The sequence below is a fragment of the Tachypleus tridentatus genome, chromosome 8 (genome assembly GCF_004210375.1).
Source record: "Tachypleus tridentatus isolate NWPU-2018 chromosome 8, ASM421037v1, whole genome shotgun sequence".
In the NCBI taxonomy this organism is placed as follows: Eukaryota; Metazoa; Arthropoda; class Merostomata; order Xiphosura; family Limulidae; genus Tachypleus; species Tachypleus tridentatus.
In genome coordinates this window covers 87,283,498-87,427,676 of record NC_134832.1, presented here as the reverse complement: position 1 = coordinate 87,427,676, position 144,179 = coordinate 87,283,498, and the positions used below count along the sequence as shown (strand labels likewise).

The 144,179-nt window shown below is 33.5% G+C and overlaps 4 protein-coding genes across 7 annotated transcripts; 1 reads left to right on the top strand and 3 right to left on the bottom strand.

Annotated features, from left to right (window-relative positions):
• Positions 1–36: 36 nt before the first annotated feature.
• Positions 37–6,871, bottom strand: LOC143222866 (uncharacterized). 4 transcript variants are annotated; one of them, XM_076449974.1, is made up of 5 exons: positions 6,753–6,871; positions 4,147–4,226; positions 3,293–3,366; positions 2,852–2,932; positions 37–2,268 (listed from the first exon to the last, which is right to left on the bottom strand). In XM_076449974.1, exon 5 carries the CDS (start codon positions 1,373–1,375, stop codon positions 968–970), a length of 408 nt encoding a protein of 135 aa, XP_076306089.1. In that variant the 5' UTR covers positions 1,376–2,268; positions 2,852–2,932; positions 3,293–3,366; positions 4,147–4,226; positions 6,753–6,871; the 3' UTR covers positions 37–967. The 4 variants fall into 4 exon arrangements, with proteins under 4 accessions (XP_076306089.1, XP_076306086.1, XP_076306088.1 ...); XM_076449971.1 differs by having other exon boundaries at positions 3,303–3,366; XM_076449973.1 differs by having other exon boundaries at positions 4,179–4,226.
• Positions 6,872–27,913: 21,042 nt separating this feature from the next.
• LOC143222865 (uncharacterized) lies at positions 27,914–33,842 on the top strand. Its single transcript, XM_076449969.1, has 3 exons — positions 27,914–28,251; positions 31,109–31,640; positions 33,396–33,842. The coding sequence occupies exons 1-3, from the start codon at positions 28,044–28,046 to the stop codon at positions 33,523–33,525; spliced, it is 870 nt and encodes a 289-aa protein (XP_076306084.1). The 5' UTR covers positions 27,914–28,043; the 3' UTR covers positions 33,526–33,842.
• A 228-nt stretch (positions 33,843–34,070) lies between these two features.
• LOC143222863 (DNA repair protein XRCC3-like) lies at positions 34,071–46,007 on the bottom strand. Its single transcript, XM_076449968.1, has 7 exons — positions 45,837–46,007; positions 45,263–45,383; positions 42,806–42,943; positions 39,700–39,912; positions 36,349–36,491; positions 35,888–36,100; positions 34,071–34,409 (listed from the first exon to the last, which is right to left on the bottom strand). The coding sequence occupies exons 2-7, from the start codon at positions 45,327–45,329 to the stop codon at positions 34,137–34,139; spliced, it is 1,047 nt and encodes a 348-aa protein (XP_076306083.1). The 5' UTR covers positions 45,330–45,383; positions 45,837–46,007; the 3' UTR covers positions 34,071–34,136.
• A 14,010-nt stretch (positions 46,008–60,017) lies between these two features.
• Positions 60,018–127,540, bottom strand: LOC143223953 (uncharacterized). Its single transcript, XM_076452425.1, has 10 exons — positions 127,223–127,540; positions 125,156–125,317; positions 116,392–116,507; positions 109,268–109,457; positions 105,089–106,045; positions 101,016–101,204; positions 78,415–78,471; positions 77,815–77,909; positions 69,409–69,598; positions 60,018–62,246 (listed from the first exon to the last, which is right to left on the bottom strand). The coding sequence occupies exons 2-10, from the start codon at positions 125,250–125,252 to the stop codon at positions 61,192–61,194; spliced, it is 2,946 nt and encodes a 981-aa protein (XP_076308540.1). The 5' UTR covers positions 125,253–125,317; positions 127,223–127,540; the 3' UTR covers positions 60,018–61,191.
• Positions 127,541–144,179: the final 16,639 nt, after the last annotated feature.

Below are 144,179 nucleotides of genomic sequence, written 5' to 3'. Positions count from 1 at the left end.
AAATGTCAATAGTAAATAAACAGCAATACAATCCACTTGTTTTAAACTAATATATTAGAACAAATCAAATTATATACAAATGTCATTACATTGTTGGTTATTACAATAGTATTCAGTGCCTTGAAAAATTGTCTCTTTTGTCAAAGTCCATACAGGCTGATCCAATTACTTTAGAGCTAAATTTTATAAGCCAACATTTGCTGTGGTTGTTCCCACTTCATCTTGTTAGGTTGGCCCTTCTTAGGCAAGTCTATCATTGATGCAGTGACTTCAGCAAAGTTTGGGGTGACCTTCCAATGGTATTCCATAAAACCTGGGAAGGATCTGACTTGTTTGTAAGAACTGGTTCTTCTTGTATGCAGATTAGCTTCTCTTCTTCTACATCTATCTGTTGGTCACCCATCTTGTGTCCAACAATGGTCAGTACAGAGTAACAGATGTAGCACTTATATGGTTGATAGTCAGACCTGCTGTTCTCACTCACCCCAAACAGCTTATTGAGTTTCTTCAGATAATCTTCCCATTTAACTATGTGCATAAGAATATTACCCACATACTGCTTGATGTTGGTGGGCTTGTGCAACATCTTCCTCTCATGCAGTTGAATATCACTGCTGAGCTGACTAACTCAAATTGCATTCTCTTGAACTGCTAGTATCTGTCTTGTGTGACAAAGGCTATCTTCTTTTTAGGTTCTGTTTCTATCAGTATCTGCCAATAGCCCATACCAAGGTAAAGCTTGGTAAAGAACTTGGCCCTGTTTAATTTTAACACAACAAACTCTGGGTTGTCCATAGGTTCAGAGTTGAACTTGGTCATGAGGTTCAGCTTCTAGAAATATATGCAGAAGCAGTTTGAGCTATTCCTCTTTATGATTACTACTGGTCAACAGTAGGCTGAATTCAAAGGCTCAATAATTCCAGCTTTTAACATTACCTCGACTTCTTGCTTGATCAAGTCTCATCGATTATGGCATCTGGTAGGGCAACACCTTGACTGGATCCCTGGTTGTGGTCTCTATTATGTGTTGCACAAGATTTGTCTTGCTTGGTCTATTTCTGAAGACATATACATACTGACACAGTAGATCTTGTAGTTCTTTACACTTGGCAGACAATTCTTCACTGATGTTGACATCTTTGTACATCTCATCTTCACCCAAAGGTCTTAGATCTAACAGGTTTTCACCTCTTATAACAAACTCAAGGTCTTCTGGTTCTGTGTCTATGACAACCACACCTGTAATGTCCATCTGTGTCTCACTAGCTGCACCCATTAGGTTTTCTTCCCTCTCAAAGTACTTCTTCACCAAATTGGCATGGTAGATATTGATTATCCAGTCCATTTTCACCTTAACATCCATTCTGTTGACCATTTCCTTCACTTCAAAAGATCTTTCCACTGCAGAATGTTTACTGTTGTTTGAGGGTAGTTAAACCAAAACCTTCTGTCAGATCTTGAACTGACTTTGGCTTTCTTGTCATAGAGGTGTTTCTGACTGCCTTGAGAGGCATGCAGACTTTCTCAAACAAGTTGATAGTTCTCATTCATTCAGTTTGTTTACTGGCATGTGTTCCTCACTTCTGAATTTTTCTGTCCACAGTTCTTTCTGTATATACACTGGACCTGATACTTTTCTTCTACACAATAACTGTATTTCCTTGTGGGACCTCTTAGTAAGCAAATAATGCTGCCTGCAAATACTTAATCACATGGTCTCTTCTGGCATATCTTCAGCATGCTTTTTAAGACTCCTCTGACTCTCTCACAAAGTCCATTACATGTGAGGTTTTATTGGGTCATAAAGAGTTGCCTTGAGATAACAAATCTGATACCTCTTGCATCAATTTTGACATAAAATGAATCATTCTGTCACTCAAGACTTTTTTTGGAAAACCTATTCTGCAGAACACTTCAAGGAGGACTTCTGCTACTCTTTGCAACTCTGTGTCTTTGACAATACTCTGGCTTCTGGATAATGTGTCACATAGTCAACTAATGTCAGCACTTATCTGTTGCCTTTCTCAGGTACAGATGCTAGTAGTTCAATCAAATCCACAATCACTCTGCTAAATGGCTCTTCTACAAGAGTCATCTCAAACAGTAGTACCTTGGCTACTTTCCATCTAAGTACAGTCTTCTAGCACATAAGAGAAACTTAGATGAATTTTAAATTCTTATTGTAACACATATATGGAAGCAATGATATTCTTGTAATGAACTCAAGAAAACTTCTTCCATCTTGTGAAATTTTACAGCTGGTATACACTGTTAGATAAACAAAAAAAAGTCATGAAAACACTCCATTATAATTGAAAGACATCTATCCTTATAAAGTTGTACATTCTTCTATCAGTTTAAATATACTCTTATTGAAATACTCAATAACCAAATGTAGGAAAGTGATTAATGCTGCCACAACTCATTCTGTATTAATCCATTGTAAATTTAAAGATATGAAGAAAACTCAATAGGGGTAAATATGGAAAAGTCCTGCAAACATTTTCAATATCCCACTTGTCTCAATCTGTCTGCCTTTACTCATTGATGTTCTAATAAAATTTAAGAGTCCTAGAGAAATAATGCTTTATTTCTTGTAAAACTGCATATAAATATTGTTTGACAATTTTAAGAAAACACATGTACCAACATATAACTATATTAAGCCTTATGTAAGTAATTATAAAATGAATTATTCATCAGTTACAAGAAATATAAATACTACATCATACCCTTTGTTAATGTTATTTTGTTTTTCTATGCTTTAATCAGAAATACACATAGAAAGATCTATCTTCCAAATATATTAAAAAATGTAACTATTTCAATTCTTATCAACCAAAATATTTACTTTTTCCTGACATCTTGCATCATAAAACTTGAGTCCTGGTCTCTTGAGAAGTGTTTTCATAGCTGTATCCTAGCCTAGAGTCTAAAATACATATTCAAATAAATGTGTCAACCTTAGCAGAGCATGTGGCAAGGACATCTCATATAACAGATTGGAATAATGTTAAATTGATAAATCAGGTTAAATAGAAGTATGAATTAAATATCAGAGAAGTAATAGAAATTGAAAAAAAATGCAACAAAGATATTGTGCTACATAAAGAGGTTAGTTTAAGTTTAAAAAAACAGAATATTGAAAACATGTCTTATAAACTCTGGGTGTTTAAGCCTAGAACAGAGATTCTTGAATTATTGTACACAGAGCTAATGTCAGTGGTAGCTGACTAAATAAGCATAAATATCATAAAATTTGTAATAAGCCCTATCTGAGCTTTCTACATACATATACATACCAGTCTCCTCACTCAGAGACTCCAGTCTCTACTTCCTTACTATACTCTCCTGTATTTTCTTCCCCTAAAATTGACAAAAAAGAAAAGAGACTGGAACAGAAAGGCAAATTTTTTGTGGCAAACTTCTTATGGCTCCATTTTAAATTTTTTTTAAATAACATAACCATCAATTTTTTTCATAATTTTTTTTGCTCATCTTAAAGTTAAATTTTAAACTTGTTAAAGCACTATCTTTAATTGAAAACTTAATTATTTGCATTTCATTTCTGTTATGACTTTCCTTTTGTTCACAGATTATTACATGCTTCTGTTCACATCACATGGTACAAAACCATAAAATGTATTTAAAAACAGCTTTGAAACCAGTTAGAGGCAAAATTTATACACCATTTTACATAGCAGATTACTAGGTATAAAGTATTTATACCAACATAATAGTTTATGTAAGAATTAATTTATGATTACACTGGAAACTGATTAGATGTAGCTCTTAAAGGAAATAAGAACAAAGTTTAATCAGAAGTTTAGATTTTGGAAGAAAACATATATATAGATTTAGGACTTTTTTCTGGTTTCTTCAGACAATCATTTTCTTCCTGAAAATGTTTTTGGGTTAAATTATACTTGTTTAAAAGTTATGAAAGTTTTCTTCTTTGTCAAGCCTTCAAGTAAATTATTAAATTTTGAGAAAAATGAATATTTATTGAATATTAATGTTAACTGTATTCAAATAATGAACATAAGTAAAAAAATGTATAATTAAGGAAAAAAAAGTAAACTTATTAGAAATAAATTGATTTTGATCAACAATATTATTAGCAAAAATACTGTCACCTAGCCTGACCTGACATTATTTTGAAGGGTCACTTAGGTTACCATTGTTCATCTTTTTTTTTCACATTCTGTAGCTGGAAGTGGTGACTTCTGCAAATGGAAGAAAAAAGCACAATAACATAATTGATGAAGATCAATCAGGACAAAATTGATTGGATATATGAAAATAAACTTTTAGATAAAAAAATTTTAAAAAATTCTAAGACAAGTGGAAATATTTAAAGCTTTTATCAGAAAAAACTCTTGGAAACTTCTCAAAATCAAAATATAGAAATTTTTAAAGCTGAAATTCAATATTATGAATAAATATGTTCTAAGTTTCATACAAGTTAGTGAGTTATTTCGCTGAGAGAAGAAAACATTTATGAGATCACACCCTCACAATCTGGAAAGGGAAAAACAGCATTAACTATTATTGACTACAAACGTGTACCATGAGAGAAAACTCCTACTACTAATACTTCTCTTATCTTAAATTGTATGCAAAGAGAATAAGTGCTAGAATACAAAAACCCAAATGTTCTATGTGAAAACATTTTAAAAAGGTTCAGTTACTAAAATATGTGCATATATCATGAATGAAAGTTCACGAGTGATTACCTAAAATTATTGAGTATTTGACAGATTTTACAAAATGTTTATAATGACTAACCATACATTAATACTTTGACAACCTTGAGGCATCTTTGAAAGTTTTAAAATTGTTTTTATTTAATTTATACAAGCAGTCTTAATGCATTCTCACATTAAGGTAATCTTTGTAACAATTCCTTTTAAAAATGTATATTTTATTCAATGATCCACTTCATACACCTGCTTAAAAATACAAAACAAAGAAAGTCTGTAACTAGATGGATTCTTTCTCCTTTACAAATATTGTTTTTTTTTACATCACAATAGTTGCTCTCTACTATTATCATATATTCCTTAATTGTAAATAAACAATTATGAAGGTTAAATTTTTATTCAAAACATTAACAGTATTGTAATAAAGAATACTAAACAATGCTTTAAGTTGAACAACAATTAGGTAGACATTTAGTAGTAATCAATTAAAAACAAACTTATTTTTGCAAATACACTATTAAGTAACAACTATTACAATATCTTTTGTACATAAACGGAACTAAAGTTATGAATATGACAAAAATCTTGAAGTACCTAAAATGCATTCTGATGATCAATCTTTTAAATGAGAGTAGACTTTATTATTATTAAAGAAAAACTATATTCACAATGACAGTTATCATTTCTTCCTTAAAACTAAGAAAATAAGTTTCATGTAAACACTAATGACTATACCTCAAAAACAATGTAACATAAATGTAAGAAAAAAATGCAAACATTAGATCTAAAGAGGCATGCACACAAATATACAAATATATGCAGAAATTGATAGAGAGTGTTTAAACCCAAGTTCAAACAATGTAAGTTTAACAACAATCATATGTTTCAAAGCAAGGGCTTAAACTTTATCACAGTATTTTAAAATAATAATGCTTTTTCATAAACAATATTCACAGTTTGCTGTCCATCTATCAACAAATAAGGATTTTGAGGTGATTTCACCCTTGAACACCCTACAACTCATTGACCACATGAAAACATGCTTGAGAAACAATCCAGCAATTTCATACTTTGACCTTGAATTTATTTAGAATATTCAACATTGTCCAAAAGTGTCAGTCTGTCAAGATTAAGACTGAAATAATATGCCGAGAGTAATTAACCAACAGGCTTTACATAAATCAAGATCGGATTAAGTTCAAGTTTGACTCCCTTAGGACATTACCCATAATTCATAGTGTTTACACACAAATATTGGTTGAGATTGGCTCAATAGCCTCGGAAAAGTTTAGGTGTATACAAACACACATTTCATCTTTATCTTTGGTTGTTTTTATATTTTATCATAACTTATGGTTGGGAAGTTACTATAGTAGCACTTCACTTTCTTTTATCATAAAAGTACCAAGTATCTAAAAATGGTTTGAAAGGGAAAATTAGTTTTATAAATCACTAAATTTCTTAGACTGTGTAACAGAAATTGTTTGAGTACTCGAGGTTATAGATCACGTTTAGTTGATAGAATATGTTTTATAGCTATTTTTGTTAAGACTGGATACACCAACATTGGAATCAACAGTTAATACTGAAGAATATAAATGAAAGCCATGTTTTGAAAGATTACTTGATGGAAGATCTGTATATTGAAACAATGTTATTGTTAGAGAGAGACATAGATGACGAGTAAAAACAAAAAGTTTCATGTCGAAGTAAGCTAGAAACAATCTTGTCCTGAAATAGCTTGTTAAATAGACTAGGGAAACCTGTATCCCTAAACAACATTAAAGCTGAGTGATTAGTAGAATTTACTTCTCAATTAAACATCACAGTCACAAGTTGATTATATTCAATTAATTGTTTGTTCTTACGAGAATACCAAGTTGAAATACCGAGGTATAATAATAACACTAACAAATTAAGCTGAACAGCTTTGAATTATTCAAAAATCATATGAAATCACAGTAGTTATAGTGTCTTTACTTCAATAGTTGGGCTAATCAAAAATTATAATTTTCCGATACAGAAAACATATTTTTGATAGGTACTTACCTCCACTCACTAAATAGCTATTCTAGTTCGGTGCTGCCCTCTATACGCAAAAGAATGTTTGCGAACTTCACAAGTCTTTTTTTCTAATTGACTAATCCAGCGTATCTGTCATGGTTTGGTTTGTTTTGAATATCGCGCAAAGCTATACGAGGGCTATCTGCGCTACAAACCTCCACCATAAGAGTGCACCATACTCTTATTAGGCATGTGGCTCTCTCTATTCAATTTTACCTGTTATTTCGAGTTTTTGCAAAAAATTGAAGCACCCATTTCAGCAGGAAGGAAGTGTGAAAGGAGAAAAATACCTTACGTAAATACATTTTCAGTATTGGAAAATTATAGCTTCCAATACTGTACATCACATTAATACCTGGAATTTCACACTAAATAGGTGGAGAGACGAGGGCAGGGAAAAAAAGGAAGCATCCTCCGAAAACGACTGAAGGATACTCCTTAAAATGTGACAGATTTTAAGATCTGATGAGGGAAAATGCACCAGATCTGAATCAGGTTAATATATATATATAAACATAAAATATGTGGCACAGAGATGTGTCTGCGGGCTCACATCACTAGAAACTGAGTATCGATACCCTTGGTGGTCAAAGCGCAGATAGCCCATTGTGCAGCTTTGTGCTTAATTCCAAATCAATCGTAGAAAGATGTTACATATATAGGCAGTAAACTGGGAGAGAACTATGGCCAGAAAGTGATCCGAACCATGTAATATTTATGAAACTCAATCCTAGAATTTGTAAAAGAGAATTAAACGAAAAAGATGTGCACCTAAGTGTATAGTGACTAAGTTATGACGGACCTCACATTGCAAGTCAACTACATCCAAAACTCATGGCACTAGAAACCGACAGTCACGCAGGAGTGGGATAAAGATAATACTCTTTATAAGTTAACTACAATCCAAAACTCGACCACCGGGTACCAACACCCATGCGAGGGTAGGAAAGGGGATCATCATGTCTTTACCTCAAGTACCTCAAGTTCTTGAGACTTAGAGGAAATCCTAGTACCGTCCAACTCATGAACAGAGCACAAGTGAATATGATAAATTGATAGATTGATTAGGGAACCCGACTTTTGGTATTGAAAAGATGTCCACATGATGTAACTCGTCTTCCTCAAAAGTGAAAACGACCAGAACTACTTCAAGCACATTAACATCGTCGGAATAAGAAACATCAAGAGTTAGCAAAAGAGGAAAAACCGTATAAAACTACAAATCTTCAGCGTGACCCACAACATTGATGAAGTACAAACTAGGTAGGAATATAGATAGATGTAATACATGTGTGACGATTGATGTTGATTGGTTCTACTCTAAATCCAAAATTTAACTACTAGGAATCGACATCTATGTGTGTGTAGGGGGGAATGAGCAATCTCAGTAAAAATAGTTAATTAAAACTTTGAACTCTCTCTCTCATTTGTTTTTATTATTCCTATTGGAGAATATCATATCCTATACACCAGCAAAACTTCACTGCTCTACTCTCCACTGAATTATTTTATAATCATTTCTATATTTTTTTGTATTTCATTAACCCATTTAAGTCCACCACCCCAGTGGCTTGGAACTGGAAAGAGGTAAGAACTCTGAAACTCCACTAGAAGAAGGGAGTATGTTAAGGCAGTGGAGAGTCTGAAGGAATGATAAATCCTGAGACATTGCAATGGATGACCGCAATACCCTACTTCTTAAAAGAAAACCATACCGATTTATTCAATACAAAATACAGCAGGGATGGCTTTACTCAGGTAGGCCATAGACGGATATGGTCCGAAACAAGCAAACGTATAAAGCAATTCTATCACAAGGATAAACCTCCGAGCAATCTTGTGGAACACTCCGTCTCTTTAATATGTGTTGCTTGACCATATAATTATAACATGCGAGTCAACAAGACTTGAGAATACGGATTTGAACAATTAAAGACTATTTGGTCAGTCACCACTCACCACGGAGCAGAACCCAAATAACGAATAATAATAAGAAGGAAAATGAGGGTTCTGAAAACAAAATAAATAATAATAAAATATAAAGTATCCAGTCAAAGTCTCACTGAAGTCTGAAAAATGGCTACAGGTGGAAGGCGATAGCCTGAAGAGAAATTTATAACAATCCTATGCAAATAGTGAGAGACGAACGTATTGGAAGTAGTCCGCATGCCCGAATTGAATAATTTCCTTCAATGGTCGAAGAAGAAAGACGCCAGAGAAAAGATAAAGGGTCAGATGTGATGCAAAGATATCTAGAACGATAAACAGGAATAAGCAAATCAATTTAAAAGCCAAACCCAGCTGGCGCAGGTGGAAGGAAGAAGGTCAGAAACAGAGGATGACTGCCAAGGAGTAAAGAGGTGAGAGCAGGCACCACAGAAAGAAGCCATATGGGCAATATGCTAGTGAAGAGCATTTACAGAACACAGAAATATATCAAAATCAGACCTAGGACAAAAATGGGATTGCTTGTTTTGGAATTAATCACAAAGCTACACAATGAGCTATTTGTACTCTGCCCACCACGGGTATCGAAATCCAGTTTCTAGCGCTGTGCCATTGTGGGCGAAAGGCGGGAAATGGAAAGAAAGGAAAATTACGAAAAAGAGTATTTACCCTCCCTAGCTGGCAAAGGTCTGGGGAAGAAAGAATGATCCAAATACAAAAGAATATATGTAGGATGATGCAAAGTACATGAAACATCGATAACAACTAAAACCTCAGACTTCCACAACCTAAGAAAAGGAAATGTCTTAAGGAAAATGTGAAACAAGGAGTACGTGGAAAGTGGTTCCAATGGATGTACAGTGAGACAGTTAAAGGCCTACATTAACATCCCAGTTTGGAAGGTTATCTCATTATAGTGTATGATGAATCTGGAAGGAATGCGTCAACAGAAAAAGCATAGGAGAGGTAAACACCTTACGGTATCTGTAGAATGAAAAGATGTGAAACAAAATAACCTGTTAACAAGAGATCAAGGAGACAGGCACCTGATTGGGAAGACAAGTAAGAAAATCTGCAATGTGAGAAACAATTGAATCAATCATTGTAAAATCCTCAACAGAGATCAATGGCAGAAAATGTCCCATTTACAGTGATAAACTTTCATAGAGAAAAGTGAATGGAACAAGCCAGAAATGAATCTAATCATTGAGACAACCCAGACTTTATCTAGGACTGGAGAAAATGAATGGCTGGATGAAGCACTGGCGATTAAAGTTGATAAAGAAAGAAGATAGACAGAGAAAGAAGTATTGGAGGATTATGCTGGAGCTGGACAAAGTGCAGAAACCACAACTGTGTCATCCAGTAAGCAGCACCCAGAAGGACTTAACACACAGTGGTATGGATAACTGAAATTACCTGGCGAAGAAATCGAACAGTAGAATAAAGATATAGGTATTTGATGGTCTAATTCTGACTGAAAGCATCAACAGCAAGAGCAAGAGAATGAGGGATCGTAGACCAAAACAGAGGTAATTTATGGTTGAGGGATGTGGCAAAAGCATCTATGTGTGGAGTATCTCACTGAAAGCAAGGCCACTGGAAAAGAAGAGAATCAAGAAATCATTCTAATAGATTTTTGTCTAGATAAAAAAGCTAATATACAATAAGATTTAAAGCACCCAGGATTTATTACAAAATGACATGAATGTTTTGCATTTGGGCCCAAAAAATATCTAGTGTATGAATAAAGAGAGATCGAAATGAATGCCACTCTGGTGATCAAGATAAGCAGCCATTGTAGAATTGTTAGAATGAATCATTACTAGCTGATTTCTAGACAGATGGAAAAAATGAGCCAAAGCTCAATGTATAACTAGAAGCTCCAGGATGTTGATATGACAATATAATACCTTGAAGCTTCCTGTTGATCAATTTATGTACCCTGTCCTTGAAGAGGTGTATCCATGAAAATATGTAACTCTAGACATGGAGTAGGAAGCGGGACACCAAATAACGTGTAAATCTTTTCCAACCACAGTTGCAAGTCAACAACTAGGATAGTAAAAATGATAGTAAGAGCCTGCAAAGAATCCTGTGCAAGATTTTACTAATCGTAAAGAGTTCACTGAAAAGCCAATACATGACCTAAGTGGATAAAGTCAAGGATGACTACATCACCAAAAGTGATAAAGCCTTATAAACTGTTGTAGAGGGAGCAGTAAAAGCATGAAGACCTAGGATATCCATATACAGACGTTGAAGGTAATATATTTGGGCTTGAGTGAGACAGTGGTTGAAAAAAAACACATAAATGGGCTTGATATTGGGTTATTGCAGAAATGAGTTCTCCAATATGCTTAGTAACATCACTCTAACTGTCTCCAGTAGCAGCTGCTGAGTATGATGGGCGTACTCCTGTTCAGAACACACTAACAGTAGCCAGTCATCCATATCTTGAAGAAAACACAACCCAAGATAACTTAGGTGATGAGCATACTCTCTGAACACCTGATAAAAACACATGAGGCCAAAGCAAAACCAAAGGGTAGTGTGCAAAAATGATAAACCACCTCGTAATGAATAATCCAAAGATATGGTCATGACCGACAAGATTATCAGTATGTGCAAGCATCCATGACCTCCATCTTGGTCATCCACAAATTTGGAGAAAAAGCCCACCTCAGGATGAGAAATAATTCCATAGTAAAATAGAGTAGACAGAGAGACTTCTTTCACACAAAACTATATCGACGTTGATTTACCCTCTAAGCATTACTAAAATTTTTCAACAGCACATCTGTTTTTTAAACTCCTTCATTTTTGCACCATTACAGCAACAGGAGCTGATCATATGACTAATTTTCACTAATCACACTGCACCACCTTCCTAGTGCAAGTAGCTCGCTTTATTATTGCAACACAATCCTCATTTTCGAGAAGTGGCAGATACAAACCAAAAACCTCGGTATATCAGTGGGGATGAAGGGCAGGAAATGGATGAGAGCAGGTAAGTAGCTATTAGAAATGCATTTTCAGTGTTAGAAAATGTTAATTTCCGAAACAGTACTACCTACAATCACCCAAAGTTAGAATCCAACATTGCAAACGTGGAGTGGCTAGCGTAGGAGCAAAAGTAATCAAACAAGTGGATAGCAACCGTTGTGAAAGAATACGTGTGCCACAATTATAAAAGGAGGCACATGTGTTGGGTATTAAACTACTTCTGGAACAGGTCAGGTCTTAGGACGTACACACATGTAACAAGTCTGAATATGACACAATCAGTCAGATTTGAAGAAGGTCCCCGAAATCAGATATAACAATACGTGGCTAATGCTAAAGGACTGTAAATGTATGCGAACAGACTAAGTGCAATCTGTCAGGAAAAGAGCTTTGGTGTACGTCGGATTAAGCCAATTGCAGTCCATCTTGTCAAAAACACTGGAAACACCTTGCATGAGGTCGTAGATTCAACAAATGTGATCTGCCCAGGTGAACACCTTGAGTTTACGTTAAGAGAGCAAAGTGTGGTTAACCCGAGCAAAACAGCCACGGGAAGCATATTTAGAAAATATCCATTGGAAGCACCTTGTATGAGGTTGTAGGTTAAACAAGTGTGATCTGCCCAGGCAAACACCTTGAGTTTACATCAAGAGAGCAAAGTGTGATTAGCCCGAGCAAAACAGCCACGGGAAGCACATATAGAAAACATCTATTGGAAGCACCTTGCATAATATTTTTTTTTATTTCATATATTGTACATAACAAAGTGTGTGAATCAACAAATGTGGTCAGTCCATGCAAAAATATCTGAAGGAAATGTCTTGCGAAATTATAGACTATGTCATCTGGGTCATTCAGGTAAAAAAAACATCCCGTGGAAGTGTCTTGCATAAGATTAATCAATTTATAATTTGAATATAATATTTTGATAAATCAAGACGTGCGATCCACCCAGGCAAAAAAACATCCAGGGAAGCACCTTGTGATAGGATGTAGGTATAATAATTTCATTCCATCTAAACAGAAAACATACAGTGGAAACGCCTTGCATAAAACTGTTTCATATAATGTACATGAAGTACATAGAGATCAACATGTGCAGCCTCCCCAGCTGAACACGTCCAAGGATAACATTTTGTAATATTTAATATGTCATGTGCTGTCCACCTGGGCAGAAAACATTCAGTTGAAATGCCTTGCATAAAAAAAAAAGCCTGTGAACAACAAGTGCAGTCAGTCTGGTCAAAAACATATGGGAAAAACTGCGTGTATTTTACTTAATATAACATGTGTGGTCCATCCAGGCAGAAAACACCCAGTGGAAGTGCATTGCATAAACTTTGTATTTCGTGACCAATAAGCGAGGTCTATCCAGACAAAAAACATCCGGGAGAAGTGCCTTAAATTGAGCACTTTTATATAATAATGATAGCCTTCTTCTCATACAGTGGGTATATATGATTGTTTTATCATACAAATCTCACTCCAGAGAAAATCTCAATGGTCCATCACTTCAGGAATTGGGAACTGAAAGTGACAAGAGCTACTTTGCTTCACTAGAAAAAAGGGGAAGGCAGAAATATGCACAGTGGAATCTGGATAAATGACATACTGGAGACAATGCAATGAGAGTCTGTGATTCTCTGTTTTAAAATGCAGAAAGACTCTAATTGTAAGAATCATAGGTCAGTAGGAATGATCAAAAATCCCCATCTACTTTAATCATGATGTCTGAGTGACGGTCTTTTATAAACTATACAGTTATAAAAATATATATAGAAAGATACACACCACCAGATAAGTGACTGGTGGTCTTACAGAAACACCCCATATCCACAGTAAGCATTATTGAAGAACACAGATTTAGTGCCAAGCTATAATATTCAGCATATCAGACCAGGCAACACCCGCGACCAGTTGGGACCGTGAAATGTGATAACGTATATTAATAAATTAATGTAAAAAAAGAGTAATATATCGACTTACCCCAGATGAAGGCGAACAAACGGACGTAGAATCACAGGAAGAAGCCAATACTTGCTCAAGGAACACACTGCTATGTCGTGTAGATAAAAAGTGGCAAATAAATTTGGAGTTGTCCACCAACCAGCCTGAATGATCTCCAAAAGAAGGAGGTTGCAAACAGCTAAAACTATAGTTAGGTAATCCATTTGGTGTGAAGAAACATGATGTGAACAACGAATATCAGAATATATCAGTCATTTTGAGTTTAGGAACTCAACCAGTGAATATAATAAGTGAAAAGATCATAGGAAATAGAGGACTTCTATAAAATAAAGAGACAGGAACGAGAGCCACGTAAGAAGCTGTACATATAACATAGCAGGTAGTGAACTGGACAAAATAGACAATCTGGATCCAAACAGAAGAACTGGTGTGAAAATAAAAGAAAAACTGGAGAAGCCAAGGAAACTTCCAAGGCAGCTAGCTGATGGTCTAACAAAGAAGATCTGATCCAGATAACATACGAGTGTTAGATATGTGAGACTGTTTAGTGCAAGTGCTTTTATGTACTTTATTTTGTAACTTAATATCTAGTGATCATTTGGTTTTCATGGCAGCAGTGTAAAATATCCATTATTTTAAAAGTATTAGTTGTGACTAATTTCTCTTACATAACTTTGTATGAATTGTATGTTTTGTTTGCAATTACATTGTTGTCTAGGCTTTACTAATATTGTTAACTTCACGTTACTCGAATCTTCTGTGTTTTTCTCGTTATCTTAACAGAGTATTGTTCCATTATAGCATCGCAAAGTTTCTCGAAAATTCGACACCTCAATAAACATCCAAGCAAGTGCAAGTAAGTAAAAGTTAAAGTAGAGAAAAAATGAAATGAAAGTAAAAGTCAGTCACGAAGATGTCAGAATACGTGAAGTTACCTGACATGAGAGTGATTAGCTGTAATGAGTGGTATTTTGAAGTGAGCTTCACAGTTTAGTAGAGATAAGGAGAATAATATGTCTTGTCAGAGAATTTCTTAAGTAACTGAACTTGTCTGTGGAGACTTGATGAAAAAGAAGAAATAATTTAAAGTTCCTAATACAACTGTGGTAATTCATGGAGTAATGTAAGTGAAGTTATCAAGAATTGTACAGTGGAAAACAAAGTAGAGAAAAATGTCATAGTTTGTCTTATCATTTGGATTGTAACGTAGCTGAATCAGCCTGAGTAGACTTTTGACAAGAAAAGATAATTATTTAGAGATTTAGGTACAACTGTGATATTTATAATGTAAAGAATTTTTGTACATAGGTTTGAAATGTTTTGAATATATTATTTTAAAACCAGATGTTTATGTGCTTTCTATTTATTGTTCGATTTTATAGCCAACAAGTCACAGATGCCTCTGTAGAAAAATCACAGTCCTCGCATATGCATAAAACTGAGGCCCGGCATGTCCAGGTAATTAGAGCGTGCGACTCGTAATACGAGGGTCCCGAGTTCAAATACCCGTTATATCAAACAAACACGCCCTTTCAGCCGTGGTGGCGTTATAATATTACGGTCAATCCCACCATTCGTTGGTAAAAGAGTAGCCCAAGAGTTGGCGGTGGGTGGTGATGACTAGCTGCCTTCCCTCTAGTCTTTCACTGATAAATTAGGGACGATTAACGCAGATAACCCTCGTGTTGCTTTGCACGAAATTCGAAAATAAATACATAAAACTTAGATATTTAGCGAAGTCAACCAGGATTATACAGTAAATGGTGGTAGAAATAATGCAGAGTTTACAATCACGCTATATAACCATGGCAACATATTTTGACAAATGGATAGAAAGAGGTTAGAGTTTTGTGTTAAAACACCGTAAAGTACGAGAGTTTGTTAGACAAGAAGAGCTAGAAAAAAGAGAGCAGAGAAAACAGAAAAACTAAAAGAAGAAAATAAAAAATTGAGATAAAGAAAATTAGAATATAGATTGAGAAAGAAGAAAGAAAGAGAGACTACAAATAGAATGAATAAAGGCACAAATAGAAATTACCAACCTCAACTGATTGAAAAGGAAAAAGAAAATTGCCTTCTGCACTTTATAATAGTAATGGTCAAATCTCGCTATTTCGGCAGACAAAAGTAACTCGAGAGTTGATGATGGATGTTGTTTACTAGTTGCCTTTCCTCTAGCATAACAGCTCAAAATTAGGGATAGCTAGCAGAGACAATCTTTAAGTAGCTATTCATAAGAGCATGCAGGTGAAAGCAATGAAAAATGCAATAATATATTAACTACACTATAACTGCTATTGTCAGTGCCGACGAGGTCTTTCGTTAGTATCCGAATATGATCATATATATATAACTAGCTTTACACTGTGTTGTTACACGATTTTACCATTCTCTCTGAAGGACTTTTGTCCTGCTTCTGCAAGGTTTTACAGATTTCTGTACACAGCATCAATCAAAGGGTGTTCTAACATTGAAGTGTTCTAATTCCTCATACTGTGAACAACGTCGTTCAAATTTGAACATCAGATTGACGTTATTGTACCTAGTAAAATTTCTTACTACTCCCTTTCTAAAACCTTCTTAACACCAAGAGCTTCAGCTGTCAAACAGTTCTAGAGATAGCACAGTGAACCCTTGTTACTTATGGCCTCATACCTCTTTCCATTTCTCGTAAGAAATGTTATCGCAGAGTTTAAAAATTTCACAGTAAATAATACGTTAGCCTGCGTACTGCATGGCGCTGTTGTATACTTTGGTGTTTTTTTTTTGTTTTTTGTTTTGCTAACGAATTAAACCATTTCACGTTAATTCCACTACTTCTATTATAATTCAGTCTGACTATGCTGAAGATTCTCCTTTATCATATAAATTCATTATTCAAAATTCATAATACCACTTTGAATAAAACTCTGTAAGAAGTCGTGGCATGTGTGCTTTGATCTACGTCGATACATATAGGATTAACATACCCCCTACTTTTTTTTTAAAAGCAGTAAATGTCAGTCAGTGCATGTGTGATTTTTCAAACTTCTTGTATAGAGAATGGGCCATACCAGAAAATTATTTTAAAAAATTACAGTAGTACAAACAACAACCTAAAATTAGCTTGACTTCCTAAATACCTCTCAGTGTTAACTGTTTCTGTACTACTTCAATCTTTGACGAATCTGTAAACATTCATTCTCTATTGATGCATTTCCACAAAAGTATACTTTGTATCCAAGCAATTTGTAGTTCTTTAGGTTAAGCTTTAGCCTTTACAGCAGACATCATTAAGTCTTTTCAAGGGTTATAATATAACCAAGGCAGAAACGGAAAATGTTCCATGGTAATTCAGGTAGAATAAGCTCCAAGCAGCAGTAGGACTGCATAGTATAATGCTAGAATTCATTACCTGACAGAAAAGCTGTTTTCTCTTAGCTTTATTTTTTTGTTTATTAATTAAAATCCTTTTGTTTTTTTAATTAAGACGGAAAACAATAAAAGGTGGATTAAAATATAAGTATAGAACAGATCAGTATCTTCATTGGTTAATGACGTTCTAGTAGTCCGAGCAGAAGTGAATCAGTTCGTTTTATATTTTATTGGCACAATGGATTATTCTCATGGACTAAATATTTTTTGAATAATCTTTAATTAACATTTTAATTTTTTTGTGCACTTTTAAACAATGCTTAATTTGTTTATCGTGAGACAGGGGTTTTATTAGAGAACAAATTTTAACGTCAGTTTGCCCTGAAAAAAAAAAAAAAGGTATGAAGACTTATAGAACTACGTGTTTTTCTGAAAAACACAATAACATATTCATATTTCTATGCACTTTTGGGGCTGGAAGTTAGATTTTCTTATTATGTTTTCTTTTTCTTCTGTATTCGAAGGTTGTTTCAACACTAAATGTAAAGTTAGACCAAATCCATATTGGACACGAAATTTAGGATCGAAAGTACTCTCATGTAGTTTATTTCAAAACTGAATCACCCTCATCCCAACCCGGTAATATACTACTTCTGTAAACGGTGAATCGAGTTCCATTCTCTTGCTGGCCTCATTCTAGTGGAAACGAGTCTTAGAATTCACACTGAAGTTCAAGGTTAGTAGAAAGACAGACAACTTACGAAGCATACCACTTCCTCTTAGCCCACAGTAAATTAACAATATGCGTGGCTCAGGGACTCGGATAAATAAAACAGCCTAGCAACATACTGAAGAAAGGAACTAGGCCAACCGTTGGTATACCTTCCGAAACACAAACATACAGATGGTAGATCATGAAATTGCGAGGTTTTTACGCCAACATATAGGTAACATGAAGCTTCCTCTTTCAATAATACAGTTTCTTTTGGTAACGTCTAGAATTTCACAAATTCATTAAAGGAAATTTTCTCATATAAGTGTACGTAACATTACAACATAAGGTTATGTGTGCATTTAAAAACTGAGTTTCAATAGGCTAACTTGGACTGCGTTAATTACAAAAGGCGAGATAACTCCCTTAAACTCATTTTAAGTTATTTGCGTTTTAGAAATTGTTCAATACTTATCACTGTGTGATTGTTATCGGAGGAAGAAGATTAAGTATAAAAACTTTTCCAACACACAAGATAAGCAATGTACTTTAACAAATAACATTAAACGAAACAGAGAACGCGGGTCTTATATTTTTAACTTTTTTAAGTATTAAACGTTTGAATGTATTATCTCAAATATCATATTTCATAGACTGATAAAAACGTTATCTTTTAGCCTCATAATCAAAGCCATCTAGAGGGAAGAAAGGGGCTATTTGAGAAATTTCGCTCCTGTTCCCAAAATTGAATTATTGTTTAAAGAATATTTAAAAAGAAAGTGGAATAGAAAAATAAAATCAATGAAAAACAAAGAGTATGAATCAGCAGCCAGTTGTAGGAAGGCAATTAACATTAAAAGTTGTTAAAGGTCTTATAAGTAAAATTAAAACCACACTAAAATTTCTACTACACGAAACTCCTAATTTTCACCCATACAAAAGAAAATAAAACTAAATTATCTTAAAAATAACTACAAAACCTTATATTAATAATTCTTACGTAGCTCATATATACCTATATTGGGACTCCTTATTTCATTATATATATACACACATATACACATATTAACTTTCTTGTCTTTGGTAGTCGATGACATATCCGTTTGGAGGTAATTTTCGCTTCTACCTTAGGCCTGACATATCCTAGTGGTTAAAGTATTATACTTGCAGTCTGAAGGTCACGGGCTCGAGTCCCTTTCACCGAACATGCCCGCTTTTTCAGCTGTGAGGATGTTAGAATGCGACAGTCAATCACGCTATTCGTTGGTAAACGATTAGCCCAAAATTTGGCGGTGGAGATTACGTTGACTAGCTAGCTGCTTTCTACAACACTGCTAAATTAGGGATCTGCTGAAAATAGCCTTCGTATAGCTTTGTGAGAAATTCAAATCCTTGTACTTTATAAACGTAGCTTTTGTGTAAAAGCACAGTGATAATCTGACTAGCATTATTGAACATGTTAATTAATTACCTAATTTCCAAAACAATCTTATACAATACACATAAAGTTCCATATATGTGTGTGTGTGTGTGAATATGTGGTCCTTCAAGAGGACCCCATATTTCAAGTTTCTTCTGAGCCTTCTCTAACTTTTGAGCAACCCTACTCATAATAGGTCTATTGATCACAAAAGCATGAACCATAACGCCTTTTTTTTTTTTATTAGGACTACATGTTACATTACAGGAGAGCGATATAAGAATTTTTTTCTGTTTTACGTTGATGCACATCACGTACCAAAGAACTTTTGTTGTGAATGTTGCTTAAGGAAACTTTCAAACGACGTTATGTTTAATTATCCTTTCTGGTGCTTATCTTCAGATTTTGAAAATATTATCGTAATGATTTTCAATAAACACTAACACACTTATTTATCAATTTTATAATTCTGCAATTGCCATTTCTAACTTGGTCTTTATAGCATCCAGTACAACACTCAATCTTTAACCACACGTTAGCTTTGCTTAAGGGGCTGAGTTGTCTTATTTTGGTAGAATAGGGATGAAATGAATCAGTGTAGATGACCTTCTTTTGTAGAATACAAAAGTTATATATTTTTTTCTTTACTTTACAAAAGCTGCCTTGCGATTATCGAGTACAAAGCTATAATATATAAGTCATCGATGTTCAGTTTATAGACCAAAAATCACTAATTTTTCGGACTCTTAGAAGAATAAAAGTGTTACATTTATTTTGTATTCATTACGGAGTTAAGTTCTTTATTTAGAGTTGATTACCCTGATTAAGTTTTATTTACTTCAATATATACCCTGGATATTCCCAATACTTTAGCCTAAACATACATTCACTAGGAGAAAAAAGAAGTAATATGAGTGAAAGGAGTTAGAATTTTGGCAAGATATAATGATAAGAATGGTCTAACCATAAAGTTGGCTTCTATTTTTTAAACTAGGGATTCTTAAATTTTGCTATTTTCCCTTTGAAAATATTTTACGCTGTGACAACAGTCACCCCTATCTACCCACACACAAAGTGATAGTAAGCTACTGTACATAATCAATATATTTTACGATATTCCCCTAAAATAGCTTTTCGACCCCCCTTTTTCGTACAGATACCCTAGTTTGAAAATTTCCGAATTAAGCTGTTAAAATCCCCAAATTAATGAAGTGGGATCGTCGATGAAATTGTTACTGAATCTCTTTAGGAATGTTAATTACTATTTTTGTCAAGTTTATTTGATTTCAAAGTTATATACCAAATTTTAAAATGAACGTTGATCAAGAATTGAAAGGATTCTTTATCAGTATAATTATTTATGCAAGTATATTTAAGTAGGAGGTACTCTGTTTAGTTATAAATACTCTAATTCTTAGTTTAATCGATAAATCAACAAACCCTTTCCTTTACTTCCATTAACTTAGTCAATAAAACTCAAGTTTCCCAATCGAAAAATTCAAATATTTTGTAGTATATCATTTTTCTGTTTGTAACATTTTCTCTAACTGAATTCACTGAAAATTTCAGGGTTTAGCGTCTTACTATAATGGACGTAGCGTGTATATATGTATCTACCTATGTATTTGAACAAAATAACAAATACAGTGTAACGTCATCTATTGAATGACACCACAAACAAAAGTGCATTAAAATTGCCACACTTGGGGTTTTCAAGACCCAGACGATTATAAAATAATAACTGTGATAAATGCAACAACCATTTCTTTTTAATATATCACAAGTTAACTTAAAGTATATCTTCACGACAAGAACACGACTTTCATTATAACTGTACGCGAGGGTTTGATTATACTTTTAGTGATGTAGTTTTTAACTGTAGTAGAGAGAAACTGGAGCCCTGAAAAAGAACTATTATTTTTTCAATAAACGATACTACTATTAATATATTAACATATTACAGTTTATATCAGTAAAGGTTATGAAAATTTTTAGATCTGTACATTGAATCATTTTGATGTAATGAGTTACGCATGACTAAAGAGTACAATCTGAACACTTTTCCGGTGCAGTACTTACCAGAAAAAACAAACAAACTATTTTTAGAAAATATTCACTTTTCTTCTTTTTTCAGTGAGTATGAGTATGAATACTACAACTAATAATTACTTGCACAAACAGCCGTCTAGTCAGGGTTTCTGCTAGTTACATGCGAATAAATAAATACACATACAGGGTGGGTGGGGAAAACGTGACCATACAGTTGTTTCATTTTGAACACACTTTAATTTTTGATGTGTTACGTTAAAATAATCAACACTTAAGTTGGTTTCATTGCCTTCGTAAAATTGGCTTTAATACTCACAGTAAATGCCAACTTGCAGCAACTGTTCCACCCATTTCATACCAATGTTTCATTGCCTTCGTAAAATTGGCTTTAATACTCACAGTAAATGCCAACTTGCACCAACTGTTCCACCCATTTCATACCAATGTTTCATTGCCTTCGTAAAATTGGCTTTAATACTCACAGTAAATGCCAACTTGCACCAACTGTTCCACCCATTTCATACCAATGTATAATAACTTCTGTTTGAACATGTAAGTGAATTATACACATATAAACATATGTAGGTGTTAAACATACTTTAGTTTTAGTAATGCTAAATAAAGTGATCTGAACGATACAAATACATCATCCACACCACCAGACCGTAACAGAACTACAATGAAATATTTAAAGAAAGTAAAAGGAACATTCTGACAAATAAAATAAGGATGTACTTTGACGGATAACACAATGACATATTAACGGATAACATATGGGTGTATTCTATTGAATAAAATAAGGGCACATTCTTGCAGATAAAACAGAGCACATTAGTGGGTAACGAAAAGGCGTACTCTGATGGATTACACAAGGGTGCCCTCCATTGGATAATATAAGCAGGAACTCTAATGAAAAACTATTCAGAAAAGTTTACAGAAAAAAAATCATTTTTTGGAAAATGTTCACCTTTCCTAAATATTTTCAATGAAGTATGAATATTACAATTAGTAATTATTAACACAAAGAGCCGCCCATAGGATAGCATTTCTGCTAGTAACTCTAATATGTAAATTTTGACATCCAGCAGAAATAATACATATTTAATAAATAGCGCTTGATATTTTTGCGTTTGTGCTTGTTGGATCGTGGAATAAAACTTAAATAAATTTTTAATATTTCTGTTTGAAAGCTGAAGACAATTCATATTTAAAGAGAAGTGCAACTTGAAGAAAAGAAAACAAAAGAGTGGCAAACTGGGAGACATACCCTCTTTAAATATAATTTTATATAAGTTGTTTTTACACCTTTTAATTATTTAATATTATTTCAGATCAAAAGGAAAAGCAACACATTTCTTTTCACCAGACTCGATAAAAATGCGGCCTAAATTATTGTTTTAGTTCATGCAAGTCTTCAAACTATTGTTCTTTGAGACTGACATAATTCAAGTGAATAATAAAAAGAATGATGTTCTAAGCTACTCGGTATTGGTCGCTGAAATATTTTGAAAATGTTTCAGTTCCTAAAATTTGGAGCATCGAGAATTTTTGCATGATGTACAAATTCCTTCTAGTCCAGGAAATATAGAAGGCTGTAAAAATATGACAATTTATTTGTTTGTTTTTAATCTCTAAACTGTCTGTTAAAGAAGTCCCGTTATGTCATTTATATCTTCCTGAAATGAATGTAAATTAATCAAAAATACTCAACAAACAATAAGACTTCACTGATTCGGACACGTGTGAAACCTGTAATTTATGCAAACACGAGAGTTCTTGTTGGGGACAGGCCCAGCATGGCCCGACGGTTAAGGCACTCGACTCGTAATACGAGGGTTGCGGGTTCGAATTTCCGTTCCACCAAACATGCTCGCACTTTCAGCCATGGGGGCGTTATAAATGTAAGGGTTAATCCCACTATTCGTTGGTAAAAGAGTAGAGCAAGAGTTGGCGGTGGGTGGTGATGACTAGCTGCCTTACCTTTAGTCTTACGCTGCTACATTAGGGACGGCTAGTGCACTTAACTCTCGTGTAGCTTTGTGCGAAATTCAAAACAAACCAAACCATGCTGGAGCTATACACTAAGTCTGAAGCACACTGCAGCATAAGATTCTGAAATACACTGCTGGCCAAAATCTTAAGGCCAATGAACATAAAGAAAAAATATGCATTTTGCGTTGTTAGACTCAACCACTTATTTGAGAAGAGCTTTGAAAGATGAAAATAAAAACTTTTGTAGCATTTAATAAGGAAAATGTGAACACTATGAATTTAGCCTAAATACCAGCTGGTCAAATGTTTAAGACCATACCAAAGAGAAGTCCTAAACAGGGTAGGAAATGTCCAACAAGAGGTCTCAGTAGTGAGTTGCACGGCCGTCATTGCGAATACCTTCAAACATTTGTTTTGGTATGGTCGATATAAGCGTTTGCAGAAGGCTGGCTGAAATGTTATTCCAAGTGGTGAAGATGGTTTCACGAAGATCACGCACTGTTTTAAGTTGACGTCCATTTCTATAGACATCCCTTGCTATCCACCCCCAAACATTTTTAATGGGGTTCAGTTCGGGCAAACACGCTGGATGGTCCAAAAGAATCACATTATTCGCCATGAAAAAGTTCTTTGTCTTGCAGGCATTGTGGATTGCAGCGTTGTCCTGCTGAAAGATCCAGTCATTTCCACACAAGTGAGGGCCTTCAGTCAGTAAGGATGCTCTCTTCAACATGCCAATGTAGCCAGCTGCTGTTTGACGCCCCTGTATAACCTAAAGCTCCATTGTTCTATGGAATGAGAAAGTACCCCAGATCATGATGGAACTTTCTCCACTGTGTCGTGTAGAAAATATCTTCGGTGGGATATTCTTATCGTGCCAGTAATGTTGGAAGCCATCTGGACCATCCAGGTTAATTTTTTTCTCATCAGAGAACAAAGCCTTCTACTTTTCTACGTCCCATGTGTGGTGCTTCTCAGCAAAGTTTAACCGAGCTATTTCATGGTGTGGAAGGAGGCGTAGCCTTCGAAAACGTTTACGATTTTTAAATCCTTTCTCTCGTAGATGCCGTCTTATTGTTCTTGAGCTGCATTCTGCGTCCGTAAGGGCCTTAATCTGGTTCGACAATCGGCTGATGTCTTCTCGGACAACCCGTCGAATTCTCCTGCTCAACGCCGGCGAAAATTTCTTGGGTCGACCACTTAAAATTCTCGTTCTGTATTCCTCAGGGTCTTTTAAGAAATTTGCAACAACAGTTTTACTCTGCCCAATCTCACCAGCAATGGCACGTTGAGAGAGACCTTGTTTTTGCAGCTCAACAATTCTTCCTCGTTCAAACTCCGTCAACCATTTTATCCTTCCCATGTTTTTACCCAATGTAACATAGAAGATGTCAGTGAGACATGTTTACAACGCTAATGCTTGAACACAAATGGCTAAATTTCGTTACGTATTTACCGATTAACGATTCGTTTCAGTATGGTCTTAAACTTTTGACCAGCTATTATTTAGGCTAATTTCATTGTGTTCACATTTTTACTATTAAATGCTAAAAGAGTTTTTTTTTCCTTTTCTTATTTTCGTCTTTCGAAGCTCTACTCAAATAAGTGGTTGAGTCTAACAACGCAAAATGCATATTTTTTCTTTATGTTCATTTGCCTTAAGACTTTGGCCAGCAGTGCATCTCTATTTAGAATTACAACAATTGAGAGAAAAGATGATGTGTGTTTATCTTAAATTAAATATTCTATGACCAGGAGTACAAATCAAAACGCGAAATTATTGTTGTTTTGAATTAAGCACAAAGTTGCATAAAGGGCTATCTGTGCTCTGCCCATCACGGGTATCGAAACCCGCTTTTTAGCGTTGGAAGTCCGCAGACATACCGCTGAACCACTGGAGCACAAACACGAAATTAGGAAAGTGAATTAGTTCTTGTGTTTCCTTGAAGGGTTTTTTTCTTTTGAAATGTATGTAACTTACTTTACTAATAAAATGAGCGTTTGTCATGTATTTTCAAGTATGAAAGTAATGAGAACAAAATATCGAGTATTAAAAAAATAAAGCCTAAAATAGTTAAATTATCAATAAGTATGACAACCTGACCGCTGGTTTCTATTGAACAAGTGTATCCAAACAAATCCGAAAATTATTTTCAATGATTTGTTTGTTTGTGGATTAAGCACAAGGCTGAACATTGGGTTATCTGTGCTTTATCCACCACGGGTATCGAAATCTAGTTTTGAGTGGTATGAGCCCCCAGACATACCATTGTACCACTGGGGAACATTTTGGATGAAAATACCGCAAAACATATATATATATATATAATTTATGTAAAACGAGGAACCTCTTAGTCCATCTAATCCGTAACCATACAGTAGAATAAATTTAAAATACTCAAAGCGAACAATTTTCATCCAAATATTTAACAAAACAGTATGAGAAATCTAAATAATATCTACATATGCTACAGCTGGATTTCTGAAAAAACTCCCAATCTATTTCTTTCATCAGACACACACATAAGGATATCATGATTTCATGATCACTGGAATATTTTATTTATTGCTGGAAAAACTACAAGGCTATTTAATAACGACTAATGGCCTAGCGCGTTAAGGCGTGTGCTTCGTAATCTGAGGATCGCGGGTTCGCGCCCGAGTCGCGCCAAACATGCTCGCCCTCCCAGCCGTGGGGGCGTTATAATGTTACGGTCAATCCCACTATTCGTTGGTAAAGAGTAGCCCAAGAGATGGCGGTGGGTGGTGGTGACTAGCTGCCTTCCCTCTAGTCTTACACTGCTAAATTAATGACAGCTAGCGCAGATAACACTCGAGTAGCCTTGCGCGAAATTCAAAATAAACCAAACCAAACTTTAAAATAGTCGTTATTGTTTGTTTTGGAATTTCGCACAAAGCTACTCGAGGGCTATCTGTTAGCCGTCCCTACCAATCACCACCCACTAACTCTTGGGCTACTTTTTACCAACGAATAGTGTGATTGACCGTCACATTATAACGCCTCCACGGCTGAAAGGACGAGCATGTTTGGTGTGACGGGGATTCGAACCCGCAACCCCAGGATAATGAGTGGAGTGCCTTAACCACACTATTATAAGGAAACATAGGCTTGAATTATAACGTAAGTTTATATTAAATCTTAAAAGGTATGAGGCCGGGCATGATCAGGTGGGTTAAGGCGTTCGACTCGTAATCCGAGGGTCGCGGGTTTGAATCCCTGTCGCCCCAAACATGCTTGCCCTTTCAGCCGTGTGGGCGTTATAATGTGACGGTCAATCCCACTATTCGTTGGTAAAAGAGTAGCCCAAGAGTTGGCTGTGGGTGGTGATGACTAGCTACCTTCCCTCTAGTCTTACACTGCTAAATTGGGGACGGCTATCGCAGATAGATCTTGACTAGCTTTGCTCCAAATTAAAAAAAATAGAATTAAAAAGTATGGTAATGTTGATAAATCTAGTATCGTTGTTTGCTTCAAATACAGTAATTTATGTTTTTTAAAACGATTTCTTGTGTAAAGACTTCTCACTTTCATGAATAAGCTGGGCGAGTTCATTGTATAATGACCTAGGCCAGTTATTGATAAACATGCTCGCCCTCCCAGCCGTGGGGCCGTATAAATCGGTCAATCCCACTATTCGTTGGTAAAAGAGTAGCCCAAGAGTTCACTGTATAATGACATGTTGCCCCATAAATGAGCTCCGACCTTTGGGTCTGTGAATGCGTTATAATAGTAAAGATAAAATCTTTCTACTCTGACAGATAAGAGTAATCCGAAGGCTGGTGGTGGGTGTTGTTGACTAAATGTCTTCCCTCTAGAAAATCAATCCAAAATTAGAGTTCCCGACATGGCCAGGTGGTTGAGGCATATGATTCGTAATCTGAGGGTCGCGGGTTCGAATCCACATCACGCCAAACATGCTCGTCCTTTCAGCCTTGGTGACGTTATATGTCACGATCAATCCCACTATTCGTTGGCAAAAGAGTAGCCCAAGGGTTGGCGGTGGGTGGTGATGACTAGTTGCTTCTACTGCTGAAATAGGGACTGCTAGCACTGGTAGCTCTCGTGTAGCTTTGCGCGAAATTCAAACCAAACAAGCAAAGCAAAATTAGAGACGACTTTGTGCAGTTTTGCGAGGAAATTAAAACCGTTTTTTACAGGTTTATAAAATGCTTATACAATTAATGTTATCCTTATATATTATTTTTAGATGGTTATGTGAGGAGGTCAGAGAACATGTGTCAAATGTAAAATTGATACTGTATATCACTTTCGGAATGTCCGAGAAAATATGAACTGTAAAATTCATGTTGCACATGACTTAGGGAGTGTCACAAAAATGTTCAAAGTGCAAAATTCATGCTTACTTAAGACCCTCCAAGATAAATAAGAGTTTAGGCTCGCTCTAATTATCTTCTTGAGGCGGGGACACTTGAATAATTTTTAAAGGAATAAATTCTTAATACGAGTTAAATGTATATATATGTACAAATTACTTTTCGCAGTTGACATATATTTGTAAATTTGGATTTTAGATATTCAACGACCATTTAATGTCACTTTACAAAATGACATTTTTATTGTTTCTTTGTATTTTTTCTTAGTATAAGTTTAAAGTACAACCTTAAGATGATCCCACAAACGGCCTCTTATTTACTTTGTGGCCCAGTTTGAAGCAGCGCTACCTGCGTGCTTGTCCGCTTGACCTATCCTCCTAGTTAAGTTACGCCCATTTCTCTTGTTGCTGACGTCACAGAAGATGCATGTGGTTCCGGGTTTGGGTTCCGATGCCTTCGCCTTGTGGCAGTAATGTTCTTGTTCTCATCAATAGTAGGCCACGGACAAGCGGTAATAGGTTGCCACTCCACACGCGCGCCTGCACGGGCCACTGAAGGTCTCACGACCTCCCTCCAGCCTTTGTATAAAAGGAGTGAGGATGTTATTCCTAAATACAATCTTGAATGCTGCATTCCGGTTTGTGGTGGGGATTGTGGGCTGAAGTACGATCAAAACAAAGGTAAGATCATCGACTTATTATCTGTAGGGTCAACGAAAATACCGATCAAAGAGATGCTACAAACTATGAGACTTTAGAAGTTTTACTTAATCAGTTTAAAAATCGATTGTTTGGTTAAACACATTTGAAGTTCGGTAATTAAATTCTGAACGTGTTTGATACACGCAATAATTCAAAATTCACAAGTTTTTAAGTATAACGTATTTTAAGAAACAGCAGTTCAGACGAAAATTTTATTTAAAATATAGGACAAAAATTAATACATTTTACCAACCAACATCTTTTTTTTTAATGCAGTTTAAGGAATTTTTTCCGTTAGTTTTCTCTTTGTTAATTTAAAACTAAAGGAAGAACATGTAGTTAACAAAACCATTTGTTTTTCAGAAACAAGTTTTCAAAGGTAGTATACACGCGATATCCTTATATATTTAAAGTCAGTGTGTTTATTCATTAAGTAATGTACGTTCATTCACCAGAATAATTCTTTATTTAATGTTATGAACAAAGCTACACTGCGGGCTATCCCTATTTGACCAACGCATATTTTTTTAAATTCTAATATCTTTGACTTACATCTGAGCCACACAGGTGGCCAACAGTTGTTGTTGTTTTAAATTAAGCACAAAGCTACACAATGGACTATCTGTGCTCTGCCCACCACGGGTATCGAAACCCGGATATTAGCGTTGTAAGGCCGCAGACATACCGCTGAGTCACTGGGGGGCTGGTGGCCAACAGAAAGAATCCTAAAAACGTAAAAAAACTAATTATACTCATCATAAGACACCAGTATTAAGTTGATTGTTTGTTCTTGTTTTAAAGATTACAGAGAACTGTTTTCACATGTGCATGTATTTATAGATGATTGTAATGTTATATCATAATATACATGAAATTCTTAAACATGATAGTGGCTCTGAGTATAGAAAGACTATTTTCATTCAATGTTAGTACTCAAAATAGGTTATCATAGAGAAGTTTTAATTTATAGATATGTATATAATCATTATTTTAACTATTGAAACATCTTACAATAAAAGACACGTTAAAAATTATTTTTACTGTGTCTGCGATAATTCATCGACCTTTAATATTTTATGTAATTTTAAAACTCCTATGCTCACTTGCACCCAATACAAACCAACTCTTGTCAAAACTTATTAGTTAAGTAACTGAGCCTAGTCCTCTAGTTCACATATACACGTTGCCTTTAAAAAATAAATAAAAGATTAGGTGAGCAAATTACACATCCAGTTTAAAATAGTCTTTCAACATATAAAACCGCTAGATATTAGTAATCCTACTTTACCATATCTACTACTGACACATGAAACTTTCCCGTGAAAAGTTGTCATATTTATTAAATCAACTTAAGCGTCACGTTGTTAATGAAAGAAAAATCTAATTTTGATCTATTTTCTCGGTAGGTGCGATGTGAAAATATGACTACGTCATGCAAACATTAACTATTATTATTACATGAAGTGTTTAGGAATTTTATAACACATTCATTTAGATTTTCAGTTGTTGTTGTTTTTCTAAAACCATCATTAAGGGCATTCCCATAAATTACTGGTCATGTGATTTCTTGATTAATAACAAGTTAAAATTTCTTCATAAAATCTGGTATTCAAGGAAGTTAAGTTACCACATGTAGATCGAGGATATGACATAAACTAGGTTATGCCATTGTTCTGCAGATCTAGGTGACCTTTGAGAATAAACAAACAGAGCGCGCACTTCTTGCCTCCTGCGTCATGAACTCCGCGATGTTTTCTTCTTGAGGACATTGAACCCCTAGAAGTAGGTCAATGTTAAGAATGAGCGAAACCGTATCAGGTTGTAAGAACGACAAGCAACACGATGCTGCTACTGGTTTTCTGTTTACATATTCCAAGTTTTATTATCTGGTGACGGTGGATTTTTAATGTTCATTCTACCAAAAAATACTTTTAAGTAGGAGATTTCAACTGAAATCTTTCATGCAAAATGCACTACGCAGGGTAAAAAAAAACAAATTTAATATATTTATGCTAAGCTCCCAGAAACATTATATCACGTTTGATAAGCGCGAAATTTCAAAATGCTGAACTCCAACATCTGTTTATGGTGGTTATACAAAGTATGCAGGTATAAGAAATTGAAATATAACGCAAACCATACGTCGTTTATATAAGGCTCACAGTTTAGGCTTATCATATTAAGTACTCTTTTTCTTTATTTTTAAGGTAACACTTCAATATTTCTTTTTGATAATCTTTATGCTAGTATTTCAGAAAAGACGTGCGATAAAATCTAATATCAAAGTAGCATCTTTTAAAGTTGCAGGTTTGGTTTGTTTTGAATTTTGCGTAAAGCTACACGAGGACTATCTGCGCTAGCCGTCCCTAATTTAGCAGTCTAAGACTAAAGGGAAGGCATCTAGTCATCACCACCCTCTTTTACCAACAAATAGTGGAACTGACCGTCACGTTATAACGTCTCCACGGTTGAAATGGCAAGCAGGTTTGATGTGACGGGGATTCGAACACGTGTCACTCGGATTATGAGTGGAGTGCCTTAACCACCTTGTCTTTAAAGTTGTAGGCACGTGTGTTATGTGCTTTATATCACAGCTTTATGGTACATGCAAGTTTGTTCTTTAAATTAAAAGAAAGCTTCAGTAAACCCATGGTTGCTCACGTATTAGTAAAACCTAATTGATGTCGGTAAAAAAGGCTGTTTCATGATTATAATATGCTAATTATATATATATATATTCGTACTGTTGCTTTTAATCACATTGCACACACGTTTTATAGTCATGTACATAAAAGTGTTTATAATTTTTGACACATTTTTTGTGGTTCCTTTTCAGGTGCAAACATGAAGATAACTCTCATCTTCCTAATTCTCGTCCTAGCCTCAGCCAATACCTTGCCCAATCCAGAGAACGATCAACAAGACATCGAAAAAACAAAAAGCGAAACGGAAACCATTGCGGAAACGGCTCGAAACGCCCGTTACAGTAAAGAAAAGTTTTCTTCCAAGCACGACAAGCAAAAGAACGATGTTATTCAGTTTCTTTCCACCAAAAATATCATTCACACAATTGTCAAATTGTTCTTTGGAAGTAATGATGAAAGTTCTGCCACCTCGCGACAGATATTAAATATTCTAGTGAGTTTACTAGATATGTTACAATCGACCTTCAGCCAGCGTGCCCGTGCACGAGGGTTGCAAGGGTCCATGGGAGATGCAGGGCTGGCTGGAGCAATTATGCTGCAGGGTTACGTGAAGTCCATCCTCACTAAAGATGAGCAGTGTATGCAGAGGTACTTATGTGAAGCAAGCAAGAAGGCCGTCAGTGAAAGCAAAGAGATTGGCTACTTAATGGCTCAGATCGGAGGGTAAGTTACACAGCCACGCTGCATGTTAATAACCCGAATCCCACCATAGAAACATATTTAACATACTTTAACAGACGGTATTTTAACGAGGCTGACGCTGTCGATTAAAGTTTAGACTTCACCTAATAGTAATTTAACCTGTAAAGAAAAAATAAAGATTCACAGTTCTTCTTTCAACAACAATTACATTTAAAACAGCTAACACAGGATAGCTTTTTTATAAAGTGGGGTAGAAAAATTGAACACTTTTATGTAAATGGGTATCACAATTTAAGACGTAGTTTTAAAAGTCTGAGAATTAATCCCGACTTCTTGGATAAAGGCGGTAAAAGATCTCTCCAGTTTAAAACTGACCAATAATGTTAGTTGAAGGTGATCGTATAAACTACTATCACAACGAAGAAACTTCTGTATTTGTTATATATTGGGCGTACGATTGGCAGACTTGGCAACCGTTTCTGTGGCCATGGTACAAAAGCTTTTAATCTCACTTTGTTTTTACAGGAATTATAGGAACAAAAAAAAAAAAAAAAAAAGAGACGAAATGGTTCAAAAACAAGAATTCTATAAACTATTGCAATATTAATACTGAAACTTTTACGCGGCCCTTGTCCATTATTTGATGTGAAAGAAATCAAAATACGTAAATATATTCATAATTTTCCTTCGTTATTCATTTCGGTAATAAATGGCAACAATTTCTTATGATTAGTCTCTTCCATGGTACAGTGGTATGTCTGCGGACCTATATTACTAGAAACCGGGTTTAGATACCCGTGGTGGGCAGAGCACAGATAGCCCTTTCTGAAGCTTTGTGCATTACAAAACAAATTCTTATGACTGATGTCCGACAAAACTGTTATAAATACCACTATTATAAACCTAACATCTACAACTTTAAAAGTCTACGATGGTGGTGGTTTTCTACATTGTAAATGAATTGGGTTAACTACAACAAGCCCATGGGCAGTGCAGGTTCAGGAGTATGAACACCCTCTTCCTCCACTCCTGCCAGGGTTCAGTACGACTATTAACATTCATTTTTTTTATGATGACTTTCCATTACGTAATTGCTTTTATAACACTGCATAAACGCGGAAATAGCATTTTCACACTCAGCAAAGGAAATTCACTACAAATATATATTTGCAGTGGTAATAAAAGAACCATCAGATATTTTAGGAATTTTTTCTGTCCATGCTTACTAAAGTTACGCATCAAACGTCCATTCTACAAAATTTCATCATGAATACTCTGCCTAAACAATCTATCAAAGAAACGAATCCTTTTTTGACCAAAATGAAACGCCAACTTTCAGGCCAGGCTACACTGTTTATTTTCTGGTTCATAAATTATTATATTTTTATACAATTTATAGCTGCGTGCAAATAAAATGACATTCATAAATAAATGGACGTTTACACAAATAACACTTTTAATATTATACGATTTTTTTTGTTTTTGCATATTAGAAACTTTACTGCATGGATAACGTGTTTGGAAGTTTTGTAATAACATTTCTATTATTCTTTAAAAGCAAAGGAAAACCTTTATATATTTCTTGAACCTTCAGTTTCTTGTTATTTATACACTATTTAGCCACTTTCTTTATTATTTACCTGAATCACAAATTGCTAGTTCTAGAAGATAAAACAGACTTCTTGCCAGAGATAGAGCTATTATACCATACAAGTTCTACGTTTATATAAATACACAAAATATTAATGTTTGTTTGTTATTTCATTTCCACACAAGTTATGCTGCAAGTTATGCCTTGGAAAACCAGAAGACAACACCTTTTGAGGTGAGTTATAATGCCTCCAGAAAAGGACGAAGTGGGGAAGACTGTTATACTACGTATCAAGATTGCACTGAAGAACCATGATATTCACCATTCCTGATTTTCTATTATTCGCCTGCACGTGATTTCAACACTGTCCTACTTAGAATGACAAGTCTACCCTGCAAGTGGACCCTGAGATAGTTATTCTAATAGGATAACTTGTCATTACCTCCCATTATCTGCCGGTAATGGATGTGCCCTCTGCTGGTCAGATGTTGAATTTTTTCTTTGTAGAGACAATTCCATTGGGTATACATAGTAGAAGGAAATGTAAATTAGTTTGTATATGTATATGACAGTCTGTCATTATTTATTTTTGTGCACCAGTTTCATTTCAATAAAAGTACTCTTGACGTGTTTTCTGTACATACTTTCTTAACTAGAAGAGCCATTATCTTAACATAGTTCAATTACCAGCCTGACAATTTCACAAGGATCAATGTATACTACAGCTATAACAGCATGAACTTCATTCACACATTGCTATATACTTATATAGAGACTGCCCACTTTTGTTAAGTGTGATAATTAATGTTCTTTAGTGTGCTAGCATAATAAACTATTATTTAAAAAAACTTGAAATGCACTTCAATAACAAATATTTAATAAAAGTACCATATTTGAAAATGGGGAAACAGTAAAAAAGGAAGATCTCAAGAACAGTTTTTATCCCATGATATTCCTTTTACACAATCAGAAGTAACTACAAAATATATATGATTTGGCAGAAGATTAGGAGCATATAAAACTTGTAGTTTTCGAATAGGAAGATGCACTTTCAACTGCATGCTGGTTTCATTATAAACATATGATGTACGAGACAGCATCACTCTTGTTGTAACCAAGTTTGACCAAGCCAGTCCTAGTGATGGCACTATTTTCTCCTGTATACTGGAGCTGCCTCCTTGGTCTACCACTGCTGATACCTGCAGTATGACAAATATCATGTTATAATGTTTTAAAACATTTAAAATTTCAGTGTTGAAAATTTACATAAATGCTTGATTACTTTTATTGTACCTAAAGCCACTATTTATTATCTCAGTTAACAATTAACAGAATGTTTTCTCTGTTTCTTTTCAGAGATTTATCAACTATTTAACACCTGACATAAAGTAACTACACTAATATACATATATATTATAATAGTGCAAGATCTGAAACAAAAACATCAGTGGGAAAAAGGTCAAAGTTTACTAAAAGTATGGAAATTATGATGTAACAGTATTAATCTTTATAATGAACAGGAAAAAATTTGTAAAATATTAGAAAATAATATTACATTCAAATATTTTTCAATAAATAAACAAAACAGCTTTAAAAAATATTACTTAGCTACACATTCAACTGGCTAACAGCTGCCTGTTATAATACTGTGGAGAAAAAAAAACTTCCTCTGTGACAAATTTTTATACTTAAGGTCCAACTCATGTTAGCTAGTTTATTAATATAAGGAAATGGAACTGTTGACATAAAAACAACTAAAAAATCATTCAAAGGCAAATGCATCTTATCTTCATATATATGCAAATTACAGTATTCCTCATGAGAGATACTGGAACGTTTTCCATGAAATATTTTGTAATAGAGATAAGTCAAATGTTTGGATAAATACTCTTCTATAGATACATACAAATATACTTTAGAAAACCAACCAAGTACAAATTATACATGAAATAGTATGGTTTGAATAAGTCAACCACACAAAGTACTTTCAGATATTGGCCTAAATAACAAATATTGATTGTTATTAAATCAAATGGACTATCCATTATTAGTTTCCAGTTCCTAAACTAATATGAAAACAATCTTTTACTTACCTCTCTTCACAAAACTTACCTCAGAAATAAATTATAGTAAAAAAATTGTGCTGCCACACAAAATTAGTAGTAATTGAGTTAGGTTCAGTAATCAAATTTTCATGTTTTAAATTTTTGGTTGTATGTAATTATAGTTTGTTAAATATTATAACTTCTATGCAATTTTCATGAACTATGACATTATGCTACAGAATGTTTGCCATATCAATTCTGTTAGAACAATTTTCTTTTTGTTTTAATGCTAAAAGGAATGCAAAATAAAAGATTGTGAGTAAACATATTATATATATACTGAACTCGACTAGATCTCCCTGGAATGCAATTAATCAGTTACAATTTGATTACAAGATATTGATTAACTGATTAAAGGTTTCTGTAACTGTGAGAATCCTAGTAAACAAATACATAATTAACAAAGAAAATATAAAACTTAAAACTCAGCCAGTATATAAAATATACTTGTTTTATCAAAATTAGTTTTGCTGAAATACATTATATTTCAAAGAACTTTGTTGGACTTTTCTAACTGTAAGCACTCGATATTTATCTAGTCAAAATGATCTCTACACAGTTCTACTATATACCTGATTTACACAGATCACAAGTGCTCCAAAGTCTAGTGCTATCTTGTGAAGAAGATAACCGAGTGTTTGGAGGTCATATGCACGCTGAACAGTCTGATTCAGATCATATTCACAACGAAAGAGAGCTGCCACTGAGTCAATAATAACAAGCTTTACTTTCTTTAACTTGAGAAGGTTTGGTAGTGTGACTTTCACACATTTCCACATACTTTCCTAAAAAAATCAAAAGGAACTAAAAATAATATAAACTGAATTTGGTTAACATTAAAACTATTTGTCAAAGATAAAAACAATATAACAAAATAACTAATAATAACTGAATGCAGAAATTTGTTTTAGCTATCTGTCAAAAACTTAATCAAATATTAGATTCTAGATATAACCAAACGTTTTGTAGAGGTATCTACTTTATTAGAAATGTTATAACTGTTTCAAAAAAATGTTGTAATAAATCATCTTACCACATCACCAATTTGACTAATGTAAATTTGATCACTAAAGTTGATCTTTGATGCTTCTTGTGGCTTGTTTTTTTTCATTCCTTGAATCAACTGTTGAAGCCTTTTACTTGGAAAACTATCTTCTGTACAGATGTAAGCAACAGCTGTAAGTCATTCAGTAAAAGCAAAGAAAAAAGTGTTAGTAAATAACTGGTGAAAACTTTCCATCACATACAACAGTTTGTTTGGCAAGCCTTACAAGAACTGGAAAGTTCAGAAGCTTTCATGTGTACATACACAAAACTGATTCAACTAAATTAAGTGGGCTAATTCTCATTAAAACAAGTTTATGTACAAAAAAAACAGAGACAATTCAAATGAAATGGACTAACTTTTACAAGGTTAATAAAACACAAAAAAGTAAAATCATTATAAAATATAAAAATGGACCAAGATAAAAACCAAATAAAGTTCACAAGCTGGTGCAATGCAGAGCCTTGAATACAGGACCATAATTCATGTATGTTACAGGCATGGCAGTGACAGCACCAGATCAGACAGACTGCTGTATCAGCTAGCTCATTCCTACAAATACAGACAGAGAAACTTGACAGGAATGAAAAATAAAGAAAAATAGACCAGTCAGATTTGAGTATTAACAAGAATAGAGTGAGACTGGTTTGAAATATGTTTAGCAAAAAGAATATGGTACTTCCAATCAGGAGTACCCTCTTTTCTTAGATGACTCAAAGAAAGTTGGTGATGGTAAAACACCATCTTTGGATAAGCTGACTAGAGAAGACAGCAACATCATCCAAGGACAGACTCAAATCAATCAGTTGAACCTGGTTATGAAAGCCAAAAGAAAGAATGCCAGACCATCTATTCCAAAAAAGCATAGCCACTGCAGAAGTAAAAACAGTAGCCCTGACAGGATGTTGTGGTAAATATCAAAGTTTCAAAGTGTACTGTAAAGAAAGTTGTAAACATCAGTCCATGAAACTCAGTGTACAAACTCTGAACTGGAGAAGTACAGAAAGTCCCTGCACAGAACCAAACCACTAGATGTTACATGATGTTCAACATCTTCAAGGCCAAGGCCCTGGCAGAACTATAGACCACAGATGTAAGGAATGAAAGTAGCTTACGGTAAAAAATAAGCCCCAAGCACTATGCCACAGGAATCATGGGAAGAACAACATCACCAAGAAGGAGCTCTGGATCACAAATGTATGCAAACAGTTTTGGAGAAAGAAAAGGTAAAACTGTTTGCTGTAGTTCACTTCAAGAAGTGATTGAGGGGAGTCTCAATAAATCTCATGCTTGACAACCAACACGAGATGTAGAAGTTGTTGATATAGAGCCTGTTTGCAACAGTAGAAGTAAGTTGTGCAGTGATAGCATTAATCTTCACAATGAATAGTGTGACACTTAAGACACAGCTTTGAGAAAGTCCAAGTTATTGTGAAAGAGAAATGGAAAGTGTCAAGCCCACATGGACTTGGAATCGCAGGTTTATTAAACGGTTCTGGATAAAAGAGGACAAATGGCTACACAACCCATATGAGTGGAAGTTCAGCAAAATTCCATGCCTCCACATGGTGTCACAAGCCTTCTTGAGGTCAAATAATATGGAAATAAGATATTGATGCTTGAAGAAAGACTTCCCTGATCAATTTTTTTAAGTTGAATCAGGTAGCCTAAGGTGTAGCACTGTCACTAGAATCCACACTAGATGGGCAAGGGAAGGTTGTTTGATTCAAGGAACCAGAAAAGATGAGCATTAACCATCCTCTATAAAGCCTTATGGATACGACTAGTCAAAGCAATTGGATGATAGTTAGAAGGAATTTTGGGATCCTTCCCAGGCTTAGAGAAAGGAAGGACAATAGCACAGCACCAAGCACCAGGAAAAACATTCTCCTGCCAAATCAAGTTAAAAACAACTAGAAGAATAGCAAGAAAGGCAGGAGAAAGATGGCACAGCATCTTGTAGCAAGTATTATCAGGTTCAACTAACATACTGCCAGACCAACAAAGAGCAAGTTTCAGTTCTACCAGTGCAAATGGACAGTTATAGTTGTAGAAACAATCGACCAAAAAGGAAAGAGACAATTGTTCTGCCCAAGATTTAACAACCAAGAAGGCAGGGGAATAAACAGAAGTACTAGATGTGTGAGAAAAGCTCTCACCAAGAGTATTTGTAATTCTTCAGGCAATAGCAACTTTCCAGCTATGGAAGAGCAAGATCAAAAGTAGATAAGAAGTGCACCACAGTCCACTGTCCTTCTGAATCTACTCCCACACGAGTTTGGAACTGTCAGTAGAAAAGATGCTAGTTGTGAACTTAATCCTTCTGGCTTTGATGTCTTGATTGTCTTGCATGGGCCCACTGGAAAGCAATGTGGTTTGAAAGTGAGGGATACCTATGAAAGGTATTCCAGGTTCATTTTTGAACCTTCCATGTCTTTTAGCAGGCATGATTCCACCATAGACAAAAATACCGTGGAAAATGAGATAAGATTGTAAGAAGAAACTGAGTAGCTGCCTGTACAATACAGAGAAAACAAACAGTAATTGTATGATCCAAGGAAACACAGATGGCTACAGCCTCGAAAGATGTATCAAGCTGCAAAGATGGTGAGCATGTACTGGTCAACCAGCAATGCCACCCCTCCATGCACTCATCCATCACACAATCAATCATGCTGGTATAAAGAATACTGCTGATAGGTGACTGTATCAACAGGTTTCAGGAATGTTTCCTGTAAAGAAAGACACACAGGATGTAAAGATCAATCAAAGCCTTAATGCCATCTATGTTATAACAAAAACTTTGACAGTTCCACTGCATCAGAGGGCCATTTTTACTTAGGTGGAGGAGAACTGGGCAGAGAACCCTTCTGTTTTTGACTACATCATTTTTCTTTAGTAGAAAAAGTCTATCAACCTCACGGCTCTAGGCCAAGTAGGAAATATCTGTCGGTAGATGTAGTACAGGGCCACCTCTGCAAAGTCCCCTCACCATGTACAGTATTCCACCTCAAGAAGATATCTTAGTATAATCATTTCATTGCATAACTAAGATGTTTTAATCTACTTTATATCACTTTCCAGGTTTGTTCCACTGCATTGCCTTACTTTTACTAGTAATAGATTTATAGTTATTGAACAGCCATTTCTTTACTTTTACTTATGTACCTTCTAATAATACTTACTTAAAAAGAAAACAATTTAACCAATCTTTCTACTTTGTATGGGGGCAGTCTTGACTTGCTTTAGTACAACATTCTTCTTAATTCACTGAAGCTAAGATTGACAAATACTCACTATAGAATCAACCTATTCATAACTATTTTGATATCAACTTACTTGCATTAAGGCCACCAATGCTCTCTGGAAGTTGAGCTTGAAGAGAAAGTTGAAGGCAAAACTGGGTTTTCCCACTGGCACTTTCACCAGCTATTTCTGTCACACCCCTCATCAACATTCCACCTCGAAAAAGTTGATCAAGCATTGGACAACCAGTGGAAAGCTTTCTAATGACTAAATCAGGTGGACATTCTGGTAACTGAAGTTGATATGCTGAGGGTTGATTGATGAGAAATAAGTTATTGTTAGATAACATTTCAAAATTTGGAAACTGTAACAAATTATTAGTTTTCACAACACAAATTCAATTATTTCTTTTTTTATTTTTAAATTTTACTTGAAACATACCTAAAATTAAAAAGGCAACTCTTATCCATGTCAAAGAGATTACAAACACAATCAATGGTATAATTGCAAACTTTCATATCTGAGATTAAGATGGAAAGGTTGTAATAATCCAAGGCATATTATCAAACATGGCATACTGTATAAAGTTTACATTTTTGTTACAGATATGAACATTATTTCAATAATAAAAATAAGAAAATATGAACTGGTTATAAAAACACAAAAGTTTAAGCATATGTAATGAACAAAAAAATGGTTCATTTTTTATGTATTTGTCTCAAATTTTTCAGTATAAAAACTGTTTAATAACCTTATCTAATTTACTTACTTTTATGTGCAATCTAAATTCTGTAAAAATTATCATTCAAACACATTACTTACCCCTCTGCACTACAAACAGTTATTATTTTGCATGCAACTGCTAAGGAATTTCCAGCATGTATTACAGGTCTAAGTGAATTATACCAATGTATGATGTAATCATAATAATGCTATAGATAGCCCTCAATGAGCAAAATGGGTAAACATCCTCTATCCACAGTGAACCATGTGAACACTAGTACATGATCATGGGATAATTCTTTCTTCAGCACTGCTTAGTTAAGATGTTATTTTTCTTATATCTTTTGAGTTTCTAGTTACTTTTACTAACTGTCTCTCTTTCTTTAGTGTTACTTTACCTTTGTTCTCACTGCAATTTTGATTTCTGTACTTAATTGTAATTTAAATTTTGAAATAGCTACCATTTTTCTTCTTTCAACACTGATTTATCGTGAATTCTCAAATCTCTGTTCCTTCTATATTTTGAAGCACAGATTATCCTCTTCAAGACTTTTTTACACCTGTACCAATGCCAACTGCAGACATATTATCTGTTCAAGATGTCAACTTTATAGTGTATCAGATACTGATTCCCTTTTGTCTACTTCTTCAGTTCAGATCCCTTTTCATTCTGTTTCATTGCCTTCTGTAGAGAGTGCCTCACCCATATGGGTGATTTTGATAAGTTTTTTCCACCTCCAGCCTTCATTAATGGTTCTTCTCTCCACAATTAACACATACCTCCTCCTGTTACAGTTGGTATGCTCATAACCCAACTATGCCACATTCTCTCTCTGCCACCAATGAATGATGATCACTCTCAGGTTTCTTTACTTCACAAGTCTCCATCTTCTTTCTCCCCCCCTTTCACAGATATTCATGTTCATGCTGATATCTTTCCCATTTTTTGTTGATCAATATTTCTCTTGTCTTCATAACTCATTTTCTACGGCCTGTGGTTGTGACACGTCTATAGTCTTTAAACCTTAGTCTCTTGAAACCCTCTGTTAGCTTAGGGTGCTTCTCTTTTATTTTTGACTACATCATTTTTCTCTAGTAGAAGGAAATTTGTAAACATCCATGGATCCTGCTCTGGATCATATAAGCAGGTATCTATTGAAGGACATAGATTACAGTGACTGAAAGCATGAATATTTAACTGTTCTACATCTTGGAAGCCAAGAAGAGGGCCTGAGCAAACACCAGAAGCTAGGACCAATGAAAGGGGATCTGCAGAACCACTGGAAAGAATGGAGGGAACAGAGATAATGGTAAACATTGACTCATAAACTCTTTTATCCATGGAGGGCAAATAGACTCGTGACTTGGTTTGAGAATGACTCTATTCGAGGCACAGAAAGATCTGTCTACACCCCCACTGTAGCAGTAGAACATAGTGTAACAGCATATGTTTGTGATGGGCAGGAAATATTGTTCACAGCTTTTATCACTGGTTCTCTCTTTCCTTCACTCACTTAGGGCAAGAATGAAAATAAGAGGGGTGGGAACCACAAAAGTTAAAACACTGTGGTTCCAGTTCACACTCTTTGGCATTGTGGTCTTTGCCACCATAATGAGCATGCATGAGAAAACCATTACAAGAAGTTTTTGAATGACGGAATCACTGACACTGGAAACATCAAAGAGGGGTTGAAATATATGGTCATACTTTATGGTTCAAGTAACCTGCCTTGATAGTGGCAGGTAAACATAGCGATGTAAACATAAGAATAAGAACAATTTAAATGTTATATTAACTTATTAGTAAGTTACTGACATTTCTTTAATTTTCCAATGCTCTATTACTGCTACACATTTAAGATGAGTATCACACTTCAAAGTGTAAAACAATAAAAACCCTATAATCTGTGCACTTTCAAAAGGTTGTCCTTTCTTCATCAGCAGAAAATTTGGAATGGTGCTGCAAATGAACCAGTGATATATAAAAAAAGTTGAGACATCAGAAAGGTCACCTAGACCTCTAGGAATTTCTTTTTTTATATTTTTCAGCATATTGTTGTAAGTATCTCATTTTGGTGCAACATAGCTGAAAACAAAAATGTTACGTAAAAAGGTGTTAGAGATGTTTTACTTCAGAAATGGTCAAGAAAAATTACACTTAAGTGTCATTAAAGTGGCACATCAAGAATGACTAGAAAAATGTTTTAACCAGACAAGCATCGAAAAGTATTGTAAATAAACAATAAGTATTAAAAATATCAGAGGTAAACATTGGAAGCTCACACTTCATAGAGAAAACAAAACCTAAATAGATAAAAATTATTCTTCATAGTTTACGTCCAAATGATCATTTTCATTTTAGTTCAATATTGAACAGAGGTAATTTTCACTAAACAATGTGACTCGTACATATACCTGCAATGATAAAATACCTGGTTTAAAACTACTACAAAAAAAAAATCATATCAAAACATACCTGTTATGAAAGAACTATGAAGAACTTCTTGAGAAACTGCCTGTTTAACAGCAGAAACATCATGTTGTGATAGTTTTGTCTGTTTTGATAGTTCTATGTCAGACAGGTTTAACACACTTTTACAGGTGTTAAGTTTTGCTGTCAAAAGTAAAGTTTTGTTTTTATTTTTGTATACATTTTCACATCTACAAATTCACCTAATTCATACCTCAGTAAGAAAAGTAACAAGTAATGATGTTTTAAAAAGCATATATCAATTATAATACACTCATTGCTGATTATATCATAGAAACTTCCACATGTTGTGTTAAAATTGTATACCATATTCTAACCATGAAACTAAAAATATTATCCCACATATCCAGAATATTAATTAAGAGATGTTTAACTCAGTACTTTATGTACTTATTAAACAAAAATTCATTAGTTCTGTCACAAGCAAATCACTATTATTTAAAAAAGGTGTTTCACATTAGGTTACCAGTAATGAATCATTTTATATAATAGAACAAGCTTTTATCCACCTATGGTAGATTCAACATAATATTTCCAAATTTCTACTGTAGAACTTCATCACATTAGTGGAGAAATTACACACTAGAATATGGACAAGGCTATAAAAAATAGCTAAAATGTACAAGATTTTGGACTGTGTAGAATTATAACATAAGCAACTTTTGGGCTACTTAGTATTAGCTATCATGTAAACAGTCAGAATAAATGTAGATACAGTAACATAATTTACTGCAGCAACTATAATCATTGCTGTTCTTGCACCAAACAAAATTTTTGAAGTGATGCTTTATTATCTATAGTAAAATAAGTTTATTTATAATTTATCTTGATTTTGTTTTAATTCCATGCCACAAGGAAAGCTGTATTGTAAAAACTTCAGAAACCTCTTTAAAACTAAGAGGATCCATACAGCTTAGATATTAAATTACACAATGTTTCCATGATCAGTTTGGGATTTTTGATAAATATGTGTTCAGATGAATTACAATGTCAGTGAATACTTAACAAGGAAAAAAATACTGAAATTATCTTGAATAAAACATTCAAAATATGAAATATTGCCAAAATTTATTTATAAAAAAAAATGAATTCAACAGAACAGCTTAAAACCACTGTTTTTTTCTGATAAACAATATATATATATTTTCCTTTTATTTTTAGGACCTGGAAAAAGAAAAACTAAATTCCAAGCCTCATCATGTAATTAAAAGATGTGGATGAAGCTGTCAGTACTAATAAAGAAATTGGTGGGAACTTTGTTATACTGTAAAAGCTTATGAACTTTGGAAGAATTCCTGATGACTGGAAGATGGATAATGTGAACCCAATTTTTCTATAAAATGGTTTTCAGGCAAAGCTTGAGATATTAAAGGCACGACTTCTATTGTCAGATGCTAGAAAGTATTAGAATGTAATGTAAGAGATCATTTTAAAACAGCCTTGAAAACTGATATTCAATAACTGATAGTATTAGAAAGGGGTATTCTTACCTTAGCAACTTTGTAAAGAGTTTTCTTACAAGACTTCAATGTCTCTTGAGACAGCTGGTAGGGATAGTAATACTTTTACTAATATAACAGACAACAATGTTTCAACAATCTTAGGTTATCTTCAATTTGCTAACCTGAAGATGGCCTAAGAAAGTCGAAATGTTGTTCTCTGCTTTATTAATAAAAGTGTTAATACCCATACCAGCCATCCTGAGATACATTTTTACTTCAAGTGGGTTTCTCATCATCATGAATTACAAGACTTCAGTTTTATTTTTATTTAATTTTATTAAAGGGACTTAACTTCCAGAAAGTCTTTGATATAATAATGCTAGATTCTTATGAAACTGGTGAAAGTTTAAAATTGGTGATAATAAATTAACATTTTTCTGGTTTAAAGGATATAACTAAGATTTGTTCTGGTTATTGCAACATTAGTGATTACTTAGCAAGAAAAAATACTAAAATTGTCTTCAATAAAACATTCAAAATATAGAAAATGCTCACAAGTTAATTGAAATAAAAAGTGTATTCAACACCAAAAACATCTTTTGTAAAGATGTGATTATTAAGTTCATTTTTAAGGCCTGAAGTTTTAAATGTGCCCAGTTATGTTTTTTTTTTTAATTTTCTTAAAATCTATATGATATATTTTATGTAACTGTTACATTAATGTTAAAGGCCTAGTAAAATTTTATTTATGCCTGACTTTTTGAAACCCATTTTAATTTATTATTCAGCTCAAAGTTGTGCAATCACCAAAATAAGTCCCAAATACCCACAACCTCTATCTCTTCAGCTACTGTAAATGTTATTATTCTTCTTTTAGTGCTTTTGTAAAAGTTTTTATAACAAATACGATGTGGACTCGTATGAAACTGTTCTTTACGAATCAGGTAACCACGTATAACATACACAAATAATATCGAAATGGAATTAAAATTACACTAACCTTTTTTAAGAGCTTCTACAACTCTTGGTGGAAGCAACAAGTTACTAACCTCTTTACTGTGTAGCATACTAATCTATTACAATCTCATTTATTTTGCTGTGCTTAATCGTAGGTAAACTTTCTGAAACAATAACAAACATAACTTTTGTTATTTCACTGTTACGTTCAGTTTTTTTGTTCACGTAATTTATTTCTGGTTAAAATGTTAAGAAACCGGTGGAGCAAAATAACTTTAACAACACGCAAAATTAATTTATTACTTTTAAAAATGAAAATGGCGTTTTAAACTACTCCGTTAAATCTGAAACTTCGAATACCTTTTTTATGACTTACAAACTACTTATAACTACGTATGTACAATACACTTATACAGAAAAAAATTTACTGTTAAAATAATGTAGTAATTAAAAAACTATAAACCGTTTGTAGTCTTAAACTAGCTATATTTATGTATTATACATTTTCAAACTCAATTTACTTTCATGTGATTGGAATATTATTTTCTTAAACTTGTGTCCGTTATTTATATTTGTATTGATTAATTATATTATTATAATTTGAATATGGCACAAACCTTTATTATCCTGTTGATCTCATGGATAATCTTGTAAACAGACTTATTTAACATCACCAAGTGATATAGTGAATGCTACTTTTACTTTGGCATTGTTTTGTTTACTTCAACTACGAACGTTTAGCATCGACAATATCTTTTTACATTCAGCGAGTGCATGTTAATTTTGAGTTTGTATCATGAAACATACACAAGCTCCCCCTGAGGCGATGTATCTAAATTAATGTTAAGAAAGATTATTTACATTTATGGTAATAACTAATCACATGAGATGTAATTACGTGGTCCAAACACTAATAAAATCCCTATAAACTATAAAAGTTCCCTTCATTGAACTTAAACAAGTTATTTCACATGATACAGTTATAATTATTGCTTGTTATTGTTCATGATTTGAAAAGTGGTTTGATTTGGGAACAACTTGTTTATTTTCGGAATAGTTATTTTTCTCTCTCTGGTCCTGTTTGTTATTATTCTTGATTTATATCGAAATTATTAACATAGAAATTTATACTGTATTATTTATAATCTTTCTACCTACTTCTGATCGGTTATGGGTTTAGTAACAATTTTTTATAAGTGATAAATTGTGTAGTTGCTTGAAATTTTTATTTTGAATTTCTGTTATACTTAATAAAATTGTTTCTATTTGACCCCTGTTGTATCAGCATTTTGTTTTAGTTTGTTACAGCCTCCTATCTTTCTCTTCTTAAGAGAAAAGTTAAGAGATCCATCATATAAATTAACCCTTCATCAATGCGTCCCGATTTTAAACTGTTACCTGTTTTTAGCATGTTGACATTCCGTTGTGCCACTAGGGGTTATTAAATGTAATAAATAAGCCATTTTAACGTTTATTTTAAAGATTTTTACAAATAGAAGTAAACTATTTCAAAGAAATGAATCCAATATGCCTAATTATCTGATGTTTGTACTTTGAGGGTGGAAGTTAGTAACTTACTTAATTGAACATTTTACAATAGCACAGTAATGGTTGACTGAATAAAATTAAATAGTCATGAGACTTTGCAGTAGAGAACAGTGACGTGTTATGAAACAAACATGTTTTAAAGTAAATATTGAAATTAGAGTATGTTGTGGTGACAGAAAAGTTTGATAGGACAAAATTAGACAGTAACATTGTTATCGTTATTTCAATATTGCAATAATTGAAAGAGTCATAAATTTCATCTTCCATGACAAGTATAGAGCATATTTTTATTCAGCTATGCAAATAACACTTTTCTCAATTTTCATGAAGTTTCCAAATATAGTTAATCCTGTCGTGTTGAACGAATATATTGAGGTCACAAATATGTGTTCTTTCTAAAGTCTTAAACTAGTGTATTTGTGTTTCTGTATAGACTTCTTGGAATGTAGCCTATTCAAACAGGCAGTATAGAAATTTGTAAGATTGACTTAGCTTAAAATTGCATGTATGCCATTGGTTAAAAATGTAATCTGTCGGCTGATTATATACCTGAATTATTTATTTTGCTGGAGTATTTAAGCAGGGTATTTCCATAATACTCTCTGTAATTTGTTCGTTCATTCCTAGATTAGTTGTAGAGCCATGAAGGCGTCTTTTTAATGATTCTTGACCAAGTCCATAGCCTTCCCGCGAAAAGCCAACTATTTAAATCTACGAGGATGGTATCTCCGTCAGCTAGATAAATACTTTCATGAGAAAGTACAAAATCAATGCCACCATTAATTTTACGAAGGCTAAACTCTTGGAAAGGGTGGAAATATTTATTCAACTACTCTCACATGAAAACCTGACCTATTTATGTGCACCATGGAACTCGCATCCTCCTGTTACCTCTAATCCTCCAAGAGCTATCACATGACTTTTCTCTTATTTCCTTAGGGGCTTTGGCCACTCCTTTTCATTTGAAAAGATACACACCAAACTTCAGAATACCCCAAAGCACTCGATCCACGTCGTACATCGCATCGACTCCTGAGTCACAAGCTTACCAATTCACTACATCAAGATGGTCATTACTTCCAAAACACCTGTTGAAGACTCACTAACTAATGGTTTCTTCTATTTCTATTTTCACTTCAGATTTCAAAGACAGAAACGATGTCCTACAGCTACAGCTGAAATCTCTAATAAATTACTCAGCAGGCCTCTCATCATTCTCATATCAACTAGAAAACCATCGAAGCCAATTTCTGAACTAACCTTGTCCACTTTCAAGACACATCATTCACAAAGCAGTCACAAAAACATAGTTCCTAAAGACAAGTTTGCTTGTATAACACCAGTTAAAAAGCAACCATACAATCCATCTGTTTTACTGACTTTTACTCCACCAGTTTAGAAGATTCAATAAAGAGTCATTCAGCACAAACTCCAGTAGCACAGTTCACCAACTTCAACACCTTAACACTCATAAGTAGCTATCAAACATCCAACAAAGAGCCCCAGAGTCGAAATGCCAAGAAGAACAGACGTGTTCAAACAGTAGAGCAACTCAGTTATGACTTCTGAAGATTTATATAGTCATTCAAGCAATCCAAGTTGCCTTATGCCTGCCTGGCTGCATCCAGATTCAACCACATGTTTGATCCAATTTCTTCCACTTCCTTAAAAGACCCAGAAACTGAAGAGGATTATGACCGAGAATTCCCAAGCCTTTCATCAACCTCCCACAATTCTAGCCGTTTTTAAAAATTGTTTTAATATACCTATGCTGCTGATCATCATGTTCTCTTCTTTTTATTCTTCCAGACATATTGCAGGTATTCTTTTTCGACGCACAGGCGTGAAAGTAATTTTTCTTGAAGTAATCCCGTCCCCACCTCCAACTATATTATTATTTGAATGTTGAGTCTTTCAGTACCTTCCCTGGAAAGGTCTGTCAACAGAAATTGATAAACATCATATATTACTTAAATATCACATTATGAATCAAGTTGGTCGGCGCAACGTAATTAGGTTACCTGTGCCAAAAATCTCGAACAAAATCGTAAAAGTAAGGTTATTATTAAAATAAATAAAGATAAAACGAAACAGTAACCAAAATTCGGATGAAAGAGTTATGTCGAATTAAAAGGGACAGTGGCTCGTAAAAAGTTAAAATTGCAAGGAAGTGTCACCATTGCGAATGACACTGTCCAATGTCTGAGGTAAACTCTGTCTAAAATGGTGACGTTTCTCACAGTCTTAACGATGAAGGGCAGAAAAACGTAAACGATTGTGATTTGAATGTTACAAAGGTCACACATTGGTAGATCAGTTCCAGATTTTTTAAAAATGAGTTAAAAGTTGTAACCAGTGTGCAGCCTAGTTAAAACAATTTCCTCCCTCTGATCTTTATCGAAAACAGAACAGCCACAAAACAACAAAAGCTTTGATCTGGGAAGCTTGTTACAATGTTGCTCACTCGAAGTCGACTCCCAACTGGCTGTAGTTCATATACGGAATGGCACAGCTTTGATGGCACCAGAGAACACGGAATTAGCCGCAGTATCAGAGATATCGTTCCCCACGAATACTGGCGTGGCCAGGTATCTAGAAAAACTGGATACGGATAGAATATAAAGAAAAATGGGTTGATCGTTTTGACTATCGACGAGAATAAGATAAGAACTAACACCAAGCGATTCTAGGGCCATTTGTGATGACGAGAAACCCACTTGAAGTAAAAATGTATCTCAGGATGGCTTGTATGAGCATTAATGCTTTATTAATATAAATGTTAATACCAATACCAGCCTTTCTCAGATAGGATTCTAGGGCCAGTAGAGAGCCAAGATAGTAGGTGTAAATAGTACAATCTGTGTACTGCACAGCTTTTACGTGATCTAAGGCAAGCATAATTGCATACAACTCGGCAGTGAACACAGAAACTAAAGAGAGGATCCTGCGAGCAACTACCAAGTCACAACAAATCATGACAGATCTTAAAGAGTCACCTGATTTTAAACCATTTCTACAAACTGGAATGGAAGAATTGCATGAGAGATGTAGAGCAAAGAGAGCATGGTACTTCCAGTCGGTGTATTCATTTCTTCAGGTGACTCATAAAACATTACAGGATTGGCTAATCAATAAAGACAGCAACGTTATCCAGTGAGACAGCCAGCTGCTTCTGCATATGAAGGCCAAAAGAAAGATTGTCGACTACCTATTCTGAAAGAATATAGCCCACTGCAAAAGGAATACACAACCCTAGTTGGGATACTGTAGTATTTATTGATTGAAGTTTAATGGTATACTGCAAGGAAAGTTGCAAAATAGCAGAGATGAAGAGGGGGTTTATAGGACTTAATGTAGAAACTTTGGATTAGAGAGGCCACCATGCAGAACTGAAGCCCCAAAAGGGGCCCAGCAACTTTAAGGTCGATGTTTTAGTAGAATCAAAACCAGAAACCTATATTCGAGTTTGAAGACACGATAGATCATGAGCATAGAACACTGATTCTCTACCCAAGTAGTGGAAGATATTTTTCACAGAGGATGTTCAGTGACCTTGTACACTTGACACTTAGCTGAAGTTACAGCTCAATAAACTTCATGTTTGATAACTAATGTGATATTTGTGTCGACATAAAGGCCGTTTGCAGCAATAGGAGGAAGTTGTATAGTGATAGCATTAATTTGATACTGGTGAGTGTGACGTTCATGACATAACCCTAAGGGACTCCAAGTTCCTATGGAAAAGACCGGAAAAGTGTCAAATCCATACAGACTTGGAATCGCTTGTCTAGCAAAGATTTCCAGATATAAATGGATAAATGGCTATGTAAACCATAGAAATGGAGGTCCCGCAAAATGCCGTACTTCCACAGTGTTATAAACCTTTTCAAAATCAATAAACATAGAAACATGATGTACCTTCTTTAGGAAGGCTTTCATGAACGACCTGTTGTTTGATTCAAGTAACCAAACAGGACGATCGTCAACCATACTATCTAAGACGTCACAGAGACAACTTATCAAAGCAACTGGATAATAGTTAGAAGAAATCATGGGTCATTACCAGGTTTAGAGAAAGGGAGGACAATAGCCTGGAGCCAAGTATCAAGAAAAAATATTCTCATGCCAGATCCAGTTAAATACAACCAGAAGAATAGCTTCAAAAGCAGAATAGAGATAACACAGAATCTCATATTGAACATCATCAGGTCATACTGATATACTGCCAAACCAATTAAGAGCAAGCTTGAGCACCACCAGTGTAAAAACGCGGTTATAGTCATAGATATGATCGGCCCGAAAAGAAAGAGGCAATTTCTTCACCCGAGAGTTGATGACCAAGAAAGGCGGAAGAAACAGCACCATACCCAAACACCAGCAATAGACAATGTCCATAATACCTCTTGAGAACGCCCAACAGGACCAGCCAATTGACCCTGGGGTACCACCCACCTACAGGAATTGAAAGCCAAAGTGGTGTTTTGGTGTTGGGCCCCTAACCACCAGTATCCTCTTTTCCCCTTCACGGGTCGTCACGCATAGCACATACGTGGGTGGATGTTCAAATCCCAGAGGAGAGAAACTGAAAAGACAGAACCTTCTCTGAGAGGTCCCCTCGCCACATACAGACATTTACACGCAGGGAGGAAAAAAGGAACAGACAATCCAAGATGCAGTTAAACCAACAACTGCTGCTGAAAGTTGTGGAGCCACCAATAAACATGATTGGGTATCTAAATAAGAATCACACACAAAATTATATGGAAAAGTAATTAAGCTAGAGCACAGGTTTGATCCTGCTCAGATGCATTTAATTTGACAGCATGGAATGATGGTGCAAATACATTAGCATTCGGTAATGACATATTATAATGACTTCACTGTGAGGCCTCGTCATATATGCCCTATGTAATCCATGAGAGCATAAATTCATTAAGGGACTGGAAATCAAAGCATTGTATCAACACTTAGGATAAAAAAAACCATATTACGCTAAGTTAGTGTCGTCTGCTCATCATTTAGAAGGGGCAAGTTGATGTAACCGAAAAGAAAAAAACAAATATTAGCTACTGATACCAACACAGAAAGTATTATACTCAGCATTGGCAAAATAAGAGTGAAATCCATCTCTTCCACTGAAGCACGTTAATAGCATCTTACCACGATTAATTCAATAGTAGCATAAAGAAGTCAGTAAGTAGTCTCAGGTTCAGGAATAAGAAGTGCATTAGTAACTAGTGATCACTGGGTGTAACTGACTTGATATCATATTAATATATCAAAAAATTACCTGCAAAGAGATTCAATTCTCTAGTGTCAATATCATGAAAAGATTGGGTGACCTGAACATATTGTAAAGCTATTTAGACCAGCTGTTGAAAGCCAGTTAAATTTGAACTAAATCTCCAGAATTACAGTACCCATGAACGGAGAAGAAATCATTGGACAAGTAGCCCAAGGTTTTAGGAGCTGTGATAGCAGCTGATGATATTATAGTACACTTAGTAAACATATATGAAACTAAGCAGTTTCCTATTATACACAGAATCTGTATTATAATCCAAAAGTCGTAAAAATATAATTTAATTATATTAAAAAGAAAACAAGAAACGCGTTCTTCTAATTGTAGTATGGTTATGAAAATTATAAGTTATGTGTTTAGTTGGTTATAAAAATGTCTTCATTCAGAAAAATGTATTTGTTATAACATATTCACATTAAAGATCTTTGGTCACCATTCAGCATAAGACAAAGATAATATTTCAAAGTAGATGAGCTCTTCATTTTAAGAAGGCGTGTTAAGGCGTGTGACTCGTAATCTGAGGGTCGCAGGTTCGCATCCCCGTCGCGCCAAACATGCTTGCCCTTTCAGCCGTGGGGGCGTTATAATGTGACGGTCAATCCCACTATTCGTTGGTAAAAGAGTAGCCCAAAAGTTGGCGGTGGGTGGTGATGACTAGCTGCCTTCCCTCTACACTGTCTTACACTGCTAAATTAGGGACGGCTAGCACAGATAGCCCTCGAGTAGCTTTGTGCGAAGTTGAAAAACAAACCAAATCATTTTACATACATTTTATCGAAACACTTAATATATTAAAAACCTAAATAAAATGTTAAAGAATAGATATAGATCCATAATAATTATTACTTGAAAACTGCTAAATCGAGATTTGAAAAAAAATATATATATATATCTTATTCCGACCGCTAAAATTCTATTAATTTGTTTCCCCTTCTTTCGATATGATGTAAAAATATTATTTCACATACTATGTCTTCAGTTTGATTCGAAGTTCGCGCAAAGCTACACGAGGAATATCTGCGATAGCCATTCCTAATTTAGAAGTGAAAGACTGGAGGGAAGACAGATAGTCATCACCACTCACTGACAACTTTTGAGCTACTCTTTTACCAACGAATAATGGGATTGGTCGTACTTATAAATCTCATACGGCTAAAAGGGCTAGCATCTTTGGTGGGACAGAAATTAGTCCCGATAATTCTCAGATTGTGAGTCAAGCGCCCTAACTACCTGGCTATGTGTTTTAGGAATAAATATATTTTGCTAATTTACCGGCACTTTTATTAAAATACAACAACAAGCAAACAAAACCTTTCTAATATGCCGTATTCTGGTGTGTCAAAACATTTTTATGAATTTATATGAGTTATGTATTTTGGTTCATACAACTAAAATCAGCAAAACTTGCCAAATAATTTCAACGAGAAAAATAAAATTATTGAGTTGGCTTTTTCTGAGACAAATAATTGTGAACAGTTTTGTCATTTGTATAAAAGTTTATTAACAACAGGTGAAGGGTTCCAAACACTTAAATATGAGGCTCCTCCACACCAAGATACACGCACAATTCTAGAGTGGTGACGTAAAAGTTAAGATGTTTGTGTGCTGATTTTGCGATAAACTACTCATGATTTATAGAATAGTGGAAAGGTAGAAATCAGCACCACACACACGCACTAGGTTTGTTATCAATAAATAACGGAATGAAAAAAGAAAACATATTTAATGACAATCCGTAACCCGCGAGTTGATCGCCCTAACTGTCAGACTGCGGAAATATATAATACGGTCATGTCTTTGTCATTGGTTTATGTCATGGCCCTTGTGGCGGTTGTCATTAGTTCATATAATAACCTTGTGGCGGCAACAGAATTTTAATTGCATATATTCCAACCGAAAAAACCCTCCAATTGCTTGGACATTTCCTGATCATTTCATTAGACTGACTAAGTACATATAGAAACTTAAGTGTTTACTGAACTTATCAGCGTAAAACAAAATGATATATGCGTTGTTGGTGATAAAATTTTGATAAACTTTGATTATGATACTAATAGTATTCGTCTGATGAATAAATTTATACCCCCCAAAAAAAAGTACAATAAATGAAAGATTAAGTTGAAACACATGTTTGTTGCCTTAATATGTATTCGAAACCCGTAGGACTATTTTTTAAAAAACTGTTTAAATCACTGTAAATGAAAAAAAATCCATAAAGAAACGAAAATATATATATGAGCATTTCTAAAGTTTTGATGGATTTTCTAACCACTGTTTATTTTAATGTTTATTTACTTCCCAGCATTTGCTTGTAAAATGTAAATAGCAGTTAGCTGAAAGTAAAGGTAAAAACGTTTCTCAGTAATAACATTTACTTTGCTCAAAATATTTTACTGAAACACGCAATTAATTAGAACAAAAGTTATTATTAGGTTCCTTTCAGATTAACTGTGTATAGTGATGTAGGAAGCAAAGTGATCCCCCTCCCCACTTTCCATACACACATTGCTCAATCGATATTAGTAAAAATGCATCAAAATTTTAAAAATAACTCTTAGGAAAAGCGGTATAATGCGTTAAATTTAATCTTCAATCCAAAAGCTTCCAGGGATCTAAGGTGAACCCTGGACCCTCGGACAAGTAAATCTTGCGCCACCCTAATTTTAACTTGCCTCTCCCACTTCGGGATTATTTTATTTTAGTGGATAATTTTCTTATTATAATGAAACATTAGGTAAGTTGTATGAAGTCTTTAAAATGTTTATCTCTGGGTGACAATAAAAACTACCTTAAACTGATGATATAGAAATATTAACGACTTTAAAAGTATGTTTATAGATGAAGCTACATGTGTATTGTACTTTATAAAATACTGCTCATACTTTAGTTACATACCTTATTAAAAAATGTAAAGTTGTTCAAGATCATTATATCCAACGGTTAAATATTCTTCTTGACAACGTTCGGCGGTCATATTGATCCAGTTCATTGTTTGTTTGTTTTGGAATTTCGCACAAAGCTACTCGAGGGCTATCTGTGGTAGCCGTCCCTAATTTTGCAGTGTAAGACTAGAGGGAAGGCAGCTAGTCATCCCCACCCACCGCCAACTCTTGGGCTACTCTTTTACCAACGAAAAGTGGGATTGACCGTCATACTATAACGCTCCTACGGCTGGGAGGGCGAGCATGTTTAGCGCGACGCGGGCGCGAACCCGCGACCCTCGGATTACGAGGCGCACGCCTTACGCGCTTGGCCAGATCCAGTTCATTTCGACCAGTAAACAAACCAGCATATGACTTTTGCTAAGATATGGTAAACGTACTTAAGTATCCATCTGTATGCTTTAAATCAGTTAGGGATGTTCAATTATTCGAAAAAGTTGTAACTTTAGGTGATGATTATTGTTTTTCCTATTAATCCTTGTTTTCAAATTTTTATTTTCCCTCTTAGAAAGTCAGTTTTCCTAAGTTTCTTAATCGAGGAAAAAGTAACAAAACAAATTTAAATGCTATATAGGTAAATTTTTTATTGAGACTATCACTTTCTGTGCTAGTACAACTGAAACCGTCTCAAGGAAATCATCACTGACACTACTGCTCAATGTAACCGTTTTCTGGTATCAGACATCTCTTTCAGTCTCTTCTACAGTTTCTTAATATATGTCATAGGATGGGAGTGAACATCTGAGGGTCTTCCATTCACAAAATAGAGAGAACAGATCCTGTCGTCACTTTTTGGTTTTAGTTAACTGGGGTTCTTTGATGTCACCTGGTAATGTGCTTCTATCCATAATTTCCTATCCTCAAGATTCTTCTTTACCTTAAAAAAAAAAAGTGAACAACCTCTAAACTATGACACAACAAGTATTGAAACCACCACAACTTTCAGAAACTGTCTTTTTATATACAAGTTTCTTTTCACATTCTTCCTGTACTTGAAGCATATATTAACAAAACTAGGTATCAGTATGAGACAACTAGTATTTAAACTATTTCATTTTTCAGTAAAATTATAATAAAATATTTAAATGTAAGTTGTTTAAATATTCTCTCTATGCTGTAACAATAAATGAAAAATATTAGTAAACTAGAAGGGTACTCAATAGAACTCATGCTTCTGCCACGCAGCGTTGGTCATATTCGACCATATAAATATAAAAATATACCCGTATGTAAGCCTTTATCAACAAATACGGACCACTTTCGGTGGAGCAATGATTTACAACAAGCTTATTCAAAACCCAATCATTTTGACTAAGTTATAGAACAAAACTAGTGTAAAAAATCCGTCTCTTTGTTAACAGATAGAAATATTTTTTTCATGACGTTTACTTTTCAAAAACTAATCGCTTCTAAGTTGAGTCATAGTTCAAATGTATACGATATTTCAACTAAATCCATTCAGCCATTTTCGAAAAGTCTTGCTGACAAATACACACAAAGAAACACACATACATACAAATGTGAAAGCATAACATTCGCCCACCGAAGGTGGCAGAGATAAATATATAAGTACACACAAGAATGGGGATGGACAATTTCAAAGTGAACTCGTGTTCTACTTCATGGATCTCACACATGCTCTATTTCCACTTAAATAGTTTGTAGTCTCAATTGTATAATAATACCAAGTGTAGCATCTTAAAGCTATTATGCTGCAAACCGTTAAAAAAATATACATTTCATCAGTTACAAAAACGTGATAATAAACAATGGGTCAATATAGGAGTCCTAGCTTGGTTGATTTTATTTTCCTCGTATATTTGTATTTTATCCTGTTTTAAGTCCTAGGTATTGTAAATTTAATAATAATACAATATAGTTTGAAACACAAACATTATGATATGATGAAAAGGAGCAGCTCGATGTTATATTTAAGATGTAAAGTATAGAACTGGTTATTAGCTATAATATAAGACTAAAGAAAATTATGTATGTGAAAACGGCTGGTATGAGTAGAGAAAGCATTATAGGTTTTCTCGTCATCACAGATTAAAAGACTGAAGAGCTTCTATTGTCGCCATAGAACTCTAATTATTATCTCACCTGTGTTCCTCTTAAAAGACAAGTGCACTATTAAACTTTACCGATAAAAGAAGTGAGATTTTATAAATTATATTTGTGTGGATAATCAATATTTAACAGGTTTATAGCTTATATAATAGCTATGGTTAAGGGTGGAATGAATGAAAATGTTCATCCTCGTGCTCGCGACGGCCTTGACAATCGACATTTGAGGAAAACCATGTCTGGAAGTAATCATGTGGCAGTCATCTTGGGTTAATAGTTCTCATAAAAGTAATAATTCTTGTAAATTGAAAACATCAAGTGTAGGTGTGCGATTGCCCACATACGGTGTGAAGTTTCAGAACAGAGGTGACCTAATATGGCTTATTTATTTGTATTACTTCCCATATACGCAGTAAAGTTTCAGGATATGGCAGACGTAACCTGACTTTAAGTTATATTCAACGCCAGATGTTGTTGTTCAAAGATGTCCCAGTGCCCACCCATTTCAACAAGAGTTACTTCTTTCTGTATATGGTTAGGTGTTTACTTTATGCTGCACTTATCTACATGCTGTGGGCACTCATTCTATCCAGCTATTTTGCATTAATGATTTTCATGGTGGTAACGCTATGTATGAAAACTGAATATTCTATGTTGTAGAAAAGTAGTGAACCAAACTTCAGTGGGCACTCTGACGTTATGATCTTGAAGAATGTAACATTACCCTGGAAACTATAACTGTTCTAAAACATCAACCTGATGTTCTGACCTGCCTAATGTATGCACAGTTTTTGTGCCAGTCATTATCACTGTTTTCAAAGCAGGTGTACCAATAGTTTACAAATGGATGCACAATGTGAAGGTATGTGACGACATGGATGGTGATGTTATAGGACAGGATTAACCTAACCCTGCTTTCAGGATCTTAGCCACGTGATGGAATGTTTGGTGGTATATCAGTTATGAAAGCCTTTACTTCAATCTTCAAATATTGTCAAGAGACTGAAATTTGTTACAAAGTACATAATTTGGGCTGTTGATGAGTGGAAAAGGGCATTATGGGGTCATCCAACCTATGCAGAAACTACTTAGCTAAGAAAGAATCTGCTGGAATAATTAAAGTTATACCATGCTTCCCCCACACACAGAGTCTATATCTCAATCCAATTGGGCAGATCTAAGGCCTGATAGATCAAAAGTAACTTCCAAGGGAATTTTATGGGAGTGTATTAGACATTTGAAGCAAAATCTTGAAGGATGTTGATTAAATATGTTTCAACAATATTTGAAAAAGTGTCTGTAATTATTATTGCAAAAGGGGGACACAGACAATATTAACTGTTTTCTGAATTCAAGCAATTCCACTAAGTTTCTGTTGTACTGAATACTTCACCTGTGATTTACCTTCCATTGTTCTTTGAAAGTATCCAGAAATATAATTTATTACTTTGTTCTTAAAGTTTTGTATGGTATTGTAGGTTCATGACCTCCTAAAATTTTATCGAATATTTTCAAGATCATGGTATCAGTATTCATGCTCTGTCAGTTATATCCTCAAACTGTGCCCCTGGATAGTATAAGATGATTCTTTTCTTCCTATTTACCCCACAGACTATTCTATCCACACAACTTGTCAAGGAAGCACCCGTAACTTCCACATCCTTCTCTGATCCCTTTATTTTCCTTTTCTCCAATAGCTCCTCATCTGTCAAGGGCTGAAAATTATTGTTCAACATAATTCGCTCATTTCACCTAAATTCATTACTCTTTACTCTAATGCTAATAATAATCTTTCTCGCTAAAAGTAATTGTTATTTGATGTATCCCTTCCATTTAAAAGCTTAAGCCACTCCTGAATCCTGCTGCCATTTCCTACTGTCTACACTTCTCTTTATATATTGCTTCTGTTTTACTTATGACAGCCTACAACTTTTCCTATATACAAATTCCACATAAAAAAACTGCACATTTTCATTACTAAATTTCTTAAAAGTACATACCACTCCCACGTTTCTAAATAAGTGATCAAACCATTATCATGTAAAGATCCAAATAAAGCCACCTTTTCATGCAGGATCTGCCTGAAAAACCATAGAATTGTATAATAAATAATTGGAGTTTATTGGCATTTTTGAAATCCTCAAATATCATCTTCTGGTATATTAGTATGTGTTCCCACAGTAACAAAGAAAATAGTTTTTCTGAAAGATCAATTTAAACTGAGAATACCTACAAAACTATGATAATATCTTAACTTTTAAAACTAAGAATGAATATCTTTTTACAAAACATATCTTGGTTTAAAGTGTATTGTTTTATTCTTCAACAACTTTAAAGCCTGGCTCATATCATAACATCTAAAGAATTTTCCTCTACCCATTTTACACCCCACTTAACAAATTACTCTGTTCTTGAATCTTGTATTGTGCAAATTCATAAGTGACAGGTACACACAAGCAACATAAAAGAAGTCTATACCTGGTTAGAAAGAATCCCACTAAAATTTCACAAAATATTATGCCATTCAACACTATGTCACTGGGTAGTCTAAACACAGTCATGAGTGTTTGTGTAGAATCCTACTAAAAGTTCACAAAATATGACATTCAACACTATGTCACTGGGTAGTCTAAACACAGTCATGAGTGTTTGTGTAGAATCCTACCAAAAGTTCACAAAATATGACATTCAACACTATGTCACTGGCTAGTCTAAACACAGTCATGAGTGTTTGTGTGTTTTCTTATAGCAAAGCCACATCAGGCTATCTGCTGAGCCCACCAAGGGGAATCAAGCCCCTGATTTTAGCATTGTCAATCAGTAGACTAACTGCTGTACCAGTGGGGAACAAACACAGTTATGAACTAAATAACATGTGAACTACAAAGAATATTCACACCACCATGATACTGTTCAACATCAACCCATTGAGTACAAACTCTAGTTAAAGCAAATTTTATTAGAAATTTAGTACAATTTTACATATCTCAAAACTAGTTAAGCAAAAATAGTGGAATAAAGTTAATTCAAAATTACCACATATAATGTCCACACAACCACCACCAAAAAATAAACTTAATATACCAAAAATATACATAGATGGTTCAAGAGTACATCACTTAGCACCTAAAACGTGTTTTTACTACTAGTATGTCCTAAAGTACACATAGTGGTTATATGTGTATATTTGCATATTTTTCACAACACACTGAACAGTTGCATGAATTACCGCCAGTGCGTGGATTTACAGATGTTTTTTAAATGAGTGTAATCAACATTTTTTTGACCTGAGTTATATATATGTTGCAGTGTGAATAACATCTGATAAATGTTATATTTTTCTACATCCTATATAACTAAATGCATTTTTATTCAACATTTTTTGCAACAAACAATAAAACCATTTTGCTTCTCCAAAAATATATACCATACTTTTAAATATTGAGTACAAATTTCATGAGTACACTATACAAATGAACAGGCATATTTCTATGTATATTGTATTGAAAATACTTCTCCACAATATTCATCATGCCTTCTAAATATTAAGCAAAAATTGCATGGCCACTATACAAATGAATAGCCAAATGTAGTTTTTAAAAAGAATACTTTTAATCATAACTGTACTACCTCTCCTTGTATTCTCCAAGGGGTTTTTGTCAAGTTTTGTGACTGTCACACAAGTATAGGATTTATTTCCCATGTGTATTGTCTAATGTTCTTTTTAATCTTCTTGCTACAGGTAGGTCAAAGTGCGCATGTCATGCGAGGTGCATTCGAACTTTAATTAAAGTAATTTATTATAAAAACAAATTGAAATTTATTTAATAAATCAAGTTATAAAACAATAAAAGTTTTAATTTCTTAATTTCAAAAGCAAAAATTTAAATAAATCTTCAACCTCCCTAGTACAAGAATCTTGAAATTTGTTCTCCAAATCTTAACCCTTCTGTAATTCTTGTTACTTGCCACACAAGTTACACCATCAATACTATTATACATATTTAGCTAAACAATACTTTTAAGCTCTTAAACACGCACTACACAACTGTATGGTTTTCCCCACTATGTATCCTTTCATGTCTTTTCAGATGAGTAACAGTTAAAAATTCTTTACAAACACACTATGCAGCTGTGTGGTTTTACTCCACTGTGTATTTTCTCATGCGATTTTAGATATGTACCATTTACAAATTCTTTACCACACACTACACAATTGTACAACTTCTCTCCACTGTGTATCCTCTCATGTGTTTTTAGATGAGTACCAGTTACAAATTCCTTACCACACACTCCACAGATGTATGGTTTCTCTCCAGTGTGTATCCTCAAATGAATTTGTAAGTAATTATTTGTTCTGTATTCTTTGCCACATACTACACACGTGTATGGTTTCTCCCCAGTGTGTATCCTCTTATGTATTTTTAAGGAACCGTTATCTACAAATATTTTACCACACACTAAACAGCCATACGGTTTCTCTCCAGTATGTATCATCTGGTGTCTTGCAAGATGAGCATTAGTCCCAAATTGTTTGCCACACACTATACAACTATGTGGTTTTTGTCCTGTATGTATTCTCTCATGTTTTTTTAAATTACTGTTACTTCCAAATGTTTTGCCACACACTAAACAACTATATGGTTTTTCCCCAGTGTGTATTCTATTATGAGTTTTTAGGCTAGTATTATTCACAAATTTTTTGCCACACACTACACAATTATATGGCTTCTCTCCAGTGTGTCTCCTCCGATGTATTTTAAGATGACTACTACTTCTAAATTTCTTGCCACACACAACACAACTGAATGGTCTCTCTCCAGTGTGTGTTCTCTTATGCTTTTTCAAGTCACTATTTCGTTCAAATTTATTGCCACATACTAAACAACTGTGTTTCATTTTTCCAATGTGTATTTTCTGATGTATTTTAAGCTGACTTTTATTTTCAAATTCTTTACCACATACAACACAACCATAAAATGTATTTCCAACATCGAGAATTTTCCTCCTTTCTTGTTTACTTTTCCTTGAAAGTGTTTTTTCATATACATTACCACTGCTTGTCTTCAGGGATACGCAGTCTGTGTTCGTAAAAACAACACTTTTTGTTAAAATATGGCTCCTGGGAAATGACTTTTCACACCAACTGTTCAAACAGGTCTTTGGATCTACAAGTCAAAAATGGATTCAAACAAATACTTAATAAACAAATGACACACTTTATTAATAGTTTTTCAAAATTATTCTTGTAATACACTAATATAATAAATTAAAAAAATTAAAAATGAACTACAAACATCACATGCAACCTCAAACTAAAACATACACTATAAAGTCTATCTATCTCCAAATATTATCAAACAAACAGTTGCTTTATGACTAAATCAACTTTTCTTTCATGTTTTTTTTATAGTTCTAATTGTACAAATAGTTACCTTTAAATGTGTAAAGAACACAATTTTTTCAGGAGGGTTTCTAAGATGAATGACCTGAGATTACCATTTCTTCCACATTTTTTGTTATATATATTGTTGACACAGAACTGTAACAGTTCTTCTCTGTAGAAAATTCTTTGCCAGTGTATTCAATTTTGTAAGTTGTGAAAATGTGTTTTACATATATCATACTAAGGTCTCTTTAATGGTTTAAGCTATTTTTATTAATATTCATCTTTCTCTGATATGACATAACTATTCATTTTTACCTGTAGTGTGTATCTTCTTGATGTTTTTTAAGGTGTCACTTCCAATGTTACATGTAATAAATTATAAAAATATTTCTGTTCAATTTTTAGATAATTTGTTACAAATTTTTACCACATACACGTGTATTACAACTTCATTGATCTTCCTCTGGTGTGTAAAATCTTGCATCTTCTTAGAAAATACATTCCATGTCACAGATAACACAACTGTACTATTTATCATCATTATATTTTCTCTTGATTCTTTAGATCACTTCTTATCACTGAATCTTCTGCACATACACACATTAAACAAATATGTAATTCTTATTTGGTAAATATTTTATTTTTTAAAAAACAGTTTTTGTAAAAAAAATTTCTTTGCCATCTAGTGTATTATGTATCTCCATTAATGATATTTTGTTGTATTTTTTAAATACACTGACTAAAAGGGAAATAATAATCTTGAATTTCTCCACACAAGTAAACAAGCATAGCTAGACTTATTAGATACGAATCATCTGATTTATAGATGTAAAAATACAACCTGTTAGTGAAGTTTTAGTTACATTTGTTTTGTACAAACTCATCAATTATTTTACTGAATAATTATTAAAACACATGGAATGGAAGAAATAAAAAAAAATCACTTCTCAAGGTTAGTAAAAGTAAACAAAATAAAACATTAAAGTTCTGATAATAGGTAAAAATTGTAAAGTAATTCATTGGTGTAATATAAATTAAGAACACTAAAATATGAACTTAATACTCCACATTTAAAAAAAGAGAAAGAAAGAAATTTCCTAGATTTTTAGTGTCATTAAAGATATTATCCTCTGAGAAAAAAATTAAAGACTAAATAAAACTTTCTCAGAAATCAACAAGGTTTCTTTGTATTTAAAGGATGATTAAAATTAGGTGTAAAGTGGTTATTAAGTAAATGTTGCATTATAGCATTGATTTTACCATCATATTAGTGCATAGCTCTTAGGTGTTCCTCGATTTTATTATGAATAGCTATGCCCACTTCACTAGTTAGCATGCAAAGCTAAATATGGCATTTTTCTTAACAGTCTTTTTGTACTTTTAATCCAACTCTACAGTTTGAATATTTGCCAAGGGTATTACTGCACACTCTTTTATTTAAATATTTTCTTTAATAGAAAGATTTTATGACAACCTATCATATATGTACAAAGGTTTTTGTATGATGTAACAAGATGTGTACTGAAAATCTTCACAGGAAATGGTCATTCGGTTAAATTACAGCACAGTCAGTAACCTAAGTTTAAAATTTCTTATCAATTAAATTTTGAAGACAACTGTTATGTTTCAGCTTTTGTTAAAATTCTATCTATGCTTTTCTTTTAAAGTTTTCCATATACACTTATATACCCTATAAAATTGATTTTGTAATCTTAACCCCACACAATCCTAAATGCTAATTCATAATCTGCCTCTAGGCTAACCTATACAGTATTAGATATTTATATTTCTGGTTATAACTAGAACAACTTCAGTTTTACAATATATGTTCTGTTTATCATTTATCATGTTATTAAGTAATTTTAATTAATATTTAAAACTTTTCTCACTCAATTGTACAAAACATTTAATTGAACTACTTACATTCACACAAAATAAAATTCACAAAATCATCAGTGTGCCAAGTAATGAACAAAACAAATTATTCTCTGCCCTAAAGTGGGAGTTGGAATAAATCTGCTTTATAATTTGGTTGTAAGTTGACACACAACTTTAGTTTTAAATGTTTCATGGCTGACAAGAAGTTTAAGAATGTGACACAACAAATAAAAAATGTATCTCCACCATAAACCCTTTTGCAATAAGCTCGGTATAATATACATGAATTTGTATACACACTTGCACAGGTTAAGTATTTATACTATTGATGTGGTATGTGTATCTTCACAAAATTTGGTATGCTTTTAATAAAGATTACAAATTTTTGTACACAAAAGATCAGATTTTTTAAAGAAATATTCTTAGTAAAGAGTTGCTTGCAAGAATATCAAGTCTGTTTCATTGCTAGTCTGAATGCAAAGTGATTTCATGTAATGATTAAAAACTATTCTTCACCCCAAAAATTTCAGATATTATTTGTGCAATCTCTTAAACCTCCTAAATACATTTCTAATGTTTTATTTCAGTAAAACTTTTTATTTTATCTGTTATTTTGTTTACCCTAATTATGTGGGATTTGTTAATTTGACCAATCTCATAACCTTCATAAAAAATAAATATAAATTAAGCTTTTCTTGTACCAAACTGACTACAAATTACAACAAAAAAAACAAATGTTTAGTCTATGTAGCTTAAATCTCATAACATTATACATTTATTATTTTTTTTATTTCTTTGTCCTTCCAGTCATGCCTGGCTAACATTATATAACTTGCATTGATGTGGTGCATGTGCACTTATATTAACATAGCCAGTAACATAAAACTGACTTACAGTCTTCACAAAGTGACCCTGTCTTGATTAAGATAAATATATATATTTATTTATTTATTTTACTGAAATTAAATAATTACATTTAAATGAAGTTAAACAAGTAAACAAAATCCTGAGGAAGGACTGTATCAAAAACAGCAAATCCTAACCTCTGATAAATTATATGATAACCATAAATATTTAAGCCACAAACAAAACACCTTCAAATTAAACAAAATATGCTGCATATTATTTTCTTATTCTTATTTTAACTTGAGAGAGCAGTCACCTTCCCACAACTATCTGCAGGCAGTGAATGATGATACAGATGTGGGGCATTGTGGGCTTGAGCACCCACATCTCTCTCCTAATTTCTAATTTTCTTACATGAGACTATCAAATTGGAGATTAAGATTGATAAGCAGTGTATCCCCACCACAACGTGGATCCTACTCCTACAGTCACCTTCAAAACCTAGAATACACTTTATAATACCGCATTGTAGCTTGTACCCTAGGATATTTATTAAAATATGCAGTGTATTTTGTTTAATTTTAATGTGTTTTGTTTATGGCTTAAAAATTATGGTTATAATATATATATTGTTATTTAGAAATAAATTATTAAACTTATTTTTCTTAAAATATAGAACAATAAATAAAGTAGTAATAAAACAAACAATTATTTCTTCTAGATATGATATCTGAACTTGGCTGCTGCTGGACATATGTTACTAAGCCTTTTAATATTTCGCACGTGCAGGATATGAAACCAAACATTTCTTGTAGGTTTTAAGTACACAACTGAATAACCAAAAAAATCATAAATTATTATATTAATACTACAGAATTTCACTATAACTTATTAAGCTTACTACCCGAGTTGAATTAAGGTCTAAAAAATATAAAACTTGGAGCAGACTAAAGACACAACCTACCACCTTGAAATCATGGTTCAAAAGAACATGACACCCTTTTAATAAATTAAATTGGCTTAAAAGACTACAAGGGAAAACTCTGAAGCTGTAGAGTGTTATTCTCATGTCATATATTGAAGTAAATGTATGTATTGGAGAATGTTTCCAAAAATGGAAAGAGGTGAACATAGCCACCATGGTTGATTCAGTACACAAGCCATATCTCAGCAAAATAAAGGGCTATGAAGTTTTTATTTCATATTCTACCTTATCAATATTGATAATTTGAGTTCAAATTCAAATGAAACTGCAAACTTAGTATGTTGATATCACAAAAATCTAATTTGTACCAGTGCTGCATTCAACATATTATGTGACTCACAAAAATTGATATTTAGGTATATTAATTTGTATTTACTTTTACATTATTAAGTTAACTCATACATAATATTAAGGTTTGAATTATAATCTACAATTTTTTACTAAACTTACTGACATATATTCATAAAATAGTACTTCAATACAATTTTGAATGCAAGTCAACAATCATAATGATATGGCCTTTGACCCCTGACCCTTCACAAAAGAGTTAAACATAACATATTTTAATCATTTCTTAAAGTGTAAGACAAGTTGACAAAGCACCATGTGCTGACTTGCAGTCTTGTGTGCTATAACTAATATATCACTGATAACAGTTGACTTTTTTCTTTTTGCAACACCATGTATAGCATGAAAGGTGTTGTGTTTGCTCTTTTTAAAGAAACCCAGTTTAGAGCATATTACAAAACAAACAATTACTATAAGTATTATCACAAACTATACTCACACTGAACTGTACAATTTTCACTGCTTTACACATTTCAATCTCATAAACAATCTTTAACTGTATAATTTCGCTAATAGAGATTACCCATTCATTCTTGCATATCTTTGAAACACTATTTTACTAATATAGATCATCTGTAAGTTATAGATGATCTATATTACATACTTACTGAACAGCTGTTACTACTAGGGTCTAGGTCATTTAAGACAACAGCTACTAAATTTGGATTTGGGTCAAACTCACTCCAACCAAAAGTCAAAACTATAGACAGCAGTTTTAAATGTTGCTTCTCTAACCTCATATGTTGTACTTCATGATTTTCTTTCATTTATTTCTTACATTATAAAATATTCCACTGCTTTCACAAATTTATTTGCAAGAAATCCTGAGAAGCATGTCATTGGGATGGAGTGTCAACTTCCTACTATATCATTTGAACAAGTAAAGGAAATGTTTCTTTTATAATAACTTCATGTGTGTATATATATCACAAGAATTATCTGTTTATTTGTTACTCATCTAATTACTCCTAGATCACTGAGTCAATCTCAACTAAACTAGAACAGAACAAGAGGAATGTTAATAGGGAGTTTCCTACCAACACACCCACCTATTAGTGATCTTCGACATAAGTTTACATTAACCACATGCACATATAGTGCCACATTCTTAGGCCAAATAGAAAATATATTACGTTTTCTATCCCCTGGTGGAACAGTAGTAAGTCTTTGATTTTACAACACTAAAATCATGGGTCCAATTCCTCCAGTAGACACACCAAATAGTTAAATGTGGCTTTGCTGTAAGAAAACACACACTTTCTGTAGCACAACATATGTAGTGTGAGGGGAGGGCACACAAATGTCTTGTATATCTCAGTGTGTGTGCTAGCACTCTATATGGAAGGATAGAATGAAAAAATATTTGCCACTATTGCAATAATACATAAATTCAGATGAAGTTGATACAGCCACAACCACCATAGGAAGAGTCGTTTCTTGTGTTATACTCACTTCCTACTTTGACCCATGACCTTATAACTTCACCTCATAAGACACTTCTGTGACTAATGATTGTAAACTGATTAATAATGTGAAACAGTATGAAAGACATTAATGAGTGGGTATTGAAAGTTAGTAACAGAAAACATATCTACTACCACTACATTGGCTACTACCTATTTGTACAAATTGACCCTGATCATCACATGGTATACACTGTTTTAAGTATATACACTGAACTGTGGCCCACACATTCTGTTAAGTTCATAACCTGGGATAAAGGGCAAGCACCTCAACTTGTTGTAAAATAAAGAGACAAAAATGAGAAACATTTCTAAACAATTTGTATATATTAAAAAAAAAAGCTTCAGAAATGTCTGAAAGCCAACCAGGAACCAGTGCCAAAAGCAACAATAAAAAGACAAAAAAATACAGATCTGAAAAGTGTAAAAAAGCAAGAGCAACTCAAAAGTTATTCTTTTTATGTAGAGGCACTTCTGACATTGAAGGAAAAAGTTTACACACACACAAACACACATTGATGGTTCTGATATGTCAGTTATGATAAAAGTTCTTTTTTTAAAAAAAAGATGCATTTTTAATTCTTTTAGCATTACGTGTTGTATTAAGTTCCTGGAACAATAAAAATCACCTCATTCTGTGTATTTTTATGGATTAATAATTATTTTCAAAAAGTACTGAACATAACACTACCAATGATCAGCTATTGATTGTAAAACCAATAAACAAAGCAATGGCCTAATTTATGCCTGTGGATTTATTTTTTGTTAATGTTACTCTCAATGTGATATTCCATTGATTTTTGTACATCTTTAATACACTGTAAATATTTCACTAACCATGATTAAAACAAATATAATTAAGTGTGACTACAAGGCATAAATTAATTAATTATTTTAAAAAAAATATTGTAAATAAACACCTACCAGTTATAAGATATCCATTACAAACATAATAAATAAAAAGGTGGTTAATTTTGGCCAGTATACTGATTTTTTTTTTCTTTGTATGAGATGAAACCACTAGGTGAGAAAGCAACATGAAAAATATCAATCAGCTATGACAAATACAGGAATGTAAGCCAGTGTGATCATAAGATAAAAAGGAAATGCAAGGTTTCACATGCATACTCAGAACGTAATGCTACTAAACAACTGTACTAATGTATTTTCAGATTTCCTTGTTTTTCAACAACCAAAGCAACAACACACCACTAGACTTCACTGACACATTAGAACAGTACCCCATTCCTCCCATTGGAACTTGTATAATATCAAAAATATTACAATAAAATCTAACATGAATATAGCCACACCCTAAAATCAATTTTATATTATCAAGTTTATCTTATAAAAATTATACGATTAACAATGCCTAACACCTTACAGTTAAAGAATACAGTTCTTGAGATGTTCACACTCACATGATAAAACTTCTAACCCAACATCAAGTTGTTGTAACTCTTCTTTTGGTTCTTTATCTTCTTTTTTCACACTCATAACATCATGTTTTGAACAATGTAGAACTTCATTATCACTCTCACTGAACTTGGAAATAACACAATCCACTGTTAAGTCACAATAGGGCTCACTTTTTACTTCCATAAATTCATTCTGAAATATATTTTAAAAAATAACAACAAATGTATGACATCATTAAAGATTTAGAGCTATTAATATAGTATATGAATAATTGAACCTTCTCAGTAAACTATGAAATATCATATGTTGCAACTGACACTTCTACAGTGAATTAAAACTTTTAAATTTTCCTACCATCAAAACAATATCTTCACTACAAAATTACTTTGAATGAAAAACATTTGTTATATCACCAGCTGGTGCAATATAAATTGTGTGTCTTAATGTAATCTGTGGGAATAATAATTTTTTATTAGTAATTACACCTGGGCAATTAACATGATCAAATGATATAAGTAGTTTGTACCACATAAAATAATCAAAATTGTGATTATGTCAAAAACATAATCATCTTACTAAATGTGTGTGTTTATTTCAACCCTCAAAATGACTAAAGTAATGCTATCATAATTTCTCATCATTATTTTTGGTTAATTTAAGTTTCTTCAACTTACCCTATTTTTGTCATGACTCATGAAAATACTCAAGTAAGGTTTCCATGGATTACTCCAACAATCCAACTAACTATTATTTGTCATCATTACTCACCTTTGGGGAAGCATGATCCAATGATTAGGGGGAAAAGGTTCCTTTGTAATTTGAGAGCCTTAGGTTTGGTTTGGTTGTAGTTAAGCACAAAAATACATGATGGGCTAGTTATGCCCTGCCCACCATGAGTATCAAACTTTGGAGCTTAGTATCATAAGCCTGCAGACTTATCACTATGATGAGAGACAAAAGTCCTGATTTCAATTCCCATTGCCAAACATACTTGCACTTGCAGCCACAGGAAAACTATATTTGTTTCTTTGTTTTTCAGTTATGGCAAAGTTATTATCTGCCAGTGTCACTAATTTTGATTAGCTGACCAGATAGATAGCCTTTTAACTATGTGATAAATTATAAATGTAAATGCACTAACCAAATTATGTCTAAGATAAAAAAATACAAAGCTCTAAATGTATCATTTCACATCTGTTTCTTATACAGTTCCACATGTCTTGATCCATAACCACCAAACCTGCATAGCAATTTTAGATGACATGACAAAGGCCACAAGGTGTGGGGTATTAGACCCCATTTTCTCTACAAATATACATCAATGTGTGTGTATCTATTCCTTGCACATTTCCACATTTCTTGACCAATCAGCATCAAACTTGACACAATGATACAGGATGACATAAGTAGGTTGGGTGTTGAACCACCCATGTAATTTCAGAAAAACAAACTATCAAATCAGCATGATTTGACACAGTGATACACGATACAAGGAAGACAATGAGGGGGTTAGCAGTTGAAACCCCCCACTTAATTTCATATTGATAAAATTCTTGAAAACAGTACATCTTCATTTTCAGTATTGATACCTTAATGTATTTTTTATTGCACTTTTAATGTTTATTATGGTAAGGAGAAAGAAACAGAAGCACAATTTACTAGCCTGTGTTACAAAAGTTTTTATTTTACCTATTCACATATATGTACTCCAGCTAGTTTTCAATAAATAATAATCCTCAAATGAATGCAGCATTAATATTTGCAAGTATCAATCATTTTATTAGGGGAACAAAACAACAGCATGACATACACATTGTCTTCTACATTGTACTTTATATCATAGGGAATAATATTAAAATGCACTCTGTCATTGATTATATATAAATAGGCTATGAATCAATATAACCTTCATAAACCCTACAAAAAATGTTTCTAGTACCTCAACTGATCATGGAAAAATATAAATGTCCCAACCCTAAAAGTTTCACAATTTTTATTCCAAAAAACATTGAGAGCATAAACAGCATTCACTGATTAGCAATATTTTCCCCTTTATTCACATAAGTTATGTAATGAAGTCATCTGCAAATTGTATCCCTGATCAGAACTAATTTGAAATTATATTAGGTAAAAGGTTGACAACTGCAGTAAATGTATAAGATAAATAAAATATAATTGTGTTTTTATTCTATTACTTTATTAGATAATTTATTTTATGTTGCTTCCCACTATTCATACAAAATTTTTTCATTTTATCCAAAGACAGAATTTGAAACATTTTTGTAGTGATGATTTTTTACAGTTTATTGATGGAACTATAACAGTATCCTTTTTTGAGTGGCATTTTCTCAAAGTATCAATCTCTAACATTACCATCCAACTGCTTAATACAAACTGAAAAATACAGATGTAATACTTAGCTCATTCTGCTTGGCAATATGTTTCTTACTTGATGTTACTGTTAAATGTTTGTTTGTTTTTGAATTTCATGCAGAGCTACACAAACGCTACCTGCACTAGCCGTCTCTAATTTAGCATAGTAAGACTAGAGAGAAGGCTGCTAGTCAACACTCCCCACTGCCAATTCTTGTGCTACTCTTTTACTAGGAAATAGTGGAATTGACCATCACATTATAATGCCCCATGGCTGATGTGAGGGGGATTCGAACCCAAAACACTCAGGTTGCAAGTCTAGCACTTTCACCATCTGGCCCGCTGGGACACTTTATAGTTAAATATTGTCAAATAATGAGCTTCCTTGTTCAGAAAAAATAGATTAACATGCAAACATTAACAGATCTATTTGGAGAATTAGGGTTTATTTGTTCTTGCAGACAATAGTAACATATTAAAATTATATATAATTACACAACTGACTGAAGTAGTTTCTTCCATTAAAACTTGAGAACTTAGATATTTAATGACTACATATTACTATGAAACAGAAAAATGAAGATTCTAAAATTAAAATCTCACTAATTTCGTTTAACTGATTTGAGTATTACCATTTTAAAGATTTTAAATTTTTTGTCAGTGTATTAAAAATACACAACTGACATTTATAATGTATAATGTTAATAAACAATAATTATAGAAAGAAAAGATTACATGTTATTATCAAGTGTATTTAACATGATGAGCATGAATCAGCTACAATTAATATTTCCCTAGTGTAATTTAATTGCAAGTCTATTGAGCCAAATACAAATTGGAAACAAGAACTTCCACCTAAAAAAAATAGATGTGAAATTTTTTTTAAAATTGAAACTAGCTTAATTTTTATTTGCTGGAATGCATGGAAAACATTACCTACATAATGGTATGAGAGTCTTATTGTAATAACATTTTTGCCTGATGTGCAATGAGGAACATGTGATAAGAATGAATATCTGCAGAAATGGTGTTTTACTGATTCAAAATAATTAACTGTTGGTCCATTTTGCACTAAAATATTGTGTACAAAATAATGAATAATTTTATAATCATTATAATCTTATTCTCCTAATAAGTGACAAGTTCTGTTAGCTTTACTGTTCCTTTGTACAAAAATAATGCACCTAAACATGCTTTATTGCCAAGCTTTATTTATGTATGCTCTGTTCAACATCATGTGATTAGTCACCTTAATACAGTTGTATTTATGCGAGATGTACTTGTAAGCTTTAATTTCAAATATTTTTGTCCTATTGTAAAATTTAGCTATAATTCCTACATTGTAGTGAACTGTACTTTGAAAACCTAACCTAGAATATAGGTATCCACTGAAAATGCATCTAAAAAGTTTTAACCTCAAATACAATGTATGGATCTAACTTGAACGAAGGCAGTTCAGTATGGACAGTTTATTGCAATTTCCATCATAACTAAATGATCTGATTAGAAAAAAATAGATAGATATTCAACATGTACGAACTAAGCTCTTCAATTCACATTTAAAAGTGTAGATGTTAATTGTGAGCTCTAAAATCCCTAATATGTCTGTGAATTAGGTACATCACTTGTAAATACATTCATAAGAGCTTCTGATGTATCATCAACAAAGTTAACAAACCATGATATTGAAATAAACATAAAAAACAAATTAAGCCACCATATAAAAAAAAAAGATAACATTAATGTATATGTCAGATGTGGCAAGACACCTATACAGAATTACTGGAGATAAATACACTGAAAATCTCAGCAACACTCTTTATAAACAAACATGTTACAAAGAAGAGAAGCAAGATATACTCAACAAGGCAACAGGAATACTCAGTACAACTTTTACTTTGTTAGAGCACACATACAAACACTACTAAAACAGTATTCAAGTCAAAGCATTAGAAAGAAAGCTTGAAGGACCATAGTAAAAGAAAAGGAAAAAAAAAAAAAAGAGAAAGACAAAGAGAATAAAAAACACTAACTGAATGTCATGACATTATGTGAGGAGCAATAAGAACCATAACGGCAATACTTGGAAAGAAAATGAACAGCATCTTGAGTCAAATACCAAGTAAGTAATGTCACGACATTATGTGAGGAGCAATGAGAACCATAAAGACAATACTTAGAAAGAAAATGAACAGCATCTTGAGTCAAATACAAAGTAAGTAATGTCACGACATTATGTGAGGAGCAATGAGAACCATAAAGACAATACTTAGAAAGAAAATGAGCAACATCTTGAGTCAAATACAAAGTAAGTAATGTCATGACATTATGTGAGGAGCAATGAGAACCATAAAGACAATACTTAGAAAGAAAATGAACAACATCTTGAGACAAATACCATGCAAGTAAAGATGTGAACTGGAACAATAAAATTATAAAAATATTAAAATGTTTATCATCATATCATCAACACCTATAAAAGCATTAAACCACATCAAAATGGATTAAAATGTGGAATATAATATTACCAACCCAAATAAAGATCACCCTATTACAATAAAAGGACAATTATCATGTTAGTAAAGGAGTTTCAATCAATAAACTCACTAAAAGTAAGTCACAAAATAAACTTTCCTAATATGGTCTAGAGGATAAACAAATCAAGAAAGAAAAACTTCCATTCAGTAACTACAATAAAAAAGCAATCAGATAAAAGTCACTAAACTGATATGAAACACAGAAGAAGCAATAGGCCACAAATTACTCATATTTGCTGATGATATATTAAGGTGTTGCTCACTGTCAATATGATGTTGCTCTAACATAGCAGGTATCTTATAATTATAATAAATGCAGTATAATGTTTGTGGATTATCGTAACCTGAATTGCAATTTTGATAAGAATGAATTTAGTTTTTCAGAGGAAGAGAATCTTTGTATTCAGGTCGATCAGTTTCTTAAGCCAATAAATTTGCTGTTGCTAGTGGCAGGATTTAGGGTATATACATAAAAACATTGAGTACAAATCTATAGAGGTTATATTTTTTTTTTCTTTTGTCACTGTTTAGGTAATAAATCTAGGTGAATCCCACAGTTTAGTCTAGTTGTACATTGTCACTACCATTCTTCTGGTAACATGTAAGATCTAGGTGACTCTTGCTGTTTAGTCTAGTTGTACATTGTTACTATCATTCCTAGAGTAACATGTCAGATCTAGGTGACTCCTCCTGTTTAGTCTAGTTTGTAGGTAATATTTAGATGCCCAATATTTGGCTTCTTAGCTTATGAAAGACACTGAATTGTTGAAAAAAGGTTTAGAGAAGGATATTTAGAATGATACCTGGGATTAAAAGAGTGTCATATGAGGACAGGTTAAGATCTCTAAAATCTCTTGAAAAAGTGTTCATGCATCACCAATTTTTATACATAAAGGAGAATATTAATACCAGACGACAACATATATTTTATCCAAGTAGGAGTCATCTTTAGCTAAAAGAGATTTATTTTTTAATAGAGTAGTTGGACTTTGGGATGGGTTTCCTTAAGATTTGGTGGATACAGTAAAACTTAAGCAAGTTTAACCATTTAAATATGAGAGCAACCCTTGTCATGTCAACAACCTTATAGTATTACATTCAAAATTTAATTAAATGTTTAGTTTCAGTTAGTGTTAATAAACTTGATATCAAAACTCAAGTTTATAATTTAAATTTTAATATTATCTGAGTTTCACTTTCTTAGATTTCAAAAGGAAATACTTCAAATATCTTCAATCTTCACTGTTCTCCACTGTTTATTAACAAATCAGTTGAACTACCATAAATGTAGAACAACTATCAATCAACATACTGCACAGTTTTCCATCAATAAAACCATGGGCTCATGAATAGTTTTCCTCATATAGCAAACTTCTTATCATTTTGAGCAGATGGAGTGTTCTAGCTGAACTTTGCCCTCACAATTCAATTCCTAATATCTTATGTCTGGTAGATCTCAAAAGATTCATCTTCAGGTATTGTCTCCTTAGTGTATTAATAGCTACTGATTCCTTACAGTCTTGGTTATAAATGGCTATATTTATCAGTTATAACAATTCTCATTTTATAGTATCCTCCTTGGAGTTCTTATTATATGCAAGTTATACTCTGTATTTCCTTACAATATGTCCTTTGGAGCTACACTTGAAACACTTATCTTATTGTGGCATATTTTCTACATTCTGTGTAACTAGCTGTCTGATTAAATCTTTCACTTCATCTAGACTATCATTAATGATTCAGGACTATAGGATATGAAAACCCCCATAATTTTAAGATGTTGTTTCTAGTAGTTTAATAGACTCAAATTTCATTGCCAACTGAAAAGATTCTTTAAAGATGTACATTTGCTTTGCTTTAGCCTAATTCTTATATCCTTCTCTGTTATAGCATCTATAAACTGATCATGTGCCAACAAAACTATCATTTCACATAAAGCAGTTGAATAAGATAATTGAGAAAGCTATTACAATCTTTCATAAGCTCATCTGAACAATTCCTCATGATGTGTCACTCTAAACCCAATAGATATTTGTCATGACCTTGAAATAGAAGGTTACTTAGTCTTGTCACATCTGATGTTTTTAAAGGAGCAGACTATGAAAGGTTACTGTACAATATTCCACTCATTCACTCTGGAAATGATGTAGAATCCAGCCTGGTATGCCTCTCATAGTATCTTTCTATTACTGTTTTGTGAATTGGCTAACAGTTGAAATGAACAGCTAAATTCTGAAACTTCATTTGGTAATATCACACTTGAAATACTCCAGGAATGTTTTTCAGTCACAGGCAATAAAGCAGTAGTGGTAATAAGTGTATACCAGATAGGCTCTTCCATTCTATAATTTGTAGTAGAGAGTATTGTAGGTTGGCACTCTTGAGCCAATGAAAAATAAAAAAAGAGGTATGGTTTGAAAAATGAATTGGTGAATGCAAGTACTTTTCTACTTGACTGGTCTTGCTGTTATAATCTTTTCATACTTTTCAGGTGCATTTCTGTACCTTGCTTTTGACTTCATTGATGTCCTTTTGTATTTCTTCAATCTTGCTATTGTAAACTGTCTGTACATCTCCAATAGTTTCAATGATCTTGTCTTCAATTAGATTTAATTCTTCTTTAAATAACATCCCATTCTTCAATTCTTCTATTAAACACTCCTTCTCTTTCATCTTGGTTTTCATTTAATTTTCTCTCTCATTCCCCTTATTTTGTCTCTTTCTTTTTTGTTCACCTCTCTTTTTGAGTTTAAACTGCTTCATAAACTCCAATTAATGTCCTGAACACCCTTGGAAAATCACCTGGAAAGCTGAAGTTTACTTAATGTTTCATGGATTTTGATTTGTTCTCTTAAACTAACCCATCTTCACATAAGTTGTTGTAACACATTCTTTTGTTGAGCAAGTTCTTTTAGATTACTTGGAGAAAATAAAACAAAGTCCACTTCACATATTCATAAAAAAATAGTTCATTTCTATCCTTAGCATTGCTACAGAATACTTTCATTTGTAAAAAGCTGTAAACTTAAATTCACAAACAACATTTTCACTTTCAACAGAATTTCTCTGCTAACCAACAAAGTATATTAACATACAACTATGATCACTTACTATCTTCTCATACAAATGAGTATTTCACTGACTGACTGACATTCCATAAAATGCTTAGTTGTATTTATAACTAATATACCTCAGTCAAATTTACTACATCTTAATCTCATGTGCTCTCTAACTAATATGTTAATTAAAACATGGAGCATTAAAAATATAGCTTACAACATTACATTATTTCTGCATATTTAACTGCTACAGACAAAATTCTACAACTTAAAATTACATCCTTCATACTGTGGTTATAAAAACTTTCATTAGTGATTACACATGAGGTAAATAAAGTTGAAGAAGACTATCATTACAAATATAATATGGTCTAAATGTTCTCTCTCACCATTCTGCCTCAAAAGAAAGCTGTAATAAAAGACCTAAATCTACAATTACCTCACTTTTCTTTGGTACATCATCACAATTCTCTTCTTGACAGTTTTTTACTACCTTAAGTTCACTGATGTATTGTAAAGGTGCTTCTTCTGGTGCTAGATATATAAATTTAGAAGTATTCTGTCTGAAAATCAAATATGATTATCACTTACAACTATATACATAATAAAAATTCTCACTATGATATGACACATTTTCTTTGCATCAGCCTATACAATTCTCTCCTTAAACATAGCACTATGCCTGCATTTAATTATAATATGGAGATTGAAAACTGATTACAAATAACCTAAATATATTTCTCTTTCAGTATACTTTCTGGTAAATAAATATCCATAATTACTTTAGTATTACTAGTTTCAGTGTCTTTTACGTTAAAAGAATTTTTAATCTATAAAACAGAAACTAATATATTGAAATTAATTCCTCTTACAGTACACCTGCAGAGCATTTCAGATTACTCTAGTGGAACCTTTGAGACTCACTAGTGACTGATTCTAAAGAATTAAATGGTTAATATGATGTCTCAGTATGTACAAAAAGACAAAATATTCACTAGTGAGAAAACAGTAGTTAACTTCTACAAATACATAAACTTACTGCAGTTTGACATTTTTTCATTTTTTTCAGTTTTCAGCAATACGACTTCCAATGAATTATTTCAGTCTTCACCAGAGAAATATCCAGCTTTTGTCTTCAATATTTCAATAATTAAATCAACATTCCACCCTACTAGAAATACAGTTGCTCATCTGTAGCTGTAGATATTTTAATATAAAGAAACAATTTAGTTTTCTCCATGTATAAACCTTTAATTTCAATAACATAGCATTTTTCACAAAAATATGCAAATTTTAATTCTTCTCATATTGTTATATATTCACAGTAAAGTAAAGTTTTCAAATGGTAATAAGTAAAGACAACTTCAAATAACTTTATATACATACATACAACACACGTAACGGAAATAAACATAAAACGTATTGGACAAAAAACAGTGAAACATAATAGAAAATATTGTGATGAATTCATAAAATAGCTTAATTTTCATTGTAATGATTCATTTTGACAGTTTCTGCAAACAAAACTACAATGTAGTTGTGGCTGAGAATTTTTGACTTTATTGCACATGTACTTGTGGTAATTAATAGTACCAACATACATTTATTATTTAACCTTCTAATACTACTAACTTAAGTTACATTTATTAATAATTTCAGTTTTTATATATGAATTAAAAACTATTATGCAATAATAGATTATAAAATCTGTTTACCATTAATGTGGTTTAAAAGAAAATTTTCAAATTATTTTTTTCTGACATTCAACAAAACTCCCTGTATTAAATTTGAGAATATATAAATAATTTTCTTGAGAAAAATCTGGGAGTTAGTTAAAAACAGACCCAAGAAGAGTTTAATCTCTAATCATACAATCAATACTATTATGATGTTTTATGGATAAAGTAAGAAGAATCTTATTTTCAAGATCTTGATAAAACGTGGTTTGGTAAACCAACAAAAAATATAAAAAAATTACAAGCCACTGCAGCTAAGATAAAGAATTTTTACAATATAATTCATTAATTTTAAAAGGTGTAAAAACTGAAAAAGATACTTTGAAAAAGTTATAATATAAAAAACGATAAGTGAAAAAGACTAACTTACAGTTCAATTACTACTCTGTCTTATTTTAACTGCCCAAAATAGTTTCAGCACAACATAAAAATAGGTGTAAATATCTCTTATGCAAGTCATCATGAATCACCTCTTCACCAATAGGAAAGCACTCTCATCATGTGATGCATGTGACTCCCTTTGTGCATCACTATCAAACTATCATTCTGAACTTTGGCAGAAGATGCAAACACTGTAAAAGTGTTGGAAGTGTGAAAAGAGGAAAGCATTTATCAGAAATACATTTTCATTTAGAAAAATTATAACTTCAAATATGGTACTCTCTCTCCATTTGCAAGATTACCTTGAATCCCACACTGAAATGGAAAAGGGGCTGGAGAGGGAAGCACAGGCATATCCCCCAGAAGCATCTGAAGGACACCCCCTAATCAAGAGGAGCAGATCAGTTGATCTGAAAAGGGGCACAGCACTACAACTGATCCAGGTATCTCTTCACTAGAAAATGGGAAATGGTCAGGACGACCAGACCTGGTAGAACACTTAGGGAGGATATCCACAAAGGAAATGATGGTGTGAGAAAGAAACAGAAGAAATGCAGAATCACTCAATCCCACAATGAAAAATGGGTAATAGATGGTGTAGAGTGGCTAGGGCATGACAGACCACAAACAATAAGTCAGCCATATTCAAAACCTCACTCAATGGGTATTAACATTCTTGTGAAGGTTGGATAAGGATCATAATATCTTCACCTCAAGTCTCAGAGTGCAACAGGAACCTATCAGAAGACTCCACTAAAATACAGGGTAGCCTAATGCCAGGGATCTGGGGATTTGTCATCCAGAATTCAAAGAAAGTCCATCAAATGCATTTCATCCCTATGTCCATGAAATAAGCCCAAAATAAACCAGGTCACTAACAACCTTGTAACAATAAGAACAAAAAAAAAAAACCAAGACAGAAGCAGGAATATGCCATGAAGATCTTCTGCAATCCACAATACAGAAGACCCATCAAGAGGGAAAGATGGACAACCCAAAATCCATGTGAGGATTTATGTGATTGATTCACTTAATCTCCAAAACCTCACTCACTGGGTACCAACATCCATGTGAAGGTGACTTGTATCTGGATGTCTAATGTCTGGGAAAATCATCCATCCAAAGGACCTTGTAACTCTCTCTACACTAGCAGTACACCACCACTCTACTTTAAACTAAATGGTTTAGTGTGTAGAACCCATACAGCAGGTTGCCTCCATGGTCAACCACACCAGTGACTTAGAAATGGCAAGATGGTAAAGACATGGAAGAAAGGGAAGAAAATATGCATTGAAAAGTCCAGAGGAACAGTAACATCCAAAGCAGTGTGATGGATGATCACAAAACCCTAATTTTAAAAGCAGACCACATCAAAATCCCCTTCTGCTTTACCCATGCCACATTGAAGTCCAGAATGAACATATTATGATGCAATTATGAGAAATTTACACTCAAGTAGTTTTGTGAGACACCCCATTTCAAAAATGAACATACAGAGCCACGAAAAAGGTATAAGAATCCATGGAGCCAAAAGGAATAGACTAGCATAGAAAGGACAGGGGAAGCAAAGATCTTGCAGAAACAGAAAGAATGGAATAAACGTAATAATTCCATCTGAAACCCCAAAAATTTAGGAAACCAAAGAATCCTTCTCAAAGAACCATGTGAGAAACCTGAAGATGTATGTAACTATGGGATGAAAAACCCAAAAACCCCAAACCAAAGCCCAGGAGTGAAAAACATTCCATTTCCTTCAGTAGACAGCCAAAGAACAAAGATGAATGAAGCAGGTTAAGTGAGAAGCTACTCTGAGAGAGAATTCATAACTCTTCACCAGGGACCAGACAAATGCCAGATGTGAAAATGGTGGACAGGAAATGTTAGATATAAAACTAGTATATGAGGCCAATCTACCACATCTGGTAGTAAGGGAAGATGGATCACCAGAAGCCAAAGCAATTGAGGGAACCCAATGAAGTAACTAAATAGGAAGAGAAACAGAAAGAAACAGATAGGACCAACCTCTGCTGAAGGTATCTATTGCCAAAACCATAGGATGGGGAACTGGGAACTAAAACTGAAGCAACATGTGATTGAGGATGATAGCAGATGCATCAATATGGGGAGTACCCAAACAACAACAGTGCCACCAAAAAACAACAGGATGTAGACACCACTCAATTTTATAATCTCAATCTAGTCAGGAAAGATGGTGCACCATCATATTAAATATGCCCAAAATATGACATACAATCAAACAAATGTGTTCAATGTGGACCTGATAGATGAGATCCAATATGCAAAACTTGAAGATCTCAACCAGGTGCTGCCCTGGTGATTGGTATAAGCCACCACTATAGAATGGAGCATAACATGCACTTGTTGCTGAAAGTGCAGTAATGGAGTGATATGCACCTGAAATGGTAACAAGGACTTTGGAATTCAGGTTAGATACTAAACTAGCAAAAATGTACAGCAAACATGGGTAAATCGAAGGCTCTCAAAGAAAAGTGAAATTAAATTAAATGAAGTTCAAATAAGTTAAACCACTTCTAGGGTAATCAGTGTTCTAAAAACAAGCATCTGTGCTCAAGCACTGTCAAACGAGAATGACAGTTCAAAAGTGGTGCATAGAAAGAGTTACATGATAGAGTACTCTTCTACTGGCAGATGGGCGACACATAACGATTTGTACAAGAGATGTGTTGAAGCTTTGGATTCCAACAGCTGGGTGGTGAAGGCTTGTGGCATGTGTTAAAAAAAAAAAAACAAAAAAAAACAGAGAAAAGCAAAAAATGAGAAAAGCTAATCCTGTGAGAAGAGGGAGAATACTATATCAATTTATATTTAACTGACAAGTTTTCATTAGAGATGCCAAACATAACATGCAGCAACATGTATCTGAACATACCAGTTACAAATGAAATACAGCAAAACACTACAACCTTTTCTTTTTGTTCAAATGGAAGGGTTCTTATAGTGTCAAACAAACCAATCTGGAAAGAATATGTTGCAAGTTTTAAAATTATGACTCATTAATATTTAATTGTACATTATTTTCTGACAAGTAATGATGCATTTAATACAGTTTTCCTAAAGTTATTACTTCATTGTTATTAAATCCCTCTATTATTATTTAATATTAATGATTCCGACTCAAAAAAAAACTGCTACCAGTGTTTAGCACCAGAATAATGTTAGTTCCATCTGGTGTACAGACAAATACTTAAAACGTTTTCTTAACAATATACAGAAAACAAAAGAAAATTTGGTCCTTTGAATCTACCTCTGTAAACCCATTCCTAAAGTAAATTCATGATCTAATTTTCTGGAATATGTAGGTTATAAATGTTTATAATGTTCCAGCATATATTAATGCTGATGACAACTCATTTCCTAAGCTAATCACTCTGTTAGAAAAAATAAAACTGTTAACTATAACCATTTATTGTTTCCAAGTGTTATATAATTTATCCCTTCATCCTATTGTCTTCAGAATTCCACTCAGAAAAAAATTTTTATGCTACTGATCTATTCATGTACAACTTCTAAATTTCAACAAAATCACCACTTATGTCTAGTTTTTCCAGAGCAAATAAGAGATTTTACCCAATCATCATAATATAATTCTAGTAGGCCTTTTGTGAACCCTTTACAAAACACTAATATCCATTTTTAGTCTAAAATAAGGTGGCCAAAACTGTATGCACTAGTGATTTGTACAGAGAGATAAGTAACTCTTTTCATTTGCAAATAATATATCTATCAATATGTATAAAATTTATTTAGCATAATTACTAGTAATAGAGTACTGCCTTAAAGGCTTGAGTAACTGTCTACTAGAATGTCAAGATCCTTTTTCTTTTAGCACTGTTGACTGGGTTTCCATTTAAAAGCGTGATCCACATACTATCAAATTTGAACAACATGGCTCTTGTAGGTCTCTCTAGACTGTTCCATCTGCTAAAGTATTAAAAAAAAGCCAGCCCCCTCTTATTTAAATATTTATTAAACCCTAACGTAAACTTACTGCACCTGCCACATTGAAGGCAGCCTATTCCAAAGGCTGACCATCCTGTAAGATAAACACTTGGTTAAATGTGACTTGTTCCCTGCTAAACTTTATATTTCCATATCCCAGTCCTACATTTTCACTTTTAAATTTGAAGAAATATGATCCACAGACAATATTAATTCCCTTAACAATCTTAAACACTTCATTCAGAACCCCCTATAAACACTTCTTTTTTCAAGAGTAAACAATTTCAGATTTTAACCTGTTCTTTCTATCACAGGTATCATCCTAGTAGCCCTCATATGAATCCTTTTTAATAATTCAAGATTCTTTCAAAGGTAGGAAGCCCAAGGCTAAATACTTATCATGCAGCCTAACTAGTGACATATACACTGAAATTATAACCAATTTAGACTAATATTCAATATTTCCATAGATACAACCTAAACTATGAAAAGCAGTATTTAGTTACCGAGCTATCTCATAGTTATTAAAATCAATCTTCCTTTGCCATCTCTAAAACTCCATACCCCTGTCCTTACATTTTTCTTAACTTAATGCATTTAAATAAATCCTTAGCTTACTACCTTGAACCTATTTATCAGTGTATTCAAAACATTTTGTAAGAATTCAATATAGCTATTTATATCCAAGAGTTTAATGTTATCAGGAAACTAAAATAATTATGTTCTCAACAGTGTTATTTACTAATTACTGTAAATAAGAAAAAAGGAAAATCTGCAACTGACTTCTGAAACACACCACTCATAACAAGGTCTAGTTTGACTGGACTCTAATTACAAATTTCCCTCACAGAGATCTCTTCAATCCAATTACCGATCTTTACTCAACTCCTATCAATGCAATATCTCATTAAAAAGCTTTTTGAAAATACAAGTATACCACATCTATTATATAGATTGGTGGTTCCCAAACTGAGTTCTGTGGGGAAAAAAAAGGCAACAATGGCAAATAGACCATTTATATAGAATTGCTTAATATTACTAAGATACTGGAATTAGCATTTCCACTCCCATTAAAATGGAGGGTGCCCATTCTAACTGGCATTAATCCACTTCTATGAAGAGAAAGAAACCAGCCCATATCACTGACAATGTGTTATTCTTCTTTATTGTCTTTCATGAAATATACTTTTGATGATTCCATATTTAGAATAATTCTAAAACAGAATAACAGAATGTTTGTGTTTGTTTTATATATATATATATATGTATGTATGTATGTATGTGTGTGTGTGTGTGTGTGTGTGTGTGATACAGGCTATAATGTGGGATATAGAATATATTCAAGGTTTCTTAAAGTGACTGAAAAAGTAGGACCCACATTGCAGTGGGGATACACCATCTATTTATCTTAACCTTCAATCACCAGTCTTATATATAGAAAATAAATAATGATAAAATAATCAAAATTAAATAACCACAAAGAAACAGAAATTATGAGTGAGATGTTGGTACTCAAACCTACAATGTTCTACATCTATATTGCCCTTCACTGCTTGTAGGCAGTTGTGGGAAAGTGACTATTTTCCAAAGCAAAGAGAAAAAATTAAAATATGGTACTACCACTTGGGAGTAAATAAGATAAACTTACCTCCTGCAGTTGGCATTCCAGCCCCCATTACAGTGGTTAAGCAATCCTATAATTGGGAAGTTTTGGGAACTACTGACACAAATAAAAGGAAACATCATCAAAAAAAGTTAACATATTTTTGCTAATATATTCTTTAGCATATTCATGTTTGATTTATTCCTTAGCATAATAAATTAAATATATATCTTAATGTTCTACGTGACTTACCCACCACATATGAAATTTTTAGGCGGTACAACAAATACAGTAAACTCCTTGAACTTACATTTCAATCTCTGTTGGATCATGGTTTCAGTTTACTTAGTTCTCACACACGAAGATCCTATTTTGTTTTCCAACACGACAATTTAAACAGATTTACTTCACCACTTATATGTTAATGTCACAATATCGTCTGTTACAACTTTTAGAAGTTTCACAACATATTTGCGATAAGGCAAACATTGTATAGTACATATCTATTAATGATTATTATTATCTATTTATAAATTACAGTAGCACACAAATTTTACTAAAGTTAAAGCAAACTAACACGACATATAAATTTTAGCACTGTTAGAATAACCACCCCACTACGAATGTTTCTACATGTACAACTTAAAACTAGTTAGGCCAAAAGACGGGTAAATCTGATTGTTATAGACTTACTCTATTATTACCAAATTCGCATATAAAGCTGCATAAACTTTGTCAAACGTTGTCAATACTTGGGAAAATGCGAAACAAGGAGTTTCACTGCCTAGCATAACGGCGTTCAAGACCAAGTTAAGCCCATTCAAAAATTTTCCGTAAAATAGGCAAAAAAGTGGAACACTGAATCACAAAAAAAAGTAACTTTCAAAATGAAACTAAAAATAAAGTGCTTGGCTGAACTTTACAATATCTTCTGTTTTAAAACATTTTATACTATTACAATGACACTGTTATTGTAACCTCTTAAAATTGGGCAAGGTAAAATGCGGAACCACCAGATCTGAAAAAGAATAATGTCCAAATTTATATATAAAAAAATAAGGTTGTCACTAGAAAAATAACAGTTAACGAATCTTAAAAGTCTTACTAATGAGGACTACAATTTCTTTTATTACACCATTTGGATTTACTGATACTGCAATACCGATAATCGACACTGATACCAAATATAAACCATAAATCAGCTTTGAAACAGTATATAACATATTATGGAGTTTTTATATCACAAATCAAATCAGGTATTTGTCAAAATCATTAAATGATCTATCCCTTTGTATATAACACTTCTTGACACATACAGTCTCTAATACCAGTGTTCGACACTCAATACCATATATAAATACTCCATAAATCTTTGAAACTGCATTTACTCATTACGTACTCATTGTGTCACAAATCAAAACAGATATTTGTGAAGGTCATTGAGTGCTCTATCCCTTGGTATACAAAACGTCCTCATAGAAACAGAGTCTAATACTAATATTCGTTATTGAATGCCAAATTAACATTATTAGTAAATCTTGAAAACTGCATTAAAATAAATATATATTTTTTCAGGTCATTAAATGCTCTATTTTATGATGTATAACATTTCTTGATAGAAACAGTCTGCAATACTGATATTTATCATTGAAAAACCTTAAAAGTGTCATGAAAGAAAGGGATCTTGGTGAATTTGATCAGTTTCTTAAGCCATCAAACAGGTGTGCTGTTGCTAGTGCTAGAACAAATAGAACTTTAGCTGTATCTACAGAAAACTGAGTACGAGAAATTATAATTTTTCTTTTTCGTTACTGGTTACGTCATATGTAGATTATTGGATTCAGTCTTGAGGTTCTTTCCAACTAAATTGTTGGAAGAGTTCATAGGAGGATATCAAATAGTGCCTGGGTTGGAGGGGTTGTTGTAAGAGGAGAGATTAACATCTCAGAAATTGTTTTATTTTTAAAAAGAACAGCTAGAGGAAATCTGATTAGATGTTTAAGATATTAAGGGAAGTAACAGTGTTGAGACATCTGTTGTTTTGTACTTAATGGCGAGAATGGTAGGAATAGGGAACACAAATATAAATTTTGGCATGGTAGAAGTCATCTCCAGCTAAGATAGTTTTATTTTTCCAACAGATAGGTTGGCCTTTGCAATAGTTTGCTTTTATGTGTAGTCAATGCCACATATTAAAGTGTGCTTAAAGGGAGGCTTTCTCAGTATTTGAATAATAATGGCTAAGTGTGTTTTTATTGTTTTGTCTAATTTAGTGAATGCAACAGCCTAGATGCACAAAGATATCATTTGTTATTCTTAAATTTAATATTCTGCTATATAAAACTTTATTTTTCTAACAGGGTGGTTCGTCTTTGAAAAGGGTGCCTTCGGATGTTCTGGGGACAGTGAATTTAAGAAAAAGCTTGATTACAATATAAATAAGAGGCTTTAAGGTTGTTTATAAATTTTAATTTATAAAAGGTGATAGGACAGGCTAAACACAGTATGAAAGTTATCAATAACCAATTATGATTACAAATATGTTTGTAATCATATTGACACATAATATTTACATGTCAACAAAGTATTAATTTTTACCAATTATCAACAATCTTGCCATTTCTGATTTAAGTAGTTAAATCTACATGATCCTACATTTAGTAATTTATTGATGCAATGCTTTAACTACCGGTAACTTAATAAACAATGTACACTCAACAACTGTTACCATATGAATGTTTTTCTTTCTTTGAAGTTGGTAAATCTTTTATTATCCACTAATATATTTGTTATGTCTCCGTCGACCTGATGAGATCGGAATTGAACGAAATACGTCATCGAGAATGTATATAGCGAACATAGTGCGTTTATTACAAAGTACTTAAAAAATTTAGAGAATAGGCCTGTAGGCATAAGAATTTTTGACATTTCAGTGTGATATCTATCATGGTTTCCTGCTTTGATTTTATAACACATAAAAAAATGGGGATTCGTGGAACTGTCAAATAGAATCGAGGCATGTCCCCGTGTGCCAGCGTCTAGCAACATCATTGACTATTATTACATACTTTCCGAATTTTTGATATTTCTCAAAGAATACAATGGTAAGAAATATAGAAATATAATAGATCTATTGTAAGTGACCTATGACAAGTATACTTATGTATCATCAGTTTGGAAAAGACGTTCACATTGTAATAATTGTTGTTGTGACAAATGACTTGTAAAGAGTTGCAACCACCATTGTATTTGATGTGCTCCAGTTGGTTTGATGAACATTTGTAAGTACATTATTTTGACTTTGCTGTTGATCACAAGACCTCCTATGGAAAATCCTTTTGTTATTGAAGAAATAAAATATTTGGTTTGAGTGAAGTGCATCGTCGGCAATGAATTACTGAACATAGTATGGTTGAAATACTATTATTATACACACTCTTCTAATTCTTGAAAATACCTAAGGCACTTAATAATTGTTGTTGTTGTCTGTAATTAAGTAGAAAGCTGCACAAAGTGCTATCTGTGCTACGCGTACCACAGGTATCAAAACCTGGTGTCTAGCAGTGTAATTCCGAAGACATGCAACTGTGCCACTGGAAATAGCACTAGATTACGAATGCTATGATAAAACAACTATAAAAGGGCTATTGTCTTATAACAAGTACGTTGCAGGATGTTTGTTGTTGACTGTGGTAACAGAAACAAGACTTTCATTTCTTGTCCTCCTTGTTATAGAAATGCTGTTGACTGATTTGAGATGCATACTCAACTTTTTGAGCACGTTGGCGGGTTCTTTTCAATAGGTTTGTCGGGTTTAACACATACTCCTATGTGTTTCTCACCTTTGACTCTTCTCCTGCCCAGAGTTCGTTCAATATCTGATTAGGACTTCACACTGTTTTTCAGTACAATACCTTAAAGAGTTAAAATCCTCTACACGCTTGTGGGATATCGTAGCAAGTAAATAATATTGCCTGCAGGTACCTATATCAGTCACGTGGTTTCTCCTAACATATCCTCTTCAGCATCCTCTTAAAGAATCCGGTTGCTCTCTCACAACATCAGTTACATCTGTGATCCTATAAGTTAGTAAAGAGCTGCCTAGTGTTGTTAATTCTGTGCATTTTTAATCGGTTTTGAGATAAACTAGGTTCTTCTATTACTCAAGACTTCTTTTGTAAAGCCTACTCTGCAAAACTCTTCCAGAAGGGCATCTAGTACATTTTCTGTCTCTATCTTGAACAGTGTTGTGATAACATGTTGCATAGTTGACTAGTATCAACACATACGTGTTTTAGTTGTTAATGGTCTAAGCAAGTCGACAGCTACTCTGCTGAATGGTTCTTATATGATAGGCATCTTGGCTACATTCCTTCTGGTACTGTCCTTTGGCAGATGCTATATGACCTGTAGAATCTGGTCACATCTCCAATGACCCCTAGCCAATGGCAATTGCTCGTGATTCTAGTCTACTGTATTATTTACTCCTAGGTGTCCTCCCACAAGTAACTAGTGAGCCGACTTCATCATTTAAATCTGGTATTCAGTTTGTACTATGATGTATTTAACTTCCACAATATAACAGTCCCAACAATTCTGTGGTAAAGAAACTTTATTATGTGTTTATTTCAGTTTCCATAGACTTAAATTTAAGATGTTACCTTTAGAAACTTGCACTAACTTGATGTAATGCTTACTTTTATTCTCTTGAACTATGGTGGTGATTGATGATGCCTCATCAGTCTCTTTTCTGTCGGGTTCCCCCAAACCTCTACTGCCTGGTATATTGCCAGTCACTAAGTCTTAGATAGGTTCCTTCATACACATAGCCTCAAGGTCTTCCACATCGCATAGAGTATCCACTTTTATTCTTGTTATGGGTATCTTTCTCACTGTCCACTCAGTCAGCATAGATAGATGTATCTGGCCATCAGAATACTAGGCTGGTTCTTATCGCTATAGCCAGTGCCTTGTATGGCTTTCACTTTCTTGTTCCCAGTATATCCTTCACTTGCTGACATATTGTGGTTTGTTGAAATCTCGTGATGTTTGTCACATACTACAGTCACCACTACCACTGTTGACCCATTTACTAACTTGAATAGACCATCAATCATGTACTATTTAATCATGTTGACAGCATGTTGTGGTGAATCTGACTAGTTGTCCTCATTCTGTTTCTTCTGGCAGCAGCATCCGTGATTACAGTAATTTTTTCTTGTTTCTTGTCAGTACCATCTTTGCAGTTACTAGTTGGTGACAGACTTGAACTCATTCACAGTATGCCCCATTTTATAACAAACATAGCTTCTCTTGTCCCTTTCATCTATTGACTTCTTGACACCTTTGGCTGCATCCTACTTTTGTTCAGTCACCCCTATTTATCGAGTTTGACTGGTTAATCTTGAGCTTGCTAGTTCCACTTCCTTCATAGGTTTCAATATACTGTTCTACCAGCTTGATCATTTTGTCTTTGTCTTTTGGTGTTCTCTCTTTTAGAAACGGTGACATTTCAGTGAACCATGTGACTATGAACTGTTCATGTATTAGTAAATTTGCCATTCCTTCAAAACTATCACCAAATTTGATCGTGTCAGCCCGCCTTGTAAAGTATTGCCGTAGATACACTACAAACTGAAATACAGTTTCTTCCATGACAAGTTTGATTTATTTGAACTTCCAGCAAAAACCTTCTCTGATGAGCAAGTGGTAAAGGCACTCGACTCGCAATCTGGGGTTCACGGGTTTGAATCCTTATCTCATCAAGCATTATCGTCCTTTCATCCGTGGGGGCATTATAATGTTATGGTCAATCCCATTATTCATTGGTGTTAAAGTAGCTCAAAGTTGGTAGCAGGTAGTAATGACTAGCTGCTTTCTTCCTAGCCTTTCACCCCTAAATTAGGGATGGCAAGTGTTGATAGCCCTCGTGCAGATAGCTTTTGTGCAAAATTTAAAAACAAACAAACCTTCCTTGGTTAGTTCATAACATTTCAGCAAGGTCACTTTTAACTTGCCATAGTTCATGGCATTTGTTGATGCCATGCTTACAAACACTTACAGGTATTTTCCTGGAAAAAGGGACTGAAACAAACTGTTCATTCACCTTCGTCCCAGCTCTAGTTTTGGTCAAGTCTTTACTACTTCACTAGAAAAGCACCCATGTTGTCCTTCTGTTCATGAAATTTATGCAGCTTGGATCAACTGGCCCTGATCCTATTGTCATTCTTGGATCCCCCATCTTTTTGTTGGATGAACTAAATTTTTGCTTTTATTCTCTCTATTTCTACTCTATATTCTCTTGGCTCTTCTGAGTCTTTTGAGTCTTTCCTTCTACCCCTATGATTAGGCGCAGTTAGCCTAATTGCTTTGCGCCATAAAACGCCAAACCAACCAACCGATTCTCTTTCCCACCTCTCTCCAGTTTATCTTATCTATCTTCTGCTTTATTAGACTTTTGTAGATCATCATCTTTGAGCTGAAATCGCTCACCACTCTCTATCCATTTATCCAAGTCAGTTAATATAGTTCTATAGTGTAGTTGTGACGTCTTCAGCATTTTGACACCACTACGGCTCTGCATATAGAGGCCCATATGCTGGTCGTCAATTTCTACTTTTAGTGCTGTTTACCACTATAGATCTTGGCTGGCTTACTACTGTCAGATTTTATGCATGGCTAGGCCAGATTCTTTACAGTAGGTGTATGTGTCTTGTTGGTAGTAACTTTGAAAGTAAAACGAATACCATGTAGTCCACTTCTTTTCAAACAAGCCAAATGTATGTAAAAATGTTTATTACACTGTTAGTTATCATAACTGTATTCAGAGCTTTGAATACTTGTCTCTGGTTTCATTACTTTAGAACACAACTTAAAAGGTGAATTATTCTTTTTTTACTCTGTTATTACAATACAATATGTGATAACTTCTCATAACAAATTGCCACTGTATGCTCTTTATGGCTAAATTCACAACCACACAGTCTAGATCTATTTCTATATCTATCTCGAATCAAATTTCCAATGCGTATTTATACCCCAACAGAGGTCTAGAATATTCTACACAGTATGATATTTTATGATAAAATAAGTATTTAAAATAATAAATCTTAGACGGTTCTTGTAACATGATGCAATAATGTAACAGTCACCAATTAACAGCTACTGCACTACACAATGCATGATTCGAAAACAGCTATGTAAACAAATTTTCGATGCACTATTACTTCAAAAAATAACTAAATTTAACATTCGCGCTATATAAACTACGTAAATAATAACGCATTAAACGTAGTTTACAATTTTATCACTACCAATGTGCCGTCTATTGCTGCAAGACTTTGTTGAACTAATCCAGCCATATCACTCTCAATTTCAGTTTTAGAATTTAGCTAACTAATTCAGTATTGTTGCATGACTGAGAAATCAACTATGATAGAAAGGTTTCGTAGGAGGCGTATCAGACTTTATTTAAAATAATTTCTAGAGTGAAAAAGAGAATAAACAACATCAACCTATTCATCTTATTGCACATTCAAAAGGCCAGATTCAACAGCATTAAGTAACATTCCAGCTGAGAGTCGTGACAGTTTCCCAGCACAGGTTGGTGCCTTGTCCAAGAGGTTTGGAGTGACACACAAGAAGGAAATGTCTAGATCAAATTTCGTATGAGGAAAGAAGAGACTATACCAGGAGTTGAAGAAGATTTGGAAATGCTTACCCAATAATCTTACCAAGGTACTCCACGTGAAAATATGGATTCATTAGTATGCGACTAATTTATATATGTCATAACAAAGGGAGATAGAAAAGTTAAGTTCAAACAGAATAAGTGTAACATCTGAAGGAAGACATACGCTTGATCCGATTGCTGAGATTTCAATCATTAAAGTGATTCATAAACAATTAAAGGCAACATCTAGACATTACCAGATCTAGTCAGAGTTGACAATCTATAAGAGTGGTGCACAAAGGGTTTTATTACACCCCTTTCAAATCATTTTGTTGCCCTCACACCACCTATAAACTATTTGTATATATCTTCCAAATGTAATTTTCCACATGTTAACTGTTGTTAGCATATTAGTTATTAGTAGTAATATTCGTGTAGTACTTTTATAACTTTTTTATTTTGAACATGTATTTCCAGCTACAATTTTCGTGTTATGGATGCATGCCCCATAGTTTTGCACACTATGGATCTAGAACAGCTGAAAGGATTAATTACACAGTTATTTATACAAAGAGGAATAAATTAACCATAATATAATAGGTGTTTAAACCGTGACGGATATACCTATTCTGGAGCCCTAGGAGCAACCCCAAGTTTTGATCTCTATTGCTAGCATAAGAGACATATGTATGTAATGAATTAGATATAATGTAGACATAATGAATTAGTAACTAATATTTTATTGTATATATACAACACAAACTCAAACAAACAGAGAGTAAATACCAATTTCACATCCAAATTATCTTGACCTTTTTTAGAGTGCAATATTTTACTTCGTAATTCACATCTTTCAATTCCTTCTTATTGTTGTTTTTTATGTTCAGAAGTAAAAGAGAAGATAAACGTTTTTGGGTTGGGTTTTGATTTTCTCGCAAAGCTAAAAGAGGACTACCTGAGCTAGCCGTCTCTAATTTATCAGTATAAGACTGAGGGAAGGCAGCTAATCATCACCACCCACCACCAACTCTTGGGCTACTCTTTACCAACGAATAGCGGGATTGATCGTAACAATATAACTCCCTCACGGCTGAAAGGGTTAACATGTTTGATGTGACGGTGATTTGAAACCTCGGATTATGAGTCGAGCACCCTAACCATCTGGCCACGTCGGGCTGTGGGAATAATCGTAAACGTAACAATATACGGATTGGTTTACAGTGCTATAGAAAAGTCAATCACATTTTTCTTTTTCACCATTAGAAGATAAAAATGCGATTCTTGAAAACATCTAACATAAGTTCTGCTGTGTTCTTGACACTCAAAATTTATTTCGAGCATGTATCCAATATTTTTGGGGTAATTTATTGTGTAATAGTCAATAACTGCCGGTAATTATATATGGTCGTAAAGCAATATCCGATGAGTGGTTAACAGTTGAGCTTAAATATTTTGTTTTTTAATTTCAACTTGATTTCGGATTCGATCATTATTGTTTGTCGAGCCTATATTTAATTGATATTTATGAGATTCACTTGTATTTTCATCGTTTTTCATTTATTTTTCACTACTGAACAATGTGACAAAAACAATTTCACTTTAAAAAAATCACAAACTACCTATATTTGCTAAATGTCCTTCCGTATAACCTTAGTAGCTGTTATTTTCATTTGTGGATGTTAGATAACTAAACATCCGTTGTCAGGTAAAACAGCCACAAGGTAGCAAAATACATGTTGCAAATTGAGATCTAGTGCTCTTCACACGCATAAGAATACTGGTCACGTGTGTCGTATAGGTTTGACAACTTTTTGAAACACAATTCCGCGAGGTAAATGTGTGTGTGTGTTCATAACTGACATATAATATTTAAAGTCAGAAATACGGAGATGATAGGTTTATAATAATTCATGTTTAAAGAAACTACTTCCATGACAAAATTTTGTTTTAATAAGTATATATATGTAGTATCAAGATACCAAATTATTCATTCCAAATTTTTGTAATACTTATTTAAATTTATTTTGACTATGCATACTAGCATAACAAATATTTTAGCTTATCTGTCAGTGTGTAATACATTTTTCTGTGACTCTTTCTGTCTTTCATGGGCCGTCAAAGTGTTTTAATTTGTGAACATTTTTTAAAATAGAGAATCCAGGGTATTTGGCAAGCCTTCGGCTACACGAATATACACAATTCTAGGATATTCCTGGCGAATCCGGGAGATTGGTTTGCTTTGAATTTCGCGCAAAGCTACAGGAGGACTATCTGCACTAGCTGTCCCTAATTTAGCACTGTAAGACTAGAGGAATGGGAGTTAGTCATCACCACCCACCGCCAACTCTTGGGATACTCTTTCACCAACGAATAGTGGGATTGACTGTCACATTATAATGCCCCCATGGCTGAATGGGCGAGCATGTTTGGTGTGACAGGAATTCAAACCCACAACCTTCAGATTACCAGTCGAGTACCTTAACCACCTGGCCATGTGGGGCCCAATATCATTTGAAAAAAAACGTACTAGAAAATCAAACTTAGAAGCAAACTGGGTAATGAGTTGATGCAAAAGGAAATAGACAATGCTTTTTCCTAAGCAAGACCTTCTCAGCTAAACATATATGATAAATCAAAAAAGAGAATTATTTAGTCATTCATGATTTTGAATCTCTAACAAGCAAAATCCTTTAATTAGGAATGTATGAAAATCATGTAAATAGCTCTAAAATGACTAAGGTGGTGTTAAGGTAAAGTTAGTGCCTTTTCATAATCAGAATAAGTAATGAGAGGAAATCTAGTATGAATGAATGTTCATTAGTTCCCATACATTCATTTTTTATATTCTTCCTTCATCACTCTCCTGCATCTGCTTCTTAATCTGGACTCTTCCAGCATTTAGTCTCCTTATGTGAAGTGATCCTAAAATTCCAAAGACAAATAGATGTTATGGGACCAGAGTTACTTATTGAAGGCAAGTGAAACATGACCAGTGATGGTGTCAGCTCCCAGACAAGATCTCAGATAAGTATTGATCATTTTTATTTTCCCAATCCTTTTTCTGCCTCAAGTAAAGGTGGCCATAAACACAGCATTAGGTGAAGGGAGGCCACATACTTTAGGTAGCTCCTCCTTAACCTCAGAGATGGTATAAGCCAAAGACTAGATTTTCTTGCTATGTCTGGTGGCATTAAGCAATGAAATAGATGTGGAAAATGTAACAGAGACACAATCACAAGAACTGTATCATTATTTGTTTTTAAATAAGTATTTTGTGCTTGTTTAAATTTATTATCTTATATTCCTGAGAGGTTTACTGACAACTTGAATCAGGTCCGTTATTGCATGATAAGACAACAATTTGAACTGGTATATTTTATTGAGGTTTCCAATCATTGATAAACTGTTAACAATACTACATAATCATCAGCTTTACTGTACATAGGGTATAAGTAGTCTGATTGTGTGCGACAATTACTGGCAACAGGTCATTTCCAATTATGGCATGATCAGTAAAACAGTAATATTATGTTTTTTTGAGGTTTTTTTGTCTGGTGGAGTCTGCAAAATTGGATTCAAAAGTTCTCACAAAAATAACATGTATGTTCATCTTTTGAATGTGTGAACCTTGATGCAGGCTTGATGTCATATATAAAAAAGTTAAAAGTAGCATTGTGATTTAAAACGGCAGTCAATCTTATAATATTACGAATAATCACTCTACATTTCAAATTTTATAAATGGAATTTTATGTATATATCAATCCCATTACACTGATACAAAAAGAGTGAATATTAGACAACGTGATAGCATTATTAGTAATGAAAGTGCATTTACATTGAATATACACACATTCATAGTGAAAAGTCTTCAGGAAATAAGTTCTGTTTGGCTAGAAAATGCTCAGATCATCTTATGCCAATTCAAATTTTCAATGGCTGTTTTGGTTTCAAGGGAACACATGAGTTACCTGGCAGACACTTTTTGTGGGCCTACTTGCATTTTTGAATACTTAACAAGCACACAACATGACACTGGCTCCTGGGCCACTGCTAATTTTGAATCCCATGTATACAATTTTTATTGTGAATAGCAATTAAAATATGAAAACTTTGTAAGGATCTTTGCATGCCATTGTTAAAGATGGATGAAAAATGACCTCTGTTAAACTAAAAACTACAAATTGGGAAAAAATCTAACATCTGTTGTACTTTCCAAGTTTATTAAATTTTTCTAGTGGAAGATGTACATTATTTTTAAATGTCACTGCTAACTTCTAATGAGTGATACTTTTGAAAAACTGGTCTAAGAAACAAACTTTCTTATTGATACTCTTACTTGACTGATATGTGCCAAAATACATGTCAAAATTCAGACATTCTTGTTCATACCTGTCACTTTATAGACTAACCATTACATCACTACATTTCTGAACTTACAGGGCTACAGCAATTACCTGATAAATCACACTTTTAGTCTGTTTTGCACATGCAATTAATTTTAGAAATATGTGTGCATGCATGAATGGAAGCCATAATAAAGTGACCAGTTTGTGTAGAACTGTAATGAACTGTAAACTCTTTATAATGTTTTTAATTATAATCACGATATGTAAAAAAAACACAAAATGTAATAACATTTATAACATGAATATTTATAGTTCTTATATAATAAGGCATGACAACATGGACCAAATTGTTATTTTAACATTTCCCAGTGTTTTTCCTTTCTACACCCATTTTATTGATAAAAAGTAATGTACAAGAACTTGAGCTGAAGATAACTTTTCATTTTTAACTGACCATTGTGTATATTTTAATATAAGATCAAACTTGTACAACATTTCCTTCAAACAAGGTTTTATTAGAACTTTTAGACATTTGACAGACATTTTAAAATGCATAAACTGCATGTAACTGGGAAAAAAGAGAATTATTACAAAATTATAAATATCAAACTCCAGAAAGTTAACATTTCTTCCCAATAAATTTGCTTAACAAGCACACATCATTTTACTAATAAAATTGCTTTTATTAATAACTGTTTCTTTAAATAAAATTAAAATAATATGAAAGAAATCTACATGTGGTTGTCTTCATTAATAGACTAATCGTGTCTCCAAACAATAAAAAAAATAATACTGTCCAAGCATTATACCCTGCCACCAGTATTTAATTTCTTCCAATAAATACCAATATCTTTATTCACATTTTCTCAAGATGTGTATATCATTATGACAAAATAAGAAATTCTGGTGAGGCTTAACATAAAATATTGTTATAATAGTCGCGTATCTACTTCCCTAACAGTAACAACCTTAGGTATTATGATCCACAGTTTACAAGTCAGGAGTCTCTCCCTGGATAGGGCCAATAATTAATAAAGTCTCTGTGGTAAGGAGACACTAGTGATTTATAAACAGAGGCCCAATAAAAATATTCTCAGTTTGACCTATAACTTACTACTAAAGCTTTAAAATTTAATTTTTGTAACCCTAGATATTACTAACACTGGTTGCTAAGTTCTATTGTTCTACAAGCACCAAAGTGATAGAGAGACTTTCTAACCAAAATATTGAAGTAGCTTGCTGCTACAAGTAAAATATCATTTCTGCTACTAACCCAGCCTATATCCAATACATATATAAAGGAAAAAAAAGTCATATTCTTAAACAGAGACAGCACATATAGTATTACATTTATTTATGACACAAGAAACAAAATATAAGTTTCATTTAGTACCTTGATTAAAGTTTGCCATCAAAGTCTGGGTCAATATATAAATAAATATTTCTATATTACAGTTTTACAAGTGAAAATAGTAATACAATACATAAATAAAAAAACTTATACAGAAAAATAATTTTCATGAAGTAATTTTATAGTAATTGAATTAAAGAATAAACATGTTCATTTATCTAATTCAGAACATCTGAACCTATCATCCTAGCCAAAATGCATTTATGCTTCTTATATAATAAGTATATATAAATGTTAAGAGTATCCACATTTTAAACAATGTTTCATCAGATATATTCATGTATATACAAAGAAGCATGATTAAAAGTTTGAAATGAATATCAATATTAACTGAATGAAAAAAATACATCATTAAATTTTGTCAGTAACATGAAAAGGAAAATATTAAAAATGAATAAATGGTGGTAAAATTTGTTTGTTTTTTGTAATATACAAGTAACTGCAGTAAAATTTTAAAACTAGTGAGAAAGTATTCTGTTCAAACCAAGCACAGCCAACAAATATCATGATATATAATTTCTTATTTCAGAAAACACTTTGACACAAATTTAACATAAGCACATGCATATAAATTCAAAAATATACAGAAAGATTTAATAAATGTCTGGTAATTTGTTATTTAATCACCTAGTATCTATAGTTACAAAATATTAAATTTGGTACAACAATGAAATATACTGAACAAACAAAATTTCTGCTACACCCTAAAAAATAAATTGTATATTTTTCAAGGCATGCAAATACTTCAACATAAAAGTTAAGAATATCAGACATTAACTAAATGTTAATGAACAGTCAAACCACTAACTTCTTGTACAGTTGCCAATTCTGCATCTGTTTTCTAAAAACAAAAAAAAAGTTATGTACATGTAACTAAAATTAACAGTTTCCTTTATTAAATTGTATTTCCAATAATACTAACACTGGTAATTAGTTATTATTTGACTAACAGGGTTTTATCTTTGCTTATCTGAGCACTGTACTCTTTTTTTCCTGCTTGCTCCTGTCTTTTATATCCCACTCAATTGCCCTTGGCAGTATATGTCCCATGACACTTTCCACCTATGTCAATGCAGCCTCTGTTCTGGTAATGAATACTAAGCACCTCATTCAAATAATTTGTAATACCAGTCTCTAACACCAACTCATAGTACAGAGGAAGAGTGAGAGAGTGTCAGCAAAGTGAAGTATTATTGGAAATACAATTTCATTTAGGAAAATGTTGACTTTCAAAACATACTTACCTCTTCTACCACTTATAGTTAAAACTGCACTAGATTCTGAACAGGTATGCAGGTAAACACACCTGTCTGTAAAGTAAATGCAGAATAAATAATATGGGTCGACTGGTAAAGTCACCTTGTCAAGTTAATTAAGGATAAATCCCAGGAAGCTTAAGGATCCCAATGAATAAAGAGTCAGTTTATAGCACCTTGAAAGAAATTAGTGCAAGCCAGATAACACCTCAGGGCTCTGAAATGACATAATAAATGACCAGGTGTTAAGGAATCATATAGATGAGAGAAATAGGAAAAAAGGACCTATCAAGGTATAGAAGAACAATAGTCGAGTGATAGAGATTCCTGTGCACATGTAGTACAAACAATTCCAACCTACAATGTCCAGATGCCAGCATCAACAAAAATACACTTTAAGGGAAAAGAGATGCACAGTACATGAGGCTATAGGATTGAATGCATGTCAAGTCAAAGCATGTAATACCATGCTAATATCCCATTTAGGCTATTGGAAAGGTGTTTTGGGAAAAAGGACATGAAATAATTTGAGAAAGCTGGATAGTACTGGGGGCTCAAATACTTTGTGATGTTTAGAATACTGCAAAGTAGTTTATAAAGCTGCCTTATATAAAGTGACAGTAGACAACCTTTGTGAAAAAGCCATGTCAAAAAATGAGATAAGGTGGGGACATTTGTGTGATGTGGGTTCAATTTCCTCGTGAGACACCACTGATGATAATTGTGCTTCTTCCATTGATAAGTGACCATTATGGGTCTACAGATAGACTGATATAAATACAAGGCAACTTTAGAAGTTAAACCACAAAGTCATGTGGAGAGCTGCATAACTTCCATATATAAAACTTGAGCTTGGAAGTGTCTGGGTGTAGAATATCAAAGATTATGGTTACCTCAACAGAGATGGCTAAAGAGGAACTGGAAAAGGCAGGCACTCTTGAAGACACTGTAGAAAAGAAAACCAGGCAAGTTGTGGCTACCATCACAACTCAACAAAGAATTAATCAAACCTTCTATGCCTTCCCTCCAGTTAATCTGTTACCAAGACTAAATGCATATACCACCAAAGCCCAAGAATGAAGTACTAGGGACAAAACACCTGTAGCTGAGAGTTCCAATGCACAGAAAATGTGTCAAACACCACAGTCCTGAATTGAGAGCAAATTCATCAGAAAACACCATGAAGAAACATCCGTTCAATCTAGAGAATTAGACTGAGTCAAGACAGGTGATCTGCTATTAAATTCATTACCCCTAGAACATGGCAAGCCAAGAGACTGATATGATGAGAATGAGCCAAGTAGAGAATAACCAAAGCTCAAAACAAATGTTCCAAGAACATGTGCTCCTCTGAAGGGAAATGAAAGATACCACAGTAGAACTGTCAGAAAGAATAATGATGATTTTTCCCCTTCAATAGGGCTAGACTTTGAACCATTGCCTATTGTACAGAAAGATGTTCTAAAATATTTACGTGAAAAGAAGATTCATTGTTTGTCCATAGACCCTAGAATTCCTGACTGTTTATATACTCATCCCATCCCTGAAGTGAGGCATCTATGAAGAGCTGAATAAGGATAAGAGAGCAGATTAGGAACACCAAGGGTATCATTAGTCTGTAATACTGTTTGCTTCTAAGTAAGCAGACTAGGTGATCCACTGGATTGCAGTTCATGATCCATTGGTCACACAGCATTTGTGCTTGTCCTATAAGAATTACTAGAGCTTTGAGGGATGTCCACTTTCCCAAAAGAGAGAGAACTATTCATGCAGTAGGAGAAAGAGATATTAGTAAAAGCCTGACTACTCATTCCATTGCATGGAACTTGATGGAAATCAGATAGCCAGGTTTGAAAATGTGTTGAAAAAGACACCCAGAAGGACCCAGTTAGAGTCAGCAAGAGAAAGGATTTCCGAGCTCCAATAAGAAAGCTAATCTGGATGTACTGTTCTGCCAACTGACAAGATGGTGCCAGAAGTAATTAGTCACCCATATAATGGTGTGTGCACAGGTCTAACAAATGAAGCTGAGGAGAAAAAAACTTGTATGACTCTGCAGAAGACAAATGGTGTAGATGGTAGGCCTAAGGGCAAAGCCCAGAACTGCAGAACCTGACCCTTGTGCATGAAATGTAGATAACAGCAGGATGACTTCACTTAGGGAATGTGTAGATATACATTGGCATCATCAAATTTGGTCATTTATGAACTTGGTGAAAAATGGCATTGAAGGTTGAGAAAGGACTCTGCTATGAATCTCGGAGGATATAAGAATTGGCTTAGATTAGGAAGATCAATGATCAGACACCAATCTCCCATCTTCTTGGGCACAACAAATAAATGGGAATTAAAATCTCAGGTGAATGGGACTGACTCTCTCTACTGTCCCTTAATCAAGAACTCTCTGATAGTGTTAGAACAAAGATCCACAATCTGCAGATTTATTGCTGGTGAAATTATCACAGAGATGTAGGATAATGGATGTGGAAAAGTGAACCAAATGATCAACTCTAATACCAGGACCAGAATTATGTATGGATCTGAGGTAAATAAATTCCAGATATTCAGGAAATGTTGTAACCTCGCTATGGCATATGGTAGTCACCAATGCCATTATTAATGATCTGATTGAGCAAAGGAGCCTCCAAGATAAGAAAGGTGTCTATTGAGTAACAATAGATCAAAAAGCTGAAGCAAGGGGTTGGGACACACGATAAGCAGTCACAGAATGACTTCCAGCCAGAGCCAAAGAAACTACTGAGGCCAATGACCATTAGGAAGAATGGAAATGGGTGAACTCAATCCATGATTCCAATGCCTCTAAAATACCCACAAATATCAAAGAACAAATAAAAGGAGCCTCAAGTAATTCCTGGAGGGTGGCAGCAAGCAGATGAACCCCCTCCAACAAAGCATTTCTACACAGTAAATCCCAACCACATAAAAGCTAGGAAAACCAAAGAATAACAGAAGTTGACAATCTTTCTTACCAAGCTAGAAGTTGACAAAGGACCCAATTCATCAAATTGAAGTGGGAAATGCTGAGAAGTGCCCAACAAAATTCAGGTGGAAAATAAATATCTCAGAACATTAGTGAGAGTCAAACAAATTTGAGAAAACTGTGATCAGTTAAAAATGATCAAAGGGTCCAGTCTGGAACAACACATGTTCAAAGGATGATCATGTCTTTGGTAAACTAAATATACATCCTCTTGGCAGTGATAAACCAAAGTATACTGTTTAGACAAATGTGGGGTCAAGGCATAGATATTCTGTCATGTAAGTGAGAGGTAAAACTCCTGCATGAACAGTAATATCAGGTGAAGTAGGAAAAAAATTAAGTAGTCACCCGCAGACCTTTCAGTAGTCAAGAATGGAGAAGATTCAAACGCAACCTGAGAAATGAAGCAGGAGGTGACTGATCCAAATTGGGGGGGAGGGGGGATCTAAATTCTTTTCAGAATGTTCTGGATCATCAGCAAAAGCAGCCTCAGAAAGACATTTTCCAGATCAAATATGTCTCCATCTCACAATAAATCAGATAATGGACAGCCTTAACTGAGAGTCACCCCCACCCCAACTATTGAGAGATGTTAGATAACAGAAATGGAATAGCAGAAAGTTGATTAGCCTATGTGCTGGAAACAGTAACCTAGGAATTCATGCTTGAAAATGAGTTATTATAGAGACAAAAGTTTTTTATTTTTATTTAATAGCAACATTAAGTATTGCAGCACTTTATAGAAACTTATGTCTAAATTCTTTTCAAGAAACAGTGATAAAATTATATAAATGAGGTGCTTATAGAACATTACCAGGATATAGGTTGCATTGATGTAAATGGGAAGTATTACAACACAAATATCACCAAGGGCAATTGAATGGGGTATAATATACTGGAACAAGTAATAAAAATTAAAACCAATATGGATGAAGATGAAACTCTGGTGGTCAAGTAATAGCTATAAATGGCAATGAAGGTAAGCGTATTTTGGAAATTATCCTGCCATACTTTTCATATTCTCTGCAGTACATTTCTGCATAGCTTCTTTAGAATACATAACTATACAGTTTTTCTCTAGTGTATATCTGTTTTACATTTCTATAATGCATTTTTTACATACAGTTTTACACCATATGCCACATACCTGCAATATTCTTCTTCAGTGTTAAATGCAAGGATTTTATATCACTTGTAACAAAATCTATTCCACACTGAGCATGACTGTGCAACTTATAGCCCTACTCTATACACATCTTTATAGTTACTAGCTGTTTGAAGTTCACATTACACAGTCGTGCAATTTCAGTGTATATGCTTAAATGTCTTTTTTTTTTTAAAGATCACTATTCACTAAAAAAACTTAAGGTTTCTCTTAATTTGTTATACTTTTTTTTTTTCTGTTATACACAATATAATTGTACACCTTTTTTTACAGTGTATAGAAAGTCTGATGAATTTTTAGGTTCTCCTTTCATTTCCATGCCCTACATTAAAGTAATGCATGGTTTTCACCAATATGGATTATCATGCCTTTTTTTTTCAATCTAAAATTTGTTCCCAATTCTTTGTCATACAGTAATGAACTACACTGTTTCTCTTACATGAAAAATAGAAATTGGTGATTTATTGTAATCTAACTTCTAGTCTTTCATTTTTGTCTCACACAAAACATCTAATTTATCTGCAATGTGAGCCTAGTTATTTTATCTTAAGAGAACACCTAAATTCTTTGTCCTATCCAATAAATCATATGCAACCACAGCATAAATCCATTCATATTTGTGATGTCAGATAAAAACACACAAGTTCAAGAACTCTTGATACAAAAAGATAAAAGCCATATAATACCCCAAGCATTTTCAAAAAGTGGAAGTTCTTTTTCAGGGACAAACAGCAAATACCCCAGTTTGTCCTTGAAGAAAAAATGCCCCCTTTCCAAAGTGCTTGGGTTATAGGATTTTTATCATTTTATATCAAGTGATCCACATCAGCAGTTATTTCTCCTCATGTCTTAACAAAACACAACATAGATATGTGGTTATTTAATGACTTTATAGTACCTGCTATTTTATCTGTTGCATCCAACATAAATTCTTTACTCATATATTCTTACAGATAACTTGGTGCATTTCCACCTCCTCAGTATAATTCCTCTGCTGTTTTTCTAACACATATTCTTAAAAATTTATTTCTTACAGTACAACTTTCTATGTCTCCAATATTTTCTTGATTCAATTTGTTCCATACATAATTAAAAATACACTGTTCTCAATACAGATCTTATTAGTTAAGAAATGTTCAAAAACTATTTCCAACACGTTACACAACTGTATGCTTTTCTCTCTCATGTATCCTCTCATGTACTTTTAACTGAGTACTAGTCAAAAATGATTTACCACACACTTCACAAATATATGGCTTCTCCCCAGTATGTGTCCTCAAATGTATTTTTAAATAACTCTCTATTCTAAATTCTTTCCCACACACCATACAGCTGTATGGTTTTTCCCCATTGTGTATTCTTTTATGTTTTTTAAGGTGACCTTTACTTCTGAATTCTTTGTTACACACTACACAACTGAATGGTTTCTCTTTAATATGTGTTGTCTGATGGCTTTGTAGATACCACTTCCTTCCAAATTCTTTGCCACATACTACACACACATATGGTTTTTCTCCAGTGTGTGTCCTTTGATGTGCTGTGAGATAACTATAACTTACACAATTTTTACCACACACTACACAAATAAATGGTTTATCCCCAATGTGTGTCTTTTTATGTTGTTTTAGATTACTATTTCTTTTAAATATTTTGCCACACAACACACAGTTGTATGATGTCTCAACAGTGTGTATTTTCTGATGTCTTTTGAGGTCACTACTTCTTGCAAATTTTTTGCCACATACTCCACAACTGTATGGCTTTTCCCCTGTGTGTGTCCTCATGTGTGTTTTTAAGTCACAATTTCTAATAAATCTTTTGCCACAAACTACACAACTGTGTGGTTTGTCTCCTGTATGTATCCTCATATGTTCCTTTAGGTAGCTATTTCTTCCAAATCCTTTGCCACAAAAAACACAAAGGTATAATTTATCTCCATTATGGCAAATTTTTTCAGGGTTTTGGTTATTTCTCTTTGACAATGTTTTGTCAAACACATCATCACCGTTAAATTTGAGGGATTTCTGATGTTTTGTATTTGTAAAGAGAGGTTTTTGTTTTAAAATGTAGTATCCAGAATGCTGAGTTTCACAAAAGTTATTCAAGTTCTTTGGATCTGTAATCAAAAGATAAATTCAAAATTTGATACATTTATTACATTAGAAACGTTTAAATCCTTTCTGTAATTATCTAATGCAAACTGTCAAAAATATCTAAATAAGTTACTTGCAGACCTTAAACCAAAACTAATCTAGAAGATACAATTAGGTTGATGTCATTACAATATATCCTCTGAATACTGACTGTATTTGAAAGGAATTTCTCTATAAATAAAAAAAAAACCCTCCTGGACAACAGTAAGAAAAATTACAAATGAATCAATACTAGGACTCCTGAAGTGGAATCAAATCGACAGAAACATCAGGAGCTGTAGAGAACACTCTGTTGAAAAAATGTAATCCTGGAATGACAGGAGACCCAGAAACAAATTCTAAGCTCCCACAAAAGTTGAAGTCATAAGATATATAAGAAATATTTGATACAGATCCAAAAAGGATGTGTAGAAATCTGTAACAAAAGATGATGGTAGATACACTGAATTACCCTGGATTTGGAAAGACCACATTGCAGGAGCCCAAACACAAAAAAAATAGAAAAGGTGAGACTATACAGAACTGCAACCCACCTGGATAAAGAAGCATTTATGAACAAGTGTAAATCCAAGAACAAGGAAAAACAATAGATGCACAAGAGTTATGCAGAAACTTCTGATCTACCACAACAGTGAAAGGTAAAGAGATGGAGGTATGGAAATAAGAGAAGACAGTGAATTATAAGATATATTTCACTAATCTGTCAGAATCAACTGAAGGGAACAATTCAGAGGAACAAGAGACATGAGAGAGACCTCAAAAGAAACAGAGCCTTAATGTGTAAGAAAAAAAGGAGACATAGAAGCTAGAACCTCCATATCCTGGAAAGGTAAGGAGAGAAGTCAATTCACTCAGCAAACAATATAAGACTCCTAAATGAATCAGATACTGAATATAAGTCACTATTAATTTTTAAAACCCAACTAAGCAGACAAAAGAGAGAAGAAGTATAGCAAATGATGTCTTCCTGAACACGATCAGGAAATGCCACTGTTTATACAGTGGTGGAAATGCATACCCAATGAGTACATTCTCCATGCAAAAAATTCTTGTAGAGTTAGTTGAGAACAGAGGTATAAGACCTGAAATACAAAGAAAGTTCCTGACAGAAAATCCATGTGACCCAAGAGTTTCCTTCAAAGCAAGTTTCCAGGTGAACAATGTAAGAGTCAAGCTCCCACAGGACTTGAGTAAGAAGTCATTTCAGAAGCAAATTATTGCCAAGCCTCATGAGGGTGTGACACACCAGAATAGAGCTTAACAATGAGGAACTCCCAAAAAAATGTTTGTATGAAGAAAGGGTGTAAAATGGAGTTTCCTGAAATAAAATTAAGTTTATTTACAAAAAAAAAAAGAATATATCTATGAGCAAAACCCAGAAAAAATTAAGCAAGTGAAATGAGTAACAACTAAAGTAAAACATAGGGCAGCATGAAAAACAAGTTAATGCAACTTTCCCCAGAAAAGCTGTTAGAGATTTCTTTTGATTAAGATCCTCAGAAAGAAAGGGGTTGACAAGATGGTAAACTAAGAACGTAAGTAAGCAAAATAAAAATAAAAATAGATTGAGGGTAGAAAGAGTTAAGGTATATTAAGAGAAAAATATGAACAGGATAAAATTACTAGATAAGAGAAAAATATGAACAGGATAAAATTACTAGATAAGAGAAAAAATTAAAACGTCATGCCATAGAGAAAGATTTTATGTTTGAGGAAGATGTGGCAAAGAAAATCTAACACTAAGTAGACAGACACAATATGTAATAATGCTACAAGCAGATGAGAAGAAGTAAGAGTGGTAAAAACATAATGAGTAGAAACAACTGGATTAAAAAAACCAAATGACACATACTTATTAAAGCAGAAAGAGAAGGTGTTAAGTGATCCTTATTAGGGATAGAAGAGTCAGAAGCAAAGGCTTGTCATTGGAACAGCTGGTCAAAGTGAGACACATTCAGCAGCAGTTACAAAATCAGAATGTCAAGATTCCTGGTAATAAAGAACACAGGACAGAATAAACCAGGTTATGTACAATGGCTGTAAGATAACTCACCATCAGAGTAACTCTGATTGCCATTTAAGACAACCCCTTTGAAAAATAATCAGGATCATAGAAGGTTTCAAAAACATGGACATGAAAATGGCTATTCAATAAGATTCTTGAACTAAATCCATGGAAAGTATTATTACTATTTTAGTAGACCTGTTATGTCTTATGATATTTAGCCTTGGTCACTTTCATATTGACAAAATTGAGATTGATTAATTCTTTGTTAAATGATGAAATAAATCTAAATGAATTTGTTTTCTTTCTAGAATCACTTCAAATCATAACATTAAACTACATTCGTTTATCCTAAGTATCTTTACACTTGTTACAGTATACATCTATTTATAAATAAATGTTGTTGTTTTATTGCCCTTTGAACCACGTCTAACTACTATCCTTGCTAGTATCAGTTGTAAATTATATTAGGACACGTGCAGCTCATGCTACACTACTGAATTACATTACCAACACACTGCAAAGAGTAGACAATTTCCCAAAATTCTCAGTTTTTCTGGCTTTCCAACTATGCAATAAGAGTTATTACAAATTCATTCAAGCTAATCATTAAGTTTCTCACTGGAATGTTGCATGTACTCTTGAGTGAAACTATTATCTGTTCAGATTACAACATTATGCAATCTATCATTTGGTGGAAGAAAACCAAGACTTTTATCAGTTCTTTGCAATATATAATTAAATGTAAGAAAGAACTATTAACATATCCCAAAACAAAGGATGTTATGGGTGTAGAAAGGAATGGTTTGATTTTCTACTGATAGCTCTGTAACAAAACAAAATTGAAGGCTATAAGAATTACAGTTTGTTTTAGTAGTGACAATTCTATACTAAGTAATTTACATTTAATTTTTTACTCTTTCAAGAGATCATAAAAAAAAAAAGAAGGCAAGATGCCAAGTAAAAATATATCATGTGTATCACACTAAGGACAATTCAGGATTTTTATAAACATTTCCTTGCAGAATTAGAAACTTAAAATATGGTTTATCAGTTGAGATTTATGCCATACCTACTAACATAAAATAGTTTTATAAAACTTTGAATGTAAGACACAAACTTTCTGTCTTGTAGGAAGGATAACTGGGGTGAAAGTGTAAAGGAATATGTTCATACTCACCTGATAAAATTTCAAAGCCAGAGTCAATTTGTTGAAACTCTCCTTTTCTTTCTTCATTTTCTTTTTTTAAACTTATAACCCCATGTGGTGAACAATCTAGAATTTCATCATCACTTTTATTGAACCTGTAAGTATCATCCTCTTCTGTTGATTCACCATGATTCTCAGTTTTATTTCTGACAAATATGTTCTAAAATTAAAAGAGACAGATTTGAAATATCAAAAACAACAATGGCTTAGGTCTCTTCACTTAACTAATTATTTGGCGAAAGATCACACGACAGATTACGTGGTTGACATCACACATTCTTCTTTGTTTTCATTCATATATTCATACAATAATTGTCAAAAAAGATAAGCTACAATTGGCATTTTTCTTTGAATTGATGTGTATTAAGTACTCAGAGCAAACTAAGCAATATCTTCATCGGAAATTTATTTTAAATTAAGACATCTGTAATAACAGTAATTCATGTAGTTACAATGGTATGTTTAGTGACAGAATATGGCATAATGAAAAACTACAATATATATATGCAATACTCTTGATTATTTAAACTTTAACTTTTATACAAACAAGTATATTCTGATCCCACCCAGAAAAGTTTCTTAACCCTAAAATGTTTTGAACACATGATAACAAAACCATTTAACATGCCAAAAAAAATAATCAAAACATCATCTTCAAAACTTATTGCACAGAGGATGAAGTCTCTCACTGATAATCCTATATTTTGCAATACATACAACCACTCACACAAAATTAGAAGCAGAATATATGCTTATTTGGACAATTTTTACTTTCAACTAGGAAAAACTGATAAGTTTCTTACATATAACCTCATTCATGTAAAAATTTTACAGCCACTCAAGAGGGAATCGAGAATTCCCAGACACACAACACGGCACATATTAATATTAGAAACTTACAGATTGATTCAGATACCCAACATCTGGTACTGAAAAGATGTCTGTGTCATATAAACAATCTCCTTCAAAAGTGAAATTTACCTGAACTGCCCCAAGCACAGTAACATCCTTGGAATTATAAGAATTGAGAGATAACAAAAGCAGAAAAACCATAATAATCTGCTAGTACCCCCACCATGACCAATAACATGGATGAAGTAACAAGAAAATAATTGAGGAAGGAATATAGACATTTGTAATACATGAGTGAGGACTTATAGTGATTGGTTGAACTTTCAGTCCAAAATCCAGTCACTGGAAACCAACATCCACATAGGGGTAGGATGAGGGATTCCAATCAAAGGGGTGAATTGATACTTTGATGGCTCACTCCCATTTATACTGGTTGTATATTGGAGGATATCACATCATCTACACTACCAGAATGGTTTTATAATCGTTTCTATACTTTGTTTGTATTTTGTATTCAAGAGGATGTCTCCACAAATCACCATCCCAGTGGCTTGGAACTAGAAAGTGGTAAGGACTCCCAAACCCCATGAGAAGAAAAGGGGGAAAAATACAGTAGCGAGTCTGGATGAATGGTAACATCTGAGACACTGCAATGAGTGACCATGAAAACCTATTGTTAAACGCATATAAATTTTATTCAACACAAGGCATGCATAGCAGAAATGAGCAGCTATTTACTCTTGCTTTACCCATGTTGTCCATGGGTGAGTATGAGGACAGTCCTGAACAGATAAATGTTTTGTTAAAATTCTTTTTTAAGGACAAACAAACATGTAATCTTGTGGAACACCCCACCTCTACATTGTGTGTTGTGTGGCTGTGGAATTATAATATGTAAGTCAACATGGCATTAAAGTGTGAATCTGATCTGTTAAAGAATATCTGGTCAGGAAATGAGCAGTGATAAACAGGAAAAAGGGCCCCAGAAAAGGAAAAAATACAAGAATAAATAACTTGGCCAGTCAAAGTCTCATTAAATTTGGAAAAAAATGGCTAAAGATGGAAGACTATGGCCTGAAGAGGAAGAAAACCTCAATCCAATACGAATATTAACAGACGAATGTATCCTGGGCAGTTCACATGTCCGACAAAAGAAGTACCTCCAAGGAAGACGAAGATGAAATGATAATGAAAAGGTGTCACATTGTGTGACAAATGAACAAAATTGGCAAAGGTGAAGGAAAAAGATCACAAACAAGAGACAGCTGCCAGGGAAGAGAAAGGTGGAAACAGATGCCACAGAAGGAAGCCATGTGGATAGCATAAAAGGGAAGAGCATGTACAGAACATAGAAATCTATCCTGATCAGATTAATGATAAAATGGAAGAAAATGAAAGTGGCTAAGTGAAGCAGTTATTCTAATAAGTTGCCAAATATTTGGGGAAGAGAATAGGATAAAGTGTATGTGAAACAATGATGGCAACTAAACAGACCACCAATATCCACAGGCAAACAGGAGAGAAAAAGAAGACATAAGAGAAGGTGAAACAAGAAGCACTGGGAGAGTGGTCTAAATGTAGGCAAAGTGAAGTAGTGCAGGACCACATAAATATACCCATCCAAAAGGGAAGTTTGCTGCAATGGACAATGAATACAACAGAAACACATCAACAAGTAAAGTGTGGAAGAGGCTGCTGAATCAGAAAAAATGAAAGATGTGAGACAGGGATGATAAAATTCCAATACTGAGAGCACAGAAGACCCCTGAACCACAAGTCAAGTGAGGAAATCCACATGATGAAGAATAGTGGGTTGATCAGGGGTACATCCTGGACCCAGATGCCAATGACAGAAAATGTTCCATTGAGAAACTTTCATGGAGAATGGGCAAATAAAACAAGCCAGAAAAGAAGCTGAGCCTCCTTGCCAATAACCAAAGGAACACCAAGCATGAAGACAAAGGACAGGAAGGTCTAGAATCAGAGAAAGAGGTAATGGAGGAGGAAGTTGGAGCTGCAGAAGCTACAGAAGCCACTGCTGAGACAGCTAGAAAGGAGCTATCAGAAGGACTGAACAGGAAGTGTTCAGGATGATCAAAGTTAGCTGGGAAAGAAGAATGGAGGATATAAATACATCCTGGTCAATTCTAGCTGAAAACATTAGTAGCCAGAGCAAGAAGACAAAACCAAGGCAATATATTGTTAAGGGGTGTAGCAAAAAACCTCAATGTGAGAGGAGTACACCACTGAAATATAAGCAATTGTAAAACAAAAGGATAAGAGACCACTCTGTTGGAAAGAATTTGTCTGGACAAGAATCTACAACAAGAATGAAAGCATCTGGAACATAACATGCAAAGATATGAGTATCAACCAAAAGGAAGACCTAATGTACAAATACAGATACATCAAAAATGGATGCCACCCTTGTGACAGGGACGGATTATTACTTGATCATTTCTGACCAGATGAAGAAAATGAATTAAAATACATTGTACAGCCAGAAGCTCCAGGATGTTGATATGATAAGCCCTCTCAGACACAGACCAAAATCCCAAATCAGTAGTAGAAAGTAGGGCAACTGCTGATATGTCAGTCATGTCCAATCACCAACTACGACAGTCAAAAAGGAAAGGAGAAAAAGGTAATAACAGTTGACAAAGAATCCCTTGAAAGGTTCCACTGGTCAAGAAGAACCTAACTCAAGAGGATAAGGGCCACCATAGAATATCACCTCCTCAAAATCAATAGAACCTTGTAAGCAATAGTAGAACTGAAAACCTATCAAATTAAGTCAAAGAGGAGATAGACGAGGCTGAATAAGATGGATGTTGAGAAAGAAAACACCCAAATGGTCAAGATATTTGATAGATCACAGTAAGGATTTATCTATCTGCCTCCAAGAACAACTGATAAGAATAACAAGCAGACTCCTGTCCAGAACAAGCTAACAGTAGCCAGACATCCAAAAAATAAGGTGAGTGCAACCTAATAGCATGTAAGTGATGAATGAATGCTCTAACTGCCCAACAAACATACAGTACCACAGCAAATCCACAGGTCTGTGCATGAAATCAATACCAACCCCATGGAGAACAAACTGAATAGTGAGTAACAAGATATTGGGATATGCATAGAAACATTTGTGAAAATCTTGTACCACCTCAGACAGACATTGGCTGATGACAGGACCTTAAGTCACAGGGAAGGAAAAGGGTACCCGAGTCAAAGGAGGTGAGAAAAAATAGTGCGACAAGTCCCACTAATAAGCCCAGAAAATGCATGGATCTGTACTGAAACCAAATGGTAACGAAATCTTACAATCATGCTCCCACTGGGCTGAAAGCCACTGATTAGTCTCAGATACTATTGGTAAAATGCCCTTTGGTAAGATGAGAAACCCCTGATAGGAAGAACAGGGAAGGGTAGATAAGAATCACGACAAGAAAGGAATAGTAATTTGTCATGGTTTCAACTATGACAAATGTGCCACCAAAGAGGAAAGGGTAGAGAGTTGATGCACAGATTACATAACTCTAAAGTCTCAGATATATGATTGAAAATACATCAACAAAGAGAAAAAAGGCTATACATAAATCCCTAAAAGAAAAAGTAGAAAATAAACCTGTGGCAAGGTTATATTGAACCAATGTAAACTCAACAACAGTGAAAGCATATGTGTAAAAGAATCATAGACAAATGGGAAATTACAGAAAACATCACATACTTGAAAAATTATGCCTCGCTGATTCTTCAAGAGGAGTAGGGAAAGGCACAGCAAAACCTTTGTATAAAGACTATCAAATTTTCACCAGCGTAAAACAGGTTCTGCTGATTCTGGAGGACTAGTAGGGAAAGTTCAGGAAAAGGAGAATGACTCATATAATGATCAATCTCATGACATAAAAGAGAAATCCAATGATGGGTGTTCCCCACTTACATCTGTGAAAATACTTCCAGAGGTATAACACTAGAAGTGGGAACATGAACCTCAGGATTCATTGTATAAATACATAAATCAAACAAAAATGTTTGATTCAAAATATGTGACTGTGAAAAAATAAACACTGGGAAATTAAGTTAAATTGAAAGATTTCTTCATTGTAAAGAAAAAAAAACCTGTTGAAAACTACAGTATTAAATATACAAAAACAATGACTTGCACTACATGATAAAAAAAGAAACATAATTAAATGTTGCAAAAGGAAAAACAACAATTCAATTATGTACAGAATACAAATACAATTCAAAAACCTTTCTACAGGCAAACAAATTACTAAATGACAAATAAAGATGGGCTCTTCAAATCAACAGTATGCAAATATAAATTCCTAGTTGGCAAATGAAAAAACAAACCACCAGAAATGATCAGTTAGTCAAGAAAAAATCCACAGGTAAGAAATAATTATAAAGATGGTCAGGATCCCAAATGCACTACTTAACACTCATAAAAGTTTTTTCTTTTTCTGTATGGACTCATATTATTAAGGAGCCTGTAACTAACAAAGGCAGCCCCACAAGCACTAGCACTATGGTGCACAGACAATTTAGAAAATTGTGTTGCAAAAATCTAGTAAATTCCATGTGATGTCCTTACTTCAAGAAATACATGGATCTAAATTAGATTATGAGAAAGAAAGATTAATTTTTTGAAGCAGACAAAATGATAACATACAAGTTCAGAATTGAAAAAAACTTAAAAGAAATAAATGGTGTAAAAAACACATACAAGCAAGCAGAGAATGCACAGAAAATGTTCTAAAATAAAAATGAGTCTTTTAAAACAAAAATCATTACTCATACTATACATACTCACCAAATTTAACCATTTCTTAAACATTTTGGTTTCAATTTCAAGATAAGAAATTTGATATCAAATAATAGTGCACAGTAAATCATTCTCTCACTGATTTCTTCTTACTGTTGGGTCCAAAAATAGTCACTTTCTATGTACCAAATAAATGTAACACAAGAGAAAACATTTATAAAGACAAGAAACAAAGTGAGAAAAATAAGTATACAAATATTTTTCTACAATAAAAAATCAACTTCGTTGAAAGAAGACAAAAAGGGAGTTTCACCAATCTGAATTAAAAACATTTACATAGTCACAATGATGCAAATAATAATTAACAAAGTTACATCTGATGAAACTGAACCCACTTACAAGTCTTAGCAACTTCACTAAAAATTAAAATAAGATATGGTATTAGGCACTAAAAGTAGGTAAAAAAAACAAAACCCAAGCTAATGATAGGTTTGTAAGAATTACCTTCCAAGTACAAACTTACTTTAAGATTAGTACACAAAGATCTTAGCTTCAATTTTACAGTATATAAATCATCTTAATATACTTATCATACAAAGTTAAGACTTATTCTGAATTGTGGTATTTATCAGCTAACAATATAAATTACAACTGAAAGGAAGAAGAAGTTACTTTCCTTAAAGACGTCAGAAATATACACTGTCATCAGAACAAAATAAATAAAATCTGAATTTCTAAAATGAATAGAAATTTATCTGTGAGAGAGGTGAAAACACATTAACACACTGACTTAGGCTCATGGTAAAGTATAACACAAGTGTCCATGAGTGTGACTATGTAATGCAGCAGCTATGACTCATGGATATTGAGTAAATTTAATACCACAGAACACTTGGTAATTGGCCTATGACCTAAAAGATTCATGTCACAATTTCTAGAATAATATTTACCTGACTACAGGTGATAAAAACAGGATAGAAAGGAAGGCACTTGTTTTTGCAAACTGTCTACAAAGTCAGTAAAATACATTAAACAGTAATTGCTCTTCATGTCTTACACAATCATTTAAATGCCACAAATAATTACACATAAGTCCATAAGTCTATTTTAAAGTACAATATATCTGCACAGATTTTGTGATAAAGAGCAAACAGCCAACTGTATTTTTTGTCTTTTTGTTCAAATAATTTATTTATATTGCTACTTATTTTTTTGACAATAAGCACACAACTGTGGTCTGTCAATGTTAATCTTATAACAGTAATACGAAAATAACTATAAGGGTATTATTATCTTGATGTATAACTATTCTTTACTATGAATATCATATCTTGTTAATAATGAATATACACCAAATAACTATAATCCACAAGTATTATCAATACAGTTACAACATTATCTTAATGTCTTCTCAAAATCATCATCTTGTTTTTCCTACCAGGAAAATTTTACACATTTTTAATCTATAAATTACCTCAACTTCCACTGGTACTTCAAAGTTCTCTTCCTTCTCTTCTTTCACAATTTTATAATCATAGATGGAACATAAAGGCACTTCATCTAGGGAAGCAGCTTCTTCTCTTGCTACAGCTATAAATCAGATATTCTGTCTGTAACTAAAAAATATGGCAGAACAACATAACAAGTTATCAATAACTAAATGAGAGAAATTATAAATTTCCTGTACTGAAAATGTTAAGTTTTGCAGAGGATATCTGCATTGGAGAAAAGTAGGAAGTGTGAAAAGAAGCAAGTATCTATTGAAATCACATTTTCAGTATAGAAAAAATATAACTTCTGATATGGTACTTATCATCCACTCACAAGATTACTCAGAATCCCACAATGATATTGTAACTCAATCCCACAATGAGAAAAGTGGGTAAACAAGGATGCACCTCTGGATGTAGAGTGGCTAGGGCAAGTTAACTACATCCAAAACACCTTTACAAGTATCAACATCTATGAGGATGACAATTATGCTACCTTCACCTCAAACCCAAGAACTTCAGATTAAGACCTGTAATAATTTCTGGAGGATACAAAAAATTATATCTGGTATTATTTATCCAAAATTTGGTATTTGTTATCAAAAGGATATCTAACACATGAAAACAACTCCCCAAACTGTGGCATAGGCTGTGACCATTCAAGGGCAATAACACTCCTATAAGAAAACAAGGGATAGTCATGGATAGAACTGTAACAATATCTTGTGCCACCACTGTGACTCAGAATACAGACAGAGTAACGGAAGGAGGAGTATAGACAACCCAAAACTGTATGAGGACTTTTGATTATTGGTGCACTTAAATCCAAAACTTCCTCATGCAGTACTGACATCCACACAAGGGGAGATTGAGGGCTCCCAATCAAAAGGATGATCCATAACTTCAACAGCCAAACTCCAGAGATGATGTGAATGGTATCAGGAGGCCATATGATTCAGCAATATGAGGATCACAACCAAAACTAATAATATTTTAAAGCTATAGCACACAAAACTATCAATCAGAACAAGATGCTTTGTCAATCTGTCTTACACTGTAAGAAATGACTAAATTATTTTAATATATTTAACCCTTTTGCAGTATGTTAAGCATAAAAGGCCATGTCATTGCAATTGTTGCCTTGCATTTAAAATTTTATTGAAATACTATTTTATGAATTTATTTAATAAGTTTGGTATCATATTTATAAACTATAATTTAAATTTTAGTATTATAAATTAGTTAATTTCTCAATTTAAGAATAAATATTAAAAAACACATCTAAATATTAATTTTTGGAGCATTGATGTCCAAATACAATGTCTATTTGAGAAGAATGCTGGATGACACTGAGGAGTCCCAAACCTTCAGATTTAAATGTTTAAAATAACAAGGAGTAGTTGAAGAAGTTGTCTGACCTAAACAGCATAAGACAAAGCTAGACCCAAGTAAAAACCAGGTCAAAATAAGATATGATGAACACATTTGATAAAATGGGTACAAACTCTTTAAGAAACACATCCAAGTAAGCTCGTAAAAGTCTTGGCGTATAATGTGAGACTGAGGATGCCTTAATGAAGATAGCCAAAGAGGAAGATGCAAGGGTAAACTAACTTGAAGATATTGAAGAGAAAATCATGGTTAGGACAACCAATAATGGGCTAGCAGCAGTTCACAAACAGAGGATCAAAACATAGTTAAAGCTCGAGGAACAGATGAATTGCAGAAAAGACAAAGACATGCAATCCCATCCAATCAGGACTGAATGCATCTACCATCCAAGCCTCAGAATGAGGTACTGGAGATTAACCGGGCTTGTAGTTGAGAGTATCATGAATGAGCAGCAAAAGCAGTCACTGGAGACCCAAACTGAGAACAAATTTGTTGGAAAACCTCACAATGTAGAATCCATTTGATTTGGAGAAAGTGAAGTCTGAGACTGATAATCTGCTAAGAAATTCATCACCTCAGGAAAATGTCAAGCCAGGAGGCTGATATGATTGAAATAAGCTCTGTATAGAAATAACCAAACATCAAAACCAACAGCCCCAAGAATGCGTGTCTCCATGACAGCAAACTGAAGAGTACACTGTGGAATTGATATTATTTCTCATGAGGATATTCCTGTGCAAGAGATCTAGACTTTGTACTACTGGCTGTTGTGCAGCAAGATCTAAACTACTGATGCAGAATAAAGTTACCTCCTCCATTCATATACCCTGGATTACCTGATCCTTAACATCCACACCCCTCCCCTGAAGGGAATTAATTGTGAAGTGACAAATTTGGGATAGAGGTTCAGTAAATATTTATACAAACATACACTTATAACAATTGGGTTGATCCAAACTAACCACCATTGAAAAACTAAAATGTTACTCCTGATTAAAGAGACTAGAAGATCCAGTGGATTGAAATTCTAAATCTTTTCATTGCCCTGGGACTGTTTTCATTCCCTAAAAATCATAGATTTCTGTAAGAGCCTGACTGCCCATTTCATACCCTGAAGCTAGATGGGAGGTAGCTGAGCCTAGCTTGAAACATGATGAAAACTTGTACAACCCACAAGAAGACACATGGTGCTGATGTTAGACCAAATACTAAATCCCTGAACTGCAGAACATCATCCCTGTACATGAAATGCAGCTAGAAGCAAAATAAATTCACTATGGAGAAATGCATCAGCAATCACAAATTTCGACATCCACTAATTTGGTAAAGAATGCTAATGTGGGATGAAAAAGGACAATGTTAAGAACCTGGGAGGATCAAAGAACAGGCTCAGGTAAGAATGACTGACAATTATCAGTCAATTTACCCTTGTCCCAGGCACAACAAGAAAACAGGAATAACATCCCAGAAGAACAGGATCAACTATCACTACCACCCCCATAACCAGTAACTCTGACAGTCTTAAAATAAAACCTCACACCCCACTGTTCAGGTGGGGATGGAGATACCACATATTGGAAGGATAACAGAGGTAGAGAATTGAATGAAAGACTAACTTCAATACTAGAACTTGAACTATCCATGGATCTTCAGTGAAAGAATACCAGGTTTAACTCAAAAGTTGTAACTCACTCTAACTGGCTCCCACCCACCTATGCAGATAACAATGCTCCTGACATCAGTCAGCCCAAGTGAAGAGGTCCTGAAAATAGTTTGAATCTATTCAGCTGCTAGAGCCAAAGAAGGTCTAGAGGTCAGCAACAATAAAAAGCAACATGTGACATCAATTCATGATACCAATACCTCTAGAATATCCACAAACATCAAGTAATGAAAAAAAATTTAATGTACAACACACAGTTTACAGCAAATAAACAAATTCACCCCATCAATATATCTCTACAGAAAGAATAGAATCATTAAGTCTGACCATGATAGAAGTCAGCAGAAGACCCATTCATCTGCAAATTGATGTGGGAACTATTGATAGGCTGCGAAAAGTTTTCAAAGGGAAGAAACATCATGGAATAATAGTGAGAATCAAACGTACATAAGGAAATGTGATTGGTTCAAAATAATCCCATGAACCATCCTTGAATCACATATATCCAAACAAAACAACATTTTTTTGTCTGTGAAAATATGGCAGAATATACAAACAGACAAATGAAAGTCAAGGCCTATATATTCAATCACTTAATAAAGCAGTAAATCTCCCAGCATGAACTAAGAATATAAGATGAAGAAGGAAAAACTAAACAGTATCTCCTTCTGACCTTTCCACCAACAAGGTAAGAGTAGACTCAATAGACATAGAGGAAAGGCCCAAAATCTCACAAACCTAAATGACTAACTGAAGAAAAGGAGTTTAATCCAAACTGGACTCACGAGAAGTCAACTTAGTAAAAAAATGTGCTTGAATAACCAGAATCAGCATAAAGCAATTTCAAAAACTCCTGAGCCAAATGTATACATAACAAAGGAGGAGTAGGAGGGGTCAGGTTAGCTACTGCAATGACAGTGGTAATACAGAAATTCATACCTGCAAATAACATATTTTTATTATAAGGAAATTATAATTATACAGAAATTCACATGGCAACCAAAAAATTGTAATCCACAATAAAATTAAATGTAGCATTTTGTCAAAGAAAACTGTGACCAATTCTTTGTCAACAAAAAGTGATTACCTAAGTGAGGTGCTTATGTACAGTATCAGGATAAATGGCACATTGATGTGGGTGAAGAGATTTGTAAATTAGATATTGCCAAGGGAATTTAAGTGGAGTACAAAAGACTGAAGCATGTAAGACCAATGCTTAGACAGGCAAAGCCAACACTTTAGTACCAGCAGATTGTTTTATAAATGTGAGGTGAAATAAATATTGGTTACTACAAATATGTAAGTTATCACAAATGTAAGTCATTAATCTCTGAAAGTTGTTGCCCCAATTGTTCTTTCTTTTCTGCTCTCTTTGCCTTTACATCAGGGGCTTTATAAACACACAAACTGAAAGGGGATGTATTTGCCTCTGCAAGTAAATAAAAATGCTATAGATCCAATAGTAATTATGTTCTTATTATATAGCTCCAGGATCTATAGTTGTCACACAACAATAAACATTTAAAACATCTTTTATACATATATATTACAAACCATAGACAATATTCAATGTTGATCTTTCTCCCATTTGAAAAGCTGCATATGCAGGCAAAGTTCAACATTCACTTTTAATATGATTGGAGAACAAGCACAAATAATGTTGATGTCAAATTTTATTTAACAACCAAAATATTCTACACTAAACTGTTAGGAAATAATTGTACTGTTATTCACACTTTAAAATGTGATCTTACTTAGCAAATAAAAATGTAGATTTACTGTGTTACTGTTGAGTGGCTCTTAGCATGACTGAAATGTTGAACAATTACTTTTCATGGTGGGTGGTATAAATAGCTCAGAGCTTTGACTCTGAGTGAAACACAATTACTTTTTAAAATTTGCGCGAATAATTTAAATAGACTGATTAAATTTCTTGTGTCACTGTGGATGGGTACTTTTGTTTGTAATTATGAAGAATCTGCTTCAGACATAATACTAAGTATGCCAACACAATTTAAACGTATTACTTAGAGTAATACATATAGATACTTGTAACCCAAATAAAAAAGAAATACAAAAATTGTTTAAAATAATAAAGATATATTTAATAGTATATTTGTATTTAACAGAAACTTGCTAAACAACTGTGACAGGAATAGTAACATTTTTTATTGAATAAAGCTCACCAACAAAAGGTTTTCTACACTAACTTTTTTTAACTTGTTAGTATCAATGTATTTAAAATGCATTTAGACAAATTGCAAGTGCATATAGTGACTCTTTGGTAGGACATTTATCTGCTTGAAGCTGGCAACCTACACTGCTCACTCAATTGCACAACAATAGACTGATAAATTGCTCTCAAGAACATGGTATAGATGCAACATTATACCATGAAATGCTGGTCATTATTACTGGTAAAGTACAATAGCACATGCAGTTGCTGTTATGTAAGTGCCTTGTATTCTCTATAAAAATGGATGGCACTGTTAATTATCAAATGGTAAATTACAAGTGTCTGCATATCTTATTTCTAAAAATTTTGAAATATAAAATATTTTCTTAACCAAAACTAAACTGGATAACAGCAGTGCTGAAGGCTATTAGATGCAACTCAAAGTGGTGTATCCTTAGTAGATGTAGATCTAAATAAACTGTTGGGAGTAACAACTGGAGGAAGAGCAAACAGTTGTTCTGAAAGTGATTTTTGGAAGAGATTAAAAGATACCCTGAATAGGAATACTTTGACTTTCTAGTGCACTGCACATAAAAGTGATCTTGCCATTAAGTGTGCAGATAAACATGCCTGAAATGAAAACTTTGGTTACAAATCTAAAATCAGTTAGTTCATACTTTAGAAAATCTTGTATAAGGAGCAAGGTCTTATGCAATGTTTTTACAAACTATATACAATTCTCTGTGTGTTTTGTTGAAGAACTCTTAAACATTGTATTTGTAGTACCGTTAAATCCTAATGGATGCAGGCAAGTGTGAACACATATCCAAAAGAATGGAAATAACAAGAATGAAAAAATACTCCAGTAGGATTTTTATAAACATGGAATTACTGAGGTCTTCAGCACTGATTGATCTACATTATGCAATATGTGCTAAAGATTTTTAAAGATCTACAAATGCAATTACAGAAGAATGACTTAATTTTTCCTTATGTTTTCACTTATCAAGATTCTGTATTATGCAAATTTTCATTGATTGGAGAGGAAGGGTAATTCCACAATGTGAAAAGAATGAGTGATAATATGTAGAAACACAGTGTAAGCTGCACTCACTTTTTCAAACTAAAATTAGTGAATCATTTAAAAATTTTTACCTGAATGCCTGCACACAGAACAAGAGAAATTCCAAACAACTGCAAAACTTGAGGCAAGCTAGTAAGACTATTGTTTTGCAAACATTTCCAGAAAAAATTTAATAATTTGCTAACAGATGAAAAGAGCAGTGGCCTTTTATAGAGGAAGTTAGAGACACTATTTTAAACTCTATTATGGTTCTCAATTAACCCAACAACTGATTAAGCTCTTATAGGTTTCTCTATGTCAAACTGCTGATGCAAATGTAACACATACACACCATACAATATGCTGTTGGAAAGATTAGTTTTGTCTTATAACTTAAACATATCTACACATCATGAGTACCAAAGCAAAAACTACAAATGCAAGAATTATGTAAACTTTAAGTTGCATTTTTGTTATAGCTTTCTATCACAGGTAAGACGGAGAGATTAAATCTCATGTTGTATCACCACCACTGTATGGGTTATACTTGAGATGGTAACTATCTCACATTTCCACTATTTTCACATTATAATTTGTATGCCAGTTTTACTTGTATATCCTTTTATGTGCAACACTTTCTGCTTATGGCCTATTTTTGTAGAATTCATGAACATGCATACAAAGTTGCATTGCACTTGTAACATTGTGTTATACAAAATAAATAAACAAACAGCATGAATATGATCACATAATAAAGTAGGTATAGAAACACTATTTATGTTCCTTTTTCCTCAGTATTTAAATCTCTCTCATATTTTACTATTTCATTCCTCTTTTCTAACATAACAAACTGCACATTAAATATTTTTGAAGAAGTACCAGTCTTACAAAGTTTCCAAAAGGTATTTGACTGCTTATTTCACAGTATAATTATATACGTATATGAATACACAAAGAGGAAGTGTTGGGTGCTTCAAATCTTAAAGTGCAAAGTTTGTAATTCCACAAATATACCTTTAGTACAAAAACTTTATTAATTCATTTGATTTTTTGCATGCAACATTCACTAAAAGCTTGCAACAATTTGTTATGATGTAGTTAATAAGTTCAGAATTATATTCAATATTACTTCCAAAACAGCATTAGATGAAGGAGTAATAAATTAGCTGATGATATTAAAGTTTTATGTTGTTGTTGCTGGTTGCAAGTAGGATGCTGCCATTTTACAAAAGAAGTTGGAGTACTTGGTTAGCTGTGCAACAAAACAGTAGATGGCTTTTAATTATACAGGGTGTTTGGAAAGTCACTGTGCACTTATATATTTATTACCAGACATGTTTCAATATAGAATAAGGAGGTAAATATGAATGACAATTATAAACAATGTTGAAAGTGACCTCCTCTGGCATCAATACAGGCTTGGATCCTTCTTATTTTGTTTCTAAACACCACTATCAGTTGCTGGCTTGAAATAGACTGAATAGATATATGATTACAAAACTGCACAATGACTTTCCGAACACCCTGCATTACTTGCAATGTAATATATGTGAGTTATCATAATTTATTATAAATGAAATTCTGAAGAAGTAACCTTAACAATGATACAAAAGAAAGCAATCTCTGTGTTATGGTTGACCAATGGGATGCTCTTCAAGTCATTAACACATACAGGCCAAAGAAAACCACAAGTCAATTGTAGTTCAGTACTTGGTTCACAGCAAGGTTTATTACAAACTGATAAAATGTTATCAAATTAAAGAGGTTATTATTTGATTTATAATACAATCATTTGGCAGATTTTGCAGATCTAAATGGAATATTCTGTACCCATCAAAATAAAACTGAGGTTTAAGATGGGAAACATGCTTATTGAAGTTGGAGGGTATTATGAAAGTTACCAAATGTTTCATGTTACCCTATATTGTTGATTTTGCAACAGTTTGTGTTAGGTTATAGAAAATACTAGATAAAACACATACAGGACACTGAAAAAAAATAGATAAGCATTTAGAAAGATGCAGAAGTTGTGCAAGTACAGTTTGTAAACTGTATGATGAACTCTGGCTTGTAAGAGTAAGTCAGGTTAACTGTCATTTTACATATGTATTTTAGTATAAAAACTTAATTAATACATCTGATTTTTGTGTTTACAAGAGATTTTTACTGTTTACCAAAATCCTGCCACATTTTGTAAAGAAACAATTTACAAGTTTGGAATTATATTTAACATTACCTCTACAATATGGGATCATTCCAACAGACCACCACCATGCACACAGAGTTAAGCCTAAGCAAGAACATATGATGTGGGAGAACATATGGTTTAAACTGTATGAAATTTTAAAAAGTTGAACATAAGTGAAAAACTGTTAACAATAAAAAAAGCAACATAAACCCATAATATTAGGAACCTAAAAAATTCCCTAGCTAAAAGAAAACGTGTAAACTTACTACAAAGTGATGTTTCTTCATTTTCTAGCAACTTCACTTCCAGCAAACCATTTTGTTTATCAGGAAACAATTCAGTATTTGTTTCCAACATTTCCATGATTACATCAGTATATCATCCTTCTTGTAATGTGCTTTCTCATCTGAAGCTGCAAACAGCTTTGCCTACCAAATAAGTCAAAACTTTTATCTTACTGCCAAGTCTTCAAACAAAACCCTCTAGTTCAATTTTTCAAAATATCAGTATCATGACAATATACATTTCAACATTATGAAATTTTTAAACTGAAACCATTTCAAGGTTTGAAATGTTAAAGCTTATTTTGAATGAATATGTAACAAAAGATTTTATCATTCAACCATATTATTTTCACATCTCAAACATAAGCAATGATTGGGAAGTACATTATTCATTTTTACCTCCCAAAAATGTCCATTTCTAAAGTTCTCAATAACAAAAAGCAACCATACAACATGTTTCACCAAAAATTTTCAAATTAACACATTTTAGCCAAAGTAACCCACAAGTCAGCAGCAATCTAGGTTTCACAGCAAAGTTTATAATAGACCCATAAACATATTAACAAACAAAAAATTATGAATATGAAATTATAATGCAAATTTTGTCAGTTTTTGAAGAACTGAAGTTAATTTTATATTCATAAAAGTAAAATTGAGGTTCAAAAAGAGTCACTTGCTTATTAAAAGCATAAAAAAAATCAGATAAGTACCTTATGAGGTATAAACTGATAAACAGGAAAAAATACTTATAGAAATTAAATAAAAACTATGGTAATTTGTAAAGTCTGGTAACGACATTAAATTCTTGGGTATTCCTAGCTATAGTGAAAAGTTTAAGCTTCTATAATATAATATGGATCTATTGGCAAGTTGGACAAATATTTAGTAAACCTTCAATCACAGTATACATAAAATAATGTATTTGGTTTATCATAATTTGGGTCACATATCCAGTATTGCTGGGAACTAACTTGACATGAACATGACTCAGGATTACACCATTCTGACACAGATTAGTTTTACCCTATTGATGACTTATTTTTAAACTTATACTGGAAGCAAAATGCTTGCTTGATCTTGACTTTTCCACACTGGAAAAGCATCACCTTTGGGTGTTGATAGCTGCAAGGAAGATAATAATTCAAATTATTTGGTGAAATATGTGAAAAAATGGGGGATGGTTTTTAATTATAATAGTTGCAAGGTAATGTATGTTGGTTATAATGTATTAGAAGTACAATTTTGATGAAATAACCTTGAAATCTTATGAAAAGATTTTGGTGTTCCACTTAATTAGTTTCCTATGCTATCTCAGCTGCGTGCTGTTGCCAATTTGAAAAGCAATTAGAACTTTAGGTTGTATATAAAGAAATATTTAACACAATTTACCACATGCAAAAAAGTTGTTATAATTTCATTGCATAGGTTGCTAGTTCTGTCATACGTTAAAAGTATATTCAATTTTGAGCTTCTTATCTTAATGGATTAGATAAGAGCCACTTGGGATGACAGATGGAATTATCATATGAGAACACCGAAGTCTTTGAAATTTTCTCTTGAAAGTTGAAAACAAGAACTTTATTTCACTGGCAAGGTGACTAGTCTTTGAAATGGGTCGTCTTCAAATATGAAATATGTAATTAATGATAAATACGTGAAAATATTTGAATAATAAGGGCTGGCTTTGAAGATTTTATTTTAAAAGCACTACAGTGTCTCCAGCCTTAGAAGTTACACGTACTGCTCTGTTTCTAGTAAGAAGTATGGTATTATTAATATTTTTTGTGATACTGACAGAAAATTTGAATGTATTTATAGGCATACAGGTTATATTTACAACAGTATAAGCCAAAAGGGATAATCAAAAGTTAGGCCTGACTTAAATTTGAAGTAAACGTGTTGGATCTTACACTGTACAAACATCGCACTGTTTACCAGTACGTTGTAACAAGTAATATAACAGTATTCAATTTACTTACTAACATTATAATGTAATAAACCAGCTACTTCTTACTGTTTTTAAAATAATTATGTTGTTTCTTTTATTACCTTAGTGCTTATGATAACAACGGAATAAGAAAAAAGCTAGAAACTTCCCCACATATTTCTTTCGCGAGTTTTTAATGGGATAAATACGCTCATCTTCCCAACTCCTTCTGTGGCGTCTGCGCTTAATGTTTTTCGGTGTGTTTTTTTCATATTTTATAATCCGCGATATAGTTTATTGCTTGGTATTCATTTCTGTCATATAATTCGTTTTCTAAAATAAAAATATTAACACAGTGGAAAAAATATATCATCCATTTCTAGTATTCTTTAGCTCAATATTAGGCTAAACAGCAAGTCAAATTAAAAAACAAAATAAATCCTCTCGCTGCCCCAACTACGGACAAAACTTGAATTTCTTGTGCTTACTCGAGCTTTGTGCAAGAATTATTAAACGTAAATATGAATAAACAGTCGTTGTTGTTTTATTTTTAATTGTAACAGTCATTCACATGTAAGGCTGTGTCCCAAACCAGTTTAATTTAACACTCTGACTCCAAACATTCATTAATAAATATTCAGTAAAAATGCTAAATTACAAAATCTGATTCTGTGTAGAAAAACAAACAAACAACAAACTAGTAATGTTTATTGAAAACTTACTATGTTTCATGTAAATACATATTAAAAGGTGTACTACGAAAACTTTGATGGCTACTTTGTATTAGAAAGTTAATTACATCAACTGATTCTTTATGAAGAGAGTTAATCCATCCAGATGAAGTCTAATGCAATAGTGCTGTGACACTGTCGTGGAAGGCACACGTGAAATAAGATGTTTCTTGCCCAGAAAGCATATATTATTAGCTTGCGTAGTCATCCATCAAGAAGACCTCAAGAACTACAATCCTCTGGCGAGCAGTAAGAGATAGGACTCAAACTAATTCACAAAATGAAGTCTTTATCCAACTTTCAAATAAAGTGTGTATACTTAGTGTTTATTAAACACAAATATTGCATCTACTGGATGTTACATCTTCAAATGATTATCATAGCTTTATCTACAGATTATTTTAAATTCACTGTTCCTTATTTCACAGGTAGTCATATTTAATCAAAGCAATTGGCGCTACTCAAATCACTGGTCATTTTCATTGAAGCATTAGAGTATGCCATAATCTTCGGATACCATCTGAACTATCATTGAAGTACACTAGCTGTCTACTATATTGCACTTAAAACATGCAACATTTCAGTTTTCAATGGATGTCTCTATAGCATGACAGTAAAACAAAGATATCCAGAGCAAAATCAATTTAATAATGTTCTTGACCATGTGTTATGCAAAATCCAAACGTATTCAGAAATAACTATTAGATTGAGAATAAATATTATATCAAAATAGGAACTTAGAAATGCATGATATATTTATATACCATGCTTATTTTCCGCTATTAGTTACAATGGCGATTAAATTATTATAAGTCTCAACAGCAAACAATTCCATATAGGTAAATCTAACATGATAAATATATTTATTTCATTTGTCAATTTCCTTTAAAATGATACTATTGTATTACGCAACTTCCATTCATATTAATTATCAGATTATTATGTGTGATTTGTATTTCATTTTTACTTTTCTCAGTTGTTATACCTTTTGAGTTTTTAGTACAAAGATGCACAATGAGCTGTTTGTGCTCTGTCCACTATAGGGAACTAAATCCCAGTTTTTATAGCTGCAATTTTATTAATATACTGATGACTCACCAGAGTGTCATATCACTAGTGATTAAATACTTCTAAAATTAGTATTAATTTTCTAAATACATATTATCCTACAAAAACTGGCGGTGCCAAACACGCAGAAATATAAACTTATATAATTAGTCACAAGTTCAGATTTGCTGTTTTTAATGCATCCTTCTTTTTGATTTTGTTTTACTTTACTTAACTCTATCAGTATTAATATTCTCTAAAAATACATATACATTTATATGTTTGGCTGATATCATCTTCAATTATTTGTATATTTAAAAAACTTTTTCTCTCTAGTTCTATCGTGAAACATCTTCCCCTGATGATACTCTCTTGGCCTTTTAAACATACAACTGGACCTCGACTAGTTCAGCACCTTCCTTGTTTTTTAAACTAAGTTGTTATTTACTGTATATCGTGAAAGTAGTTTAGTTCTGATGACTGTGTTAGCAGCACATGAAGATGTTTAAGCTGGAATAGCCACTAGAGATGGCATATTTTATATTTCTTCCTTTTTTTCGTATGGAGTGGCACTGTACATGTAGGTCTTCTTGGATCTCCTAGAAATTATGGAGATAATCCGACTGGGCTCAATGCTGTATCAAAGATAGTGCAAATAGTGTCTTCACACAGACTGTCAGCCCATAGGGGGCGTGAGGCCAGTCTATAGGTCTCACGAATTTGCATTTTTAAAAGCAAAAATATATAAGATTTTGTTGCGACGGGGAAGGGGCAAAAACCAAAATCTCGCACAGGATGCCATCAGCAATCAGGTACGATTCTATTTCGACTAAAAGCAAATATGTTGCTTTCTAGATTTATAAAATTTTTCTGGAGATATTTATAGATATCGTTATAGTATTTAGGAATATGAGACGAATTTATTATCATGTTTTCTTCAGCCTATTTCAGAAAAACAAGCATGATGGAGTTCTGCACTGCTATTTTAGAAGAGCTGTTATTCATCACAGTGAATATGATCAAAAACAGATTACAGGCTTACTTGGAATGTTATTAACCCTCTTAAAGACATTAAAAGACTCAACATTATTCATAACATTACACCACTTTCGGGAATATACGCTGTCAGAACAATACAAGGCGAATCGGGTGTTACATTTGGTTTCTTTCACACTTCTTTTGTACAATCAGTGAAAAAAAATGGTGAAATCATACTCCATCAAATTTCAAGTAATCAGTAATTTATTTCCACAAATTTTTCTTTCCTGACTGCATCTGACAAACTTTTTCCAGAGTGGTTACTAACTAATAATTAAAATGTTTATAATGTTTTGTTTTTACGTGCAATTATTGGACATGTGTGAATCCTAACCAAAATTGAAAAAGACCCTGTTAATTAAATAGTGGCCAGTTCGAGTATAACTCTAACGAAATAACAATAAACGTAGATTATTATGATTGTGTTTACGTTAGGCTCAAATGGCCAAGTGGTTAAGGCACTTAACTCGTAATCTAAGAGCCGCGGGTTCGAATCTTCGCTAACCAAACATGTTCACCCTATCAGGCGTAGGAGCATTATAATTTGATGGTTAATTCCACTATTTGTTGGTAAAAGAGTAGCTCAAAAGTTGGTGGTGGGTGATGATGACTAGCTGCCTTCCCTCTAGTCTTACACTGTTAAAGTAGGGATGACTAGCGCAGATAGCCCTCGTGTAGCTATGCACGAAATTCAAAACAAACCAAACGCTCGTGCTTCTTGGTTAGTTTTAATTTATTGAAATTATCTGCAGTCTGTTCCTAAAACAGATCAAAGTGTGTGTTTTTTCTTATAGCAAAGCCACATTGGGCTATCTGCTGAGTCTACCGAGGGAAATCTAACCCTTCTTTATAATGTTGTAAATCCATAGACTTACCGCTGTACCAGCGGAGGTCCGATCAAGGTGATAAAGAACATAATTTCGTCAAATTTAAAAATTGATTTACCTCACATCGATTAATAAACCCATGCCACAATCAACTAAAATCTTAACTCTCATAAATCAACTTGGGTCGATGAATCATTGTGACACACAATGCATCGCGGCTTAGCGATTAGTGTATTGGACTGTGGATCTGAGAATTTATGGTTCGCCTTCCGTTGTCATAAAAAATCATTTTCTGCGTTTTAGGTCTGGATGTGTGTTATAAATATGATGATCAAATCCAATTCCATGGCCGACTAGAATAAGCAATAAATTTACAGTGGGTACATTTGACTACTTGACTTCATCTACTCTATTAGTTCAAACATCCAAAACAAAGCAAATAAAACCCAGTATAGTATTTTCTGCCTCTCAAACACAAAGCGAAAAAATAAAATGCTGCCCAATACAAGTTATTACTTAGACTATATTAATCTTACATGATGTCAGAAAAATACGTAGATTCAAGAAGTCTTGATATAAAATTATAAAAACTCTATAACCCGAGCGATTTCGACAGATGAGCCTCTCTTCTGTAGGGGCAAAATTGGGAAAGGTGATGTAATCGAATGAATGATATACACTGTATAAAGGGAGTTGACTGACATTATGAAGGTCGTCTGGTCTTCCAGAAAATGTTCAGCATATTTTTCCGTATACTGTTGTAACTGTGTTTCATATCCAGACAAGCCTAGCATGTTCAGGTGGTTAAGGAATTCGACTCGTAATCCGAGGGTCGCTGGTTCGAATCCTCTTCACCAAACATGCTCGTTCTTTCAGTCGTGTGGGCGTTATAATGTCACGGTCAATCCCACTATTCGTTGGTAAAGGAGTAGTCCAAAATTTGGTGGTGGGTGGTGATGACTAGCTGCTTTCCCTCTTGTCTTACACTGCTAAATTAGGGACTGTTAGCGCAGGTAACCCTCGTGTAGCCTCGCGCGAAATTCAAACACAAACAAACATTTCCAAACAATGTGACCGACAACGATGGCGTAATATAAAAATATGTTAATGACATCTCGCTTTAGAAAGGGTTTTAAAAATAAATAAATAAATATATACTTGAGTGTTTGGGAAAAATAAAGATTACAGCAGGAGAGTATTTGAAAAATAGATATTAAGTTAATTGATGTATACAAATAATAGTAAGTTTTAGAAAAAATAAGATTCACACTACAGGAAAAAATAAGAAAACAATAAAAATTATTTAGATTAGTTAGAAAAGGTCTTCAGTTTTGTATCTAATTTCAATGTCCATGAAAGTAACATCCTTAAGTTGTAGGAGATGAACGTTTTTTTTGTTTTTTTTAGAATTCCTGAAACGTTTCTGAGTTTAAAATGACAGGTAACAATAAAAGAAATTCTATATATATTTAAAAATTTACTATTGCTCTATATTAAGATGTTTTTACATTGAGTATTGTTAACCTTTTCAATCTGTTTGTCGATTTCGATATCTTCATATTCTCTGTGTAATATGGTTTATTTTAGATCCTTGGTGTGTTTTCTATAGTCTGTTTCATCTGAGCATATTTTCTTTATTCCACGAGCTTGACTGCATGTAATGTTCCATTTTAAGTGAGCGAGATGACAGCTTCTATTAGTGAAGGTATTTCACTCTGTCTGTAAGATTAGAATAAGTTAAGAAATGATTTTAGGGTTTCAAGTCATTGTGTAAAAAGACTAGTAGATGGTAGGTGTCCGGTGGTTTTTATATCTTCTATGGTATTAAGAAAAATAGTTGTATCCTTTGTATAAAAATGGAGGGTGCAGGAAATACGGACAGTTCTTTCTGTAGCAATGTTTGTGCTAGGAATTATGGGTCGCCCAGGGTTGTTTGGTTTGTGTATTTTGTGTGAGTGATAAAATCTACCATGAAAAACATGTCTAGTTATCAAATACTGATGGGTTTCTTTGTTAGTTTTATTGTTTTGTAGGAGTTCTTTAAGCTTATAAGTTATAGTCTTAAAAAAAACTGTCTTGAAGAATAATGTGAGAGTTTCTTGTAGAAATAGCACCCTCTAGTTTCTAACTGGCTTCCGTGATATAGTCATATTTGTTAACAATAACACTAGATCCACCCTTGTGTGTTGGCTATAATATTATATTGTTGCTCGATTTAAGTTGTTTAGAGTAATTCATTCATTTTGGGTACTATTATTATGGCATTTTTTGGAATACTTTACAGTTTGTATTATGTCATCTTCTGCTGCTTTAATAGACGTCTCTGAACGTGGTTCCTTGTTTGATGAAGGCGTCCATAAAGACTTTTCCTTGAAGTTCAGTTATGCTAGTTTTCAGTAGGGTGGAGTTTATTGTGAAAAAAGAATCGTAGATCTTTTCGAAAGAATTCATGAAGGTCTAAAAGAAGTTCGAGCTCATTAACATAGCTATTATTTGGGCAGAAGTTGAAGCCTTTACTAAGGAGATTGAGTTCTGCTTTAGAAAGTATGTCTGAAAGATTAATAACGTTATAGATATGTCGGAAGCGTTTATAGTAACTTGTACGATTTTTAAGGTCACTGTTATCTTCAACAGATTTGTTAGTTCGAGAAGGCTTGTGTGTATTAAAAGATGAAGTGTTTTTAACATTTTAAAGCTGTTCACCGTGAGGGATTTTGATAGTATATGATACACTGCTTGATGTTATGGCAGTTTCTTTATGATAAAAAAGAAGATTCGAAATAATGCTGTTAGAAACGTATTTTGAATTATTGTTGCTGGTTGGAGATTGGTTTTTATTATTTTTGTTTGTTTGTTTTTGGAATTTCGCACAAGGCTACTTGAGGGCTATCTGTGCTAGCCGTCCCTAATTTAGCAGTGTAAGACTAGAGGGAAGGCAGCTAGTCATCACCACCCACCGCCAACTCTTGGGCTACTCTTTTACCAACGAATAGTGGGATTGACCGTCACATTATACGTCCCCACGGCTGGGAGGGCGAGCATGTTTGGCGCGACTCGGGCGCGAACCTGCGACCCTCAGATTACGAAGCGCACGCCTTAACGCGCTAGGCCATGCCAGGCCCGAACACCTTTGCGAACGTGTTTGATGATTTAGAATACGTTAATATAGTAACACCTTCTTTGTATATATATATATATATTAATAACACGTCTTAATAGAAAAGTGCAGACATATATTTTCATAATATAAAATTGAAATACTTCTATAATGGTATGAACAGTTTATAGCAAATAAATGCAGTGAGGCAGCACGTTAATCTGAAAGTATGCAGAAAATGATAAATGATATGTACTATTCTTCATCAAGTGTGACCACACATTTCCATTTGATACATGCCAGATACCACACAACAGTTTTCAACAACGGGCCTTCCATCCGGCTTTGGAAGAACACAACTCCTTTATTTTTGCAGATCTAAACTGTGTGAATTGTTTTGTTTTACTGTTCAATGAAGGTTCCTGCTTTAAGTACAATGAATTTCTGTATTCTTCAGTTACTTCTTGTGATATTTTGCTGAACTTACTACACCATCACCACAGTGTAAGTAGCAGCCACTTGTTCTTTACACGCTGAAATAGTACCTTTCCTTACTTTTCCAATATAGTTGAAAACTACTAGGACTGTTTTTCAATGCCAAAATTTCGTGCTTTGCGTGTTTTTGTCATCATTGAAAATTCCAGATTCACAATAGAAAATTGTATAATGTGATTTCTCAAAAGAAGTTACTTTTGAAAGCCATCTGCATTTGAAACTCATTGAATTGTAATACCAAAGGAAAAAATATTAATGTAGTCACAAGATGGCCAGAAGCAAAAAATATCTTATATATAGCTTTTTACTCTACATTATAGTGAACTACACTTGACATAGAGAAGTATACGATGTCTGACTAGTGTAAAAGAAATGAATAATGTTTGACTAACAGTTAGGTTGTAAAGCACCTGACTAGTATAAGAGTATAAGAAAGTGTGTGACATGTGATTAGTATAAAGGAGTATAATGTGTGTGAGCAGAATGAAAAACTGAAAAGTCTAACCAGCATAATCAACTTTCAATTACTGTCTAGGGTTAATGAAGGCGCGATCTTTTAATAATTCAGGAGAATATGTGATATTTGACTAAAATTTATTCACACTTCCAAATTATTAGACACGTTTATATTTTAAAAAGTTTTCTGAATATTATGAGAGCATAGTTAGAATGTAATTAAATCGAAGACACGAAATATGCTTGTCTAAGTTAAATCCTTGATTATTTGCTATTTGCCGAAACTATTCTAGGTTAGGAATACACAATAGCTAATACATTCATTTAGAGTAAAAATATTTTAATAAATTACAGTTTAACTTTTTCCATTTTCAATTTCCAATTCAAAAGAAAGAATAATCGAAAACTCAATGATTTTGAATTTTTATCTGTATTGATCGCACCTAATGACTCTCTTGTTTGTTTTGAAGTCAGAATTTCAATAAAGGTAAATGAAATCGAAAAAATACAGACCTAAAACAAATAGCAATTCAATTAATGTAGTATTTGTAACGAATAAAGGCGTACATAATTGTCAGTATAGGTTTATCTTGTTTAAAGTTATTGATGAGTCTCAGAACAAATATCAAAGAAGATCAGAATACTACTTACTGAAAAAGAATTGGAACGGTTTCAAAGTTTTCCCATATTATTCATTCGTTGAGAATGGAAGTTTCACTCAGATTCGTTGAACAAGCGTGATATAACAGTGTACTTGCTACCACTGAATTTATCAAATTGTTTATCTTCTTCTGAAGACTCAGTTTTACCAGATTCTTCAGGCATACACAAATCATTAATAAATCCTTTTAGATCTGGTATATAAGTTTCTCCAACTTTTACAGTTGTATTGTTTTCAATCGTTTTGTGTATGTACAATCCATTTTCATCTGATCCTTCAGATGTTTCAGAACTTTGTGTCTTGTGTTCTATGTTTTAAATTTCTTTAGATTGTTTTAAACCTTTGATTTCTTCACATTCAGTGCCTACAAATGTTTCACCAGTTTGCCTACTTTGCCCTAACTCAGTGGTTCCCAACTTTTTTTATGCCCGGCACCCGTAAAAAAATTTAATATGTTCTCGCACTCCTCACAGTAATTATTTATTTAAGAATAAAGTTGAAGGTGGCCAAAACAAATTTTTCAATAAAGATAGAAAGTCTTATCTGAATGAAATTCAGACCACTGGTAATTTCCAAGTACATAAACCAAACTTACGCCTATTTCTTACTTTTTCTTTATTCACTTTCTGTTTAGTTACTTACTTCAACTATTAGTTCAATAAGGAAGTGGAGACCCTCTCACTGCGTTCAGTCTGATTAGTTCTGATTTCTGCCATTGTCAAATCACAATAACATTGTTATGTTACAGAAGAATGTAGAACATTTGTGTATTTCCAGGTACACCAAATGTATTTCACGTGATTTACTACATTTATTTATTACAGAATTTCACCTGAATTCTCAAGAAGCTAGGGTTGCTCTCCCTTTTAATTTTAGTATGCAGAAACTACCGTAACTAAAATCACTAGCTGTCTCAGTTTTCAAGTCATTTTTGATATCAGCTCTAAAAATGTATTTCAAGACGGCTAGTATGGGTAATAAAACCTTTATTAAAATAAAGTAGAGAACAACGTTTCGACATTCTCAGGTCATCTTCAGGTTAACAAAGAGAGTTTGCAACGAATCGTTGCCGAGAAGGCCCGGCATGGCCAAGCGTGTTAAGGCGTGCGAATCGTAATCTGAGGGTCTTGGGTTCGCATCCCCGTCGCGCCAAACATGTTCGCCCTTTCAGCCGTGGGGGCGTTATAATGTGACGGTCAATCCCACTATTCGTTGGTAAAATAGTAGCCCAAGAGTTGGCGGTGGGCGGTGATGACTAGCTTCCTTCCCTCTAATCTCACACTACTAAATTAAAGACGGCTAGCAGAGATAGCCCTCGAGTAGCTAATTGTGCGAAATTCAAAAAACAAACAAAACAAATCGTTGCCGGATAATGCTGGTGTTGTGTTTGTCAGCGTAGTTTGTACACAGTATGGACCTTAGTTTTGTTACCTGATTTTTGAATAAATTTGGTGTTTACTGGAATGTTGTGTTTTGCTATAAGTGTTTCCAAATGCTCGTTATTTTTTCACTGATATCTGGAACGTGTGGTGTGCAGCAGCGTAACGTTTTGTGATTTGTTGTTTCTTGAGATATTTTTGTTTTTTGGTTGTTGGCCGTGTTGTTTATCTAGGTGTGTGTGTGTGTGTGTACATTTTTTCAACGGTTTTTGAAGAAACTTTGTTGATGTTGATGAAGTGTTGTTTTATTTTGTTGATTTCATCATTAATTTTATCGGGTGAGCATAGTTTTGTGGCTGTGTTTATTTGGTTTCTTAATATATTGAGTGTTTGTTTTGTTTCCTAGCCTGAGTCCCAGAGAATAAATAGTCCAGTATGGATGATTTATCTATGGATTTCTGTTTTGAAATATGTATTGGTTCTTGTGTTCCTGAGATTGAGAAATGCTATTTGGTTAGTTTTTTCGTTTTCACAGGTGAACTGAATGGTAGGGTGTATCGAGTTAATGTGATTCAAAAAACTAAATGCGTGTCTTGTAGATGTGAATCTAACAATTGTATCCTCAACATATCTGTGTCAGTAAAGCGACCAATTCAGCCTTACACCCATCGCTATACAGTTGCTGGATTTACATTTACAGAACACAAACTTAGCTTTTCCATTTATTCCCACTGGTCAAGTTGGTGACGTAGTGGTTTATCTGACAGTGCTTGACAAGCTTCAAGATAAAAAAAGTCCTGAGAGTTCATCTATTTACCATGGAATAAACCAGTATATGTCATTTCTTTATCGACCCTGTAGATGTCAAATCTTATCCGACCCCGAAGAACCAACGGAGCTTATCTCTTATTTTTCTGTTTCTGCTAAGCAGCTATATGAAAGAAACCATAAAAGTTAACTAACGTCTTGGTAATATATGGAACGTCAATAATTATAAATAACTATACCATCAAATACAGAAGTCCCAACTTTCTCTGCATATCATGTCCTTGCTATTTCTCTAACCATCATTAGTCTAACTACAAGACAAAATCTGCATACATCTGCAAGTCTATATGACCAAATTAAACCTGACTGCACTGTGAAGCCTTGTAGTACTGGCATTAAGGGATCTCATGACATATTCTTCTGATATGCAGTGGTTTTTGAAAGCCATTCAAAAAGTAAGGTTACTGTAGCTGCTGCCACGGACATTTTCCTGTCCCTCAATTTATGTGGAGGAATTACCATTATCCTTGTAAGACATAACAAGGTTTCTGTCAGGATTACTATTAAGTTAATCCCATTAGCTGTCTCGTGGTCTCTCTTAAAAATAAAAAATTCGTGGAATATTTTTATGAAAATATCATATCCTCACGATATGTCACAGCTAGACTATGGTATGTTTTTCTGTGAAAACAACACAGATCATTAACGTACGCAGTTACGTTAACCCTGAGCTCACAGCGTTGAGACTTAATTTGGCATTTATGTATAATTCTCTTTTCACTGACGTGTTCCTGTTAGCGGTGATTTGAAAAGGTCTAGATCGCAAACTGGTGCTTTATTAGTGGATGCGGATGCCATTTGGAAATCACTTGAAGCACCTAGACAGTTCTCTAAAATGCTTCCTATCTAGAAATATACAATTTTTGGAAATATAAATTTCTTGTTCCAGGTTGCAGGTTTTCCTATGCTAGAGAAATCATTTTCTAAAGTAATTAAATTAAATAACAAAAACTGAAAAAAGGAACACAAGATAAACTCAAAGGAGAAATACAATCTTCAACCACTTGGATTTTTGTTTACACAAATCCATTGTTGGTTACGGTAACAAAATTATTATGTATAATTGGAACTGTGATATACCGTATAGTTAATATTAAACATACAAGTAGCTATATATCTATTAGTTACAAGATATTTAAATTAACACGTTATAGATATTCTACTATTTCTGGATATGATTCTTTTCATCTTCAGACAATTTTAGTCTGTTTTCTAAAATGGAAACACCATCAAAGAAGTAATCGTCTTTCCTCTTTTTGTACCATCTTTGTTTGCCTCTAGTATTTTCTTTTAAGTTGTTTGTTTTGTTTGTCTTTTTGAATTTCGCACAAAGCTACTCGAGGGCTATCTGTGCTAGCCGTCCCTAATTTAGCAGTGTAAGACTAGAAGGAAGGAAGCTAGTCATCACCACCCACCGCCAACTCTTGGGCTACTCTTTTACCAACGAATAGTGGGATTGACCGTCACTTTATAACGCCCCCACGGCTGAAAGGGCGAGCATGTTTGGCGCGACAGGGATGCGAACCCGCGGCCCTCAGATTACGAGTCACACGCCTTAACACGCTTGGCCATACCGGACCCTTTCAAGTTGTAGCACGTTTCCTGTAATTCATTTATTCTAATTTCATTTTATTTCCTTTAGTTTTATTAACAGATTTCGGTATTTTGCACCATTTTAACTTATTTTATCTTATTACATGTTCTATATTGTTACCAATTGCTTTCTGTGGAATAAGATATTTTTCTCCCCAATGGAGGGACATGAATTTCCCATGTTTCTTTCCACTTCCCCTTTCTTACTCCTTTCAACAATTACAACTGTATGTCACTCCTTTATTTGTCCTAACCGTCCAGTGGCACAGCGGTAAGTCTGCAGACTTACAGTGCTAGCATCTGGGTTTTGATACCTATGGTGGTCAGAACATAGATAACCTATTGTAAAGCTTTGTGCTTAACTTCAAACAAATAATCATTTGTGAGTTGATTACCTTTTATCTTGGATAACATATACTTTATCCTGTCTGTTCAAGCACATTTTGTTTTCTCATTTCGATTTTAGGAGTCAAAGGTAAATATTAAACAAGCACATATTTTGGCCTGCTCTTCCCTTATAATTCCATCAACGAAAATGAGGCTTGGTATAGAAATACTGTGCAATCACTCTCACAAACTAAAGCTTCGAGATTTAGGATTTGCGCCTTTCATGCGATTTTACAGGAATTAAAGATCTAACATCTCAATACTATTGATCTTCTATCCCTATATATTTTGGTCAGTCTTTGCACAAAGTCACAGATTAATACGAACAGAGTCGGGATTCCTCCTTTTCTACGGACCCCAGTGGCACAGTGGTATGTCTGCGGATTTACACACTAAAAACCTGGTTTCGATAACTGTGGTGGGCAGAGCACAGATAGCCCATTGAGTAGCTTTGTGCTTAATTCTAAAGAACCAACCAACCTCCTTTTCTGCACTTTTACAGACGGTCAAAGATAAAAATATTTTGAATAACTAGACGTTTGACCTGAGATTCTTCTTTATTTTGACTAATCTAGATGAGACTTTGCACAAAGACATCTTGCGACAACACCCACGGATTAAATCAAGCATTTCTGATAGTTATAGATTTAGTTTAATGTTACGTAGGTCAATGGTAAAACTAAAGATCGCAACTTATGCAAAGAGTTTTGTTTGTTTTTGAATTTCGCACAAAGCTACTTGAGGGCTACCTGTGCTAGCCGTCCCTAATTTAGCAATGTAAGACAAGAGGGAAGGCAGCTAGTCATCATCGCCCACCGCCAACTCTTGGGCTACTCTTTTATCAACGAATAGTGGGATTGGCCGTAACATTATAACGCCCTCACGGCTGAAAAGGCGTGCATGTTTGGCACGACGAGGATGCAAACCCGCGACTCTCAGATTACGAGTCGCACGCCTTAACGCGCTTGGTCATGCCGGGTCTATGCAAAGAGAGTTCTAATGTTGGAGACAGTGTTCATGTATATAAACCTTACAATAGGTTGTTATTAAAAGGTGTGATAAAACGGCCACCTTAGAATATTTTAACTGCTTTAAGATACTGTAGTTACTGGAAAGTGTGTAGCTTCTATGTTCACTTCCATCAATGTGGTTTCAGCTTCAGGTTCAGAAGGACACCTTAATTAACGAGCCAGAAATTATAGAGCCCAGTAGTAGTACTTTCACAGGTAATAGCTGCCGAAAATTAAGTAGTTTTGTTCATAGAACTGCTGCTAATTTTTAGCTGCTGCCATTGTTGGATGTACTTCCGATTAATTGATGAATTACAGTGATGAAAAAACCCACAAAAAAACGCACTCTATCGATGGCAGCATCAAAGCTGATGAAATACATGGGCGGCTGTCTTACCTCATTTCCAGTAAACTTATTAATGACCTATCTCTTTATGTTAATTTTACACTTATCGCTAACAGCTTGGGACCAAATCTAGCCTAATGAATAGTGTGTTTGGATTATGATCCCGCAGGGTTGCTTTCCGAAACTTGTAGCTGCTAAAACAATTAAACGTTCTTAGAAGCAGTGGGAGCGTAATGAGTGACAGTCAAATCCCACTATTCAATCAAACAGGAATAGCCCAAACGTTGACTGTGGGTTATTTTAACTAGCTGTCTTCCGTCCAGTAGACGCATTAGAAACAGTTAAAATCAGTGTGTTCAGATGAAGGTAATTTTGGCCACAAAATTCACCCTCATCTTCATTAACTAGTCCGTTGTATTCTCACTAAAGAGAAATTGCTTGAAAATTTTAATAACTTTTAAGCCCAGCCTGTACACAAGTTATACTTTTGTATTATGAAAATCAATAAATAGTCTTTCTTACCTTGTAAGACATTTTGTTCTCTGGTTTCTTTTTTTTTAAAAACCTTGATTGAAGTGGGTGGGAATTTGGAATATCTGTCGTAAATTGATAAGGGATAGAATGATCTTCCTGCAAGAGAATCCACAGTTGGTTAATGTATAATTATATCAGTGTCTGATCATACAGAGATTTTTGTAGACGTTTCAAGGCAATTAGTTACGTACTTCTTCATAGAATATTTATGTAGTTAGTATTTGTTAGTATAGAACTCTGACAGCTGATTAAATATATAACTGGCATCATCAGTATAGCAAGTCTTCTCAACACAAATATATATATATTTTTTAATATTCATGAATAACCAGTTAGTTCCATAATCACGTGGTCAAATGTTTGATATGGATGAATAAAACTTCAAACACATGTACATAAATCATACCAACACACGCTTAAACGTCACACACATATAGAAGTAAACAGAATTACATTTACCAAAATAACTGATTTCGTATGCAAAGAAATTTTGGGTTGGGAGTTCTTTGCCCCCTTTGTGCGCACCAATTACACATTTCTCATTAATAGGTCGTAAAATGCTTTCGTGTGCAAGAATTAACAATTATATTGTATGAACACTTTATATTTTACTTATTAGCATTTATGAGTAAACTCTTAAAAAAACTATTTATACTATATGCACTATGGATTTTATTATTTACATCACCATACTCAACTATGATTAAACTAATGAATCAAGACAAGTCAGTAAGATATAGATACTTCTGCGGTGACAAATAAATAAATAAAAAAACTTCTAGAAAATTTTAATTCAAAGAAAAGCAACTAAAAAAATATTTACTATAGATAGTCCCATAACATTTCAAAGTGCCTGCTTTGCTGTAATATTATTAGTAGAGATTTTTTACACTGATATGAATCTCGATACCTGTATTTAGAACTGTCTGTTCAAGTTATATATGAATCAATGATTTATACAGCATTGGGGTCAGTAAATAATTAATACAGAATACCAAAGTTACAATAAAAAATGTGACCCAAAACCTCGCATCGTTCTTTGTTTGACCTTAGTGATATGACGTAGTTAGCCCTAGTTTGCTTAGAGTTCATCATTTGTGCATTAATGAATTTTACCCTGCCGTCTCCAATAAAACAAAATTACAATGGTATAAATTTCGTTCCTCACCATTACTGGACTTAAGCTAAAACTTTCAAATAAGCAGTTAATTAATAGCTACAATCAAAAGTTTTAATTATTATAACGAAATAGAAATGAGTTCTTTCGAGTTGTTGTTAACATTTGGCATAAAATAGTCCTGTTGATTAATTATTTAGGAACGTGTGAGAATCTCGTGGGAGTATTTAATTTTATACACGTTTTATATCTTGTGTCCCTTACTCATAAAGCACAGGTTCTATGGGTTTATATATGGAATAGAACAGATAAAAATTTTTGTTGAAATGTTTGGCTATACATAAGCTTTATATTTTTGTATCATACCTACAACCATCAGATCATCTGGGTTTACAGGATCAATAAAAAATATGGAATTTAAAACCTTCGAATAAAAATCGTAAAAAAAATTGTAAGAAAAGAGAAAGGCTGCAGATACCACAAACATTATTTACTGGAACTACAAATCCCTATCTGGGCTCCATGCTGTTACGCAAAATTCCGTGTAACTAAATTTTATATACACAATACATGGCAATGGGAAAATAAATGGCTGGACTAGAACACAACCCTTACTTACTCAGTATAAAAGTTTACTAGCAGAAAAGCAGCCTTTTTATATAAAACGTATGTGTACAAAACATCGTTTTATGTGAGCCTTCGTGTATCTTAAAGAAATTATTCTACTAAGTGTGCAACAAAATTTAATATTATGTGTATTTATTTATTTTTGTTACTCCATTTCTTACATAATGTAATGGTTGGCTACCTAAAGACACCGATTGTAAAGTGTACAAAGCATTGAGTATCTACACGTTGCAGTCGTCCAATGTTCGTCTATTACTAGCTGGTAGTTCCTGTTTCACTTGTACTTAAGAATTTTAATGAAACATCAGATATTTGTGAAAAAAACTAAATTAAAGGGGTATAATAACATCGTTCACGCTAAAACTGCTATACATGTATTTTTTACCTTATGTGAAATATAAAAGAAACATATCCACTTCTCAATGCTTATATAACCTTTGTAGTAACACATTTAATATTCTAAAAAAGGTTTGAGTACAATATACCAAGTCATTTATATTGTAGCCTGGTAAAAGAATAATTACAAACGGACCATTTTGAGCGAATTTTCTTTTCCTTGTTAGTCTAACATTCATGCTGTTTTGTGCATTTTTATATGTGCACAGTCATAGCAATCAGTATCAAATGTTTTTAAGCGTTTTTTGAACAAAATCTTTACTGTTTTGAGGTGTTGTTTTTTTGCACGAACGTTCTATTATGGTTTTATGTAATTCCTTGTGATCCATATACCATTATCTTAGTTCATGACACAAAAGAGGTTATACATTAGAATTTTGCATGGGTACTTAACTTTACACACTTTTCATATTTATCTTACATACCTATAACCTTTAGGTTCCATGTGTTTGTGCAATGCTGATCAGACACTTTAGTATCGTGGGAATGTTTCACTTTACACTCGCCCCC

Excerpts from the sequence above, each read along its gene's own strand:
- LOC143222865 (XM_076449969.1), top strand. The coding sequence starts at position 28,044 with ATGTTCTTGTTCTCATCAATAGTAGGCCACGGACAAGCGGTAATAGGT. Across the intron at positions 28,252-31,108 it reads GAAGTACGATCAAAACAAAG|GTGCAAACATGAAGATAACT; the intron begins GTAAGATCATCG and ends GTTCCTTTTCAG. Across the intron at positions 31,641-33,395 it reads TTAATGGCTCAGATCGGAGG|TTATGCTGCAAGTTATGCCT; the intron begins GTAAGTTACACA and ends TTTCCACACAAG.
- LOC143222866 (XM_076449974.1), bottom strand. The coding sequence starts at position 1,375 with ATGGTCAACAGAATGGATGTTAAGGTGAAAATGGACTGGATAATCAAT.
- LOC143223953 (XM_076452425.1), bottom strand. The coding sequence starts at position 125,252 with ATGGAAATGTTGGAAACAAATACTGAATTGTTTCCTGATAAACAAAAT. Across the intron at positions 106,046-109,267 it reads TGGCTTTGAAATTTTATCAG|ATCCAAAGAACTTGAATAAC; the intron begins GTGAGTATGAAC and ends TTTTGATTACAG. Across the intron at positions 62,247-69,408 it reads TGGGTTAGAAGTTTTATCAT|ATCCAAAGACCTGTTTGAAC; the intron begins GTGAGTGTGAAC and ends TTTGACTTGTAG.
- LOC143222863 (XM_076449968.1), bottom strand. The coding sequence starts at position 45,329 with ATGCTACACAGTAAAGAGGTTAGTAACTTGTTGCTTCCACCAAGAGTT. Across the intron at positions 39,913-42,805 it reads TCATAGTTCTTTCATAACAG|CATATCAACTTCAGTTACCA; the intron begins GTATGTTTTGAT and ends ATCAACCCTCAG. Across the intron at positions 36,101-36,348 it reads TTAGTCAAATTGGTGATGTG|GAAAGTATGTGGAAATGTGT; the intron begins GTAAGATGATTT and ends TGATTTTTTTAG.